Here is a 105,011-nt window from a genome sequence, read left to right on the forward strand (position 1 = left end):
ACTCCAAGCTGTACCCGGGGTGGTCGGCGAGGGACAACTATGTGAGTGTTTTACACACACACACACACACACACACACACACACACACACACACACACACACACACACACACACACACACACACACACACACACTGACCTGGTATGTCTCTCCAGGGGAAGAAGAAAAAGAGGAAGAGGATGAGGAGTCAGACTGAGCTGGACGGTGAGTCTAAACTGTTTACTCAGCAAGTATTTTCTGCAGCGTGTGAAAATAAAACTCAATCATCACAAATAACTCACCTCCAATGTCCAGGAAGAGGAATTACAACAGCAATCTTCTTACTTCCTGTCTGTTTCTTCTTACTTCCTGTCTGTTTCTTCTTACTTCCTGTCTGTTTCTTCTTACTTCCTGTCTGTTTCTTCTTACTTCCTGTCTGTTTCTTCTTGCTTCCTGTCTGTTTCTTCCTATTTCCTGTCTGTTCTTTCTTGTTTGCTCATTACTTCCTGTTTCCTCACATGACTTCCAGTCTCCACCTCAGCCATGGCGCCTGCTCATGACTTCCCGGTGCAGCTGAAGAGGCCACACCTCCCGGTCGACTACACGCTGCACGCCGCTCCCGCCCGTCCTCCCATCACGCAGCCGCCTGTCGTCTCCCACCTCACCCACACCCACCTGTCTCAGGCCAGCCCCGCCTCATCCCTGGACTCCCCGGCCACGCCCACCACGGCGCTGGCCTCCCCTGCTGCCCCGGCGCCGACCCACACCGAACACACGCACTCCTCGCCGTTCGGACCCATGTCACCATACGGCGAGCAACTGCAGCCACTGTCGCTCACAACCAAACCCCACCGGACGGCCCCGCCCCTGAGACCGCCCCCCTCCTCCTCGCCGCACGCCGCCTCCTCCAGGACCCCACCTCCCCCTCCCCCGCCGTTCCTGGTCCCGCCACCTACTTCCATCCACCAATCAGCAGCGAGCTCCCACAGTGCCTTACCTCAGCCGCTGTCTCTGAGAAGAGCCGATCGGCAGTGAGGATGTAACCCCGCCCCTTTTTCTACTCGTTTTATAGCCCAACTCCAGTTTGTACGAGAAGACGTGTCATTGGTCAATATTTGACTCCGTCTGTGTGGCCTTTTCCAGAACTTTCCTCGTTCCGACAGTAGAATCTATTTTCTCCACTCTGTTAATAAAAGTTCACTTCTGACTGCAGCTTGAGTCCGTCTGTCTGCAAAACATCCACTTTTAATAATCATTCACGCTTTTTCACCACTTTTGTTTCGACTCATTGTTCTCACTGGTTGGTTTCAATTGATTTTTCAGATGCGAGTTTGACTACTGAGGGCAGCGATATTATATTTCCATTTCCTCATTTAGCCTCTGTTTCCTGTCTGTTTCTATACGTTTCTTCCCGTTTCCTGTCAGTTTCTATACTTTTCTTCCCGTTTCCTGTCTGTTTCTTCCTGTCAGTTTCTACATGTTTCTTCCCGTTTCCTCTCTGTTTCTTCCTGTTTCCTGTCAGTTTCTACATGTTTCTTCCTGTTTCCTGTCAGTTTCTATACGTTTCTTCCCGTTTCCTGTCTGTTTCTTCCTGTTTCCTGTCAGTTTCTACATGTTTCTTCCCGTTTCCTCTCTGTTTCTTCCTGTTTCCTGTCAGTTTCTACATGTTTCTTCCTGTTTCCTGTCAGTTTCTATACGTTTCTTCCCGTTTCCTGTCTGTTTCTTCCTGTTTCCTGTCAGTTTCAACATGTTTCTTCCTGTTTCCTGTCAGTTTCTATACGTTTCTTCCCGTTTCCTGTCTGTTTTTACACGTTTCTTCCCGTTTCCTGTCTGTTTTTACACGTTTTTTCCTGTTTCCTGTCAGTTTCTACATGTTTCTTCCTGTTAGTTTCTATTCAATTCAATTCAATTCAATTTTATTTGTAAAGCGCTAAATCACATCAACAAACATCTCAAAGCGCTCTTACAATGATAGAGTACAACAGGACCCAACTAAACCCTTCCAAAGCAAGCAGGTGTAACAAGCAACAGTGGCCAGGAAAAACTCCCTCGCATGGAGAGAAGTTCAAGAACTCCCTCTTCAGGAAGAAACCGTGGGGCGGACCCTAGACTCTGGAAGGACGGCCATCCGCCTTGACCGGTTGGGGGGAGAAGTACATGGGATAGGACAGGGAGAGAGAGGAAAAGAAGAGGGAGAGAGAGAGTGGCAGACAGGCCAGATAAGTACAAATACTAAGAAAAGTCTATGATGAGCGTTGGTCTGATGATGAGCCAATCTCAGTCTGGAGTTTAAGGGCCGTGCCGTTCTATACGTTTCTTCCTGTTTCCTGTCTGTTTCTATACGTTTCTTCTCGTTTCCTGTCTGTTTTACATGTTTCTCCCCGTTTCCTGTCTGTTTTACATGTTTCTCCCCGTTTCCTGTCTGTTTCTACACGTTTCTCCCCGTTTCCTGTCTGTTTCTACACGTTTCTCCCCGTTTCCTGTCTGTTTCTACATATTTTTGTCTGTTTCATCGATGTGCTAACAAAAAAAATGCAAAGTTATTGTTATTGAAATGAAGAAAATCTATTGAAATGCTTTACAAAACTCTTTAATTTTATCGAAGAAATGTTTCATCCATCTTTATAACTTTTGTGTGGACGCTCTGGGAGCAGTAGCTTCTGGATGTGAAACGGACGCCTCGGTAAAACGCTGTTTTCACGTGAAAACGTAAAAGTTTAGTTGCTCAGTAAATTTCTTTTTGAGTTGAAGACGTTTCCTGGAAGACGAGCCGGACGTGAATCAGAGGTTAAAGCTCATCTGACAAACTTTGAGTCACTGGATTTCAAGAGTTACCTAACATCAATATGTGATTGGCTCCACCTGAGACAGGAAGTCCATATATGGTGACAGGTGTGCAGAGGGGGCGTGGCTTCTCTGCAGCAAGCTCATGTTTCCTTGTCCACAGTTCAGCTTCCTGTGCAGGATTATTTGCTCAGTGATTGCAGGTCCTGATGGTCTACTGGTGCTTCTACAGTTTTTTTCTACTGTTGGTGCGACTGCTTTTTTCTAGTAGTTCCACTGGTTCTTTCTCCTGGTGGTTCTACTGGTGGTCTTGTGGTAGTTCTACTGATGGTTCTACTGGTTTTTATCTACAGGTGCTTCTACTGTTGGTCTTATGGTAGTTCTACTTGTTGTTGTACTGTTTTTTTCTACTGGTGGCTCTCCTGTTAGTTCTACTGATGATTCTACTGGTGGTCTTCTGGTAGTTTTATTGATTTTCTACTGCTGCTTCTACTGGTCGTTCTCCTGTTAGTTCTACTGGTGGTTCTACTGGTAGTTATGTTGGTTCTACTGGTAGTTCTGTTGGTTCTACTGGTAGTTCTCCTGTTAGCTCTACTGGTGGTTCTGCTGGTGGTTCTACTGGTGCTAATACTGGTGCTTCTACTGATGCTAATACTGGTGGTTCTATGGGTAGTTCTACTGGTGCTTCTACTGATATTTCTACTGGTGCTAATACTGGGAGTTATACTGGTGCTTCTACTGGTCCTGGAGAATCGGGGTCAGGGGGTGTCCACATGTGTTTTACAGATTCTTCTGGTTTCTGTGTTGTATTGTCCGTTTTCTTTTGGCTTTGACAATAAGTGGAGGAACACTTTCCTTCTGTTCCTGTGAGGCAACGAGACCAAAATACCAAAATGATCAAATTAAATATTGTGATATAGAGCAGATGTAATATGACATTAAAACCAAGATAAAATTAATTTAACACAGATAGAGAGAGAGATAGATACTTTGTCTGTTCTTTAGTAAAAACAGACATTCTTTGACACGGCTTATCACAATTGAAATAACACACTTAGCGACACATTCACACACGGCTCAATCTTAACTGCTCCAGGCTTCAGCAAACCTTCATCAGTTGAAGCATAAACAGAGAGAAGCAATTAATATTTCAGAGTAAAAAAGATAATCATTAGATAAATTTGAGGTCGTTGTGTTTCACCAGGGCTCCTGTTTACCTGTGCTGTTTCTTTTGGACTTGGTTCAGGTGCTTTGACAGCCTGCATGTCCTTCTGGCTCATCCTGACCAGTCTGAAGGGCTCAATGTCTCCAGGTACCACGTATAGAGACCAAGCCCTGGTACAAACAAGTAATACAAAAGTTAATTAGCAAAGAACAAACCAAAACTAAGCAGAAAAGCCGTCTTCCATATCATGAGTCCTGGTCAACTGTAGAGTGGAGATTCTAAAACTGAAAGGGGTTCCATCAACGAACCTCATTTCTTGGGTCCCTGATGTTGAAGAGTACGGTTCTGTACTTCTTCATGTATTTGCTGTCGGTGTTTCAAAAAATGTCGAACATCTCCAACTTGTCGTCTTTTGACAGAAAAGACACAGGACAGAGTTCTTCTGTAGATTCTGGTTTGTCAACACGTACTTAATAAAGTTTGGGGGAGGTCAAAGTGAGCAGGGAGCATCTCCCAGGAAATCCGTGTCTCCTTTCATCTCCCTTTGTGTTGTCTGTCTTGACGTTATTGAAAGCAGACGAGGCATATTAACAAGTCTTTTAACTTTATTGAACAGCCTCCATACATGCCAGTGTAGGCATAGACATTATCAAGAGTAGACGCCGCATTGGCTGCCAGGGTGCAGGAATTACGGCCGCCATTTTGGCCTGGTCCTCAGAGAAGCAGCAGCAGCAGAGAATCCAAGGGTACGTCCGAATTGTCCCTCCTAACTCCTTAACTATCGACTTTCCCATAACTCTGTGGATGACGTCATGGGGTTAAGGAAAGGTGTGAGGAGGCTTCCTAAAGGAGTTAGTGAAAGGTGTTAGGAGGCTTCCTAAAGGAGTTAAGGAAAGGTGTTAGGAGGCTTCCTAAAGGAGTTAGTGAAAGGTGTTAGGAGGCTTCCTAAAGGAGTTAGTGAAAGGTGTTAGGAGGCTTCCTAAAGGAGTTAGTGAAAGGTGTTAGGAGGTTTCCTAAAGGAGTTAGTAAAGGTGTTAGGAGGCTTCCTAAAGGAGTTAGGGAAGGAGTTAGGAGGCTTCCTAAAGGAGATAGTGAAAGGTGTTAGGAGGCTTCTTAAAGGAGTTAAGGAAAGGTGTTAGGAGGCTTCCTAAAGGAGTTAGTAAAGGAGATCACGGTGGTGAGGCAGTCAGACTTTCACTTAGTGACGTCATAATAAAGCGACGGCGGCTCTAGTTAGTGACGTCTGCCATGGTGGGGAAAGAACTACAAGTTTCTGAAAATGAACTACAAAAAGTTCATCTGGGTTCTAGATGATTTCAAGTGGTTCTAGGCAGATTATTGCTTTGGTAACTTACATGATCTGCTCCTTTTTCAGTCATCCTGAGTTTCCCTGAACGCTCCGATGAGCGGGTTCCTTTAAATGTTGTCGCCGCAAGGAATTGTGGGGGAACATGAGCTGGTCTCCTTTGGTAAAGGAAGCATCAGTGGTTCCTAGGCTAAAGGAGGTTCTAAAGGAAGCATCAGTGGTTCCTAGGCTAAAGGAGGTTCTAAAGGAAGCATCAGTGGTTCCTAAGCTAAAGGAGGTTCTAAAGGAAGCATCAGTGGTTCCTAGGCTAAAGGAGGTTCTAAAGGAAGCATCAGTGGTTCCTAGGCTAAAGGAGGTTCTAAAGGAAGCATCAGTGGTTCCTAGGCTAAAGGAGGTTCTAAAGGAAGCATCAGTGGTTCCTAGGCTAAAGGAGGTTCTAAAGGAAGCATCAGTGGTTCCTAGGCTAAAGGAGGTTCTATAGGAAGCATCAGTGGTTCCTAAGCTAAAGGAGGTTCTAAAGGAAGCAAAGAGCCTCCTTTCCTTTGCTTATTGAGAATTCAGACATTCCTCATCATGGCCGCCACACTAAACACTTCCGGGGTTCAGGAGAAGTCGATAGTTCAGGAGATAGGAGGGACAATTCGGACGTACCTCTAGACCCAGAGCACCATGTGGAGTATTCCTGTACAAATCGCCAGCCTGCAGAAAGCAGGGCTCTTGGGTTACTTTTCACAGGTAAGATGAAACATTCTTATTGTTTGAATTTTGTGAATATAAATGTATTGTTGTGTATTTCTGTCCACCAATGAACTCATAGCAGCTGTCATGAGCTGGACTTTGTTTACAGCTTGTTCACCTGCTATTAGTCCAACTAGGACTTTATAAATCAAATGTTCCACAATACAGACTAAGATTACAACTGACTCAAGAATGTTATTGTAGAAATAAACCAAATATTGGTGGTATAACATGGAGCAGCACCTTGTACCAGGTGACACAGGCTGGATTGTTCACATGTAATTCTTTCACCCTAACAGGAGTGAGATTCCTCTCATGTCTCCTCCTCCTCACTGACCGAGAGACACTGACCGAGAAACACTGACTGAGAAACACTGACTGAGAGACACTGACCGAGAGACACTGACTGAGAGACACTGACCGAGAGACACTGACCGAGAGACACTGACTGAGAAACACTGACTGAGAGACACTGACTGAGAGACACTGACTGAGAGACACTGACTGAGACAGACTGACTGAGAGACACTGACTGAGACAGACTGACCGAGAGACACTGACTGAGAAACACTGAGTGAGAGACACTGACTGAGACAGATTGACCGAGAGACACTGACTGAGACAGACTGACCGAGAGACACTGACCGAGAGACACTGACTGAGAAACACTGACCGAGAGACACTGACTGAGAGACACTGACTGAGACAGACTGACTGAGACAGACTGACTGAGAGACACTGACTGAGAGACACTGACTGAGAAACACTGACCGAGAGACACTGACTGAGAGACACTGACTGAGACAGACTGACTGAGACAGACTGACTGAGAGACACTGACTGAGAGACACTGACTGAGACAGACTGACCGAGAGACACTGACTGAGAGACACTGACTGAGAGACACTGACTGAGAGACACTGACTACATGTGACTGGAGAAGAGACTGAAACAGGTTTACTACAGTTTCAGCAGCTTTGGTTTATTATCAACATTTATGCATCAAAATAAGAGTTTTGTTGATGAAAGGTTGTAAGAAAATTGAAGGAAGAAAAAAGCAAAGAAGGAGAAAATAAGCTGAATCTCTTTTTTAAAAGGTTTTTGTTTTGACTCTCAAATCTCCCTTTTTTATTTTGAAGGTTTCCCAAAGACAAAGATTTGAGGAAGAAGAGGGAGGTGGCTTTGAGGAGGAAGGATTCACTGAGTGAGTTTGACAGGACGGGACAAATGGTCCGACTCAGGGAGGGTGTTAATCTGTCCACATTCAGCTTCCCAGCTCACCTCCAAAGAGTCGGTGTATCATCAGAGGACTCTGAACATTCATCAATGTTCTAACGCATGTTATTTGGATAAATGATGTAAAAACCTCGACAGGGCCTGTGATGAAAACAAAGATGTGTTTTTTTTAGGTGACTTTAATGTGGATTGGTTTTCCAAAGATTGCCCGTTGTATAAGAAGATGTCTGTTATGACCAGTATTTCTCATCTATCTCAGATTGTTGAGCCACAAGAGTGTCTTTCAGTAAAAATGATGGAAAAACATCCACTTGCATAGATCTCATATTCACTAATGTACCTGAACTTTGTTCAAAAGCTGAATCCAGGGCTGTGGGCTGGAGTGACCATGACTTCATTGCAGTATCAAGAAAAACTAAAATGCCTAAATCAGAGGTTCAGATCATACAAGGAGGTCTTTTCAAAGATTTAATCCAGATTCCTTTTTAACAGACATTAACAATTTGCAATGGGCTGATGTTGGTGACCAACATGATGTAACTATTGCTTTAACAGTGTTTCTGGATAAACTGTTGGAAGTAGTCAACAAGCATGAACCACTCCGGAAGAGAACAGTCAGGAGGAACAGTGCACCTTGGCAGCAGAGAACGTGCGGGAAAAGCAATAATGGCTGCTTCGCAGTCCCTCTTCCGAGACTCTTTGCCAGTAATCGAGCTCACCAAGACTTCACTGACCCTAAGGAGGATGTTCGCCGGGTTAAAGCGGAGTTGGAGGTCAAATCAGCCATGTTGGCAGCCTGCATGGACATTGGCCATGAACAATCGTCATCAGTTTTTCGTGGTCTTGAAAATGTAATGGTAAATACCATAATCCTGAATCCTGCCATGGAAGTTGTAGTGAGCACTAGTAAATCACACCAGACCTCCATGCTTGAGCGCTGCGGTGCGTTCAAAGACCTCGAGGAAAAGTCCCCGTTGAAAATGGTTTTGACAATAAATCTGCCACCAAATGTCTTTATCTTCTCCTTCAGCCATTGTAGGTTGATAAAACCGCTATTAAATCAACACAACTATATTTTGTTCATGCAGCTGCTCCAGATGCAGTCAGCTAGCTGGAGAGTGAACTCTCTGACCATCCAATCAGAGGGCTTGAATATTCTGACGTCACCCTCGGCCTTCTAGAAGGTCCTGAGTCGTCAATATCTAAATCTGATTGGTTGAAGCAGCAGCGACTGACTCTTCGTTTACACTGCAGACGCCTGCAGAATTTAATCTGAAGGCCTCAGGCAGATTTCTTTACCCGGCAACAGGTGATGGCTGAACTGTGATTGGTTAAAAGCTTTAATATGGAAGGACACGTCTGGAAGCAGCAGACAGGGAGGAGCTATGAGAGGAAGCAGACAGACAGGGAGGAGCTATGAGAGGAAGCAGACAGACAGGGAGGAGCTATGAGAGGAAGCAGACAGACAGGGAGGAGCTATGAGAGGAAGCAGACAGACAGGGAGGGGCTATGAGAGGAAGCAGACAGACAGGGAGGAGCTATGAGAGGAAGCAGACAGACAGGGAGGAGCTATGAGAGGAAGCAGACAGACAGGGAGGAGCTATGAGAGGAAGCAGACAGACAGGGAGGAGCTATGAGAGGAAGCAGACAGACCGTTTCAATGATTTTATAAGAATTCATGGAGAAAATATAATCAACATATATAATCAGATCTTTTTCTCAGGCCTGTAGAGAAACCCTGCAGGCCCTGACGGCCCGCCACTGCCTTTAGCATTTTTTTTTTTTTTCACACCTTCAAAAAGATTGTACGCACACACCGTACAGGATTCCGGCTGGCGGCGCCACTGACCTGGATCATCAGTGCCCGGCCATTTTCACATCACTCTTACATCAGTTTTTATAGTTTGTTATGGGCAGTTGGGGTTGGTGGTGTGTGTGTGTGTGTGTGTGTGTGTGTGTGTGTGTGTGTGTGTGTGTGTGTGTGTGTGTGTGTGTGTGTGTGTGTGTGTGTGTGTGTGTGTGTGTGTGTGTGTGTGTGTGTGTGTGTGTGTGTGTGTGTGTGTGTGCGTGTTCGTGCACATGTTTCAATTTTATTTTATTCTATTTTTTCCATTTTTTGTTAAGCACTTTGTGTTGCAATTTCTCTTTGTATGAAAAGTGCTCTACAAATAAAGTTTGATTTGATTTGATTTGATTTAAGATCTTTCATGCTGGAGGGGGATAAGGCCCAGAAATCTGGGAATCATGAGGACCGGAACATTTATTGTAAATTAAGGAACCATGTGTCCAAATTGAACCATTACAAAAAGAAAGATGACTTTAAGCAAAAAGATCTGTGATTTTGCTGATGACAGCTAAATACTGTGGAAGACACTTAATGTACTGATGTACAAAAGGAAAAAGTCAACCCCAAGGTTTGTGGTGTTGGAGGAGAGATTTATCACCAGGCCAGCAGATGTCGCCAAATGTCTCGATGAATTCTTTACCAACAAAGTTCATGGTTTGAGATCATAGATGACCTCAACCGACAACTTTAATCTTTAATCTCAAGACAGTGGATGATCAGACTGTTGAAAGGTTGTGAAAGGGTATCTCGGAGGATACTTCTCCTGGCGTTGACAACCTTGACGGGACAAACAATTAAAGTTGCTGCTAACATGCTTACAAAACCAATTTGTCATATCTTTAATCGTTCAATCATCAGCGGAAAGTTTCCAGAACTTGGGAAACAATCAAAAATGATTTCTCTAACTAAAGATGGTTCTAATTTACTGGTTCTAATTGCAGACCAATTAATTGACTCCCTATACTCAGTTAATTATTAGAAAAAAAACTGTGTAACCAAATTATGAAGTATTTGAATGAAAACAAACTCCTTACAAGTGCTCAGCATGCATATGAACAGGGGCGTTCTACTAACACGGCTCTAGCTCATATGATGATGAATGGTTGACATCCTTAGATGAAAATAAGTCAGTTCTTTTGGATCTCACGGCAGCTTTGATGTTATTGACCACGGCATTTTAATTGAAAAACTAAAATATTATGGATTCTCTCAAACAGCACTGAAATGGTTGAGTACTTATCTTACTAATCCTGTTCAACGAGTGTTTTTTAACGGCACTTTGTCAAATGCTAACATGACATCATGTGGTCTGCCTCAAGGGAGCTGTGTGGGTCCACTTTTATTTTCTATATTCATAAATGATTTTTCACTCTCAGTGATGAAAGCCAGTATTGTAACGTATGCTGATGACATCACTCTGTTTTCTTCTTCAGCAACAATATGTGAGTAGAGCAGCACTCTAGAAGAGGAGTGAGACCCGGCAGTGAAGTGGATGAAAATTAATAAACTAGTGCGAAACACATCCAAACTAAAAGCATTGTATTCAATCAGGTGTGTTCAGCCAGGTTCCAATGCTCTTCATCTTTCACTAGAGGGCGCAGTAGAGCAGGTCTCTAAAGTCGAGCTGTTGGGTATGAGACTGACCAGTCAATGTTCTGGTCCGATCAGATCCATCACACTGTTGGCATGATGGGCAGAGGTCCTGCTATGGCTCAGAAATGTTCTGCTCACTGTCCAACCCCTGTTCTTCAAACTGTTATTCAAAGCTTTGTATTGTCTCACCTTCATTACTGTCCAGTACTGTGGTCCAACGCTACAGAGACGCAGCGAGGGAAACTTCAGATCGCTCAGAACCGAGCAGCTCCATGTGCTTCATTGTCCATTTCATACTGATGTTCCAGAGATGCATAAAAAACTGTCTTGGCTACTGGTGGACACAAAACTACTACAAGCGAGTCTTCTGATGTTTATGCATGAAGTTTTTACAGAAGGAGAGCCCAGATACTTTGACAATAAACGAAGATTCAAGAGTTTCTGTCACAATTATTTGACTCGCCAAGTGACATCAGGGGATTTGGCACAAAACTAACTGCATGAAAACAGCTATTGCTTACAGAGAAGCAAAGGCCTGGAACTCACTTCATTTTAATATCAGAGACACAAAAAAAAATTTGTTTTATAAAAGGAAGATAAAAGTACCTCTATATAAAATATAATCATTAACTGTTTTGTTCCACTGCATGTTGTGTAAAGATTTATTATTATTATTATTATTATTATTATTATTATTATTATTATTACCACCGTGATGTGTTTTTATGCATTTTTTTATGTTTGGTGAAATGTAATTTTTATTTTTAACATTGGACCCCAGGAAGACTAGCAACCACTTTGTGGGAGCTAATGGGGATCGTAATAAACAATAAACAATAAACAATAAACAATAAACAATAAACAATGTAAATATTCTATTGTCGTGAAGAATGAAATACTTATCCCTGTGCATTATATATATATATGAAGAAAGAAAGAAAGAAAGAAAGAAAGAAAGAAAGAAAGAAAGAAAGAAAGAAAGAAAGAAAGGGGAGGACTTTTGTGTGCGCGTGTTCACGGGCCGCTGTGCCTTTAAGCGTGACGTCACAGTGACGCAGCGTTTGGAGGGCGTGGCCGGCCTGTGAAATGTCAGGCAGGAATGGCGCTCGGCGCGGTATTTTGAACAATCGCTTTTTCCTCTCCTCGGTTTTCCCTGGAAGCGCAGCGCGGCGTCCGGATCTCGGGTAAGCTTGAGCGCACGTCGGCTCCTCTCGCCCGGTCCGAGCGCATCGCACCCGGGCGGGAGAGCCCGCGGAGAGCCGGCGGAGAGCCGCACGCGCTCCCGGAGCCGAGCAACATTAATGTTGTGCTAGCTAGCTTGGGTTAGCAAGCTCAGCAAGTTCGGAGGAAGATGAAGAGGAGGAGGAGGAGGAGGAGGAGGATGAGGATGGAGCTTCTGGTTCTAGTTCTGCTTCTGGTTTGAACAGCACCGCGACCATAAGTCCAGTTTTCTGAGTGTAGAGGACAGATGTGAACAGTTCAGCTCAGAGGGAAAGACAGGCTAACTTAGTTGTTTTGACGAGCTGGTGAAGCGACAAAAACACAAAACCTGCTTTTTATATCACTTATTCTTTTATTATTTATGTCTCCAGACACCACAATCCTCTCGTTTCGTGTATGAACAGCTGGAAAAACACGATATCACTGAATTAAAGCGGAGAAACAGTTTTTTAAGCTGGAAAGTAAAAGACAAAAATCACATAATAGAGAATACATCTGGAGCTTTAGCGTGTGTCTCAATAAGAATGTCTGTGGACGTTTAACTAGCTTCTATCGTTGTTTATAACTAGTTAAAGTGACTAGACTCTAAATGCCAGGTTAGATATAACAGGGATGAACGTTGTCTGTGGATGTTTATAGGTTATACCGTGTTTATATCTAGTTACACTACACTAACTATTATCTAAATGCCAGGCTAGATATAACCTAGGTTTAAGACTAGTTCTACTAAGTTAACTAGTATCTAGGTTTGTGATAACCAGGGAAATAACCTTGGAAAATAGTGGCTTAAAAATCGCATAATAGTAAAAGGAGATCCAGAGATAATTGCATTTCTAAATAAGAACATGTGGATGTTTTCTTAGGCTATTGGATGTTTTTAACTAGTTTAACGAGTATATCATAGTAACTAGTGCAACAGCCACATACTTTCTTATTAAGACACTCCAGGTCTACTTTTACTACTATAATGTGACTTTATTCCACTATTTTCCCTGCATCCAGCCAAAGTTAATCCCTGGTTATATCAAACCTGAGTTTAAGACTAGTTATGTTATGTTGACTAATATCTAAAACTCAAGTTTGATATATTCTGGGATATCCATTCACTGCCAAGCTTTCTTCCAGGTTACATCAAACCCGGGATTTATGTACTAGGTTACCACAATATAACTAATTATAAACATCCTCTAACTTTGTAGGACATCCTCAGAGTTTTATTTTGACAGGTGTTTATCTCTAGACCTACTTCTACCACTATAATGCAAGTAGCCCAAGTTTATCCCTGGTTATAGCAAACTTGGGTTTAGGACTAATTATGTTATGTTAACTAGTATCTCAAACTCGGGTTAGACTTAACCTGGGGAAAAGCCCTGGTTGTGTATGGGCCGTGGAGTTTGATCCCTGGTTATATAAAACCTGGGTTAAGACTAGTTATGCTGCTTTAACAAGTACTCTGACCAGGTTAGTTATAACCAGAGTGACAGGAGGACTCATGGAGGCTACCATTGTTTACGTCTTCACACTCCCAGTAAAGAGTTGTTTTCTCGGCCTGGGGTCCGCGGTTTGATCCGCAGCTGCGGGGTTTTGCGGAGAATCCTGCGGGGGAGAGCCTCAGCCGGCCGGGGGAGGGTTTTTAGCCGTGTCCCCTCCTCCGGCGGCGTTAGCCGGGGAGCTAACCGAGCTGATGACGGAGGAAAAATGGCGGATCTTTCGAAATCCAACCCGGGGCCTGAAATAGAAGCTCAGCCGGGCAGAAGCCCTCTTTCACCGGGGGGCAGGCCCGGGGGCTGCTCGGGTTTATTTCATCCCGCCTCCGTGTGGTGGGGACGGGTAAAGCTCCGCCGGAGGTGATCGGTGCATTTTAGCAGCTTAAACCGGGAACAGCTGTCAGACCCCCGCACACCTCACAACCTCCACCCCCGCGCCTGCCTCCTTCCGTCACGTGACCGCTGCGCTCAGGTGGACACGTCACGTGGAGGCCAGCGAACCTGAGTTTATATTGACTGCACAGTACTCAGAAGTGCAAAATAACGATTCTTGTTTTGTTTTAGGATGACAGGCATGCCTGACTACAGATTACACCTTGTAATCCACTACTTTTTCTATGACAAGGAGTGGAAGTGACGAATGTCAAGTGATCACATTACTTTAATCAGGTTGTATTTAGGAATGTAATTTTTACTCAGAAATACTGGAGTTACTGTAACTAGATCTTGTGTTTGTTTGCTTTTGGACTTTTCATTCAGTGAGTTGAGATTACACTATGTAACCCACTACATTTACTATCATACTCTGTGGAAGTTACATGGATACACAGGAAGAGTAACTTGATTTACTATAGTTAAATGTGTACTCTTTGGTATTCTTTTCAAATAGAGAATGACGCTCATGCTTGACAGATTGCACCTTGTAATCACTACTATTACTATCATATATGATAAAGTAGTGAAAGTAAAAAAGTAAGAATTTTTTCCCAAATGTGTACTTTTAGAGATAGAAATACTCAAGTAACTGTAACTAGATGCTGTGAGTACAAATTGCATCATGTAATCAGCTACTTTTTTAATCATTCTGTATGGAAGTAACAAGCATATTCCTAGGAAAAGAATACCTCAAGTGACTGCCATTAAACAGTGCTATAGAGTACTTTTAGTTTTGAGTATCACTCATGCTTCAGTACAATTTGCAACACTTGTATCATAAGGAGTGAAAGTAACAAATGTCAAGTAGTCACATTACTGTCATTACCTGCTATTTGGGGATACTCGTACTTTTAGGATGAATTTATATATATCTTTTAAAGTGAATTGGTCCCCAGTTTAAAGTAATTGTACTTCCTGTGTTGATGAAGTAAAGTGACCTCCTGGTTGTTCAGCAGTGACGAGCAGCTGAACGCCAGCAGACATGGACGTCGTGTCGCCGGAGCTCAACAGCCTCCTTCCCGATGAGATCATGGACACTGAGGCCATCGAGGACGCGCCTCACTCCCAGCCGTGCGGCGGCGACGCCTCGGTCCCCATGGAAACAGACACGCCCACAGACTCTCTGCGCCTGTGTCCCGAGGACGGCGCCTCCGGACAGACTCTCATGGCGCCCACGGAGTCAGCGCTCAGCCTCAGCCCCGGCGGGCAGCTCTCCATCTCCATCTCCAGCACGCCGTCGCCACTCATCACCCTCAAGCCCGCCCTGGCCACGTCCACCGCCACCACCAGGACCACGGACAGTATGACTGGCACCAGCGTCACCGCCAGCGGGCTGCAGAAGCTCACCGCTCCCTTCACCATCTCCGCCGCCAACCACCAGATCATCCTCAACAAGGTGGCCACCGAAGCCGCCAAGGCTGCCGCTGCCGCCGCCACACCGCATGTCCTGAAGCAGGACGGACAGAAGCTGCTTGTCACGGCCATCGGAAAGCCAGGTCAGCCAATCGTTTTGCAGCTGCCGCACGCGGGCAACAAGCCCGGCGGGCCACAGGCCTTGGGCGAGCCCAAGTCCCCCACGCCACAGTTCAAAGTGGTCACCATCGGAGGGCGCGCCGAGCAGAAGGCCGTGGTGAGCGGCGCCGCCAATCAGCTGACCACGTTACAGGCCCAGCAGCTCAAGACCGTACAGGTGAGGCAGCCTTCATTAGTTACTCCAGTACTTTAACCAGTAGCTGATTACCCTCATTTAAATTACCCGCGCGGTGGGGCAGTGGTTAACGCTCTCACCTCACAGCAACAAGGTCGTGGGTTCAAATCCAGTCTGTGTGGAGTTTGCATGTTCTCCCTGTGTGTGTGTTGCTTTCCTCTGGGTACTCTGGTTTCCTCCCACATTCCCAAAAACATGCACTGGGGGTCCCTGAGCAAGACACTGAACCCCAAACTGCCCCCATTGGAGTGACAGTGCCTTGCTCGGCTGCAGCCTCCAATGTGTGTGTGAATTAGGGCTGAACCATTTTGGAAAATAATGTAATTGCGATTTTTTTCCTCAATATTGTGATTTAATATGCGATTTTATTTTCAAGGTTCTCTTATGTACTTTTCAACAAACACAAGCAATAAATCAATCAGTATTATAATAAACAATATCAGATCTATTAGACATAACTTGTTCTTTCTTATAGGCGAGGCTTATGTTAAAGTCAAATGAAGCATGTATTAATATGAAAGACAGTTTATTTATCTTCTACTTCAATTACGGTTGTAAACTTACTAAATACTGTGACCTTCGGGCAAGTGCTTACAACGTTTTACTTGCCCGAAGTTTAATGGAAATCTATAAGCTTGGGTAAAGTATGAATTCGACCAATAAATACATTGTAATATGTTTCTGTAATTGTTTTTTGAATAAACGTCAGGCATATATGACTCCAATAAATTACTAGACAAACATAATTTCACAAATTATTTTTACAATTTAACTTCTTTCCATGAGAGTACCCATGCACATTCTGACATAGTACTGAAACATTTAGGCCCTGTTTACACGACAACGTTTCACGTGACAACACCTAATCCGCAAAAAAAAAGGAGTGTGTTTCCACTGCAGCAGCGGACACAGAGACAACAATGTAGTTAGTATGCCGGGCCACTGGAGGGCGCTGTAGGGAAACAATGTGGAGTCATTTCAGTAACATGAAGCAGACGAGGCTTCATGGATCAGAAATCTCCGCAGGTTGGATCGGAAATTTCTGATCCGTGAATTATGTTGGTATCAGAACCCGATCCCGGATCGGATCGGCTCCATCCCTAAAAACCAGGAGCCGTTCGGGGAACGTGGGCAGATGATTCACTTCCCCGAGCAAAACTTTTACCAGCCCCAGATGTTCGGACAGTCCTTAATGTGGAGCCCTGGAATGGGCATCATATCTTTTCCTCTGAACTCCGTTATGGTCGGAGTTATTTCCAGCTGCCGTTTCGAATGATGTTCATACGGAGAAATACTTTCCAACAGTTCTGTCAGTGAGCCTGTCGGCTGGTACTTTGCTTACTTGAAGTTGAAGCAGTGGTCGCTGGTGTTTTAGCCGTGCAACTATGGTACATGGTTTTGTGGTGTTTTTTTAAGTGTTGATAAAGGTTGGTAGTGTTCCCTCGTGAGGCAGCAGCAGCAGCGAGGCGGGTTCTGCACAGTACCTGACGTTGTGCCGCCAAAATAAATCCACACAACTGAGGTGCTGCTCCTCTTTGCTCCTAAACTTTCTGTAGTGTCAGCTTCTGTGGAGCCTGAGGCCATCGTGCTACAGGTTCACTTGACTTGACTTGTCACCCTGCTGCTCTGCTCCGCTCGCTCACCACGTACATGTGGGCGCAGGACACGCGCAGGACACGCAAGCCGTCACGTGACCAGATCACGTGAGCAGTCAAATCGCCGCCCTTGAGATTAGAAAAGCCTGTGTTATCATATCGCGATATTATCGCTAATGCAATCAATGGTTCAGCCCTAGTTTGAATGGGTGAATGTGATGAACCATGTTAAGCATTTTGGGGCTGCTGTTAGCAAGAAGGCGCTATAAGTTAGTCCATTTACCATTTAAACGAGCAGTTAGCTTTTCTTTCTAATTCACTGTGTTACCGATGGTAATTTATCTGTGTTGGTTGCTTTTTCTTCTTCTTGTCATTACTAACATCAGATTATAGAGCATCTCCCTCCTCTGACCTCCAGATTATAGAGCACCCCCTCTAACATCAAATTATAGAGCACCTTCATCCACAAACAACAGATTATAGAGCATCTTCCTCCTCTAACATCAAGGTTATAGAGCACCTACCCCCAACATCCAGATTATAGAGCACCGTCCTCCTCTAATATCCAGATTATAGAGCTCCCCCTCTAACATCCAGATTATAGAGCATCTCCCCCTTGTACATCCAGATTATGGAGCATCTTCCACCTCTAACATCCAGATTTTAGTGCATCTTCCTCCTCTAACATCCAGATTATAGAGCATCTTCCTCCTCTAACTGACGTAACGTTCTATGAACTTGATACGTGAACCAGTCACATGACGCTCGGCTCAGATTTTGTTTCCTTCTCAGATTGCAAAGAAAAACCCGGCTTTCTCTGCAGCTCCAATCAAGTTGATCATCGCGAAAACGGTCAACAGTAAAGGTCTGAGTCCTCAGACGTCGGTTCCTCCTGTCATCACAGGTCAGAGGCCCCATACAGGCCCCTCATCCCAGGGGACGTGTCTTCTGTGATGCCCCTCCCCCACAGCTGCTGACTCCTCCTGCCTTCTGTCTACAGGACGAGTCCTCACCCAGTCCTCCCCAGTGATTCCCCCCAGGACAATCACCCTGTCAGAGCCACACAGCACCAGCCTGCAGAGCCTCCCGGGCAAGAAGATCGCCATCTCTCCGCTGAAGACGCCCAGCAAGGTTCTCAACAAGCTCAGACTCCGTGGAAACGGGGAAAAAACAATTTTTTAAAAAAGCATCCAACGGTTGAGAATGAAAATAATCCAGAGCGTTGGTGTTCTGGTTCTCGTGACTCCCTTCTTGTGGGGTCGGAGTTGCTGTTCATCCAGCTTCACGCTCTGTTGTGTCCCGTTGGCTCCGACAGGTGACGGTGGTCTCGGTGGCCTCCCCCTCCTCCAACGCTTCTCAGAAGTCGGTGACTCTGCCGGTGAACGTGGCTCTTGGCCAGCAGATCCTCACAGTCCAGCAGACCACGGCCGGTTCCCCAGTAAAGATCCAGACCAGCCAGACGTCGGCGCAGGTGAAGGATCTCTGAGCGTTCGGCGGACCGGGACCGACCACCGGACTCCACACTCACTTCTCTGCCGTCTGCCCCCTGCAGGGTGTCAAACCGGGGCAGTCCATGGCGGTGGGCGGAGTCGGGGGGTCCCAGTTCAAGACCATCATCCCTCTGGCCGCTCAGCCCAACGTGCAGCAGATCCAGGTCCCGGGGAGCCGCTTCCACTATGTGAGGCTGGTCACCACGAGTACGGCCAGCAGCACGGGGCCAGCCAGCGGGCCCAGCACCAGCTCCATGCAGACCGGTGAGTGAGTGAGTGGGTGAGTGAGTGAGTGAGTGGGTGAGTTCTCGGGGGAGTCTTAGCATCTTGTTGCGTTCAGGTTCCTCCTGTTGGATTGTGACTATGGTTGTTGATCAGGTGCAGCTAAACCAATGGTGGTGAGCGCTGGAGCGGTCCGGATGTCTGTCCCTATCGTCCCGGCGCAGACAGTCAAGCAGGTTAGACCCCCCCACCCCCTCTCCCTCGCTCGGCGTCCTCACCAGCAACTCAAAGCTCCATCTGGACCGGCACTCACATCCGTTCTCCTGCAGGTGGCACCGAAGAGTTCCACGGCGCAGGTGGTGAGCGCCCCGCAGACCCAGCAGCGCCTCATCATGCCGGCCACACCGCTGCCGCAGATCCAGCCCAACTTCACCAACCTGCCGCCCGGCACCGTGCTGGCACCGGCGCCCGGGGCGGGGAACATGGGCTACGCCGTGGTGCCGGCGCAGTATGTCACGCAGGTCAGCGTTCTTCCAATGAGTTGGGTCCTTTAGCACCAGAATCACCCGGTGGACTCCTGGTTCCTTTAGCACCAGAACCTCCCAGTGGACTTCTGGTTCTTTTAGCACCAGAACCGCCCAGTGGACTCCTGGTTCTTTTAGCACCAGAACCCTCTGGTGGACACCCGATTCTTTTAGCACCAGGACCTCCCGCTGGACTCGGCTGAAGGTTCCACTTGTTCTCTGGGTCTCTGCAGCTCCAACAGTCTCCATTTGTGACGCTCGCCAGCAGCAGCTCCAGTTTCCAAGCAGCCCCGGGGATCCAGACCCAGGCCAGACTTCCGGTCAACGGGTGAGAACCGGTCTGAAGGTTCAGTCAGTGAATGGTTCAGTCAGTGAATGGTTCCTGTAGAACATCTGAGAACAGTTTGGGAGTTTTAGTCTTTCTGTGGATGTTTCAAAGTTCTCTTTGGTTCGCTCCGATTTTTTCTGATTCTCCCTGGTTCTCTGATTTTCTCTGGTTCTCTAACTCTTTCTGATTCTCTGGTTTTCTGGCTCTCTCTGGTTCTCTGATTCTCTCTTTCTCTCGTCCTTCCTGGTTCTCAGCTTTCCTCTGGTTCTCAGGTTTTCTAGCGCTCTCTGGTTCTATAGTCCTCCCTGGTCCTCTCTGATCCTTTGATTCTTTCTGGTTCTCTCCGATTCTTTCTGATTCTCTCTGTTTCTCTGGTTTTCTAGATCTCTCTGGTTCTCTCTGATTCTCTCTGATTCTGTCGTAGTTTCACAATGTCTCTGTGCCTCCAGGTTACCGGCTGCAGAAACGTCGTCGAGACCGAGGAAACCCTGTAACTGTACCAAGTCTCAGTGTCTGAAGCTGTGAGTCACGTTTGAACTGTCGCTTCTCGATTCGTCCATAGATGGATAGATAGATGGATGGATAGTGAGATAGATAGGTGGATAGATAGCGGAATTGGTGGATAGATAGCGAGATAGATGGATAGATAGCGAGATAGATGGATAGAACTTTCTTGATCCCGAAGGGAAATCCCACTCTCCCGCAGCTCATCAAAAGAAAACATAAAAACATCAATCACACTTCCATTCTAACGGCACTATTTCATAGCCGTGAATCGAATAAATTAAATAAGTTAAGAAAAGGCAAAATTGTAGGTTTCAAATCTACCGTATTTTCACGACCAAAAGGTGCACCGTACTAAAAGGCGCAGTCTCAGTTATGTGTGCCATTACTGCATTTAACACACACATAAGGCGCACCTGCTCATAGGGCGCGGGTTCCATGCCCACACTTCCCCCTTTAACGTTCTCATGGTGTCCGCATTACAACAACACACACAAGCATACAAGTGTGCGTATTTAAGAATAGAGCGGGAGCAAAACTGAGTTTGGTTGTGCTTTATTTAAGTATTGATTACAAAGTACTAACATTTTTTTTACCTGTAATCGTCATCAATCAAACCCATCAAACTCCTCATCCTCTGTTTCTGAATTGAACAGCTGCGCTAAATCTCCATCAAACATACCAGGTTCATTTTCTTCACTGTCAGTCACTTTCCGTGCCGTGCGGCTCCTTGGAAATGATGCCGGCTTTTGCGAAAGCTCGAACAACAGTGCCAGCAGACACGCTAGCCCAAGCATCTACAATCCATTTGCAAATTGTGGCGTAACTTGCCCGGCGCTGCCTTCCACTCTTAGTGAAACTGTGGCCTCCATCGGTCATCCATCGCTCCCACGCCGCTCGCAGCCTTACTTTGAACGGCCGTTTCACACCGATGTCCAGCGGTTGGAGTTCCTTTGTCAGGCCTCCCGGAATGACAGCAAGCTCAGAGTTCATTTGCTTCACTTGTTTTTTCACATCGGCTGTGAGATGGGCACGCATAGAGTCACAGATCAACAGCGATGGTGATGCGTGGAAAAAACCACCTGTTCTCCTTACATACACCTCCCTCAGCCACTCTTTCATCATTTCCTCATCCATCCAGCCCTTTTGATTTGCCTTAATGATGACTCCTGATGGAAACTTCTCTTTAGGCAAAGTCTTTCTCTTAAAAATCACCATAGGCGGCAGTTTCTGTCCATTAGCATGGCAGCCAAGCACAACAGTAAAAGAAGACTTTTCGTACCCCGTTGTGCGTATCGCTACCATGCTGGTCCCCTTCTTCTCCACAGTGTGACTCACCGGGATGTCGAAAGTTAGCGGCACCTCGTCCATGTTAGTGATGTGGCTGGGCTGGATGTGTTTGTCGGCGATGTGTTTGCTGCAGTAGGAGTGGAAGATGGCCAGCTTTTCATTATAATCCGCTGGAAGTTGCTGCGCTACCGTAGTTCTGGCCCGGATGGAAAAATGGCACCGTTTCATGAAACGAAAGCACCAAGACGGACCTCCTTGGAAATGTTCAATTTTCATTTCTTCTGCTAGCGTTACTGCTTTTAGTCGAATGGTGACCGTGGAAACGCTTCTCCCACTCGTTCTTTGTGCGATGATCCACTGCTCGAGTCTTTCCTCCAACTCGGGCCACCTCGCCTTATGTCCGCGGAAACTCAGCTGCGTCTTCTTCACCTGTCGGAGCTCGTTTTCCAGCTTCCTCCACTTGCGAACCATCGATTCATTAATCTTAAATTCTCTCGCGGCTGCTCGATTTCCATGTTCCTCCGCGTAGCTGATGGCCTTCAGTTTAAACTGTGCTTCATAAGCGTGTCTCTTCGCCATTTTCAGGGTTGTTAAAACAACGATGTTCTGCATAACGCACATACCCGTTCATTTATATACAATCCACGCCCACACTTCCCCCTTTAACGTTCTCATGGTGTTCCCTACTACGTCCGCTTTACAACAACAACACACACATAGGGCGCACTGCACCATAGGGCGCGCCGCACATTTTGAAGAAAATCTAAGACTTTTATGTGCGCCTTATAGTCGTGAAAATACGGTACATAAAATTACAGTGAAAATGGGATATGGAAAAATGGAAAAAGCGATAGAAATGATGATTATGATGCAGTGTGTGAGGTCAAGAGGCATTAAACAGCTGTTGACTCCAGATGTGTTTGTGATGAGACGCTGATGCAGTAGAGCCGCGGTTCCACTGCAGTCTGAGCCGGAGCGGGGCGGGAGGCTACGGTACCGCAAAGAGCACCCATGCCCAACTCTGTGGCACCGTTCCACTAGAGAGTAAAAGCTTACTTAACCCTAACCCTCAGGGAAATTTAAGTTCCAGTAGCTTAATAAACAGGAGCAGCACACAGAGGACAACAGAGATAAGTTACAGAACAAGGTACAAAATATAATATAAACTCTTAACTGACCTTAACTTAGCTAGATATAGAAATGGCAAAAAGAATCAGACTCCTGTCAGGATATAGGAGTGAAAGTGGCCGAAGGTTAAACTACTCTGTGGTTCCAGACAGAATTATAAACCAGGAGGATCATTTGCAGTGAAGAGACAATTAGGTATCGCACAGTTTGCATTATGGGATGTGAGATGTAGGAGGGTAAGGTGGATAGCGGCTCCTGCTCCTTCCCTTCTGTCCTCTGTCCCCTCCTCCCCCCCTGTGAGGACTTGTACAGCCTGATGGCCTGAGGGACAAAGGAGTTCTTAAATCTGTTCGTCCCACATTTGGGAAGAAGCAGTGTCTCTCTGGACATGCTCCTCTGGTTGTTGATGACGGTGTGCAGAGGGTGTCTGGTATTGTCCAGAATGTCCAGCAGTGTCTTCACTGTTCTTGCTTCTGCTACCGTCCCCAGAGAGTCCAGCTTCATGCCGACTACAGAGCAGTCTGTCCAGTCTGGACGTGTCCCCGGCGCACCACGGTGTAAAAGAGGACACAGGTCACAACAGACTGATAAAACATCCACAGTAGTTTGCTGCAGATGTTGAAGGACCGCAGTCTCCTCAGGAAGGACCGTCTGCTCTGTGTCTTCCTGTACAGGTGGCTGGTGTGTGTTGACCAGTCTAGTTCATTGTCCAGCCACAGTCCAAGGTATTTGTAGGAGACAACAGCCTCCACCTCCTCTCCCTCCAGTAGGACTGGTCTGGGCTTTGGTCTGGACCTCCCAAAGTCTATGACCAGCTCCTTCGTCTTGGAGGTGTAGAACTCCAGGTGGTTACTGCGGCAACAGATGACAAAACCCTCCACCAGACTCCGATAGTCCTCCTCTCTGTCCTCCCTGATGCATCCAACGATGGCTGAGTCATCAGCGTATCTCTGTATGTGACACAGCTCTGAGTGGTAACAGAAGTCCGAGGTGTACAGGGTGAAGAGAAGAGGGGCCAGCACTGTGCCCTGGGGGGCTCCAGTGCTGCTGATCACAGTGTCAGACGTGGTGTCTTTCAGCCTGACATACTGTGGCCTGTCGGTGAGGTAGCAGGAGATCCAGGCCACCAGGTAGGGTTCCACTCCCATGGTCTTTAGTTTATCCTGGAGCATGAGGGGTTGGATCGTGTTGAAGGCACTAGAGAAGTCCAGGAAGAGGATCCTAACTGTGCCACTTCCCTTGTCCAGGTGGGAGTGGGCCCGATGTAGAAGGTAGAGGATGGCATCCTCCACACCACCATCTGGCTGGTAGGCGAACTGCAGGCAGTCCTGGGCATGTTGCACCTGGGGTCTGAGGAGGCTGAGGAAGAGTCGCTCCAACGTCTTCATTAGGTGTGATGTGAGTGCCACCGGTCGGTCATCGTTCAGCCTGCTGGGACGCTTCTTTTTAGGCACCGGAACGATGCAGGATGTCTTCCAGAGGGTGGGCACTCTCCCTAGCTGCAGGCTGAGGTTGAAGACCGGTTGAAGCAGTTCCCCCAGCTCTGTAGCGCAGGTCTTCAGTATTCTTGGGGAGGAGGTGGTGTTGAGGTGTCGGGGGGGGGGGGGGGGGGGGGGTCGTTGGGGAAATTGACTTGACCTCTCCATTGTCCCCCCCTCAACTCTGGTCTTGCTGTTGTTGCCTGTGATGGTCCTCACACCTTCCCAGACCTCCCTCATGTGGTTCTCCCTCAGCTTCTGCTCCACCTTTCTCCTATAGCTGTCCTTAGCTTCCCTCACACAGTGTTTCACCTCCCTCTGTGCTGCCTTCATGGCCTCCCTGTCTTTGCTCCTGAAGACAGCCTTCTTCTTGTTGAGGACAGCTTTGACTTCCCGCGTTACCCATGGCTTGTTGTTCGGGTAACAGCGGACAGTCTTAACAGGGGGAGACCACATCTGCGCAGAAGTTCAGGTCGTCTGTCAGACAGTGTGTCGTCCCCTCTATGTCCTCGCCGTGTCGGTTGATCAGCACATCCCAGTCCGTGGTGTTGTGGCAGTCTCTCAGGACACTTTCCATCTCAGGGAACCACCTCCTGATGGAGCGTGTTGTGAAAGGATGCTTCAGGACCAGGGGGGTGTACTGTGGCTGTAGGTGAACCAGGTTGTGATCTGACTTCCCTAGTGGGGGGAGGGGTGTGGCTCTGTATGCTTCCCTGACATTAGCATACAGCAGATCTATTGTCCTGTTGTTCCTTGTAGGACAGTCAACAACCTGGTGGAAAACAGCCAAGGGAGAGTCCAGAGGTGCACGGTTGAAGTCCCCTGAGATGATTATAAATGCCTCAGGGTATTGTTACTGTAGTCTCGCTGTGACAGAGTAGATCCTCTCACATGCGATGGCTGCGTCTCGGTGGGATGGAGACACCGACGGGGATCAGGTGACTGAACTCCGTCAGCAGTTAATATGGCCGCAGGCTAACGGCTAGCAGTTCAAGGTCCCGGCGACACCACACATTGTTTACAGAGAAATGTCCTGGGTTACACCAGCGGTTGTTTACGTACATGATGATCCCCCACCTTTCCTTTTACCACTCGCTTCCGTGTCTCTGTTGGCTCTCACAGCGGTGAATCCTGGCAGGTCCGCGTTAGCATCGGGTACGAGGTGGTTTAGCCATGTCTCTGTAAAGATGAACCAGCTGCTCTCCCTGAAGGTCCGCTGGGTGTTCAATGTGGACAGCTCGTCGATCTTGTTCGGCAGCGAGTTCACGTTCCCCATGATGACGGAGGGAATCGATGGTTTGTAGGGCCTCCGGTTGTCCGCTCGGTTAGCCTTTAGCTTAGCCCCAGCCTTGCAGTCCCTGGGCTTCCTCCTCAGCTCCGCCGGGATGATGTGTCGTGTCCCGGTTCGTCCCATTGTTCGTAGAGCCAGCAGTTCCTCTCTCGAATAAGTGAGAAAACTGGCTCCTGGTTTCATGTCAGAGGTAAAATTATCTATAGGACATATAAAGAGTCACACAACCTCTTCGCAAGAAGAGTAGAGAGAAGCAAAAAGCCATTATAAAGTTAGGAGAGCCAATGAGACTGGAGAGCTACTGGAGAGGCAGCCATCTCCCACAGCGCCATCTTGCTTGTTCTAAACAACCAATGAGCACAAAGCGGCGTATGAAAACAATGGGAGGGGTTACGGCAGATGAAATATTTAAATATTACGGGCCAAAGTGCGGTGGGACCGCGGCTTAACTCAAGATCAGGCCGATGTGGCGCCCCCCCAGAGGAGAACCTGTTTGCTGACGTGAGAGTGTGTGTGGTTCTTCAGGTACTGCGACTGCTTCGCCAACGGAGAGTTCTGCAACAACTGCAACTGCAACAACTGCTTCAACAACCTGGAGCACGAGACCGAGCGCATGAAGGCCATCAAGGTGTGTGTGTGTGTGTGTGTGTGTGTGTGTGTGTGTGTGTGTGTGTGTGTGTGTGTGTGTGTGTGTGTGTGTGTGTGTGTGTGTGTGTGTGTGTGTGTGTGTGTGTGTGTGTGTGTGTGTGTGTGTGTGTGTGTGTGTGTGTGTGTGTGTGTGTGTGTGTGTGTGTGTGTGTGTGTGTGTGTGTGTGTGTGTGTGTGTCACTGACTCGGTGTGTGTGCGTGTGTACAGACGTGTTTGGACAGAAATCCTGAAGCTTTCAAACCGAAGATCGGAAAAGGAAAAGAGGGCGAGTCGGACCGACGACACAGCAAAGGATGTAACTGTAAACGATCGGGATGTCTGAAGAACTACTGCGAGTGCTACGAGGTCTCACACACACTCCTACTCGCATTTTAACACACACACACACATATTAACACACACATGCGCACATTAACACTGGCACACACACAATCATTATAAGACACACACACTCATACAATACTAATAAACACACGCACCTTAATAGTAAAGCACACGCATATTAACACACAAACACGCACACTAAACCACAATGCTTTGTATTGTCAATTATTACAATTAGTTATATCCTCATTTTGAAATTAACGGTCGTGTGTGTGTGTGTGTGTGTGTGTGTGTGTGTGTGTGTGTGTGTGTGTGTGTGTGTGTGTGTGTGTGTGTGTGTGTGTGTGTGTGTGTGTGTGTGTGTGTGTGTGTGTGTGTGTGTGTGTGTGTGTGTGTGTGTGTGTGTGTGTGTGTGTGTGTGTGTGTGTGTGTGTGTGTGTGTGTGTGTGTGTGTGTGTGTGTGTGTGTGTGTGTGTGTGTGTGTGTGTGTGTGTGTGTGTACACACAGGCAAAGATCATGTGCTCATCGATCTGTAAGTGTGTGGGCTGTAAGAACTTTGAGGAGAGTCCAGAGAGGAAGACGTTGATGCATCTGGCCGACGCCGCCGAGGTCCGAGTGCAGCAACAAACGGCGGCAAAAACCAAACTGTCGTCACAAATCTCCGACCTGTTGATGAGGACAACGCCCGTCCTGTCCAGTGGGGGGGGGAGGTAACGGAAACACGCACAACACGGCCTGAGCACAGGACCAGGGGCTAACAGCTGCTAACAGTTAGCGTCCCTAAACTAACAGCTTCTAGCAGTTAGCCTTTTGAATCTAACGCCTGCTAACAGTTAGCGTCCCTAAACTAACAGCTTCTAGCAGTTAGCCTTTTGAATCTAACGCCTGCTAACAGTTAGCCTCCTGAAAATCACGCCTGCTAACAGTTAGCTTCTTGAACCTAACTTCTGCTAACAGTTAGCTTCTTGAACCTAACTTCTGCTAACAGTTAGCCCCCTAAAGATAACGGCCGCTGACGTCTAGCCTCCTGAGCCTAACAGGTTTTGGCGTGTGTTGAGGCCCCTCCCCCTCTGATGTGCTCCTTCGGCCTTGTGTCTCCTGCAGGTTGCCATACACGTTCGTGACGAAGGAGGTGCTGGAGGCGACGTGCGAGTGTCTGCTGGAGCAGGCCAAGCGGGCGGAGCAGGCGCAGCAGGCGGCGCCGGAGGCGGAGCGACTCGTCCTGGAGGAGTTCGGACACTGTCTCATGAGGATCATCAGCTCGGCGGGAAAGGCCAAGGCAGACTGCACCTCCATGACCTGCTAGGCTCCTGCTCCTGCTCTTCCTCCTGCTCCTCCTCCTCCTGCTCCTCCTCCTCCTCCTCCTGCTCCTGGAGCAGACAGCACTTGTTGGACTGAGCAGATTCTTCACTGAAGATGAACTCACGTTTTCTTCTTTTATTTCTCTTTTTCGAGGTTTCCTGTCATTTCTATGTAATCTCTCTCTCCGTGCTTATCGTAGACAGAACATGTACCTTTTGATATTTATTTTGTAATCATGGCGAGCGCTGACACTCTGCAGCGACCCAGACCGAACTGCGACCTTAACGCTCAGTGACTCTCAGAAAAGTTGGGACGGCTCTCCCTTCAGCGCAGAAGCGGGTTTTATTGGTCGGCTGCTTCCTGTACGCTAAAGACGACTCGGACCCGTGCGACTCGTTACGTCATCATTAAACCCCTCCCCCACCTGACCGAAGGACACGCCCACTCTCACCAACAGCCCGATGTCGACCCTCCCCCCTCCTCCCGGCCCGGCCGATCAGGTGAACATGTGATGATGTTTTTGAGATGAATACAAACACTTACATAGAAGACTCTCGTGTCTTTGTGCTTTAAGATTTGTTAATTTTATTATTTCTTATTACTTCATGTTTTTCTGTCGGCAGCGTCTCAGAAGCAGAATATTTTATCTTTGTGTTTCTAACTCCTACAACGACGCCTCCGGGTGTAAAATAAAAATAATGAGTCGATTGATTACATTGTTTTAGGTCATGGAGAATGTTTTGAGAGAATTGGTGACTCTACTGCACGTGTGTGTGCGTTCATTACAAAAACAACCAGCAGCACCAGCTAGTGGACAAACATGAGATCTACATCATTTTCAGTGTTTCTGTGTCGACTAAACGTTCAAAACATTCCCATGGAAACGTGAAACTACTGAAACCAAAATGATGCGTTTTCACTTGAAATGTTGTGTAAACGAGGCTCAAGTTCCAAATATTTGAAGACTCAGCCAGACCTGTTATATATAGTTGAGCCAGGTTCAAAACATCTGGAATATATCCAACAGCAGTCAGGAAGTCGTTTAAAAGAAGTTTGGTCACAGAGCAAACAAACCAACTACAAGACGGACACACGCGATGATATAAGGAGGTGGACTCGCTTCTTTCACCAACCTCTCAGCCGCTGACAGTTTGAGGTCGGGTCCTCGGGTTCGTAGATTTGTGACGCGCTCGGAGGCTGTGGTGACCGATACGCTGGATCCAAGGTGGTTCTGGTGCATTTATTGATCCCAAACCGCACAGACTTCTCACAGCGCAGCACAGACGGATGAAGGGATGAATGTGATTGATGAAGGGATGAATGGGTATCGGAGCTGAGCGGAGCGGTCAACACAAATTAGGGCCATTACCAACCCTGACTCTCTCTCTCCTCTGTGGCAGGTGAGTGTGCACCTTTACACACACGCACACACTTCCTCATGTGGACACACCTCCTCCCATGTGAAACCCCGCCTCTACAACACACCCACTCAACCACACCCTGCTCCTCACCTTCCTCCTCGGTGTTTCCTACAGAGATACTGAGACTATACATAGAATGTGTGTGAGGTTTGATGATATTCTAATCTGAAAGCTTGTTTTCTCCCATTTTGAGTTTGAAGAAATTAATGTGATTCATTATAAAAAAGATTTAAAAAAAAAAACAACTCGACTCTTTTGCACTGAAAAATCAATTTTAAAAAAATATAATTTTTTTTGTTTCTTTTTTTGCCTTTGAGTTCGTTTTCTACGGGAGAGTATTAGGGCCGTTGAAGGAAAAAGAATTCGGAGGTTAAAAAACCTTCATGAGAAAAAGTCAAAAATCAAAGTCCAGATGTTTTTCTGACAAGAGTCTGTCCATCCCTCATCATCTGTCCATCCCTCAGCATCTGTCCATCCCTCATCATCTGTCCATCCCTCAGCATCTGTCCATCCCTCAGCATCTGTCCATCCCTCAGCATCTGTCCATCCCTCAGCATCTGTCCATCCCTCAGCATCTGTCCATCCCTCAGCATCTGTCCATCCCTCATCATCTGTCCATCCCTCAGCATCTGTCCATCCCTCAGCATCTGTCCATCCCTCAGCATTCGCCCGTCGATGTTAAATCACTTCTTGAACATGTGATTTTACACAGGATTTCCTTGATTAATAAGAACATTTAAATAAGCAGCCCAGGATCCGAGTCTTTGTCCTTCGTACTCGATGAACTTCCAGGACAGAACCAGGCAGCAGGCTGCTCTGTCTCTTTTGGTCCTGGTACTGATGAGAACTGTGTTCCTCTACAGAACCAGGCAGCAGATGCTCTGTCTCTTCTGGTCCTGGTATTGATGAGAACTGTGTTCCTCTTCCTCACTTCATTAAACCTGCAATGCATTTTGTAGAAGCAGTCACACACGCTGGCTTGTGGATGGACCGACTTTGTAAAAACGAATTTCCACCATGAAAAAAAACTTTGATTTTCGACTTTTTCTGGAGTTCATGAATATTTTTTTCGTTTTTTGCCTCCAATTTTTTTTTTTTTATTTCTTCAGTGGCCCTAATACTCTTCTGTAGTTTTCTGACAGAAATTCTGGAGAGAAAAACTCGACATTTGGAGCGCCGGTGTCGGTACCAGCTCTGTCCGGGCTACAAGATCTGTCCGGGGCGGGGCTTGCGCATGCGCTCAGCCTACCAGATCGGTCCGGGGCGGAGTTCGTGCCTGCGCCTGTCAAAGATGTCACACACTATTATCTACAGCAACTCCATATAAACAAACTACATTACGGGCTGGATAGATAGATAGATAAAGTTTTTCATAAGAATTCTACCTTTGTCGCTACGTCCAATATTATAATATTGTGTATGTATTTGGTAATATAATGAAAACAGTCACTTATCTCTACATTATATCTGAACATTCCTTCTCATTCATGTCGCCACAATATTTATCTTCAGTCTTGGAAAACACTCTGTTTCACGGAGCTATGAGGCTAACTGAAAGCTAATGTTAGCTTCATACTGTGACGGGAGAAACTTGCAGCCAGTTAAAATGTGAGACGCCGTCACCGCGTGCAGGTTCAAGCCCCGCCCCGGACAGATCTGGTACCGACACCGGGCTGTTAGTCTGGGAGGAGAACCGAGACTGCGGGTCCGTGTACCTTCCGGCCATTGGATTTTCGATTTGATATTGGGAAACGAAAAACGGGAAACCATTCGATTTTCTTTCTTTGGATTTTCAATTGAAAAACGGGAGACGAGTTGTCTCCCGTTTTTCGTTTCCCGATATCAAATCGAAAATCCAATGGCTGGAAGGTACACGGACCCGGAAGGTACACGGACCACTGCGTCAGAGCTGAGGGATTTCTGAGTTTGTGTCAGTAAATCTCAAGGCAAAGCCCCGATAGTAGGTTGGGAGTCGAGGAGTAGCAGGTGCATCCAGGTTGTTCTGCAGGACAGGACCAGGGGTGTCCTCAGGTTCAGTCTTAGACCCTGTGGGTGTGACGAGATGACTCCGATTGCGTCGCAGGAGTCCTCTGGGAGTCAGAACCTGGTACGACCACGGTGTATCCGCTCTGGCTGGAACTGTCCTGTCTTCTTTCATGTCTGTAATCCAAACCTGATCTCCTGGGTGTAGTCCGGAGAGGTCATGTGCTCAGTGTCTGCTGTTGAACCATTTCCACTGTTTATCTCTCTCCCTCTGTTCTCCCTCTCTCAGTGCAGTGATGTCAGTCCACCCTGGTTTGACTTAAGGATGGGCACTATAGTACCAAGTTTTCTTCCCATCAGCCGCTCTGCAGGCCTGTGGCCGTTAGCAAGCGGAGTAGCACGATATGCCATGAGCGTAAGATAGGGGTCGCTCTCTTTCTGCAAAAGGTTTTTCACTATTCTCACGGCTCGTTCAGCCTCACCATTGCTCTGGGGGAATGTTGGACTAGAGGTGGTTTTGGCAAAGCCCCATTCTGAAGCAAAGTTTTGGAAGCGCTCTGATGAGAACTGTGGGCCGTTGTCACTCCGAACCTCCACAGGAATCCCGTGTCTTCCAATATGGACTTCATGTGTTCACTCACTGCAATAGAAGTGGTGTGTGTGAGCTCGGCTACTTCTGTGAATCTGCTGAAATAGTCCACTAACAGCAGGAACTGGCTGTTATTTCAAAAAGCACCAACCAACTCCCACGGATGTGTTGGGAACTCTGTGGGCAGTAGTGTTGCTCTGTGCCTCTCTTTAGCACACGTGTCACATTCAGACACTAACTTCTGCAGTTGTGTGCTGAGTCCTGACCACCACACCGACTGCTTTGCTCTCTCCCTGGACTCTGCGATGCCCTGGTGTCCTGTGTGCCCAAAATGTCCTTCAGCAGTGACTTGGGAATGACTATACTTGTCCCCTTTAACAGTCGGCCATTTTCGACAGTGAGATCACCGGCGTGTTGCTGATGGGGAAAGCGTGGCCCTGAGATGTTGTGTTTGTCCGGCCAGCCATGCCTGCAGTATTGTTTCACTTGTTTTAGTATGTCGTCCCTGTCTTGGTGTTCTCGGGTTTTGTTGTAATCTTTTCTCTGTTGCAGGAAGATTAGGAACAATGTGATGTACAAGTACATTTCTTCTCTTAATGGTTTGTCATGCGGAGGCCCCCTGGCTAGCTCAGTTGGTAGAGCATGAGACTCTCACTCTCAAGGTAGAGAGTTCATGTCCCACGCTGGGCGCCACCTTCCTGTGGGCTCTCCACCTTCCTGTGGGCTCTCCACCTTCCTGTGGGCTCTCCACCTGCAGGAAGGTTCTTAATGGGTGCAATGTGATCTGGGTGACGGTGCTCAGACTGACACCTCCACCACCCGGAAACAGGATAAGAGGGAGAAGATGGGTGGATGGTTTGTCATGCACTGCCTTCTCTGGTGCTCTGGACAACACGTCTGCGGTCGCTATGCATTTGCCAGGCACATGTGAGATGGAGAAAGAGTACCTCACTAATCTCATCCTCAGTCTCGGTACTCGTGGTGGGAGCTCGTCAAGGTTCTTTCAGCCTAAAAGTGGCACTAAAGGTTTGTGATCCGTCTCGGCATGGAACTCAATGCCTATGAGAAAATCTGAGAACCGCTCACACGCCCAGGTTATGGCCAGAGCCTCTTTCTCAATCTGAGCATACCTTTATTCTGTCTCATGAGAGCTCTTGAGGCAAATGCGACTGGTTTGACTGTGCCGTGTTCTTGCTTTTGAAGCAGCACTGCTCCAAGTCCAAAGGAAGATGCGTCTGCTGATACTGTTGTCTGTGCCTTTGGGTTGTACAGTGCCAAGTGTGGTGGGCTGCTCAGTTCCGACCTGACAGTGTCAAATGCTTTTTGTTGTGCTTCACCCCAGCACCACATGTTTTTAGCACTCAGCCAGTCCCTCAGTGGCTGTGTTTTCTCTGCGAGGTGACGGAGGTATTTTCCCAAGTGATTAAGCATCCTCCAGAACCACCTCACACCACTGACGTCTGTGGGTACTTCATGTTGCTGACTGCTTTCACTTATTCTAGGTCTGCTTTCACTCCAGCGCTGTCGACGATCTGTCCCAGAAACTTAATGGAGGTTTTAGAGAACTCACATTTCTCCCTTTGTCAGCGTCAGTGCAGGGAATAACGTTCTGCCCACCAGTGATATGGCCGGTAGTTCCTGTGTGGAGGACTGAGAGGAGAATGATGGATGTCAGCAGGGAGGGGCGACAGTTGAAGGGTGAAGTTTGTGAATATATAGAAGAAAATGATCTGGATTAAAGCAAATCTCCCCAGACGGATGGAAGGAGGCAGCAACAGGAGCTCCTGGAGGAGCAGTGGTGGAGGTGGAGCCCCGGCATGACGGAGGGATGAGAGAAAGAACATCAGATCACCTGAGAGTGTTTCCGGTGGAAGTGTTTGCCATCTTGGTGGCAGTGAGGTGGGTGAGAAGGGAGAGAGGAAGCAAGGCGTCACATGGATTTTGATAAAGTATGTAAAAGGATTCCCAATTAATCTAAAATATGCTGTTATATTCCACAATCACAACTTCTCTTCCTGCTTTAAAAATAAATGGTTGCAAGTTAATAGACAAGAAATGTAATAGGTTGATTAGTGATGCTCTGAATCAAATAGTTTATTATGATTATAACAGATTTACAGTTAAGTGTTCTGAATGAGACTAGGAAGTCCACTATAATCCATTCTGACTCAAGATGTATTAAATGGCTCATATCCCCCAAAGGTTAAGGAGACTCACTTTAAAATAATAGTTTACCCAGTAGCTGACTTTCTTAAAAAAGATTCAAATTTGAAGTTGACTTGTGCTCATTTTGCAACTCCAGTGAGGAAACTTTAGAACATTAGATTTCTTTAATTCCACCAAAATTTGGTTGGATATTAAAATCTGGTTTTCACTGAAACTAACAGATTTGCCTGCGCTCAAGCAAACTCACATTTAGTTCTTTATGGATGATTTAAACCCGGCTTCCTCAGCCATTACTATTATCGTGATTATTTTGGTTAAATATCACAGCCACTGATCCAAATTGAAAAATAAGAAACCATCATTTCCTTGTTTTATTACTGGATTTAAATTGTATTTTTCAGCACTGCAGAAATTGACGGAGTGGAAAATGGCAAGAAAAATCTATCACCAGATATCCAAATTCTTACTGTTTTAAGATGTGCTTTTCTTTTGTAGACATTGCCTAGATTTATGGACGCTCCTTTTTTCTTTTCCTCACAAGCTTTGATTTCGATTTAAACAATGACCGATTCATTAGTGAAGATGACTTTGTTAATGCCCCCGAGCATGTTCCTTAAAAATGTTCATTGTTTATTTCTGAGATGGTTTTCCTCTACAAGTTTGTCCTTATATTGTTTGTTTTTCCCCATAAATAAAGGTTAAAAAAAAAACAAACAAACAAAAAAAAACCTGCTAACGTGTCGTGGCTTTCCCGCCCAGCAGAGGGCGACACCACCTGGAGGTAGCCCTTTTACTTCCGGTGCTCAGCAGCAGCGTGCCGTGCACGAGCAAGACCTCAGTGCAGACAAACTTGATCCCCTGTGATAACGGCTGCGCACTTTCACCCGAATTCTTTATAAAGCACACACTTATCTATTTTAATCGGAATCACCCGGATCTGTTTCGTATTTGGATAATTTTTGTACTTTCAGCGTTTTTTTAAACGAGGTTTGGTCCCGCTGGAGTTTCATCTCAGCACGTGGTGTTTTTTTTTTTAACAGGTGAGTGTTTTCTTCATTAAACTTGACTTTCTTTTACTGTTTAATGTGTCGTGTAGATGAAAGCACCACGTGGGGATTTCTTTCTTTTAACTTTTAAAGCACGTTATCTTTAAGAGAACGTGGAATCACCGCCACACCGAGATCTCCTGCAAAATCTGTGTTCAAATGCACGTTTGTTCAACTGTAACACTTAAATTCACACCAGTCGTCACATCTCATGAAAAGGGAGATTTAACAAATTCGTCCGGCATGGGTCTCCACATTTATATTCCGCTCTGTAATCTGAGTATTTTTCTTGTTTAACAGATCATGTGGATGAGAAGGATCACACCTGAGCAGGTAAGAACTGTGTCTTGACTTGATGAGAGGCCTTCCCAATGATTAAACCAATCACTACCCATCTGACCCAGTCACGTGTCTGGGAAAGATGATTCTCAAACTCCTGAATGAGGGTTATGGCCTTAAATATCTACTAGCGTCTACTCTGAATTTCAGTATATATATGTTTTAATCTCATCTAACAATTCCTGTTGTTCTTTCAGGGTGGAACTTGAGGTGATGCATCAGCGAATCTACCATGTGAATAAATTGTTTTTTTGTTTCTGTTGAAATTTCTAAATTTTGATTAAAGGATTCAAACAAAGCAGGTGTTTCGTTTTGTTTTTGTTTTAAGCAGTTATGCCAATCAACAGGTAAAAGTTCAATGGAAATGGGACACCAGCTACATTCATATTGTTTGAGCATTTATTAAAGATAAGGTAAAGTTTATTGAACTCAAACCATTCCAGCATTGCTATTAACTGGAAACCAAGTTTAACAAATGTGTACACAACTCTTCTGACTTGTTAATACTTTGATAATGAGTTATGTAGGTATACCATGATGTACCAAATCTATATGAAATTGCTTAACATTTCTTGTGTAAATAAAGTTATGGAAGCAAATATACAGCCTTCTGAATTATAAATACTTGAGGCAAGGCAAATTATTTATAAAGCACCATTCAAACAAGGCAATTCAGTGCTTTATATAAAAGCTTATATCATCGACTCAATCTATTTATCCATTAAAAATCGAGTTGATATGTAATTCATCAACATTCTACCAAAACAAATTATCGATTAAGTACTGCGATAAGCAGTAATTCATAAGTTGCCCGGTCCAATATGGCGGCGACTTTGACGTACGTTATGTCGCTTACATGGCTAACGTGTAGCCACAGTTAGCAGAGCTGGCACGCCTCGTTCATTTAGCACAGTTATTACAGTTGGCACTATTAACCCGGGTAGCAGAGCTGGCACGCCTCGTTCATTTAGCACAGTTATTACAGTTGGCACTATTAACCCAGGTAGCAGAGCTGGCACGCTTCGTACATTAGCGCAGTTTGCACCATTAGCGGAGTTAGCCCCGGTCAGCCTGGCCTCCGCCGGAAGTGCCGGTTCTTCTTCGTGGGAGGAGGACTCTGTTGCTTAGTGCCACGTTGATGGAGCCCAGTGGGGACGTGGAGTTCTGAGTCTGCAGCCGGGACCCGGTGAATCTCTTCCCCGGTCTTCAACAGCCGCTAATCCCCGAGCTGAGCCGAGCAGAGGTCACCTGTGCGCGGCGGAGGAGTGTGTGTGAGTGACACCGCGAGGAGCGGCAGAGAGAGAAGGTGAGCGACTCCGTGCAGCCTAGCATGCTACAAAACACCGCGTCCTCCTCCGGGACACTCCGTTCTGCTCACCTGGCGCGTGTCGCGCACGCCCCGTGACAGCCACGCTCCTGCCCGCTGCTGTCGCCCCGGAGGAGCTTAATGCCCGCCCGAGCACCGTGAGGGGCAAATCAACTGTTAACCTGCCGCGAGTGTGTGTGTGTGTGTGTGTGTGTGTGTGTGTGTGTGTGTGTGTGTGTGTGTGTGTGAGAGACTTGTGTTTGCATGTATATGTAAGGTGCACCTCCAGATGTGTGTGGATGTGATTGACGCTGTGCATGTTAAGTCATCACAAACAATAATTACACACAGTATAGTGAAATACCTGTATCTATATAGTATGTATATAGTGTGTATTTGTGTGTGTGTGTGTATACATGTGTGCCTGCGTACTTGGATACACCGTATACGTGTGCGTGTAGCTCCGACAGATGTGTGTATGTATATATGTGTGTCTGCGTACTTGTGTACACTGTATACGTGTGTCGGTGTCAGCTGTACCTGGAGGGATTACTGAGTAAAGATGTAATCAGAGTACTCGGCCTCAGTGAATCAGAATAAACAAATTCTGCTTCTCTTTGTTAAAGTTTGTCTGCAGGAATAAAGAAAATATATCTTAAATTAAGGTGACACATTTTCTTTATTACTAAAGTTCAGTAAACAGAAACTCAATTGGTTTCAATCTATTTGATATTTTATTGTGACGGGAGTTTGTTTCCTTCCTGCAGATTCCACATTCTTTTCATCTTTTCTCTTCAGGATGAAGCTCAAGCAGATCAACCGGACGGCCATCCAGAGCTGGAGCCCCTCAGAGCACCACCCCATCTACCTGGCTACAGGTACACACACACACACACACACACACACACACACACACACACACACACACACACACACACACACACACACACACACACACACACACACACACACACACACACACACACACACACACACACACACACACAGCTCTATAATCTGACATTTGGAGGAATGGAAGCTAAATGCTATTTCAGCATGATGATGATGATGCACATGAGGAGGAGGAGTGGCTCATTATAGTTCTCTCTGTCTATCCTGCTGACTTTATTTCTCTCGCTCTCTCTCCTTCTCTGTCTCTGTCTCTCTCTCTCTCTCTCTCTCTCTCTCGCTCTCTCTCTCTCTCTCTCTCTCTCTCTCTCTCTCTCTCTCTCTCTCTCTCTCTCTCTCTCTCTCTCTCTCTCTCTCTCTCTCTCTCTCTCTCTCTCTCTCTCTCTCTCTCTCTCTCTCTCTCTCTCTCTCTCTCTCTCTCTCTCTCTCTCTCTCTCTCTCTCTCTCTCTCTCTCTCTCTCTCTCTCCAGGTACTTCAGCTCAGCAGTTGGATTCGTCCTTCAGCACTACAGCGTCTCTCGAGTTTTTCCACTTGGATTTGTCTGATTTCCAGTTTGGACATGAAGTCGTGCGGCAGCTTCTCGTCTCCTCACAGGTTAATACCCCTGTTACCCCTCCACTCCATGTTACCCCTCCACTCCATGTTACCCCTCCACTCCTGTTACCCCTCCACTCCATGTTACCCCTCCACTCCGTGATACCCTCCACTCCTGTTACCCCTCCTTCATGCTGCCCCCCTCCTCTCAGGTACCACAAACTGGTGTGGGGTCCGTACGGGATGGACGGCGGGGGAAACCCGTCCGGTGTCCTGATCGCCGGCGGCTGAGAACGGAAACGTGATCCTTTACGATCCGGCGAAGATCCTGGAGGGACGAAGTGACGTGGTGATCGCTGAGAGCGACCGGCACAGCGGACCAGTGAGGGCGCTGGACGTCAACCCCTTCCAGGTGTGTGTGTGTGTGTGTGTGTGTGTGTGTGTGTGTGTGTGTGTGTGTGTGTGTGTGTGTGTGTGTGTGTGTGTGTGTGTGTGTGTGTGTGTGTGTGTGTGTGTGTGTGTGTGTGTGTGTGTGTGTGTGTGTGTGTGTGTGTGTGTGTGTGTGTGTGTGTGTGTGTGTGTGTGTGTGTGTGTGTGTGTGTGTGTGTGTGTGTGTGTGTGTGTGTGTGTGTGTGTGTTACAGTCTCATTATGTGTGTGTTCCTCCAGATGAACCTTGTAGCTTCGGGGGGAAACGAGTCAGAGATTTACATCTGGGACATGAACAACTTCGGCTCTCCGATGACCCCGGGACCTAAAACACAGGTCGGTTCTGTTCCTTTTACAGGTCAAAGGTCAGCTTTAACCCCAATCTAATGGTGTGTGTGTGTGTCTCCAGCCTGCGGAGGACATCAGCTGCGTCTCCTGGAACCGCCAGGTGCAGCACATCCTGGCGTCGGCGAGTCCCAGCGGCCGGGCGTCGGTGTGGGACCTCCGCAAGAATGACCTGATCATCAAAGTCAGCGACCACAGCAACCGAGTGCGTAGCGGGGGGGGCGGCGTGGACGCTGTGATGTCAACGTGATGTCACTGGTGACCTCTGACTTGTGCGTCTCCAGATGCGTTGCTCCAGTCTGGCCTGGAACCCCGAGGTGGCGACGCAGCTGGTGGTGGCGTCGGAGGACGACAGGATGCCGGTCATCCAGATGTGGGATTTACGCTTCGCCACTTCTCCGCTCAAGATCCTGGAGCATCACACTCGGTGAGCGCCCGCCTCCAATCCAAGTCCCACCTGTTGAAAGTGTTTGTGGCGGCGCTGACGGCGGCGGTGTCTCCGTGCAGCGGCGTCCTGTCCATTGCCTGGAGCCTGGCCGACCCGGAGCTGCTGCTCAGCTGTGGGAAAGACAACCGGATCCTGTGCTGGAACCCCGGCACAGCGGAGGTAGGGAAATGCCGCGGCGGCAGGCGTGTGGCGGTGCGTGGCCGATGCCCCGCCCCACTCACCGAACGCCTCCTGTGGACCGCAGGTGCTGTACGAGCTGCCCACCAGCAGCCAGTGGTGCTTCGACATACAGTGGTGCCCTCGGAACCCGGCCGTGCTGTCGGCCGCCGGCTTCGACGGACACATCGACGTCTACTCCATCATGGGCAGCAGCAGCCAGGCGCAGAGCCAGAGGCACGCCGACCAGGTAGGAGCTGCAGCGGTCAGGTCGTCTCTGACTGTGATGACTGCCCATCGTCTGAACGAGAGGCGTTCAGTGAACACTGGGACGTTAAAGACGTGTGAAACATCAGGAGATTCTAGAGTTCTGAAGGAGAGGCGTGGGTGTCATGCATTTGTACCTTCTGGAAATTGTGGCGTCATCTCGAGGCCTTCAGGGAACGTCAGTAATCATCAGAGGTTCCTGCTAACGCAAGGGCTCAACCTCAATGTCTGCTAACACCACGTAAGTGAGGCGTTCATGAAGCTCTGCTAAGCATAAAGAGTAGGGATTACAGAACGAACTGAAACCTGAACATTTAACATTTCTAACTGGGGGGGGGGGGGGGTCTGTATTCAAACTACAGACTGTCTCACAGTGAGGTGATGGTGCAAACCACTTCAGCGACATGTCGTCCTCACTTTGTGCACAATCCCATCTTTTTGCTCTCAATCTGTGCAACTCGTCGCAGATCAGCACGTCTTTCGGGAACATGGATCCGTTCGGGACGGGGCAGGCACTTCCTCCTCTGCAGCTGCCCCAGACATCCGCCCCCCCAGCTGCTGTCACCCCTCTGAAGAAGCCTCCCAAGTGGATCCGCAGACCCGTGGGCGCCTCGTTCGCCGTGAGTTCCCGCTCTCGTTCCCCTCCTCCAGCGTTGACGCGAAGCCGAGGTTCAGACTCTGGCTTGTTGTCGTCTCTCAGTTCGGGGGGAAGCTGGTTTCTCTGGAGAACTCGGCGCCGGACCCCCAGCAGCCCGCCGCACGTCTGGTTCACGTCAGCCAGGTGGTGACGGAGACGGCGTTCCTGCGGCGCTCCCACCAGCTGCAGCAGACGATGAGCTCGGGCGGCTTCGTGGACTTCTGCCAGGAGAAGATCCAGTCCGCCGAGAACCCGTTTGAAAAGACCGTGTGGTCTTTCCTGAAGGTTCGGACGGCGATGCGACAACGGTGAAGAGAAATCTGGGAACGCGGTCGATCTCAGATTGTGACTGCTTCTCTGTCTCGTTGTCTTTTAGGCGAACTTTGAAAGCGACATCCGCAGCAAATACCTGGGACTTCTGGGATACAACAAAGAGGAGCTCGCTCTAAAGGTAACAAGACGTCTGGATTCTGCTGCAGGGATTTCAACCTGAAGCTAGCATGCTAATCAGTTATTCCCACAGTGTAATACCATGTTGTACCACTCGGTGGTGCGGTGAGTCGTCGTCGGATATGACGGAGCAAGACGGAGAGAGACTCATAAAGACGTCAGCTTCTTTTATTTTAATCCATAAACTGACAACTGGAACAGACTCACTACTGCCACCCAGTGGACACAAGTGTTATTACGTCAAATCCAGCAGCTTTTAATGTGACTGGTTAACATTCACTGACTCTCCATGTTCACTCAATGCGTCCGTATTTAAATGTCTTGATGTTGACAGATTACAGCAGCGCTCGAGGGAAAACCTGCCGAACCTCCAAAGGTGAGAAATGATCCAGGTGGGCGGGGCTTCAGGGGCGGGGCTTCAGGGGAGTATTTCAAACGTCTGTATCATTGCTGCGTTTCCACTGGTGTCAGTTGTGGTGGTTTCTGTCCTTCATGTTGAAATCAGGAAGTGAGGCAAACCTCTCGTCGAGGTTTAAGCTCCACTTCTTGAAAGTCAGAAGAGGAAGCAGAGATGATTTCCTCCGTCTGTTAAACCCTTTCACCGGACCGTCCTCTCTAAAGAACAGGAAGTAGAGACCCAGAGCTTTATGTACACGTATGATCAATACAGAGACTGCAGGACTTCAGAGAAGATTCAGCTCTTTTGTTTTACAGGTTTCAACAATTCAAATAAGAAACAGGAACCGACAGCGATCTTATGAACTGATCATTAATATAATAGACCTTATTGAAAGTTATTGTGTTAAACGGAACAGAAGCTCTCATTTATTGTTGTTAAATCATCCTGCAGGGGACTTGATTCAGAAAAAAACATGTCATTGAAAGCTTTTAATTCCAGGAAGTGGTTTATGGATTGTTTGTGATCTGAGTCATCGTTACACTGAGCACTTAACTCCCAGCACAGCTGGAAGAGAAGGAGACGTATCACTCCATCACCAGATGTTTTCACTACTACTTTATGATGCCGGCAGAGAGAACGGAATTTCTCATTCTCATCATTGTGGTTTTTAACGCAGGTGGAGGTGTTGACTTCAGCCACCGCCGCTCTAGCTGCCGCTGCTCCGCCACCATTACCAGACCTCAGCGTCCTGCCGCCCACAGACACTCCAGAAGCAGCGTTCGACCTGATTGCCGCCTCAAACTCTCAAGTGGCCGCAACTCTGGACCTGAACTCCACGTCTGAAGTCGAGGCCGAAGATCTGACGGCAGCAGAGGAGCCAGAGCCTGAAGACCTGGCCGTGGCTAGTGAGGCGGATGTTCATGTGGAGCAGGTTCTCCCAGAGGACGAAGAAGAGGAAGAGGAAGTGCCACTGGAGGAGGAGGAGGAGGAGGAGCAGCAGCAGCAGCAGGAGGAGGAGGAGGAGGAGGAAGAGGAGGTTCCATTAGAGGAGGTAAAGCTTTACATTTGCATTGATGCTGTCTTCTGGTCCTTGCACAGTAAACTCAGTAGGTCAGAGCAGCACGACCAGACTGTCTTCAGTCAGTGTCCTCCAGCTACAGTTCTGATCAGTCAGGACTGCATCAGAACACATTAAAGAAAAGGAAGTCACGACCAGAGTTAGTGAGAGAAATGAGACATGAGCCTTCAGCAAGTCACTCTGGTCTTCAACCAGCAGCGAGTTAAACTGACAGCAAGAGTTGAAGGTGTGAGGGGGGAGTGTCTCCAAACTTTGAGAACATTGAGAAATGTTCTAACACTGTATTGTGCTGCTTCAGGAGACGGTCCCACCCGCCGAGGCGGAGCCAAATCCCTCTGAGGCTCCGGCTGACACCTTGGCTCTGTTCGAGGCTCCGCCCCCGGCCGATGCGTCGGCCCTGTTCGAGGCTCCGCCCCCGGCCGATGCGTCGGCCCTGTTCGAGGCTCCGCCCCCGGCCGATGCGTCAGCCCTATTCGAGGCTCCGCCCCCGGCCAATGCGTCGGCCCTGTTCGAGGCTCCGCCCCCGGCCGATGCGTCAGCCCTATTCGAGGCTCCGCCCCCGGCCGATGCGTCGGCCCTGTTCGAGGCTCCGCCCCCGGTCGATGCGTCGGCCCTGTTCGAGATTACTGCTCCAGACGGAGACTCGGCTCCATTTGAAGTTGCGGCTCCGGGTTTGGAAGTCCCAACCCCCATTGAAGTCCCGCCTCCAGTTTCAACTCCTGCAGGAGGCGTCAGTCTCAGTATCAGTCAAGGTACCGACCTGCTGGCGGCTCTGTGGTAATACTCCAGGCTCCAGGTCGCTCCAGGCTCACAGCTCTTTATTTTCCAGACGTGGATGGACTCATCACGCAGGCTCTGCTCACCGGAGACTTCGAGGGAGCTGTGGAGCTCTGTCTCCATGACAACCGCCTGGCGGACAGCATCATTCTGGCCATCGCCGGCGGGGCTGAGCTCCTCGAGAAAACCCAGAAGAAGTATTTCACCAAAACTCACAGCAAGATCACCAAGGTAAGGGCTTCTGGAAGGCTCCGTCATGGAGGGCTGTGTCTCTGTGGGGTGACTGACGGTTTAGTGTTTCTGTGCCTTCCTGCAGCTGATCAGCGCCGTGGTGATGAAGGACTGGCACGACGTCCTGAAGACCTGCGACCTGCACAACTGGAAGGAGGCTCTGGCTGCTGTCATGACCTACGCTCAGCCCGAGGAGTTCTCCTCCCTCTGTGGTCAGTCAGCTGTAGTTTGAATGTGGATCCACTAGTTGGCGCCGTGTGGAGGGTCGTCGCTCTAACTGCCCCTCTGTGACTCCCAGACCTCCTCGGGGGCCGGCTGGAGGCCTCGGCGGACCACAGGCTTCAGACTCAAGCCTGTCTGTGTTATGTCTGTGCTGGAAACGTGGAGAAGCTGGTTTTTTGTTGGAGCAGGTCTCAGGACGGACACTCGCCTCTGTCCCTGCAGGTAACGCCACACCTGTGTTCGTCACAACGCAACGCAGCGCTCTGACCGGTCGTCTTATTTCATTAAAAGCCGTTTCTGTCTTTTCCAACTGTGTAAAGCTGCGGGGATATTTGAATTCCTTGAGGGAACTTGTTTGTGGGAACTTGTTGTGTGCGTCAGGACTTGGTGGAGAAGGTGGTGGTCCTGCGGCGTGCGGTGGAGCTCACCCAGCGCTCTGGCCCCGCCGCCATCGGCGTCCTGCTGGCTGAGAAGATGAGCCGCTACGCCAACCTGCTGGCGTCCCAGGGCAGCCTGTCGACCGCCATCGCATACCTGCCCAACAACACCGACCAGGTATGGGACAGGACAGGGTACTGTCTCTAGGTCTCTGTGTCTTCCTGTCTCTAGGTCTCTGTGTCTTCCTGTCCTCAGGTCTCTGTCCAGCAGCTCCGTGAGCGTCTGGGTCGGGCGTTGGGTCAACACCCTGCAGGTCCGCTCCAGACCCCCCAGGGGCCTCAGCACACTTTCACCCCCATCCAGCCCCCAGCCATTTCTCAGCCCCGCGCTGCGGCGCCAATGGTGGCCCCCACGCCGGTCTCTGCCCCTCCCCGGCCTCAGTACTGCCAACCGGTACGTTCACCCAGCTTTCCACTGCACCACAGCAACCAGCCAGGTTCAAATGACAAGTTGACAAAGAATCAAAGTTTATTTATTGAAAAAGTTCTGAGTTACTGTTTTGTAACCTGTGTGTGTGTGTGTGTGTGTGTGTGTGTGTGTGTGTGTGTGTGTGTGTGTGTGTGTGTGTGTGTGTGTGTGTGTGTGTGTGTGTGTGTGTGTGTGTGTGTGTGTGTGTGTGTGTGTGTGTGTGTGTGTGTGTGTGTGTGTGTGTGTGTGTGTGTGTGTGTGTGTGTGTGTGTGTGTGTGTGTGTGTGTGTGTGTGTGTGTGTGTGTGTGTGTGTGTGTGTGTGTGTGTGTGTGTGTGTGTGTGTGTCAGGTGAGGGCTGCCTCCACTGTCACCTCCTGGAGTAACCAAACCCCCACAGCCCTCCCCCATGTCCATCCTCCTCCTCCTCTGAGCTCCTCAGAGCAGCAGGTACGCTGCCCACACGTTTCAGCTGGTTTCAACTGGTTAAAACTGGTTTGAGCTGTTTAAAATTGGTTTCTGCTGGTTAAAACTGGGTTCTGCTGGTTTGAGCTGGCTCAAACTGGTTTCCTGGTTCTGTTGGTTTGAGCTGTGTCTCTGGTCTCCTCAGGTAGAGAACTCTAACTCCCTGTACGGGATGGCGGCCCCGGGTCCAGCTGGTCGTCCTCCTCCAGCCTCGTCCACCCCGGCCTACATGATCTCCCACCAGTACCAGCGTGAGTGTCAGAACCGGGTCTCCCACCCGGTCCAGTGATGGTTCTGAGTCTCCTCACATCCAAACATTTTCCCTCCTGGACATGTTTGTTCTTATATCCAACACCAGCAAGAGCGTCTCAGAGGTTTTCAGGGTACGGGGGGTGGTCACCCTCGGTCCGCAGGCAGGGTTGCCAGATCAGGCTCACTGTTTTCAGCCCAAACGCAGCGTGAAACCAGCCCAGACCTCAACCTCTGTAGAAATCATGTTCAATCCGTAAAACTGTGTATAATGAAGGACACGTCATAAACACACAACAGCGCTAAATATACAAAGAGAAAAGGTACGAGAAGTTGGCTCCCTGAACGGGGGAGACCTGCCTAATCTGGCAACCCAGGTTAGTGTTTAGATCCATTTTAAAGTGGTTGAGTAACAGGAGGTGACACGGGAAGTGGTGCAGCAGCGCTCACACTGTGCAGCGTTCACGCCGTGCAGCGTTCACGCCGTGCAGCGTTCACGCCGTGCAGCGTTCACGCCGTGCAGCGTTCACACTGTGCAGCGTTCACACTCCAGGAAGTCAGGATTGGCTCGTTTTGCCTGCTTTGACAGCGAAGCTTAAGACAAGTTCTGGAGCTTTCTGAAAACATGCACGAAGAATTGAGGTTTCAGTTGAGTCTGCTCCAGCCTCAGTGCCCCCCCCCCCCCCCCCCCCCCCAACATGAAAACCTCTGATTCAGTAGTTTTTAATCTCTGCAGATTTCCAGCATGTCGGCATGTTGCATGTGACTAACAGAGCTTCCTGTGCTCCTCAGCTTACCCTCAGGTCGGCCACTTCCCCCCTGGATCCGGGGGGGTTCCTCTCTATCAGCCTCTCCAGTACTCCTCCTCCTCCTCCTTTGCTCCTCCTCCTGCAGAGCCTTCCTCCCCTCCTCCTCCTGGCTTTCTCTCTCACTACACGTCTCAGCCTCCTCCTCTCTTCCCCGGACAACAACCCGCCTTCAGCCAGTGCCCCACCTCCCCCCCTCCCTCTCACCCTCCCTTCTTCTACCCCTCCTCCTCCACCTCTTCCTCCACTTCGTCTTCGTTTCCCGCTCCTCCGTCGTCCGGAGCGTCTTTCCAGCATGGCGGGCCGGGATCTCCGGTGTCGTACCTGCCGCCGCCTCCTGCCCCAGGAGGAGTCTCAGGTACTCAGAAAGCCCCCTGCTGCCCCCGGGGGCAACTCTATTAGCAGAGCAACTAGTTACTACGGCCGCGGAGACCGGGCGCAGCATTTCCCCCGTTTCCACAGAGACGGAGTCAGTGTTTTTGAAAAGTTCCTCCTTGGGAGATGTTTTCAAAAAGTTGTTTTCAGTGGCTCCGTTATCGTGAGAACAAAAGTTTAGTGTTTTCAATTGAAACTGTTGCTGCAGGAAGAAGAACTCCAGATTGGAAACAGTGGAGTTCAAGTAGAAGTCAGGGGGAAGTTCCAGTAGCAACAGCAGTACTAGTCGCAGTTCATCAGCAGTACTGGTCGCAGTAGAAGTTGCAGTAGCAACAGCAGTACTAGTCGCAGTTCATCAGCAGTACTAGTCGCAGTAGAAGTTGCAGTAGCAGTTCCAGCACCAGTAGCAGTGACCGTGGTCCGTCTCCTTGCAGGGCCCCAGAACGGCTGGAACGACCCTCCAGCTTTGACTCGAGCACCAAAGAAGAAGGTGAAGTTTCTGGTTCTCTTCCACTGTCCAGGAGCTGTCGGCCACAACATTAGAACCACTGTCTATGTCCAACAGGTTGTCCAGAACTACGCCCCCCTGCCGCCCATCATGGCCCCGCTGGGCTTGGACCCCCAGCAGCAGGCAGCGCCTCCCGGAGGGCAGGGTCCACACGGTGGTCAGGTCCCTTACTCCGGACTGCAGCAGCAGCCACTGGCCCCGCCTCCTCTGAACCCCGCCGCCGCACCCACGAGCAGCGCTGAGGGTCCGCCGGGGGCTCCGACCGGGGATCTGATCCAGGTACTGATACTCTGGACCAAACCCAGTAAGCAAACCCGATAACCGCGGTGACGGCGTCCCGACCTCACTGTACCTGTTGAATCAGCCTCTGCAGAACGTTCCGGCCCACAAGGTCACCAAGAAGCCCATCCCAGAGGAGCACCTGGTCCTCAAGACCACCTTCGAGGCTCTGATCCAGAGGTGCCTGGCGGTGGCCTCGGACCCGGTCAGTCCTCCAGACTTCTTCTTCTGTCCCACCTTAAAGTGTGTCGGAGGCTGAAACAACATGGAGGCTTTGTTTTGTTTCTCTTTTCTTCACAGCAAACCAAGAGGAAGCTGGACGACGCCAGCAAACGTCTGGAGGTGCTCTACGACAAGCTGAGAGAGCAGACGGTGAGCGCCTTTACGGTCTGCACGTATCCACACGGCGAGCCGCCGCCGGCCGCGGATACGGCTACATTTAGCTTCTTTATGACGATGTGTTCATGGTCAGCCGGGGAAAGTGAACATTCTGATTTTAAAACAGTTTTGCTCCAAAAAGAAATTAAAAAAAAAAAAGGGTAAAAAGATGATAAAAGGTGTAAATAAAATAAATTAAATGTAAATGTTATTAAATGAAACGGGAAGAAAATGTTTTATTTTCCACATCCAGAAGTTTCTTATTTCCCAGTGTGCTTTGAATTTACACAATCTGAACCCCCCCCCCCCCCAGCTCTCGCCCGCCATCGTTGGGGGGCTTCACAACATGGCGAGGAGCGTGGAGGCTCGCCGCTACACAGACGGACTCAACATCCACACGCACATCGTCGGCAGCAGCAACTTCAGCGAGACATCGGCCTTCATGCCCGTCCTCAAGGTGGTGCTGACGCAGGCCAACAAGCTGGGGGTCTGAGGAGGGGGGGGGGGGGGGGGGGGGGGGGGGGGCATGCAGATAGTCACTCAGTACCTGGAGAAAAGGGCTAAAATCAAACACACACCTGCCCCTCCCTTACCACCCCACCCCTCAAGCCCCTTCTTTTTCATCAATATCGGAGAATTCAATATAAAACTGGCGCGTTTCATCACAGCAGAACATTAAAGGTGCAGGACGTCTTTTTTTTTTTTTTTCTTTGAATTTATTACATTTAAAAACAAGCAGATCAAAGAAAACGTTGGTCATGTGACAGCTTCCACGTCTTCACGTCATGTTCCGGGTTTAGCTCCAGTTTGAACAGTCTCTGGCCTGATTTCCACGACAACGTCGCCAGTGAAAAGCCGTTTCAGAAAAGTTTTGCGTTAACGCGACGACAGCAGAAATGCTGAAAACAATGTCGTCAGCATGTTGGGCCACCAGTTGGCGCTGTTGGTTGTTTTTGTAATGAATCCACACACAAAACTAAAAAGGAACAAAAAAACCTCACGGGCTTTGAAAACGACTGACTCACTGCTGCCACCTGCTGCATGAAGGAGGCATCCCTTCACTCCGACGTTCTGCACCTTTAAGAGTTTTACAGTTAAAATCTGAAGTCTTTAAAGATTCACCTTTTCTTCGCAGGCGCATGCAAAACAAACTGAATATTCACTTTTTCTACACTACAAGCAGTTTTTTACTCTTCCCAGTTTTTTAGGATTTTTTATTTAATTTTTTTTTCAATCTAGCATTAAAGGTACAGGAGAGGAGAAGAAAGAGAAACATCTCGTGGGCATTTAGACGGAAAGGGAATGATTATTGATCGTCTCCTAGGATTTTCTTTGTTTTTCGACTTAAAGTGATTTTATTATGTGCAGTTTTGAATAAATTCTGTTTTAATCTCAGCATCAAATGCCTGTAATTTGACACCAGCCCCATGTCTCAGAAATCAGCTGCTTCTCAGCGATTTGAGTCCATTTCTGCCAAATTTAGAATCTTTCAAGATTAAACCTGAAAAACGAGCAGGAAGCCAATAAATGTCTCTTCATCCGTCCCTCGTTGACACTCGTTTGTTTTGAAACTTCGACTTTAACTTTTTCTACGTTAATCTAGTTTTTACCGGTGAACTTTCACTGCTGGCGTCACTGCGTTGGACCAAGACATTGTCTGAGTTCGAATCTCCCGTCCCGGGATTCAGCTGCTTTTACTTCTATAATTAAAAAAAATATTATTAAAACATTTTTTTTTTACAGTTTAATTTCTGCAGATTTATGATGGACTGAGCTTCTTCCAGCTTTTCTTATGTATGCATGTTGAAAGCGACGCGTTGTGGCCTCTGAGACGTGATGTAGTTGATTTTCCTCCCGGCTCCCGGCAGGCTGGTGGTCCGCCTCACTTCATCTTAACTAAAGAACTGGAAAGAAAGAACAGTCTTTGTTTTAGATCAACTACATGCAATATTTTCAATAAATAGTATTTATTTACAGCACTGTATTGTGTTCATTTTGTGGTGTTTGACATTTTTGAATATGGTCCTTTCTTTTGAGGGTTGGACTTGAGATCTGTAGTTATTTATTATCTTACATTTTCCCCATTATAGGAATACTAACTGTCATTTAGCTCTTGTTAAAAAGACACTTGCAAAATATGAATTCCACAAAATAAATTACTATTTCAATTTCTCTTCCTCTATCTGCAATTTTTAACGGTAGTAGAACATTTAAAAAGTGCAAACTTTATTTCCACAACTTAAATCAATAATGTTTGAATATGACTTTCAGTTACTCCGACTGAACCTTCTGCCTGTTTATCATATTTAGGATGTGACAAAGACGATTAATGTTCTAAGAGTTCAACTTTTCAACATCTTTCCGCGTATAATTTACACAAAATAATCGACATCCATTATATTTTCAACATTAGAATATTGTTAAAGGTATTGTCACTATTGTTGGCGGTTGTCATCACTTAACATGGAAACCAGTTGACGTGAAACACCGGATGAACTAGATTGAAGTTTTTAATTCAAACTCGGTTCAGAAGAAAGAACCGCGGAGAAAAAAGGCTCAGAAATAAAACCTTCGACCTTAAAAACATTTCTAAACCCGACTTGGGGATATTCAAATGCTGTAACTGTCACTTTGTCCTCCGCTGCGTTGATTCCTGAAGCGAGTACGTGGCGACGCGTCGGCTGCCGAGTCGTACGTCAACGTTGCCGCCATATTGGACAGGGCAACTTGTCTGTAAGTATGTGGCTTTTAATGCCATTGTTTTGTGTTTTGATTATAAGTATCTTGAAGCATGCTATTACACTGTAGACGGTTTACATTTTATTTGTGTGAAAGATTTAACATTTTGTCACGAAACACTGACACGATGTTGCTGCGAAGATACATGTGTGACGTCACTTCCTGTCTCAGATGCTTGTCTTGTCTCTGCACCAGGAGCCACTTCACAGGGGGAACAGGTAGGACACACACACACACACACACACACACACACACACACACACACACACACACACACACACACACACACACACACACACACACACACACACACACACACACACACACACACACACACACACACGGTAAGTCCGAATTGTTCCTCCTAACTCCTTAACTATCGACTTTTCCTTAACCCCTGTAGGAAACATCACTGGGGTCAAGCCAGCCCTCACTTCGGAAAACGACGTCAAGCCAGCCGCCACTACGTTTCGCGGTGCGCCTATGCACTATGCATTACCTTAAGAGCAAACTCAAATGGATTTCAAAATAAAAGTGATATTTCAATGAACGAGATCTCGCCTCCATTCAGATAGTTAATAAAACACAAATTAATACTATGGCTAGTAATAACACATAAAAACAAAGAAATTGATCCGAACTATTTAAAATTAAATATTAATAAAATGAATTGCTTGCAGAAAAAACTAAAACAAAACACATTGTCAGTCAGTCAGTGATGTATTAATGTTATTATAATACTTTAGACAACAGCCCACTCTAATCACTTTATTCAAATTAAAGGCCCATCAGAAAAGCAGATCTAGGCAACACTCAGGTTTAGATTAGAATAGTTATAAAAAAAAAAGCATTTAACTTCAGATTGATAACAGGCCAGATCAGGATATGGTTTATGAAAATAGGAGCCCTTTGAAAGCATATCTGGGCTTGAATTACTCTGATTTCGGACTGATCTTAAAATAAATTCCCCTGTTATCATTGAACCAATCCTACTCAGACTGATAGTACATCACCTGTAGATGTCACTCATCAAGTATCAGCTCAATCTGATGTGGCATTTCAAAATAAGAAATCTTTGAAATAGCACTTCTGAGCTCCATCCATGTTAACTTTGAACTGAGATTAAAAAGAAATCCCCTGTTATCATTGAACCATTCCAACTCAGACTGATAGTTGGTCACCCCGGGAGGTCACTCACCAAGTATCAGCTCAATCTGATGTGGCATAGCAAAATAAGAGCCCGTTAAATTCCATAATTATTAGTTAACATGAAGTCATTCAATATCAGATGAAAGCACTTTTTTTTTGGTGAATTTCTAAAAGGCTTTCATTTTGAAGTGACACATCAGAATTCGATGATATTTACTGAGTGGTATCCTGGGATGGCCCTCCATCACTGTGATGTTGAATGACTTCATGATAACAATTAATTATAGAATTAATCAAACTTTAAAACAGTGAATTTCCATTTAATATCAGTTAAAAGTTAAAGTCATATGTGCTCAGATGAGCTATTTCAAAGAGCTTTTATTTTGAAATACCACATCAAATTGGGCTGATACTTGGTGAGTGACATCCTGAGATGACCTACTATCAGTCTGAGTTGGAATGGTTCAATGATAAAAGGATATTTCTGAATTTCAGTGGGCTCTTATTTTGATATGCCACATCAGATTGAGCTGATACTTGTTGAGTCACATTTTGGGGTGCCCAACTATCAGTCTGAGTTGGAATGGTTCAATGGTAACAGGGAAATCAAATGGTTTTCAAAGATTTTGTTTTGTTGGCTTTTAATTTTAAAGATGTCATCAGAATGGGCACATGGTTATTTTATTATCGTAATATTAATACACCACTGACAGAAAATGAGTATTCTATTTATTTTTTGTTTTTTGTGTTGCTTTTTCAGGCAGTAAGTTTTGTAATTATTTGACTCATAATAGTTATCCAAGTATGAATGCATTCATTTATTTGCTGTCTTGTTGCCTATTATTAGCCGTAGTATTAATTTGTGTTCTATTAACTATCTGAATGAAGGTGAGGTCTCGTTCATTGAAACGTCACTTTTATTTTGAAATCCGCTTGAGAATGCTCTTACGGTAATGCATAGTGTATAGGCGCACCGCTAAAAAGAGCGGCGGCTGGCTTGACGTCGATCTCCTCTGTGGGGGCTGGCTTGACACCAGTGAAACACCGAGGAGGAAGGTGAGGAGCAGGGTGTGGTTGAGTGGGTGTGTTGTAGAGGCGGGGTTTCACATGGGAGGAGGTGTGTCCACATGAGGAAGTGTGTGCGTGTGTGTAAAGGTGCACACTCACCTGCCACAGAGGAGAGAGAGAGTCAGGGTTGGTAATAGCCCTAATTTGTGTTGACCGCTCCGCTCAGCTCCGATACCCATTCATCCCTTCATCAATCACATTCATCCCTTCATCAATCACATTCATCCCTTCATCAATCACATTCATCCCTTCATCCGTCTGTGCTGCGCTGTGAGAAGTCTGTGCGGTTTGGGATCAATAAATGCACCAGAACCACCTTGGATCCAGCGTATCGGTCACCACAGCCTCCGAGCGCGTCACAAATCTACGAACCCAAGGACCCGACCTCAAACTGTCAGCGGCTGAGAGGTTGGTGAAAGAAGCCGCAAGAACCTCAGAAGTGTTTAGTGGAGCGGCCATGATAGGACGGTCTGAATTCTCAATAAGCAAAGGAAAGGAGGCTCGTTGTTTCCTTTAGAACCTCCTTTAGCCTAGGAACCACTGACGCTTCCTTTAGAACCTCCTTTAGCCTAGGAACCACTGACGCTTCCTTTAGAACCTCCTTTAGCCTAGGAACCACTGACGCTTCCTTTAGAACCTCCTTTAGCCTAGGAACCACTGATGCTTCCTTTAGAACCCCCTTTAGCCTAGGAACCACTGATGGTTCCTTTACCAAAGGAGACCAGCTCATGTTCCCCCACAATTCCTTGCGGCGACATTTAAAGGAACCCGCTTATAAAAAAATATAAAACCCAAATGAACTTTTTGTAGTTCATTTTCAGAAACTTGTAGTTCTTTCCCCACCATGGTGGACGTCACTAACTTGAGCCGCCGTCGCATTATTATGACGTCACTAAGTGAAAGTCTGACTGCCTCACCACCGTGATCTCCTTTACTAACTCCTTTAGGAAGCCTCCTAACACCTTTACTAACTCCTTTAGGAAGCCTCCTAACACCTTTCACTAACTCCTTTAGGAAGCCTCCTAACACCTTTCACTAACTCCTTTAGGAAGCCTCCTAACACCTTTACTAACTCCTTTAGGAAACCTCCTAACACCTTTACTAACTCCTTTAGGAAGCTTCCTTACACCTTCACTAACTCCTTTAGGAAGCCTGCTAACACCTTTCACTAACTCCTTTAGGAAGCCTCCTAACACCTTTCCTTAACTCCTTTAGGAAGCCTCCTAACACCTTTCACTAACTCCTTTAGGAAGCCTCCTAACACCTTTAGGACGCCTCCTAACACCTTTCACTAACTCCTTTAGGACGCCTCTTAACACCTTTCACTAACTCCTTTAGGACGCCTCCTAACACCTTTCCTTAACTCCTTTAGGAAGCCTCCTAACACCTTTCACTAACTCCTTTAGGAAGCCTCCTAACACCTTTCACTAACTCCTTTAGGAAGCCTCCTAACACCTTTCACTAACTCCTTTAGGAAGCCTCCTAACACCTTTCACTAACTCCTTTAGGAAGCCTCCTAACACCTTTAGGACGCCTCCTAACACCTTTCACTAACTCCTTTAGGAAGCCTCCTAACACCTTTCACTAACTCCTTTAGGAAGCCTCCTAACACCTTTCACTAACTCCTTTAGGAAGCCTCCTAACACCTTTCACTAACTCCTTTAGGAAGCCTCCTTACACCTTCACTAACTCCTTTAGGAAGCCTCCTAACACCTTTCACTAACTCCTTTAGGAAGCCTCCTAACACCTTACACCAACTCCTTTAGGAAGCCTCCTAACTCCTTTAGGACGCCTCTTAACACCTTTCACTAACTCCTTTAGGACGCCTCCTAACACCTTTCCTTAACTCCTTTAGGAAGCCTCCTAACACCTTTCACTAACTCCTTTAGGAAGCCTCCTAACACCTTTCCTTAACTCCTTTAGGAAGCCTCCTAACACCTTTCACTAACTCCTTTAGGAAGCCTCCTAACACCTTTCACTAACTCCTTTAGGAAGCCTCCTAACACCTTTCCTTAACTCCTTTAGGAAGCCTCCTAACTCCTTTCCTTAAGCCCGTGACATCATCCAGGGGTTCAGGTAAAGTCAGTAGTTAAGGAGTTCGGAGGGAGAATTCGGACCTACCCCATGTTTCCTCTTTCTAAAAGTTTACATTATCAGAGGTCTCATTTATAAAACCTTTTCTGGGATTCCTACTAAAAATGTTTGTTCGCCCAAAAGCAGAATGACGTGCGGCAAAAGAAATTAGGATGAATAAAACCGTTTGCACGCCTTCTACCTGGAGCAGGTAAGACGGAGCACAGAACTCCGTTCTGGCGTCTCTCCACTGGCTGCCTGGTCATTTAGAATTCATTTTAAGATTCTTTTATTTGTTTTTAAATCTCTGAATGGTCTTGCCCCACCCTACCTCTCTGAGCTGCTCCACCCCTACACCCCTACACCCCTGCTCGGTGCCTCCGGTCAGCTGATCAGCTTCTTCTGGAGGTACTGAGGTCCAAACCAAAGCTCAGAGGGGACAGGGCCTTTTCTGTTGCAGCCCCTCTGTTGTGGAGTGAGCTCCACTGCCCGTCAGACAGTCCCCCCCCCCCCCCCCCCCCCCCCCACCACCACCACCACCACCACCACCACCACCACACCCCCTCACTGTCCACTTTTAAAACTAATCTTAAAACCCACTTTTATTCCTTGGCTTTTAACCATGTTTGAGACTCTGTCCCTGGTTTTATTGTTTGTTTATTGTATTTCACTGTTTTTACTCTTTACTCTTTACTGTACTTTTTTATTTTACTCTTTTATTGGAAAGCACTTTGGCCTCAGCCACAACTGTTTTAAAGTGCTGGATGAATAAAGCTGACTTGACTTGACTTGCACATCTGCACGTACTTTCCTTTTATAGATCCCAGTCACAAACCTTTCGTGGGAAGTGGCGTACACATCTTTCAGAATCCGTCTTGTGCTTCAACAACCTTTATAAATGAGGCCCCTGGTGAGTTTAACTCTTAAAGACATACACACACTACACTTTACTACCTATTGCCATGGTGTCATGTTATTATTTGTCCTTTGCTTTTATCTTTTGTTTCCTTTTAACCGCCGCTAACCAAGTTGACCGAGGAGGATATTTTTGTCTGTAGGGTATTAATTAATTGGTTTGTACGTATGTATTTTACCAATGTCTCGCAAAACCTATTAACCAGAGTTGCAGGAAATCTTCAGGGATGATTTGTCATCATCCATGAACCAATCCATTAGATTTGGGGACGATAACAGCTAATACAGTCCCAGTGGATGAGAGGCGGAGGTCAGCGTCTGTTGCCATGGAGACGCTCCCTGTTCAGTGTTTCACACTGGGGGACTTTTCCACCTTAAAGAACCAGGTTCTAGTTCTGGTCCAGGACCAGCCTTAGCACCAGTTCTTTGTCTTTCCACCTCCAAAGCGCCGGCTAAACTGCTGCTACGCTGGCTCCACTTCATTGCTGGACCAGAGAGGAGCAAGACTGGGACCCGACGTCTCATCAGCTGGGGGCGGAGTTATCTCTGGAGTTATCTCTGGAGTTATCTCTGGAGTTATCTCTGGAGTTATCTCTGGAGGTATCTCTGGAGGTATCTCTGGAGCTAACCCGCTCCGCTATGAGATGCTCCAATATTATTTTATAACCACAGAACTTATTTATAATGAATACTTTGGTTCATCAGCAACTAAAACACAAACTACAAACTACTGTAAATGAAAGCTTGGATTTTAATCAGTGTTTACCTAGGTTACCATGGAAATGGGTTTTAGAGCAGCGTTCTATCATTCTACACCTCCGTTCTATCATTCTACACCTTCATTCTATCATTCTACACCTCCATTCTATCATTCTACACCTCCATTCTATCATTCTATCATTCTACACCTCCATTCTATCATTCTACACCTCCATTCTATCATTCTATCATTCTACACCTCCGTTCCTCCATGTTGAAGCTTTTGATTCAGACACGTCCAGAAATAAAGTGAAAGGAGCAGAAAGTCACTCTGGAATGTTGGAATGGTGAAAAATAAGACCCAAACTCAAACAAGCGTTATTTGTTCCCCTCTATGTCCACTCTGGGGCTCTGGACTAAAACAAGACGGACGTGAACAAACACCAATAGAGAGACAAAGAGACGTAATGTCTTCTGGCTCTTTGGTTCATCAGAGGTTCAGGTCAGACTAGATGGAGCGACCCGGACTAAACCTCTGGTACAGTCCGTCTCCTGGTTCCTGGACGAGGCTGTCAGAGCAGAATTGGTGAAATCAGTGACGTATCACGTTTTGGAGTGTCACAGTGACGTAGCTCTACTGGCTCCGCTAACGGTGGAAAAAGAACCGGTTCTTTGGCGGAGCTCATTTAAGAACCGGCCCTGAACTAGAACCTGGTTCTTGTTGGTGGAAAAGCTCTACCAGTGATGTAGCTACCTGATAGGCTAGTTAGCATTGATATGAGGTAATGGCTAACATGCTAGCGATGCTAACTCTGTCCTACAAACAAATGTGGCGGTGGTGAAGGTCTGCGCTCTACCGAGTGTAGTTCTAGTATTTTTTATTTTCTCCTTCTTGTTCTTCTATATAATCCTACTTTTTCTCCTCCTCCTCTCCTTCATCTTCCTCTCCTTCTTCCTCCTCCTCCTCCTACTTCAGGTGTGGGAGGGAAGAGACATGATGAAGGACTTCCGCCTCTGGGCTCTTCTTCCTCCGCTCTACTCGTTGTTTACGGCTGCTGGACTCTGGCTGGTGTGAGTTCACTTCTTCACTGGAACGACTGGAAAAACACTGACTAGTTACTTTCAAATGAGCCACAACTGACTAAAACTACATCGTAGGACATTGGGACAAGAAGACACAACTGGCAACGCAGAGCGGAGAGAACGACTACAGAGAACGAAAACGTTAACTTAGGACCCGTTTCCATGGCAACGCTTAAAGAGCAAACACATGGTCTTTGTTTTTGTTTACACAACAACGTTCTGAAAACGATGCCGGTTTCCACGGAAACGGCAAAGATACGGAAAATGATGCAGTTAGCACGTTGGACTGCTAGTTGGCGCTGTTTTTTTGTTTTTTTTATGGAATTATATTTGTGCCACAATCTTCAGCTGCAGTATGAAAAAAAGAGTTGAGCAAAGAAAAACTGCAACTGTGCGCTGGACTCTTCCTTCACACACGCTGGACTTGGCGCAGCGCTACAACTGTGCTAAAAACAAAACCAGCCAATCACAGACTCACACAGGGTCGTTCTGATTGGCTGATCCAATCAGGTTGCTGTTTAGGTCAGCACTAAAAAAGGTGTTAAAAATAAAACGCAGTTTGTGCTGGATTACAACACATTTTCAGCGGGTCTTTTATTTTATGTAATTTAATAAAAAAAAGATACATAAAATAAAACAATTAATCACACAATTTTCTGTAATTAATCGCGATTAATCACATTTTATTCTACTTAAGACTGAAGCTTGTAACGCATGTTTACTTATAGAAAATCATGGAATGAATGTCGACTCAACACACAAAAACTGTTTCCCTCCCAGGTTAACAACAAATAAACATAAACCTCTTACATCCACTCACTGAGGGAATAAAACTAAACCCAGACCTTTATGTCGGACTGCAGCTCCAACACTTTGAGGACTTAAATATTTCTAGAAACAAAAGTTGTGATTTTGGCAATAATATTAAAGTTGCAATAATACAGAAACCCTGTAGCCGCATTATGTAATAACGGTGCAATATGTATTAATGTAATAAACTTGTTACATTTTCTAACAAGTTACAAAATGTAACAAGTTATTACAAAATGAGTTGAAAGTTTATGACATTATTACAAAATGTGGCGCTACAAACCCTCGAGCCTTGACATTCAGCCTCCTTGCTCAGTATTCTGCTGCTCTGCTGTTTGGTAACAGACTGAAACCAAAAACAAAACAAAACAATTTAAAGTAAACAAAAGTGTGTTAATTGCGTGCATTTTTTAAAACGAGTTAAACATTTTAAATTAATCGCTAAAATTAACACGTTAAGTTTGACAGGACTAGTTAAAATATTTAACAAGTTGTGATTCCACTGACTGAACAGACACACAAAACCCGACAAACGTTTTGGGTCTTTCCCTGCATTGGTTGCCGTGGGAACGATCCCGGAAGCAGGAAGTACTTAGGAGGACCAACTGTGTTTCTCTGTTTGGTGCAGATACTCCGTCGCCGTGGAGAATAAGAACGTGACTCCGCTGAGCTCCCAAACCTGGTACGTGTGTCCTCCTCTCCTCTGGGGGCGCCAGGGTGTCGGAACAACACAGCAGGAGGAAAACCACCTTTAATTGTTGAGCGAAAAAAATAGTTAGTTACTTCTGGAGTTACTTATTATTCCAAATACAACATAAGAAATTACTTTGTCAATGTACTCTTGGGTTGTTTTCGAGTTTTCTTGTTTGTAACTTCTTGAGAAAGAAGTGGAATTACATCCCTTGTTACTGTAAATAAAAAGTAACTGAATTCTTTCTATAGTTACTACATACAGTAACTTCACCTGGTGTTACAAATATAAAAGTTACTTTTTACTTGGTTGTGTTACTTAGTAATCGATGACTGTTACAAGGTATGGCGAAAGAGTAATAGCTACTAGTTACAATAGACAAAGACATGACTGATTACTTGGTAAAGTTACAATTAAAACCTGAGTAGTTGCTTGTAATTTTTGTGTTTCTTACTGACTGATTAGTAAATGTGAAGTTCAATTACTTAATGAAAAGTAACTTATTTGTTAACTAACTTTTGTGTTGCTTTATACTTGATTAGTTACTACTACAAAACAAACCTGAGTTACTTTACTAGTTACCATGAGTAAAAAGTAACTAGTTACTTGTTGAAGTTTCATTTAATGGAGGCGCCTCACAGTTTGTAAGGTTTGTCAGTGCTTTTCTGTTTCAGGCTTTGGAACGGATCCTTGTATCCTCCATACATCAGGTACACACACACACACACACACACACACACACACACACACACACACACACACACACACACACACACACACACACACACAGGTTGGATTATCGTTGTTCTTCAGCATTGCAGGAAACTTCCCTCCAGCGAGCTGCATCTTCAGTCAGGTGATGAACCTGTCGGCGTTCGCAGGTAAACAAACAGACATAAAACCTCCACAGACAGACTGAACTAAACTACAGAAACAGGCCCTGACCCTGACCTGCGGTTCCAGGCCTGCTGATCGGACTCTTGAGGTTCCTGCAGCTCCGCCACAGTCTGGACTGGGTCTGGTTGAACCGCTGCAGCCTGGCGGTGTTCTGCTGCGCCTGCTGCGGCATGAGCCTGCTGGGAAACTTCCAGGTAACCTGACCTCCTTCTGCTGGTCTCTGTTTCTTCAGGGTTCTGTTTCTTCAGCTGGTCTTTGTTTATTTAGGTCTCTGTTTCTTCAGGTTTGGTTCTCCAGCTGGTCTCTGGTTCTCCAGTTGGTTTCTGGTTTGCCAGTTGGTCTCTGTTTCTTCAGCTGTTCTCTGTTTCTTCAGCTGTTCTCTGTTTCTTCAGCTGGTCTCTGTTTCTTCAGCTGGTCTTTGTTTCTCGAGTTTGTCTCTGGTTCTCCAGCTGGTCTCTGTTTCTTCAGCATGTCTGTTTCTTCAGCAGGTCTGTTCATTCAGGACTCAGTTTCTCCAGCTGGTCTCTGTTTCTCCAGCTGGTCTCTGTTTCTCCAGTTGGTCTCTGTTTCTTCAGCTGGTCTCTGTTTCTCGAGTTTGTTTCTGGTTCTCCAGCTGGTCTCTGTTTCTTCAGCAGGTCTGTTCATTCAGGACTCAGTTTCTCCAGTTGGTCTCTGTTTCTCCAGCTGGTCTCTGTTTCTCCAGTTGGTCTCTGTTTCTTCAGCTGGTCTCTGTTTCTCGAGTTTGTTTCTGGTTCTCCAGCTGGTCTCTGTTTCTTCAGCAGGTCTGTTCATTCAGGACTCAGTTTCTCCAGCCGGTCTCTGTTTCAGCAGCCGGTCTCTGTTTCAGCAGCCGGTCTCTGTTTCTCCAGCTGGTCTCTGTTTCAGCTCTTCCCTCAGGAGGCCATCCATAACATGGGTGCGCTGCTGACCTTTGGCCTGGGCATGGTGTTCTGCTGGATGCAGGTGTGGCTCAGTGTGATGGTTGCCGAAAGGTCGTGGGGCGGAGTCGCGGTTCGATTCCTGCTGTCGGGGAGCATCTCACTGTGCCTGGTTCTCTGTATCCTTCCACTGGTCCAAGTCTGACCATCTGGGCACCGAGGTTGTTGCTCCGCCTTGACTCCGCCCCCCTGCAGACTTCTTGCTCATGGAGCTGGGGCTGCACATGCACGCCGCCCGCTGTCAGTGGGCTCTGGTCTCCTTCCTCCTCCTCTTCATCAGCACCTTTGCCCTCGAGTTCCGACACTGCAGCTTCTACATCGTGGGCGTCGACACGGCGGCTCGTCCAATCATGAACATGTCTGAGCCAGAACCTGAGGACGAGTCTGGAGACCCGCCCAACCGTAACTCTAGCCCCGCCCACCTGCGTATGAGGCCCCGCCCACCTGCATCTGAGGCCCCGCCCACCTGCATCTGAGGCCCCACCCAGCTGTGTCTAAGCCCTGTGCTTCCTCATGAAGGACGGGAGTATTGAAGTACTCAGATTACTGTAATTAAGTGGGACTTTGGAGTACTAGTACTTTGTTTATAGCAAGTAACTTGACTCATGTAAGATTTCAACATGTAATTTTTACTTATTTTATAAGTTCTTAGTGGCAGCATTACTGTAATCAAGCAGTAATTGAATGTATTTGTACTTTTATGAGTATTTTTTGCAGTAATTTACTTCTACAATTTTCACCATGTACTCTACTTCACTACTCAAATTTCTACACTTCTTGACTTCTGGAATTAAGTCATATTTTAAGTACTTTTTGTATGTAGGTACATGCATACGTAATTACCTTAAGTAATACTTCTAGCTACTTTCATGAGTAATCATGTAAATATGTAACTATTGTTTTGAACCAAACATTTCTCTTTCAGTGATTTATTTGGTGGATTGTTTTTTGTCTATTTCACATTTGAACTTAAATATTTTTGTCTTTTTTTTAATTATTTTACAACTTTCGATCCATCTGCTGATTTTTTGTTGAAGAACCTTGTTTATCTTTTAAGGTGTCTGTTTTTTTGTTTTGTTTTTCAATTAAAACTTTAAAAATGAAAGTACAATTGGATTATGACTGTAAATCACTGCTGTCATCTATGAAAAGGTCATTACTTCAATTTGATATACTACACCTTTAAATGTTAGGAGTCATTTTTAGAAAGGATGTGCATTTGTGTATGGAATCACAGGAGTGCCAAAATTAAAAGGAAATAAATGTGGAAATATAAAGAATCAATAATACAAACAATATACAAAGGCAGTCATGTTCTTTTTCCATCTTGTCTTTGCTTGTCCTCTTTTGTCTTTGTCTTTTCCATTTGCTTTTTGTCTTCCATTTACTGGACGAGTCAAGTCGTCTGGAAAAGACAAAAGCAATACAATGTAAATCAGCGAGGGCTGTGGGGGGTCTCTCTGTTCAGGGGGACTAGTCCATACCTGATCACACCATTTCCCAGAGGTTGATTCAGCCTGTTTCTTACCTTTAAACATTTCTAGTTGTTTAATCTGGACGTTTCTTTGTTGTCTTAACAGCAGCAGCTCGGCGCCGCAGCGCCCCCTGCTGCTCCGGAGGTCAAAACAGTCTGAACTGAACATGTGCTCTCGGTCTCTCAGCTGATCGCAGCTCACCGACCCTCTGAAAACACAAACCGGGACCCCCTGTTCCTTCAGGACCACCAGGTCGTCACTGTCCTTCCCGGAGAACCGGAGCGGCCCCTGGTGCTGAGCGCTCCGCTCCGCCCGGCTGCTACACCTCGGTTCCGGCTCCAGACCGAGCTAACGACGGCCCTCTGCAGACCCTCCGCACTGCTGGAAAATGGCCTCAGTGTGCATCCCGGCCTGCACCACCGCGCTGCTACTGGACATCGAGGGCACCACCACCCCGATCACCTTCGTGAAGGTGCGTGTTCCTGCGGGGTGACCGTGGCGGTTCGTGCGGGTTTGCAGCGTCATTCTCCCGCACGGAGGCTCGATCAACCGCGGTGCTCCGGTGCCTCTTCACCGGCCGTGGAGCCTCCGCAGACCCCCCCCCCCTGGATGTTTGCGTGTTTAATGGCTGTGGTTTTTCCTCCTGATCACATTTATTGATCCAGAATCTGCTAACGTTAATAAACCCGTGCTGCGTTCATGTCGAACCCGAAGAGTAGGAATTATCAGTTTCCTACTCTTCAATATAAACTATTTTTTTCTTTTCTATTTTTTTACAATTAATATCTGTTTTAACAGTAGATTAACCACTGATTACTGAAGGATTAGTCGACCTGATATTATTAAGGAATGACTTGCATTTAGCTGTTCAAATTTAAATTACAAGCTAATTATGTTAAAAAATGGAAACTTTATCAAACATATCACATTAATGAACATTTCTGCAGCCACACAGTCAAACGGCACGATATAAGGTCTCGTTTCAATCACATCGCTTGTATTGTGCTTTTCAGTCGAGTTCCTCCATTTTTCTTCAGGTGCGCTTCTTGGAGTCTTTAGACTCTTTTCTGAAACCCCAGTCCTTGTCCCGGTCCCGGTCCTGGTCCAGGTCCCGGTCCCGGTCCTGGTCCCGGTCCTGGTCCAGGTCACCACCTTGGTAGCAACAAGGAGTTGTGCACATGCTCAGTAGAGCCAATCAGAAGTTTCCTCCATGACTCCCAGTCCATATTCTCCTGGACTTGGTACTTTTATTGTGACAGTCACCATAATAACAATCTAACTTTGTGTGTGTGTGTGTGTGTGTGTGTGTGTGTGTGTGTGTGTGTGTGTGTGTGTGTGTGTGTGTGTGTGTGTGTGTGTGTGTGTGTGTGTGTGTGTGTGTGTGTGTGTGTGTGTGTGTGTGTGTGTGTGTGTGTGTGTGTGTGTGTGGCTTCAGTTTTAAAACTAATAGCACCAACTAGTGGACCAACATCAGAACTACATGGTGTTTCATTGCTTTAATAAGGACACATGCTGGATTTGTCCTTTTCTAGGTTTTTTCATGCTCCGTGTCTTCTTCTCTGTTTCTGCTGTATTTCTGTGGCAGTGTCACAGCGCCACCTCTAGGCCTGGCAGGTGGACTACATTGTTCTCAGTAGTTTTCTCACTTCTGTTCGATCGCCATGAAGAAAGCGGTTGGATTCCCCACCGCCTTGTCGGGTTTGAGTTCTGAGTTCTTCCTGTTCGCCTGCAGGACATTTTGTTTCCGTACATCCGGGAGCACCTGGAGGATCACCTGTCGTCTCACTGGGAGGAAGACGAGTGCAAACAAGACGTCCACCTGCTGAAGAAACAGGTGAGCTGGCGAGGAGGAAGGAAGAGCGCCGCCGCTCGGCCTGTGTGTTTAGTGACGGCTGGCGTTTGTGGCAGATGGAGGAGGACATGAGGCAGAACCGAGCGTGTCCGGTTCACGCCGTGGACCAGACGGTGCACACGGACGAGGAGAAGGCCATCCACGAGGTGGTGGAGAACGTGCTGTGGCAGATGGCGGCTGACAGGAAGTCCACGGCACTCAAGCGGCTGCAGGGTCACATGTGGCGGGCGGCGTACTCTTCAGGGAGAATCAAAGGCGAGTAAGTACGCCCGGCCGCGTCTCGCTGCTAATTCTAATGCTCACGGCTCCCTCCTCTGAAGAGCGTCAGGATCCATGAGTGAAGGTTCACCTGGACAGGTGAGCTGATCACGGGACAGACTTCCAAAATAAAGGTCATGACGATGATGAAACGTGGAGAAATACAGTGAAAATAGTCAAAAAGTGAGAAGTGAAAATATTGAAATGACGTTACAATACTGAATCGTTGGTGTGTTACAGTGTGATGGATCGTGTATTTTTGGGTGACGGTGTGTTTGAAATCAGTGTGAGTTGTGTTATGAAGCTGCCATTCTCTCTCTCTCTCTCTCTCTCTCCAGACTCTACCCTGACCTCTCTCTCTCTCTCTCTCTCTCCACTCTACCCTGACCTTTCTCTCTCTCTCTCTCTCTCTCCACTCTACCCTGACCTCTCTCTCTCCACTCTACCCTGACCTCTCTCTCTCCACTCTACCCTGACCTTTCTCTCTCTCTCTCTCTCTCTCCACTCTACCCTGACCTCTCTCTCTCCACTCTACCCTGACCTCTCTCTCTCCACTCTACCCTGACCTTTCTCTCTCTCTCTCTCTCTCTCCACTCTACCCTGACCTTTCTCTCTCTCTCTCTCTCCCCCCACTCTACCCTGACCTCTCTCTCTCTCTCTCTCTCTCTCTCTCTCTCCACTCTCCACTCTACCCTGACCTCTCTCTCTCTCTCTCTCTCCACTCTACCCTGACCTCTCTCTCTCTCTCTCTCTCTCTCCACTCTACCCTGACCTCTCTCTCTCTCTCTCTCTCCACTCTACCCTGACCTCTCTCTCTCTCTCTCTCTCCACTCTACCCTGACCTCTCTCTCTCTCTCTCTCTCCACTCTACCCTGACCTCTCTCTCTCTCTCTCTCTCTCTCCACTCTACCCTGACCTCTCTCTCTCTCTCTCTCTCCACTCTACCCTGACCTCTCTCTCTCTCTCTCTCTCCACTCTACCCTGACCTCTCTCTCTCTCTCTCTCTTTCTAGACTCTACCCTGACCTCTCTCTCTCTCTCCCTCCAGACTCTACCCAGACGTGGTTCCGTCCATCAGGACATGGCGAAGCGACGGGCTGAAGGTCTTCATCTACTCGTCCGGCAGCGTCGAGGCTCAGAAGCTGCTGTTCGGTTACTCGGTGGAGGGAAACGTCCTGGAGGTCAGTGGCGGCGGCGGCGGCGGCGTCACGCTGCAGTTTCAGCCTGCGACTGCGGACCGGAGCTCACCACCTCTTCCTCTCTGCTTTCAGTTGTTGGACGGACACTTCGACACAACCATCGGCGCTAAAGTAGAAAGTAAAAGCTACGAGAGGATCACAGAGCGGATCGGATGTCCGCCGGAGGAGATCACCTTCCTGACGGACGTCTCTCGTGGTGAGCACCGCTCCGACCAGAACAAAACGTCTCTGGGCTTTTCTTCTGATCGTATCGAGTCTTTACAGGAATGATCAACGTCCTCGTTCAGAGTTAATATGTTAAAATCATTCATCGTTACCACAACGACGTGGGCAAGCCTGAAGGAGAATAAACTGATAGGTTAGGTTAGGAATGGACCGATACCAGTGTCCGATACTGTGTACAGGTACTGATATCACCTCAACGATACCCTCATGACCAATGCCACCTTGATCGATACCACCACGACCGATACCTCTGCAGTCAATACTACCTCAGCCGATACCACCTTGACCGATACCCCTGTAGGAAATACCACCTCAGCCGATACCCCTGCAGCCAGTACCACCTCAGCCGGTACCACTATGACTGATACCCCTGCAGCCGATACCACCTCAGCCGGTACCACTATGACTGATACCCCTGCAGCCGATACCACCTCAGCCGGTACCACCATGACTGATACCACCTTGACCGATACCCCTGCAGCCGATACCACCTCAGCCGGTACTACCTTGACTGATACCACCATGACCGATACCACCTCGACTGACACGAGCACAACAATTGATACCATCTGCTGCGATAAACGGCAACTAACATATAGTTCTCTCTGAATTAGCCTGAAGTCGCTTCATAGAGCATGCTAACTCTGTGTCCGTGTGTCCGTGTGTCCGTGTGTCCGTGTCCAGAGGCCAAAGCGGCGGAGGAAGCCGGGTTGAACGTGGTGGTGGTGGTCCGACCAGGGAACCTGGAGCTGACGGACGAGGAGCGAGCCCACTACAGCCTCATCACCTCCTTCAGCCAACTGCAGCTGTCAGGACGAGCTTAACGGCGAAGGAGGCGGAGTTTCGACTGCCCTGTGTGACCGCCACCCCCCCTCCACCTCCTCCACCCCCACCCCCTCTTTCCTTAGAAACTGTTTCTCTTTAGTTTTGTTGGTTGGAGGCGTCAGTGACGGTGGGACCGCTGTTAGCCTCTCGGCGGCTAACAGGATGAGCTAACCGTCCTGTATGGAGACGTCCACATGGACACGTTTCTGTTTTTGGACCATTTCAGTGGCGGAGCATCTGTAGAAGCAGAATAAAGAGAAAAAATAAAGAACCTGCACGCATTGTGACGTTAACTTTCTACCTTTTAGACGAACTGTGTCCGGCTTTCCTTGTTTGTGTGTGTGAGAGACTGTGAGTGTTTTGTAGACGTCCCCTGCCTCCATGTGTGTGTCGCAGATGTTTCATCCAGTGGTTGAGCTGTCATGTTTTAGGAAATAGAAGTGAATGTGTTCCTTTACTCTCACAGGTGAGTGGCGTCTCTTAAAATGGTGCGTCTATTTAAATGTGCCATGTCTGTAGTTCATCTGTAACGTGGCTCCACTGTGAAACCATAAATAAAAATAAACGTTGCCAAACTCATGGTTTGTGTGTGAAACCCGGTTGTTTGGGGATTTACCTCCAACAAATGCCTTGTCTCACTCAGAAGCCTCCAGTCCTCCTCCTGCTGCTCTCACGCATACATAACATCTCAATTTTAACGTAAAGGAAATGTTTTCTCATAACGAGGAATTGAAGACTAATTTGTTAGGAAAACATGAAAAGGGATTCTTTTTCCCAAAAATACCTTACTCTTTCAAATTCAAAAAGAATTGTGTATCATCTGCATAGTAATGGAAGTTAATGATGGGTTACCTGATAATATTCCCTACAGGAAGCAGGTATAATCAGAAAAGTATATAGGACCTAACACAGAACCCTGTGGAACTACGTTGTTACCCGATAATGTACTGTCTACATTAGGCATTTTTGTGTTATTTATACTCTGTAAATTTCTTGGAATCTGCATGTTTTTGCATATATTTTCTTCTAAGAAATAATTGCTTTAATATTTGGGAAAACATATTTCAAATAATAACTATCCAGCGTTAACCTTCCCTAGGATGACCTATTAATTAGTCCTAAAGAAAAAAATTGTTCTTTCTTTTTCTTCTCAGAATTTGGAAAAAGAAATTTAAAATATATTTTTAAGATCATAAGTGTTGGATTGGTCAACCCAGGGAACAGAGAGATCCTGGGTAAGTTGATCACAGTTCGTAGTACTCAGGTCGATAATAATTAGGAAAAAGGTCATTTTACTGTTCTCTGTGGCACCACACGGGGCGCTGTGTTGTATTTATTTTGTGCTGACTGTTCTCTTTCAGACCGCAGGGGGCGCCGTGTTTGATCGGTCCGTGTTATTGGTTTTAAAACGCAGAAGAAGAAGCGGCGGTGATGAAAACAAAACGACGTTCAGAATTTCGCTCCCAAATCGTCGTATATTTATTTATATTTTGCCTTATTCAAACACATTCTGCCTGATTACACCCTGACGCCACGCTACCGGAGCCGCTTCCCCGCTTTAATTTGCGTTTTAATCGTCTCACGTTGACAGTGTCACACATTATAACGCAGCTAGCAAGTTAGCTTAGCCTCTTTGACGTCGCTGTAATTCGGAGTCGTTAAACTTGAAATCTGATTTAGAAACATGTCGGACGATTACGAGTTCACCGACGACCCGAGCATGATGCGGATGGAGGAGGACGGGGAGGCGAACAGCGACGACCCAATGTCGGCGGGGGGGGACGGCGGCCAGAGCGGGGTGGAGGCCGAGGGCTCCCGGATCGATGCCAGCAAGAACGAGGAGGACGAGGGGTACGGTGTCGGCAAGTCCCCCCGGCTGACAGGCTCCCCCCCCCCCGGGGGGGGTCCGGAGCTCCTGCAGCCCTACACCCACACACATCAGCATTAACATTAACAACCTGAAAACAACACGAAAAAACAATACGCATGCGTTTTCTGTACTGTTCATTATTATTACCATAGTTAAATTAATAGATTATTTACAAATGTAACGCTGCAACCAAAGGGACAGGAATATTATTCTCGACACAGATTAGAGAGATCACACAAATTCACGGTTCTTGAAGTCAACAAATATTAAAATCCATTATTCCAATCCTTTTTGTCTGTTGTTTTAGAATAGCTTTGCTTTCACCGTATCGTTTTAGCATTTATTTGTTTTTGTCAAATCTTTTTAACATCGCGTTGTTTTTATCGTATCTTATTTTATCACACGTTTTTTTCTGTATATTTTATCGTATCTTTTAAGCATTGCATTTTATTATTGCATTGTTTTTATCATATAGTTGTTATCATCACTTTATTTTTAGCAAATCTTTTTATCGTTGAATCGTTTCTATCGTATCTTTTTCTCATCGCACAGCTTTCCATCCAATCTGTTTTCTGTGTGGTCTGATCTGAAGTGTGTGGCGGTTTGTGCTAACAGGAAGATGTTTGTGGGCGGGCTCAGCTGGGACACCACCAAGAAGGACCTGAAGGATTACTTCTCCAAGTTCGGCGAGGTGGTGGACTGCACGTTGAAGCTGGACCCCATGACCGGCCGGTCCCGCGGCTTTGGCTTCGTGCTCTTTAAAGAGCCAGAGAGCGTGGAGAAGGTTGGTGAGCGGCGCACGGCGTCCGCACAGAACCTCCACCCGGGGATCGGACGGGTCCAGCTTAACCTTAGTGTGTTTGTCGGTGAAGGTCGCCTCGCAGAAGGAGCACAAGCTCAATGGGAAGGTAATCGACCCAAAGAAAGCCAAGGCCATGAAGAGCAAGGAGCCGGTGAAGAAGATCTTCGTAGGCGGTCTCTCTCCGGACACCCCTGAGGAGAAGGTCCGCGAGTACTTCGGTGCCTTCGGAGAGGTATGGACCCCGTTAGCGTTCTCATTTTAAATACCGTAATTTCCAGGCTAATGACTGCACCTGTATATAAAAGTAATAGAGTTGTAAGTATATAGGCCGCACTTGTCGATAAGCCGCAGGCGTCCACATTGTAACGGCAGGAATTTCACATTCAGGGGAGGGAGAGAGGGAGGGAGGGAGGGAGGGAGGGAGGGAGAGAGGGAGAGAGGGAGGGAGGGGGGAGGGAGAGAGGGAGAGAGAGAGAGAGACGCCAACAGCGCTCGGAGATGCTGAAAACAGAATTTGTTGAAAACGAGGTGGAACTTTATGAAAAGGCTTGAGCTCCATCTCCTTGTTTTTAGAAATGTTGTGTGTGTGTGTGTGTGTGTGTGTGTGTGTGTGTGTGTGTGTGTGTGTGTGTGTGTGTGTGTGTGTGTGTGTGTGTGTGTGTGTGTGTGTGTGTGTGTGTGTGTGTGTGTGTGTGTGTGTGTGTGTGTGTGTGGCTTCATTCCATAAACAAACAAGCAGCGCCCACTAATGGCCTGACATGGAGACTGCAAAGACTAAGGCCCCGTTTCCACGACAACGAATTCGAGTGTATCTGCAAAAACTTCCTTCACTTTTGGGGGGTCCGTTTACACGACACCAGAGTTCTGATCCACTGTATCCTGAAGTTTTTAATCCGGCTCCCAAAGTGGAAAGATTCTTTCACTGTGCTAATCCCTCCTGCAGAGACTGATGGAGGCGACACAACCTGTTACTGCTCATCTCCCCTCCCTCCCTCCTGCTCATCCAGTTGTAAACAAACATGGCCGACCCGTAGTGGTACGACCCGTAGTGTTATTATTCTCCGTCAGTATTCTAGTTTTATCCTCCAGATCAGTAGTTTAATAGTTGAGACTCTCCCTGATATCATCCGATGTGTCATCAGTCCATGCGGATGTCAGGTTCTCTACATTTTCTTCACCTTTATAGTGTTTTGTTCTCTGCACAGACGTCTGTGTGGTTTCATTACAAAATCAAACAACAGCGCCCTCCAGTGGCCCGGGTGACGAACTACACCGTTGTCTCTGTGTCCGCTGCTGCAGTGGAAACACACTCCTTTTTTTAGCGGATTAGGTGTTGTCATGTGAAACGTTGTCGTGTAAACGGGGCCTAAGTGTTTTCACCGGAAACGTTGCCTTGGAATCGGAACCTTAATGTGCTCATCTGAATTCTTTCTGTCACACAAAACTTCCTGAACAGCTTGAATTCTTTCATATCTGACTTTTGTGTTATTGACCAAAAACAAAACATTTTTGTTATTTGGACCAAATTTCAAAGCACTAAAATGTTCACAGCATCAGCAAAGTGTTTGTATTCTTCACCAATCACATTTTCATAAAACTCAACAAAATCAAACTGTTAAATTCAAATGTTTTGCTTTAACAGATCAAATCTCTCCTGGGTTGTTCCCTCAGTTCAGCTATTGATCGGTTTGATGCACAGGAAGTGGTTTTTAATGGCTAATCAGCAGAAAAGAGATTGTGATTGACACTGGATTTCCTGTCACTTCCTGTCCGTAATGTTTATATGGGACGCGAGTCTGGTTCCGGGCTGGGTCTGGTTCCGGGTTCACCTGTCGGTGTCTTCCACAGCTGGAGTCCATCGAGCTCCCGATGGAGAACAAGACGAACAAACGTCGAGGTTTCTGCTTCATCACCTTCAAAGAGGAGGAGCCGGTGAAGCAGATCATGGAAAAGAAGTACCACAACATCGGCCTGAGCAAGGTGGGCCTGTAGCCGGACCCCCGGAGTCCAGCACAGGACATGGCAGGACCTGTTAGACCTGTCAGGATCTATCAGGACCTGGCGGGACCTGTCAGAACTTGTTCATGACTGTTTCTTCCTGCAGTGTGAAATCAAAGTAGCCATGTCCAAGGAGCAGTACCAGCAGCAGCAGTACTGGGGGGTCCGGGGGGGTTACTCATCCAGGTCCAGAGGACGAGGCAGCGGTGAGTCGAGATACTGGTAACTTGAATAACTCACTGATAACTAACTGATCACCAATCATTAATATAGATAACTGACTGATAACTAATCGATCACCAATCAATAACTTAGATAACTGACTGATAACTAACTGATCACCAATCAATAACTTAGATAACTGACTGATAACTAACCGATCACCAATCAATAACTTAGATAACTGACTGATAACTAACTGATCACCAATCAATAACTTAGATAACTGACTGATAACTAACTGATCACCAATCAATAACTTAGATAACTGACTGATAACTAACCGATCACCAGTCAATAACTTAGATAACTGACTGATAACTAACCGATCACCAATCAATAACTTAGATAACTGACTGATAACTAACCGATCACCAATCAATAAGAATCCATCCAAAAACCAGAGTTGAGTGAAATAGCGACTTTGGCTCATGCTAACTGTTAGATTAGCGAGCAGGATGCAGAGACAGCAGCTGTTGCTACTTTTCATGATAGTAATCAGTTACTTGTGCATACTTCCAAAAGTAATCTATTACTGTGTAACTGTGTCGTTGGGTTGATTTCAGGGCCGAACCAGAACTGGAACCAGGGTTACGGTAACTACTGGAATCAAGGCTATGGTAACTATGGTTACGGTAACCAAGGCTACGGCGGCTACGATTACTCCGGCTACAACAACTACTATGGATACGGCGACTATGACTGTGAGTAGCGGCGGCGGCGTTCCGCGGTGACGGGAGGTGTAACCGTGACGCTTTGCGCTCTTCTTCTTTTCACAGCAGACCAATCGGGTGGATACGGAAAATCCCCGCGGCGCGGCGGCCACACCAACAGCTACAAGCCGTATTAACCCCGCCCCCTCCAGCAGGTACGCCTCCGCACGCACTCCCCCCCCCCCCCCCGACCTACCGTAGCTTTATTTACCTGTTTGATAACATTTGGTAAACTTTGGTCTTTTTTTACAGTTAATGGTAACATCGAGGCTGCGGGGGCTGCCGCGTTAACCCTTTATCGGGCTGGTGGCCCCGCCCCCACTGACTCCGCCCTCTGGGAGGAGTTCATGGAAGTCCAGGGAAAAATAAATAAATAACTGAGCTGCTGGCGTAGCACTTCTAAATGAAGGATTACTGAAGGATTGTAGAGGCGTTGTCGGGCTCTAAATCCTGAATCACTTTTACAGGTTTTTATAATAAAAAACCGCCTCAGAACGATGGAGGTTATTATTCTGGGGACTAAGAAAATCCTGGCGGTTGAAATTTCCCAGCATTTTCCAGTAAAGGGTTAACATCCGGCCTGTGAAGGGTTAACATCCGGCCTGTGAAGGGTTAACATCCGGCCTGTGAAGGGTTAACATCCGGCCTGTGAAGGGTTAACATCCGGCCTGTGAAGGGTTAATGCCGGCCGCCCGCTGCCTCGTTTTCAACCTTCTCTGCTTCTTTGTTTTTCTTTCTTTTGTCTGTTTTGAAAGTGTAAAGTTAACAGGTAAAGTACAAAGTGTAAAACATGAGGATGTGCAGGGAAAAGAGAAAGAGGTCCAAAGTGCTGTTGTCTCCTAACTCTGACATACCTTGTTTGTACCTGCCAGCGGAGCTTCCTTGCAGGCCTGAGCTGACTCCCAGGTTCTCTCCGGGCCGCTCAATGCGGACCGGGTACGAGAAGCATACGCTCTCGAATGCTGCCATTTGGTATGGTCTTACAACATCCTGTATCAGCATTTCTAATCTCAGAAAACAAACAACAAACAACAAAAAAAAACAATATGGGACACGTCCAGCTTTGTTGTCTTTCTTTCCATTTTGTTTGTTTAATTTCTCTGCAACTGTTTGTAATGTAAACGTTAAATTCTACACATGTAATTGTCATTTTTTCCAGGCCCTTTACTTCCCCCCACAAGTAACCTTTTTTTTGTTAAACCTGTAAAAACTTTAACTATTTGCTTTTCGAAGGATATGTACAGCTTTCTCTGGACTTTCCCAACGTTAACGTGCTAATCTTTAATGTTAATGCTTGTTTCTTTATTTAGTTGTTTTGGACTCTACTGTTGGGGGATAAAGTGTCTCCGTGTCCTGTTGTTGTTGCTCTGTGTTACTGACAGCCGCGGGGAAAACAAACACTCCCTTTTCTTTTTTTCTTAACAAAGTTTCCTCTAAAACCAGAAGAAATCAACACATTTTCCAGAAATTTGCATGTAATGTTTTTTCTTTAAATGTTGTATTTATTAATTAATTCTTACTGGTTTTTGTTGATTTTGACCAATCTTAAGGTTTTCTGACTTCAAGGAGTTAAACTGTAAAAGTTTCTTTGTTCCTTATTCTTTTTGACTACATTGGACATTTAGGGGATTCCTATTGTGTGTGTGTGTGTGTGTGTGTGTGTGTGTGTGTGTGTGTGTGTGTGTGTGTGTGTGGGGTTATGTGTGTGTGTGTGTGTGGTTATGTGTGTGAGTGTGTGTGTGTGTGGTCTGACTGTTTCTTCTCCCGGTTTGTTTCCTGCAGGTTTCAGAGCGACGGCAGCTGCTGAGCGCTCTGGTGGAGCAGACGCCGAAATCCAGCAGAGGTCACTTAGATAAGACTACCCCCCCCCCCCCCCCCCGAGTACTTTACTCCCCCTCAGTACTTACCCATCAGTACTCTCATTACTTTGCCCCGCTCCCTCACCAGTGTTTCTCCTCTTGTTCTTTCTTTTCTATTTAACGTTCCTGGAAAGCTTCTTCCTCTGGTGTTTCCTTCCCGTCCAAACGTGACGACGCCGGTCGGAACAAATCACACGTTTGCAGTCGAGTTCGTAGCAAAAAAAAAAAAACTTACAAAAAAAGATGATTTTATTATTACTTTTTAACCTTTATTTTCACCATCATCAGTCATAGAAAACGTTACAGAGCGGGAAACATCCGGACGGCGTGCGGGACTTTAAATAAAACGCTCTGGTTCACAGTTCAGTGGTTTCAGCTAAAAGCGTGTGGAGTGTTAAAAAAAGTTTTATATTCCAGTTTAATCTCTTGGTGGTTTAAATCATCATCTCCTCTTTCATTTCTGAGGTTGTTCATGACGTGAAACTAATAAAACATGAAAAGCTTCAAAATCTTCCGTTCATGTGCAGTTTGTTTTTATAAAGGAGCTTTCTGTTGTAATCTGATTACACAGTAAAAGTAACTTCAGATCACACCCCCCCCCATTGAATGAGGAAGAGACCAGCTGAGGTGGCCACGCCCACTTCTAACACAGCTGCTGTGATTGGCTGTTTCTCTATGGAAGCGTCTCAGAAACGTTGAACATTTATTTTCCCTCCTGACGCGGTCTTCAATCAGCCCCCAAGTCACACAGAAGCCACGCCCACTTCCGCCAACGTACGACAGCATGAGGCTTCAAACTACCACCTCGTTTACGTGACGACATTTCAAAAGAAAATGTGTATTTGTAGTTTCAGCAAGTTTTTAAGTTGATTATGTCTGTTTCCATGGAAATGGCAGAAACGCTACAAATAATGTAGTTTCCATGTTGGGCCACTAGTTGATGCTGCTAGTTTTAGTACTGAAAGCACACACACACACACACACACACACACACACACACACACACACACACACACACACACACACACACACACACACACACACACACACACACAGCAGAGAACAATGAGCTCTAAACATTAACAGGAGAACACGGACATTCTAGTACACAGACCACCAAGTTGGATTGTTATTACAGTGACTGTCAAAATAAAAGTACCAACTTGGATTGTTATTATGGTGACTGTCAAAATAAAACTACCAAGTTGGATTGTCATTATGGTGACTGTCAAAATAAAACTACCAAGTTGGATTATTATTACGGGGACTGTCAAAATAAAAGCACAAAGTCCCAGGAGAATATATTGACTGGGAGTCATGACACCATGGAGGAAACTAGGTTCTACTGAGCATGTGCAGAACCACTAGCCAACATGGTGACCAGGAGCAGAGCTTCTGCCGTTTCCATGGAGATGGAGTCAGTGTTTTCAGGAAGTTGTTTCTCTGTTATTGTGTCAACAGACGCCTGAAAACGCGACTGAAGTTTTCTGTTTTCACTGGAATCGTCGTGGAAATGAGGCCTAAAGTTTTCCTGGGCCGCGCCGCCTCGAGAACTGAGGCGTCTCCAATATAATAAAAAAAAAACAATACAAGACACGAAAAGCTGGCGTCCTCATTGCTAACGAATTAGCATTAGCATCAATGCTAAATACAGCTGAGGTCAGTCAGTGGTGAATTTTACCGACGGGATTCAGTCCGTCTGAGGGAGAAGGTGGAGTCGTCCTTATTTACAGGGTAGAATTTTACTGCCGAGACGTGTTTGTCCCGGACCGCGGCAGCCCAGACCGCTGGTTTGGAACTATGGCTGTGACGGCCTCCGTCCCGTTAGATGACTTTGGTGGCGGCGAGGATGATGAGGATGAGGATGACCAGCGCCACCAGGCCGATGATGATCATCATCTTGATGTTCTTCCACCAGTACTTGCGGGCGACTCTGGTGGAGGTTTTCTGGAACGAGTCGGCCTGCAGAAAAAAGCAAAGTGAGGCTTCAGAGGGACTTTTTAAGATGGTGTCTCCAGTGGTGTCGGCGCCGGACGCGTCCTCACCGTGGCCTGCAGGTCGTCCGTCTTCCCGATCAGGTCGTCCAGCCGGTCCCCTCGCTCCAGCACCTTGTTGATGTTGTCCGTCAGGATGACCTTGACCTCGTTGACCTGTTCCTGCACGCCGTCCATCCGGGACGCGGTGGCGGTGGCTCCGGCGGCCGGCGCCGGCGGCTGCTGAGCCCCTGGGTTCTCCTGTGGGGAATGTAATCTATTACTGCAGCCGTTTCGCCCCACTTCCTGTTTCTGACGTCTGAGAGGTCAAAAACACTGTCATTTTGGTTTCCGTTTACTTGACAATGGTTCTCCAAGACACAGAAAACACAACTTTTAGAGAACGGCTTCCAAAGTAGGACGTTCTTATCACACTCTGACTCCGTCTCCATGGAAACGGAAGCTACAGCGATAGGATTACTCACACTACAACAACAACGACTACACACATGGCAACAATACCATCGTTTTTCTCCCCGTCCTTCTTAAAAAGTTACACCGTCCACACAACACCATGGAAACTACTCAACACGGTGTAGTCCACCTGTCAGGCCTATAGGTGGCGCTGTGACGCTGCCACAGAAACACAGCAGAAACAGAGAAGAAGACACGGAGCATGAAAAAAGGTAGAAAAGGACAAATCCAGCATGTGTCCTTATTAAAGCGACGAGCATCAGCAGCTCCTGCAGCTCCACCTGGAGCAGGTAGTCCGCCATGTTGGTGGTGTTAATGACATCACGGAGAGGGAGGCGGGGTTATAGGTCGAGAGGCGGGGCCATGACATCATCGTTTTCAGCTAGTGTGCGTCTTGTCCGTCCACACGTCAAAGCTGAGGCGGCGTTTTCTAATTCCTCCACTCTGGAACACGATTAAATAAAATGTTTTCCGGCTCCTAAAAACGTCGTGAGGACGATCAGACAGTAACCATGGTGACAGGAAACGGTGTCTGAGTGGGCGGGGCCTCAGTTACATTTTAGTTTAAGTTCATTTTTACAATCTTTTTTATAATTTTTCATCACTTTAATGTAATTTTTTTTCCATTTTCAGGTCATTAATGTTCCTTATTTGCTCCTTAAGTTTATGGTTTATTGTTAATTTTTGCCTTTTTGTAGATTCTGCATATTTTCGGGGGTCATTTTGAAACTAATATGAAAAGACTTGAATCCACTGTGGAGGCATCTGGGATTTCCAATCGTCTCTATTTGTTTTTGTTTTTGTTTTTTTATTTAAAAGCACCTTTTTTTTATTTTTTTTTTTATCTTTTTTTGTTCATTTTTAAATAGTTTCAATGTTTTTCTCGTCTTCCGGCTTTTCAGTGTTTCTAATTTTTCTTTACACACATTCTGTCTCTTTCTGGATATTTTTTTGTCTCCAAAAGATTCAAATGAATCTGGTTCACGATTCAATATGAACATTTCAGACATGAATCCAAATAAAACTAAATGACTCTGGTGACGCCTGAGAGACAAGATAAGACTTTATGTGTTTTACAGATTGAGATTATGGGTACTGATTGAAATCAAAACATCCTTTTATACTTTTTTCTTTACATTTAGACAATTTTTAAATATATTTTCAGGGTTTTTCTATATCTCTGTTTGGTCGTTTTAAATGTACATTTATTTTGTTTATTTTTTTAATAATTTTCTATTCTATGTGTGACTGATCCTTTTTCTTATCATCTTGGTTATTTTTTATTTTAAATCTCTTTAAGGTCGACGTGTTTCTCCTGCTGCTCAATTTGTATTTTTTTGTGATTCTGGGTTAGAATCCCTCCTACTTTCTATTATTGATTTTGACATTACATCTTTTCTTTTGTTTCTAAAACCTATTTCAGTCAGTTTATGTTGATTTTAAGTCGTGTGACGTCTTCTTCTTAAATTTTTTCTGGGGAAATTTTGTCTCAATTCAGTGAATTTATTGTCACTTTCTAGCATTTAATTTCCTTTTTCTGGCCTAAAATACTGCTTTTTGCTTTTATGGTTTTTAATCTGCTCATTTTATATCTCATATGTTTCTTGATTCTTAATCCTGAAACAAAGTAAAAAGCAACAACAACAGTCATACTGATAATTTAGTATCCTTTCTATGACTTTTGGCATTATTTTAGCTTTGGGTTCATTTTTAATCCTGTTCCAGCCACGTTGTTCCTTTCCGTCTCACTATGGAGGGTTTTGTTATTTCCCATCTTCTTTTCTTTTGCTTCTTCGTGGTTATTTTGTCTGTTGTTGTTTCATAAGTATGTCAACATGAATAAATCAACATTAAACTTAAATCCATGGAGTAAGGCGATGGAACCTAAACCCGGGTGTCGAGAACTTTAACACGTCCATCAAAGGTTTTGGACTTGAGAACCAGTTTCTGGTGACTTGTTGTCACTTGTGGAACCTTTCCTGGGTCGGTCCTCGTCACTTTCTAGTCATTGAGCTTCTCTTTTCTGGTAATCAGTGCTTCTCTTTTTGCTCATAATGCGTGTATTTCCCAATATTTCCTCCTCTCTCGGGTTGTTTTGTACCTTTCAGTGGATTTATTGGTCGACGCTCGGTCAGATTTGCTGATGAACCAGTTCAAGAGGAATCCTGGTGAAAAGTGAAGTGAGCAGCACTCACCATCGCAGTTCACTTTGTCCTCACAAACAGCCACACGTCTTCATAGAAACCTCAGAGAGAGAGTGAAGGAAGTAGCTGAGCAGATCCAGGTTCAGGTCCAGATCCAGGTCCAGGTCCAGGTCCAGGTCCAGGTCCAGGTCCAGTCCAAGTCCAGCTCGGTCTGAGATTTCTGCCTCTGGTCCAGAGAGTCACACGATCACAGCTCAATGATGGACGTTGAACCTCGACTCAGTTACTCATTAACAGACACGCCACACACTCCGACTGCACTTCCTGCTTCGCGCTGTGTGTGTGTGTGTGTGTGTGTGTGTGTGTGTGTGTGTGTGTGTGTGTGTGTTTTACATGTCAGCTGGTTTCCTCCTGCAGTGAACACACAGTGACACTGCACAGCCAAACCACTGCACGCCCCTCTGGAGCACAACTTCCACTTCATCTCAACTTTTCATTTTTCAAGGCCGAATTTTCTCATTTGGTCTTTTTTTATTCTTATTTGTGTCTGTCTTTGTTTATGTTTGTTTTTTGTCTTTTTACGAGTCATTTTGTGTCTCCAGCGTCATTTTGTGTCAGTTTTCGGTGTTTCCATGTTTCCATTTGGTCTATTTTGCGTCTCTTTGATGACGTTTGGCGTTTCTTTTACACTTTCTTGTGTGTTTATGTCATTTTTTGGTCTTTTTTCTAACTCTGGGTATTTTTGTGTCTCTTTAGTGTCATTTTGTGTCACTTTTAGTTATTTTTGTGTTTCATTTTGAGGACATCGGACACGTGTTTTACACCTTGTGTCTGTTTTTCAACATTTCTATGATTTTTCTGTGTGTGTGTGTGTGTGTGTGTGTGTGTGTGTGTGTGTGTGTGTGTGTGTGTGTGTGTGTGTGTGTGTGTGTGTGTGTGTGTGTGTGTGTGTGTGTGTCTAATGTGATCTTGTGTCACTTTTTGGTAGTTTTCTGTTTCGTTAAGGATGTTTGACATTCCATTAATACAGTTTTGTGTCTCAGTGTCACTTTCTATGTGTTTTTCAACATTTCTATGATCCTTAATATTATTTTGTGTAACTTTTTAGTATATTTCTGTTTCTTTAAGAACATCCATCGATCCACAAGAACCTTCCTGCAGGTGGAGAGCCCACGGGAAGGTGGCGACCGGCGTGGGACACGAACCCTCTACCTTGAGACTGAGAGCCTCATGCTGTCCCGGGGAGCGAGCCGGGGTCTTTAAGATATTTCACTTTCATTTTGCATCTGTTTATTGGCATTTTAACTTATTTTTGGTAATTTTGTGTGACCATTCTTTTTTTTATTTTATTTTATTTATTTATTTGATAAAGGTAATAATTTATGACAACTCATATTTTCCATGTAATCCTTGTAATACTTTGAGTGACACCAGTATGAGCGAATCAGTGTAGAGTAAACCTGGCGGGTAAAAACAAATCACTTTTTTTTCACTCGCGTTCATTTCAAGTGTTGTTGGTTGTTTGTGTGACAGCGCCTCCTGGCGGCGGTGCAGCCATAGACACTATATACTTTATAATGTCCATGGGCTCAGCTCCTCCTCTTCCTCCTCTTCTTCGTCCACGCTTCCGTTACTTGGTGTAATCCACACCTGTCCATCGCAGTCTGTGTGTGTGTTAGAGAGAGAGAGTGTGAGTTAGAGAGAGAGAGAGAGTGTGTGTGTGTGTGTGTTAGAGAGAGAGAGTGTGAGTTAGAGAGAGAGAGAGAGAGAGTGTGTGTTAGAGAGAGAGTGTGTGTTAGAGAGAGAGTGTGTGTGTGTTAGAGAGTGTGTGTGTTAGAGAGAGAGTGTGTGTTAGAGAGTGTGTGTGTTAGAGAGAGTGTGTGTTAGAGAGAGTGTGTGTTAGAGAGAGTGTGTGTGTGTTAGAGAGAGTGTGTGTGTTAGAGAGTGTGTGTGTGTGTGTGTGTGTTAGAGAGAGTGTGTGTGTGTGTTAGAGAGAGTGTGTGTTCAGACTCGCCTGAAGATGAACACGAGCAGCGGATCTCACCGCGGGAAAACGTTCCTCTTCACCTCCGAGTCCGTGGGAGAAGGACACTCAGGTAGAGACAGAGAGAGAGAGAGAGAGTGTGTGTGTGTGTGTGTGTGTGTGTGTGTGTGTGTGTGTGTGTGTGTGTGTGTGTGTGTGTGTGTGTGTGTGTGTGTGTGTGTGTGTGTGTGTGTGTGCGCGTGTGTCGCCTCACAAGGTGGAAACGATCCAGACCCTGTGACGTCAGCTTCACGTTGGACTTGTTGCTCTTTCCTTCTTTTATTTCTTCGCTCAGTGGTCAACAAAATAAAATAAGCACGTTTTCATATTTACAGAGTGAAAAGCTGAAGTTCAACTCTTACTTCACCCTGTTGACAAATCAAATACAAGATGAAGCAGAACTCATAATAATACACTTCATTTACACAGGTATACACAACATATTTCAAATACTCGTAAATACTTGTAGGTTTAACATTTTTATGTTTGTACCAATATTATAATATATGCAAACACCAATATTTCCCATTAGTATTTTTATACTATATTTAGTTATTATCACTATCATTGATCCAGACCATTGGTCCTCAGAGCAGCGGCTGTCCTCAGAGCAGCGGCTGTCCCGAGAGCAGCGGCTGTCCCGAGAGCAGCGGCTGTCCTCAGAGCAGCGGCTGTCCTCAGAGCAGCGGCTGTCCCGAGAGCAGCGGCTGTCCTCAGAGCAGGGGCTGTCCTCAGAGCAGCGGCTGTCCCGAGAGCAGCGGCTGTCCCCAGAGCAGCGGCTGTCCCCAGAGCAGCGGCTGTCCCGAGAGCAGCGGCTGTCCCGAGAGCAGCGGCTGTCCCGAGAACAGCGGCTGTCCCGAGAGCAGCGGCTGTCCTCAGAGCAGGGGCTGTCCTCAGAGCAGCGGCTGTCCCGAGAGCAGCGGCTGTCCCCAGAGCAGCGGCTGTCCCCAGAGCAGCGGCTGTCCCGAGAGCAGCGGCTGTCCCGAGAACAGCGGCTGTCCCGAGAGCAGCGGCTGTCCTCAGAGCAGCGGCTGTCCCGAGAGCAGCGGCTGTCCCCAGAGCAGCGGCTGTCCTCAGATCAGCGGCTGTCCTCAGAGCAGGGGCTGTCCTCAGAGCAGCGGCTGTCCCGAGAGCAGCGGCTGTCCCCAGAGCAGCGGCTGTCCCGAGAACAGCGGCTGTCCCGAGAGCAGCGGCTGTCCTCAGAGCAGGGGCTGTCCTCAGAGCAGCGGCTGTCCCGAGAGCAGCGGCTGTCCTCAGATCAGCGGCTGTCCTCAGAGCAGCGGCTGTCCTCAGAGCAGCGGCTGTCCTCAGAGCAGCGGCTGTCCTTCGGCCTCGTCTCTGTTTTAACGGGAAGATTTTGTGTTTTCAGACAAGATGTGTGATCAGATCAGCGACGCCGTGCTGGACGCCTTCCTGAGTCAAGACCCCGATGCCAAAGTGGCCTGTGGCGAGTTCCTCCACTTCCTCAGTCTTTCTCCTGGAAACTGCCAGAAATACACCTTTAGTTCAATAAATACTCTCATTTACCGATTGGAGGTGATTCGTCCTCTGAGCCAAAAACTGAAAAATGATCTGCGTTATATAACTAAACTTCACAATAATTAAATTTAATGAGCAAAATATCCATGGAAATTAAAATTATTTGTATGAGGAACAGTTTCCAGGGGCTCCGAGCACCGTTGTCATGGAAACTGACCCAAAACGCCCCCAAAGTTTTTCATTAAAATGTCAGCAGGCCCCCAAACTTCTCACTTGGAAGTTGTACTTTCCCTTCTTTACCAGTTACTCATGAGTAGGGATAAGAATTGATAAGATTTTTAACGATTCCATTTTCAATTCTGCTTAACGATTCTGCTCTTTCTCGATTCTGTAATGATTTGATTCTTTATCAGTTCTGCTTAATGATTCGGTTCTTTCTGGATTCTGCTTAATGATTTGATTCTTTATCAGTTCTGCCTAATATTTCTTTTTTTTTCTTGATTCTGCTGGATAATTCTTTTTTTTATTGATTCTCATCTGTAAATGAAACCTGCAGCATTCACGTCAGAAGGCGTGTTAATGCTGCTGCTGCTGCTGGTTGAGATTCAGTCCGGAGTCGATCAAAGACACAACATTCATTCCAAGTTCTGGCTGCTGCTCAGAGTTTGTTGCATGTTGGTCGTTTCTCCTCCCTTCTATTCACAAATAAAAACTCTAAAAGTTGAAATATGTATTATAACGTTGGGAAACTTAGACTTCCCCAACATGCTGGTAAATGTACTAACTTCCTACATTCGACAGCTGCTTTCATTCTGTGTCTGTTGCTCCGTTAAGAGTCTCATGTTGGATTTGTCCTGGAGGGATTTCTGGACTAATAATTAAACCGTTTATCTGAGAGGTTCGAAGTCCAGGAGTTTTATTACGACCTTCTGAACCTCATTAAAAACACGCCACAGATCTGCTGCGGTTCTCGTTAGATGTCTGTTTTTCCCTCTGATTCTAAATAGTGTTTTCTTCGGAGGTGGGAAACATTAGAATTTTACATTTATAACATGAGAACTGAAGCTATCTGGTAAAAATGAGGAGAAACTCTCACTGATTGTATTTAGCAATTCTACACATGGAAGTGTCGGGATTTCTAACCTCATAAGGATCACGAGGTACCAATTATGTTGAGTTTCGGCAGTTTGACTATCGATAACGATTAATAATTATCAAAGATAGTTATTACTTATGTTATTGAAAATTTATTCTCATCTGTATCAGACACCTCGGGAGCTCCACCTGTTTAACAGGAAATGATAGCCAGTTCAGTTCTACCAGTCTCATAAGATATACTAAACAGTTAATTAGGAATTTGACTTAATAGTTAAATTAATTACAATTCTCAGAATTAACAGTAAAGTTTGAAGGATTTTGGAGTTTTTGACACAGAAGAGTCGATATTTCATTCACCTTTGTGCTCATTAATAAGACAGCAAGTATGATTCCAAAAAATATATTTATTTACAATGAAAACAAATAAAACACAGATTCTAACTACCGATTTACAGCTTGGTGTGTGTGTGTGTGTGTGTGTGTGTGTGTGTGTGTGTGTGTGTGTGTGTGTGTGTGTGTGTGTGTGTGTGTGTGTGTGTGTGTGTGTGTGTGTGTGTGTGTGTGTGTGTGTGTGATGGAACTACGAAACAAGATGGCAGATCACCATAAACTCCATTCAGAATGGAGGTTACCAGAGAGCAGGAAGGCTGTCCTCGGTCTCCACCAGGTGATGGAGAACAATCAGCTCCATTCAGAATGGAGGTTACCAGAGAGCAGGGAGGCTGTCCTCGGTCTCCACCAGGTGATGGAGAACAATCAGCTCCATTCAGAATGGAGGTTACCAGAGAGCAGGAACGCTGTCCTCGGTCTCCACCAGGTGATGGAGAACAATCAGCTTCATTCAGAATGGAGGTTACCAGAGAGCAGGGAGGCTGTCCTCGGTCTCCACCAGGTGATGGAGAACAATCAGCTTCATTCAGAATGGAGGTTACCAGAGAGCAGGGAGGCTGTCTTTGGTCTCCACCAGGTGATGGAGAACAATCAGCTCCATTCAGAATGGAGGTTACCAGAGAGCAGGGAGGCTGTCCTCGGTCTCCACCAGGTGATGGAGAACAATAGAACATAGAAGCTCGTCTTTAGCGTCTACTTCCTGTGTGTCTTTGTTTAAGGAACATTTCTAAAAAGAGTTGATGTGAAGGTGATTTGCTTTGTAAAACATCTGGAGGGTCAGACGGTGTCGAGTTACTATCTGATGTTGTCTTTGATGTGAAATGTGTAGGTTGGTAGTTAACTAGTTAGTAAGGCAAAGGTTAGCATGCAGAGCCTGTGTGTGTGTGTGGCAGAGCTAACATTGGTTTACAGGTTGAAAACTACTCCTGATATCATTATCAATAGAACTCAATCACTGTAATAGAATCTAATATCATTATCAATAGAACTCAATCACTGTAATAGAATCTAATATCATTATCAATAGAACTCAATCACTGTAATAGAATCAACACATCTTTGTAAAAGTTAAAGTGTTTTATTCTGAGCATCAGGTTGAACTAATCATCTCATGTAATGACCAGTTGTTTGTTACCACTTCCTTGATGTCTTTGAAGACGTTTGGTTGTGGTCCAGGCTGGAGAGAAGAAGACCAAGTTGATGGTTCAGGAGAGTCTTCCTTTGCAGCCTCCTGGTTGTTCCCTTGTCCAGACCAGAGGATCTGGTCGCTCGGGTCTGTGCTGGTTTTCCTGCTGGTTGAGGAAAAAGCACAAAGAGGTTCTGTGAGGTGTCGTTTCCTGGTCTCGTCCTGGAGGAACTGGTTGGTCTTCCCTGGTTGATGGGAGATCAGACGCTGGGTGCTGGTCTCTGGTCTCTGGTCTCTGGTCTCTGGATCCGAGGGGAGCTCTGACCCTGGTGGTCGGTCAGGAGAGGAGCTGAGGCCTCTGCTGGTAGCAGGATGCTAACGCTGGGTGAGCTGCTTCCAGCAACCCTCCTCCTCCGTGGAAGAGGAGGAGCAAAGCTTTTTCCAGAGAATCTCTTCCAAAGGCTTTTGATAAGGTGGGGGGGTTCCAAGGTGTCGAATCCTGGGAGCCTCAACCAATCGGTGACTGACGAGCATGAGGCAGTCCGTGTCCTTTGAGCAGGAGGGGGGAGGATTTGCATGCATGGGGCTGCAGTGGCAACAGGACCCCCCCTGCGGTGAGATGCTCAGGGACAATTGAAAATTGTCTTTCATTAGAAAGGAACCGCTTTCTGTGGTCTTGTGAGATCCCAACAGAAGCTCAAAATAAATCTTTGTTTCGAGTCTCTACAGTCTCTTCAGCGTGAAAAGAGTTTGTTTCTCTTCAGTGTAAACGAGTGTAAACGATCTGCTCTGATCTGAAGGCGACGTAAAGACGGAGTCTTGTTGCAGAATGTGTAGCAAAGACGGGAATGATCCTGCTGGTGGGAGAAGTGACGTCGAAGGCCAGCGTGGACCTCCAGGCAGTCGTTCGAAACACCGTGAAGAAGATCGGCTACGACGACTCGTCCAAAGGTGATGAGAACTTTAACCGAGCGAGAGGTTCGGAGAATGTTGCTGCTGATTTGGGTTGAAATGTGATTTTCAGGCTTCGACTACAAGACGTGCAACGTGCTGGTGGCTCTGGAGCCGCAGGCCGAGGAAATCTCCGACTGCGTGTTCGAGGGCCGCGAGCAGGAGGACATCGGAGCTGGAGACCAGGTCTGAACCGCAACGCTCGCCACACCGACGCTCGCCACACCGACGCTCGCCACACCGACGCTCGCCTCCGTCCGCTCAGAAAGGCTTCCTGCTCAGGAGACGAAAACTGGTTTTCTTTAAAGTGCGATGTGAAAGTTTGTTTAAACTCCTAAATCAGCTACGTTGTCATCAGTTTGATTCACAGTCACACTTAATTCCCCCACTTTGATTCAAACCCTGAACTCACTTATAGAGCTTCACGTTTCCATGACGATATGAGGAGCTTCACGTTTCCATGACAACATGGATGCTTTGTTTTCATGTCTTTGTTTTGTGTTTCTTAATTTAGTTTGTTTAGTGTCTTTGTTTATTTTTCCTTCTTCTCGCTTCACCTCCAGATGTCCATAGATGCAAATGTAAATGTTTATCGTTTTGTTTGTCTTTTTAGGGTCTGATGTTCGGCTACGCAACCGATGAAACTGAGGAGTGCATGCCGCTGACGCTGCTTCTGGCTCATAAACTCAACTACAGGATGAGGGAGCTGTCCAGGAACGGAGAGTGTCCCTGGATACTGCCCGACTCTAAATCCCAGGTCAGACCGCGTCTTTAAACTCTTCCGTGACTCGTGTCTCTTCTAGGTTCTGTGAAACGCACAACGACGGTCAGAAAATCTTGTAACGTCTCCTGCAGGTGACGGTGGAGTACCGAGACAACTCGGGCGCCATGGAACCTCTGCGAGTGCACACCGTGGTCATCTCCGTTCAGCACCGTCCAGACATCAGCCTGGACGAGATCAGACACCAGCTCATGGAGAAAGTGGTGAAGGTCGTCATTCCCGCCAAGTACTTGGACCAGCGGACCGTCTACCACCTGCTGCCCAGCGGGAAGTTCTTGATCGGAGGCCCGCGGGTCAGTGCTGTCGCATCTGGAGGGGTAACGTGGCTGCGTGGCGTGGTGACGTGGTGAAGCGGTAACGTGGTAACATGGCTGTGTGATAATGCAGTAACGTGGTGAAGTGGTAACGTGGTGAAGTGGTAACATGGTGACGTGGTAACGTGGTGACATAGTAACGTGGTGACATGGTAACGTGGTGACTTGGTAACATGGTGACGTGGTGATGTGGTAACGTGGTGACTTGGTAACGTGGTGACTTGGTAACATGGTGACGTGGTGACATGGTAACGTGGTGACTTGGTAACGTGGTGACTTGGTAACGTGGTAACATGGTAACGTGGTGACATGGTAACGTGGTGACTTGGTAACGTGGTAACATGGTAACGTGGTGACATGGTAACGTGGTGAAGTAATAACGTGGCTGCATGGTAACGTGGCTGCATGGTGTGGTAATGTGGTTGCGTGGTAACGTGGTAACGTGGTGACGTGGTGAAGTGGTAACGTGGTTGCGTGGTAACGTGGTGAAGTGGTAACGTGGTAACGTGGTGACGTGGTGACGTGGTGACGTGGTGACGTGACTTGGTAACATGGCTGCGTGGTAACGTGGAAACGTGGCTGCGTTGTGTGGTAACATGGCGTGGTAATGTGGCTGCATGATGTGGTAACGTGGCTGCTTGGTAATGCGGCCACGTGGTAACATGGCGCGGCATGGGAATGTGGCATGGTAACGTGGCGTGGTAATGTGTCGTGGCGAGGTAACGTGGCAAGGTAACGTGGCGTGGTAACGTGGCATGGTAACGTGGCGTGATAACGTGGCGTGATAACGTGGTGTGATAACATGGCGTAGTAAAGTGGCATGGTAACGTGCTGTGGCGCTGTAACGTGGTAACATGGCGCGGCATGGGAATGTGGCATGGTAACGTGGCGTGGTAACGTGTCGTGGCGAGGTAACGTGGTAACATGGCGCGGCATGGGAATGTGGCATGGTAACGTGGCGTGGTTACGTGTCGTGGCAACGTGGCGAGGTAACGTGGTGTGATAACATGGCGTAGTAAAGTGGCATGGTAACGTGCTGTGGCGCTGTAACGTGGTAACATGGCGCGGCATGGGAATGTGGCATGGTAACGTGGCGTGGTTACGTGTCGTGGCAACCTGGCGAGGTAACGTGGCGTGGTAACGTGTCGTGGCAACGTGGCGAGGTAATGTGGCGTGGTAACGTGGCGTGGTAATGTTGCGAGGTTACGTGGCGTGGTAACGTGGTATGGTAACGTGGCGTGGTAACGTGGTATGGTAACGTGGCATGGTAACGTGGTATGGTAACGTGGCGTGGTAACGTGGTATGGTAACGTGGCATGGTAACGTGCTGTGGCGCGGTAACGTAGTAACATGGCGCGGCATGTTAACATGGCATTGTAACGTGGCATGGTAATGTGTCATGGCGAAGTAATGTGGCGAGGTAACGTGGCGTGGTAACGTGGCAACGTTGCAAGGTTACGTGGCGTGGTAACATGGCGTGACGCAGTAATGTGGTGTGGTAACGTGGCGTGGTAACATAGCGTGACGCGGTAACGTGGCATGGTAACGTGGCGTGCTGACATGGCCGCGTGGCCACATGTCGTGCATTGACTTTCTCACGTAAACAGGGCGATGCCGGACTGACCGGACGGAAAATCATTGTGGACACGTACGGAGGCTGGGGCGGCCACGGAGGCGGAGCCTTCTCCGGGAAGGACTACTCCAAAGTGGACCGGTCCGGAGCATACGCTGCTCGCTGGGTCGCCAAGTCGCTGGTGAAAGCCGGACTGTGCAGGAGAGCCCTAGTTCAGGTGAGACGACTGAAACGAGACGTGGTCCTCGGCCAACAACGCCACTCTGACAGTCACTGTATCGTCCGGACTATTTGTATATGAGAATATAGCAGGATACCATGTGTGCCCACTAGATGTCAGCGTATCACCAGAAAGCTGCAGCAGAAACGCAGAAAAAAGCTTTATTACTGTAATTAACTGACAGAGCAAGAAAAATGTCTCTGAAGATTAAATTTATGGAGACATTATTCAGGTTCTCCTTATAGTCCAGAGAATACGGTACTCAGAATTCACTCAGCGTTAACTTCACACTTGAAAATAATGGTTTGGCGTTTGTTGGACATACACGTGACTCGTCAGAGGACTTGGCTTGAAACACGGTGATCATTTCTTCTTTATTCCTGCGACAAGCGTTTGAGATCCACCCGACACCCGTATGAACAAAAGCACGATACTCGTGTGACATTTACGAAACTCCCCTCCAGATCTCCTACGCCATCAGCGTGAGCCACCCGCTGTCCGTCAGCGTCTTTCACTTCGGCACATCGAGTCGCGATGAAGACGAGCTGCTGCAGATCGTCCAGAAGAACTTCGACCTGCGGCCCGGCGTCATCGTCAAGTACGTGTCCTCGGTGAAAGCTGCAGGTTCTTTACTGATCCAACAAGGCCAGCATTCATTAACGTCCACTAACGTCTGAAAGGGTCACATCATTCGTAAGGTGTCCCTGAGTGCCAAGAAAGGCGCCTTGAAAAAAATGTCTTATTATTATCATCATCCAGCAGTTCTCCTCCTCCTCCTCTTCACCTCCTCCTCCTGTTCCTCCTCTTCACCTCCTCCTGTTCCTCCTCTTCACCTCCTCCTGTTCACCTCCTCCTCCTGTTCCTCCTGTTCACTTCCTCCTCCTGTTCACCTCCTCCTCCTGTTCCTCCTGTTCACTTCCTCCTCCTGTTCACCTCCTCCTCCTGTTCCTCCTGTTCTCCTCCTCCTCCTGTTCCTCCTGTTCACCTCCTCCTCCTATTCCTCCTGTTCACCTCCTCCTCCTGTTCCTCCTGTTCACCTCCTCCTCCTATTCCTCCTGTTCACTTCCTCGTCCTGTTCCTCCTGTTCACCTCCTCCTCCTGTTCACCTCCTCCTCCTGTTCCTCCTGTTCACCTCCTCCTCCTGTTCACCTCCTCCTCCTGTTCCTCCTGTTCTCATCCTCCTCCTGTTCACCTCCTCCTCCTGTTCCTCCTGTTCTCCTCCTCCTCCTGTTCCTCCTGTTCGCCTCCTCCTCCTGTTCCTCCTGTTCATCCTGTTCTCCTCCTCCTCCTGTTCTCCTCCTCCTCCTGTTCTCCTCCTCCTGTTCTCCTCCTCCTCCTGGTCTGGTCGGTCCAGAAACCTTCAGTATTCTAAGTTTCTAGCTCCTCCTTGATTTTCCTCCATTTGAATATTGGATCATAGGAGCTGCATTCAGAATCTGCTGTGTCTGTGTGAGCTGGACTGGCTCCGCCCACACATGCCCATCTTGGGAAGAGGAGGAAGTACTTCCTCTCGTGGTGCCATGTGCCAGAGCAGAGCTGCCTAATTGTGGGAGGAGTCAAAGGGAGGGCCTACCTTGATTGGGATTGGCTAAACCCCCAATGACACTATATAGGGTTTGATTTCTGATTGGCTGGTTGGAGCAACACACTTTTTAAAACCTGAAACAAGCCAGGGACAGAGAGGACAGACTGTCTTCACTTCTGGGACGTCAGTCCAGGTATCTATCTATCTATCTATCTATCTATCTATCTATCTATCTATCTATCTATCTATCTATCTATCTATCTATCTATCTATCTATCTATCTATCTATCTATCTATCTATCTATCTATCTATCTATCTATCTATCTATCTATCTATCTATCTATCTATCTATCTATCTATCTCACCAACGTGATTGTCCACCAATATTTATTGCCCACTAACGTTTACTGTCCACTAACATTTATTGTCCACTAACGTTTACTGTCCACTAATGTTTACTGTCCACTAACGTTCATTGTCCACTAACGTTTATTGTCCACTAACATTTATTGTCCACTAACGTTTACTGTCCACTAACATTTATTGTCCACTAACGTTTACTGTCCACTAATGTTTACTGTCCACTAACGTTCATTGTCCACTAACGTTTATTATCCACTAACGTTTATTGTCCACTAACGTTTAGTATCCACTAACGTTTACTGTCCACCAACGTTTACTGTCCACTAACGTTTATTGTCCACTAACGTTTATTATCCACTAACGTTTACTGTCCACCAACGTTTACTGTCCACTAACGTTTATTGTCCACTAACATTTATTGTCCACTAACGTTTACTGTCCACTAACGTTTATTATCCACTAACGTTTACTGTCCACCAACGTTTACTGTCCACTAACGTTTATTGTCCACTAACATTTATTGTCCACTAACGTTTACTGTCCACTAACGTTTACTGTCCACTAAAGTTTATTGTCCACTAACGTTTATTGTCCACTAACGTTTATTGTACACTAACGTTTACTGTCCACTAACGTTTATTGTCCACTAACGTTTATTGTCCACTAAAGTTTACTGTCCACTAACGTTTATTGTCCACTAACGTTTACTCTCCACTAACGTTTACTGTCCACTAACATTTATTGTCCACTAACATTTATTGTCCACTAACGTTTACTGTCCACTAACGTTTACTGTCCACTCACGTTTACTGTCCACTAAAGTTTATTGTCCACTAACGTTTATTGTACACTAACGTTTACTGTCCACTAACGTTTATTGTCCACTAACGTTTATTGTCCACTAACGTTTACTCTCCACTAACGTTTACTCTCCACTAACGTTTACTGTCCACTAACGTTTATTGTCCACTAACGTTTACTGTCCACTAACGTTTACTGTCCACTCACGTTTACTGTCCACTAAAGTTTATTGTCCACTAACGTTTATTGTACACTAACGTTTACTGTCCACTAACGTTTATTGTCCACTAACGTTTACTCTCCACTAACGTTTACTGTCCACTAACGTTTACTGTCCACTCACGTTTACTGTCCACTAAAGTTTATTGTCCACTAACGTTTATTGTACACTAACGTTTACTGTCCACTAACGTTTATTGTCCACTAACGTTTACTGTCCACTAACGTTTATTGTACACTAACGTTTACTGTCCACTAACGTTTACTGTCCACTAACGTTTATTGTCCACTAACGTTTATTGTCCACTAAAATTTACTGTCCACTCACGTTTACTGTCCACTAACGTTTACCGCTGTCTCTCCCACAGGGAGCTGGGACTGAAGCGGCCCATCTACCAGTCCACCTCCTGCTACGGTCACTTTGGAAGAGACGAGTTCTCGTGGGAGAAACCAAAGACTTTGCTGTTTTAGCGGGACGAGGAAGAAGATCCACATTTTTAAAGATCATCAGTTAATTAAACCTCAGAACGTCTGAGTTGAAGCTAAAAACTCTTAAAGCTTGAAGCAGCGATTTTTATCAGCTCGCTCTAGTCTTCTTAAATCATCTTCTTCAATTTCTACTTGATTATTAAAAAACCAGCATTGATTAAAAAAAACGACTTATTTTCTTTGATACTTGTTTATTTCAGAGTAAAATTTCAGTAAAAAAACCTGAAATGATCATTGACGAGAGCCGCTGGTTTACCACCTTCAGTCTGACTCCCTCACCAGCAGGAGGCGCTGTTCTACCACTGCTGAGCCTTCAGGGCCAATCCTCCTCAGTCAGGAACAGAGGGGGCATCTGAGGCAACTACTGCTCCTGCCAGGTGTCAAAGGTCGCCCTCAGGGCCGGTTGTTTACAGAAGCAAGATGGGAAACCGTTTAATGCTGACGTCAGCAATAAGTTTACATTTAGCATGAGCTGAATGTTTCTGGACGGTCAGTCGTTTCCTGATTCTGGAGTTTTGCTCATTTCTCAGGTTTTCCAGTTCAAATCAGCTGCTGGTACACCGCAGGTACACCGCAGGTACACCGCTGGTACACCGCAGGTACACCGCTGGTACACCGCTGGTACACCGCAGGTACACCAGGCCAGCGCCAGGTGGGATCCCGTTTCCTTAAAGAGCCTCCTGCAGCATTCGTGACAGTAATATTTAAATAATGAGGTATTTCTATTATGAATCCTTCTTTTGTCTCCTTGTTCGTCCTCCGACCCATCAGAGCGACTCTGTCGCAGAAATTATTCCTGCTTTTCAATCAGCCGCTCGTCAGAGTTTAACGGTAATTGAATTTTGAATTCAGGGGCAATTATTCGTCATTTAAGGTTATTTGCATTAATTTGAAATGTTAATAGGTTCTTTTAGGGTGACGGAGAGGAGATGAGCACTCGGTCACAGAGGAGCTTCCACACTTCAGGCACATATTACCCAGAATCCTCTGCTGCAGTCGGGAGGCGGTTGCAGAGAGGAGTTTAAAGAAATCCATCCATGTTCCTCCCGTACGTTACTTTGGGATTAGACTTGGAAATGACGATGAAATCCTCCGTCCTTGTTTGATCTCATGAAGCTTCTGCTGTGGACGTTTAATCTGTGATACGTAAAGTTCCTGTCAGTACGAACCAGCTGGTGGATGCTCTATAATCTGGATGTTAGTGAAGGAAGATGCTCTATAATCTGGATGTTAGTGGAGGAAGATGCTCTATAATCTGGATGTTAGTGGAGGATTATGCTCCATAATCTGGATGTTAGTGGAGGAAGATGCTCCATAATCTGGATGTTAGTGGAGGAAGATGCTCTATAATCGGGATGTTAGTGGAGGAAGATGCTCCATAATCTAGATATTAGAGGAGGAAGATGCTCTATAATCTGGATGTTAGTGGAGGAAGAGGCTCTATAATCTAGATGTTAGAGGAGGAAGATGCTCCATAATCTGTATGTTAGTGGAGGATTATGCTCCATAATCTGGATGTTAGTGGAGGAAGATGCTCCATAATCTAGATGTTAGAGGAGGAAGATGCTCCATAATCTTGATGTTAGAGGAGGAAGAGGCTCTATAATCTAGATGTTAGAGGAGGAAGAGGCTCTATAATCGTGATGTTAGTGGAGGAAGATGCTCCATAATCGGGATGTTAGAGGATGAAGATGCTCTATAATCAGACACATTTGGTGAGAACCCTTGTCTGACTCTGTGTTGTGTTTCTTTGTTCTGGAGGTAGGGAGTGTGTGAAATGGGGACGGAGGAGGAGGAGGAGGAGGAGGAGGAGGAGGAGGAGGATAATCTGACCCAGAACCTGTGGGCATGTCACGCGCAGCGTAAATTAATTTGAGACTCTGACACGACTCCGATCACTGAACCCTCATTTACCTTTTCCTCAGTTACAGGAGTTTTGAACCGTCTGCCGCTTCGTCTCCGTAAACGTTTATCGTCCGACTGCGAGTAAAGATTACTGTAATACAGGTTTCCAGTACAGTCGCTCAGTAACTGGATGTACTTTTTAATCAGGTCACATTCATCACAATCCTCAAGGAGTAACATGATTAATAAATACATGCTTCACGAGAGGCTAGCTCGTTAGCTTGATCGCTACTAACTTCGCTGATAAGTGATTACAATGAAAAGTAAAGTAACTGCAAGTGAAAATGATACGTTTTGTTGCGTCCATTTACAAAACACCGGAGCTTGGAGCCAATGAAAATCTGTCTCCATGGAAACGGAGTAAAACGTATTTGTGTCCTGCTCCTGGTCCTGGTCTCCACGTTGGTAGTAACTAGTAGCCAGTGTTGCTGCAGTTACCTTGAAAAAGTAATCTGATTACTGATAACTAGTTACTCCTTTAAAAAGTAACTTAGTTAACAATACAACAGTAACAATACAACAGTAGCGATACAATAGTAGCGATACAACAGTAGCGATACAACAGTAGCGATACAACAGTAACGATACAATAGTAACGATACAACAGTAGCAATGCAACAGTAGCGATACAATAGTAACGATACAACAGTAGCGATGCAACAGTAGCGATACAACAGTAACGATACAACAATAGCGATACAACAGTAACGATACAACAGTAGCGATACAACAGTAGCGATACAACAGTAACGATACAACAGTAACGATACAACAGTAGCGATACAACAGTAGCGATACAATAGTAGCGATACAATAGTAAAGATACAACAGTAACGATACAACAGTAACGATACAACAGTAGCGATACAATAGTAACGATACAACAGTAGCGATACAACAGTAGCGATACAACAGTAGCAATTCAACAGTAGCGATACAACAGCAATGATACAACAGTAGCGATACAACAGTAGCGATACAACAGTAGCGATACAATAGTCACGATACAACAGTAGCGATACAACAGTAGCGATACAACAGTAGCAATGCAACAGTAGCGATACAACAGTAGCAATGCAACAGTAGCGATACAATAGTAACGATACAACAGTAGCGATACAATAGTCACGATACAACAGTAGCGATACAACAGTAGCGATACAACAGTAGCAATGCAACAGTAGCGATACAACAGTAGCAATGCAACAGTAGCGATACAACAGTAACGATACAACAGTAGCAATGCAACAGTAGCGATACAATAGTAACGATACAACAGTAGCAATGCAACAGTAGCGATACAATAGTAACGATACAACAGTAGCGATACAACAGTAGCGATACAACAGTAGCAATTCAACAGTAGCGATACAATAGTAACGATACAACAGTAGCGATACAACAGTAGCGATACAACAGTAGCGATACAACAGTAGCAATTCAACAGTAGCGATACAACAGTAACGATACAACAGTAACGATACAATAGTAACGATACAACAGTAGCGATACAACAGTAACGATACAACAGTAACGATACAATAGTAGCGATACAACAGTAGCGATACAACAGTAGCGATACAACAGTAACGATACAAAAGTAGCGATACAACAGTAACGATACAACAGTAACGATACAACAGTAACGATACAATAGTAGCGATACAATAGTAACGGTACAATAGTAACGCTACAACAGTAATGCTACAATAGTAACACTACAATGGTAACACTACAATAGTAATGCTACAATAGTAATGCTACAACAGTAATGCTACAACAGTAACGCTACAATAGCAATGCGACAATAGTAATGCTACAACACTAACACGACAACAGTAACACTCCAATAGTAACGCTGTGATAGTAATGCTACAACAGTAACCCTACAATAGTAATGCTACAATACTAACTTTACAATAGTAACGCTACAATAGTAACGCTACAATAGTAACGTTACAACAGTAACACTACAATAGCAATGCTACAATAGCAACGTTACAGTATGTATCGCTACAACAGTAACACTACAATAGTAACGTTACAAAAGCAACGCTACAATAGCAATGCTACAATAGTAACTTTACAATAGTATCACTACAATAGTAACGCTATAATAGTAACGCTACAATAGTAATGCTACAATAGTAATGCTACAATAGTAATGCTACAATAGTAATACTGCAATATTAACGCTACCACAGTAACACACAGAGACTTGGAGAAGTAACTTTAATCTGTTTACTGGTTTGGAAATATTAACACATTTGATTACACATTACTGAAAAAGTGGTCATATGAGAGTAACGTATTACCAGCATCACTGCTAATAGTTGTGCGCATGCTCAGTAGAGCCAATCAGAACAAAGTTTCCTCTGTGGTGCCATGACTCCCAGTCCATATTCTCCTGGAGTTATGGTAGTTTTATTTTGCCAGACAGCATAATAACAATCCAACTTGGTAGTTTTATTTTGACAGTCACCGTGTTAGAGAGTGTGTGTGTGTGTGTGTGTTAGAGAGAGTGTGTGTGTGTGTTAGAGAGAGTGTGTGTGTGTGTTAGAGAGAGTGTGTGTGTGTGTTAGAGAGAGTGTGTGTGTGTGTTAGAGAGAGTGTGTGTTCAGACTCGCCTGAAGATGAACACGAGCAGCGGATCTCACCGCGGGAAAACGTTCCTCTTCACCTCCGAGTCCGTGGGAGAAGGACACTCAGGTAGAGAGAGAGAGAGAGAGAGAGTGTGTGTGTGTGTGTGTGTGTGTGTGTGTGTGTGTGTGTGTGTGTGTGTGTGTGTGTGTGTGTGTGTGTGTGTGTGTGTGTGTGTGTGTGTGTGTGGCTTCAGTACTAAAACTAACAACAGCACCAACTAGTGGGCCAACATGGAAACTACATTGTTTTCATCGTTTCTGCTTTTGTGAAACGATGAAAACACAGAAACGCTGTGTTTTCTCTGGAGCCTCACAGTCTTGGCGTTTCATTTCCACGTCTTGAGTCCCCCTGCAGCTCTCCGGTGTGATGTATCACCTTGAAGCTGGTGGGGCGGCGGTGTCCCTGGAGGCTCTTTGTCTCTGAATGCTGATGGGATTGCTCGCAGTTAATAATAAATATCTCCTGATAAAATAATAAATTTATAATGTCGCTCTCAGACCTTTTTTTTTTTTCTCTAAGATTAGTTTACCCCCCCCCCAACACCTCAAACACTTTGGCCTTAATTATTCAAAATGCTTGAAAAATTCATTCTTCTTCATTTTTTGAGGAGCCGTCATTCAGCCAGTGAAAAAAAAGAGGAGTGACATGAAATATTCACTGTGCACACTTTCAATTAATGCTCTAATGTTTGCATGTTTGAAAAAAAACAAAAAAGGAACAACCCAGGCAGAAATGCGGAAGCAGAATGAATCTTACAGCTGTGTAATAGTGCATCGTTAATTATTTACTGCTAAATCTGCCTGCAGAGAATTCACACATTTATCTTTAATAGGGAGTTTGGATGCAATCATTTGTTTTTGTTTCACCCTATAGCAATCCCATTAAAAAAGAAAGAAAGAAAGAAAGAAAGAAAGAAAGGAAAGAAAGAAAGAAAGAAAGAAAGAAAGAAAGAAAGAAAGAAAGAAGAAAGAAAGAAAGAAAGAAAGAAAGAAAGAAAGAAAGAAAGAAAGAAAGACAATATGTTGGTAAATCTCAGAGGGTTTGTGGTCCGACGCTGAACTTCCACAGTGTTTCCAGTCGGATCTGTTATTTTGAAGCTTTGCTAACTGGCGGTCGTGGTGCTTTATTACTTAGAGGCAGAACAAACAGAACATAAACTCAATAATAAAACTGCAGTCATGATGTGATTGAATTGACTTTCACGAAGGTGTTTCTGCTAATGCTACGCTAAAATGGACACACAATGACGTTACTGATGCTAATGCTAAAGTGGACTGTGTGGTGTGCACACCTGAGGGAGTTCTCTCAAACTGAATGAAGTGGGCGTGTCCGTGACGAGTGGGGGGCGTGTCGGTGACGAGTGTGGGCGTGTCGGTGACGAGTGGGGCGTGTTGGTGACGAGTGGGGCGTGTTGGTGACGAGTGGGGGGCGTGTCGGTGTTGAGTGGGGCGCGTCGGTGACGAGTGGGGCGTGTCGGGTGACGAGTGGGGGGCGTGTCGGTGATGAGTGTGTGGGGGGGGGGGGCGTGTCGGTGACGAGTGGGGGCGTGTCGGTGTTGAGTGAGGGGCGCGTCGGTGACGAGTGGGGGGCGTGTCGGTGACGTGTGGGGGCGTGTCGGTGACGAGTGGGGGCGTGTCGGTGTTGAGTGGGGGTGCGTCGGTGACGAGTGGGGGCGTGTCGGTGACGTGTGGGGGCGTGTGTCGGTGATGAGTGGGGGCGCGTCGGTGACGAGTGGGGCGTGTCGGGTGACGAGTGGGGGCGTGTCGGTGACGTGTGGGGGCGTGTCGGTGATGAGTGGGGGCGTGTTGGTGACGAGTGTGGGGGGGGGGGGGGGGGGGGGGGTGTCGGTGACGTGTGGGGGGCGTGTCGGTGACGAGTGGGGGCGTGTCGGTGTTGAGTGGGGGCGCGTCGGTGACGAGTGGGGGCGTGTCGGTGACGTGTGGGGGCGTGTCGGTGATGAGTGGGGGCGCGTCGGTGACGAGTGGGGCGTGTCGGTGACGAGTGGGGGCGTGTCGGTGACGTGTGGGGGCGTGTCGGTGATGAGTGGGGGCGTGTTGGTGACGAGTGTGGGGGGGGGGGGGGGGGGGGGGGGGGGGTGTGGGGGTGTGTCGGTGACGTGTGGGGGCGTGTCGGTGACGAGTGGGGGCGTGTCGGTGATGAGTGGGGGGGGCGTGTCGGTGACGTGTGGGGGCGTGTCGGTGATGGGTGGGGGCGTGTCGGTGACGTGTGGGGGCATGTCGGTGATGAGTGGGGGCGTGTTGGTGACGTGTGGGGGCGTGTCGGTGATGGGTGGGGGCGTGTCGGTGACGTGTGGGGGCGTGTCGGTGACGAGTGGGGGGGGGGGCGTGTCGGTGACGTGTGGGGGCGTGTCGGTGATGAGTGGGGGCGTGTCGGTGATGGGTGGGGGCGTGTCGGTGACGTGTGGGGGCATGTCGGTGATGAGTGGGGGCGTGTTGGTGACGAGTGGGGGCGTGTCGGTGATGAGTGGGGGCGTGTTGGTGACGTGTGGGGGGCGTGTCAGTGATGGGTGGGGGCGTGTTGTGACGAGTGGGGGCGTGTCGGTGTCGGGGAGGTGTTAACAGAGGAAGTGCGGTGACGCACAGGGGAAGATGTTTGACAGGTGAACTGTCATGTGGCTGGAGGCGATAAAGAAACGCCGACTCGACTCCTTCGTCCGTCTCGTCCTTCTCTGCCTCCACATTGTGACCCCGACATTTGAACATGTCTGCTGAAGCCGGAGCCCCCGCTGTGTACGCCACAGCTGTCAAACTGCCAGAGTTTTGGCAACACGATCCGGAGCCGTGGTTCCAACACATCGAGGCTCAGTTCCATCTCCGAGGGGATACGGTAGACGACACGAGATACTTCCACGTCGTCTCAGCGCTGGATTCTTCCACCACCCGCAGAGTTCTGGTTCTGCTTCGCCGCCTGTCCACGCCCCCTGTAATCATGACTGGTGCACTGAGCAACTGATTTTGAGAGGCGCTGCTTTTAAAATGTCAGCCTCACCTGGCAGTGCTGAAGGAACCCAGGGAGAAGCGGAGCGTCGGAGCTCTGCTCCTTAATGCTTGTTAAGAGACGTAAATCCTCCTGCAGCATGTTGGTGTCCAGCTTTGGTTCCTCCATGCCAGGCTTTTCACAGACCTCTGGTTCCTCCAGCCACTGCAGCTCCACCATTCCACTACAGCGCCCCCTCTGGAGCAGTTGGGAAGCACGACAGGAGACTGACTGACTGACCAAATCAATCCCTGGTGCTCAAATATTCCTGCTCTGGTAGAAACTTTTGTTTGTGTTGATGAACTTTGAGTTGCTCCTGAATTATTTATTTTTGCTCCTGAAGAGTTTTTCTTCTCCCGTTGGGAGTAAATTAGCTTTTTGATGAACTGAACTGCGATTTCTCTGCTTTTTTTATTGGGACACTTTAAGTTTAAATGAAAACAGATACAACATTTTATTTTGAAATCAGTGTTCTGTGTTTGCTTGTTTAAGACATTTCACATTAGTAGGGTGTACATTTCATTGTGTATTACTTTGTGTATGTTTGATGTGGGGAAAAACAACAAAATGTGATGGGTTGTGTAACTATATTAACTAAATCACCTAACTGACTAAAAACCTCTTACATGTCAGGAGAGAGACCTGGCTGGCTCCCCAAACTAAAACCTCCCCACACACGCCCCCCCACCAAACCGTCACCGCTCAATCTCAACTCCTCCGGCTGGTCCAGCTGTCCGACGCCGAGCGAGCAGAGCGCCTTCTGTCTCTCAACGGCCTGGGAGACAGCAAACCCAGAGAGCTGACGGAGAACATGTTGGGAGACAGCAAACCCAGAGAGCTGATGGAGAACATGTTGGGAGACAGCAAACCCAGAGAGCTGACGGAGAACATGATGGGAGACAGTAAATCCAGAGAGCTGACGGAGAACATGTCGGGAGACAGCAAACCCAGAGAGCTGATGGAGAACATGTTGGGAGATAGCAAACCCAGAGAGCTGACGGAGAACATGTCGGGAGACAGCAAACCCAGAGAGCTGACGGAGAACATGATGGGAGACAGCAAACCCAGAGAGCTGACGGAGAACATGTCGGGAGACAGCAAACCCAGAGAGCTGACGGAGAACATGATGGGAGACAGCAAACCCAGAGAGCTGACGGAGAACATGATGGGAGACAGCAAACCCAGAGAGCTGACGGAGAACATGTTGGGAGACAGCAAACCCAGAGAGCTGACGGAGAACATGTTGGGAGACAGTAAACCCAGAGAGCTGACGGAGAACATGTAGGGAGACAGCAAACCCAGAGAGCTGACGGAGAACATGTAGGGAGACAGCAAACCCAGAGAGCTGACGGAGAACATGATGGGAGACAGTAAATCCAGAGAGCTGACGGAGAACATGTTGGGAGACAGTAAACCCAGAGAGCTGACGGAGAACATGTAGGGAGACAGCAAACCCAGAGAGCTGACGGAGAACATGTTGGCGCTGCGGGGATCTGGTAACGCTGAGTTCCTGTTCATCCAGCTGTTCCTGCGTCAACTACTGCTCAGGTGCGCACGGCTCCGGGCAGCTCTCCGCTCGTGCGTACTAAAGACTATGGCGGGTTGGTGGAGGAGACAGACAGGATCTTACTGGCGTCATGGTCGTACGGAGTGCAGGCAGTTCTGCCGGTGCAGCTTGGACACCAGCCGGAGGAGGTCACGGTCCGGGCAGTAACGGATCGGCGCAACAATGACGGCCAGCTGTGTTTCTTCCACCGGCATTTCGGGAGCAGAGCCAAGCGCTGCACGCCGCCCTGCTCCTTCCCTGTGTCGGGAAACGGCGCTGAAACATGCTGTTTATTAGAGACACTTTATCTGGGAGGCGTTTCCTCGTGGACCCCGGCGCGCAGCAGAGCGTCAACCTCGCCTCCTTCACCGACGTCAAGAGTGGTCCACTAGTGGGTGCTGTTGTTAATTTTAGTGCTGAAGCCACGCACGCACACGCACACGCACACGCATTCAGCAGAGAACAATGAGCTCTAAACATGAACACTGGTAGAACACGGACATTCAAGTGGACAGACCACCAAGTTGGATTGTTATTACGGTGACTGTCAAAATAAAACTACCAAGTTGGATTGTTATTATGGTGACTGTCAAAATAAAACTACCAAGTCCAGGAGAATGTGGACAGGGAGTCATGACACCACAGAGGAAACTTTGTTCTGATTGTCTCTATTGAGCATGTGCAGAACTACTAGTTACGACCAACATGGAGCAGGTAGTCCGCCATGTTGTTGTTGTTGAGTGACGTCACGGAGAGGGAGGCGGGGGTATAGGTCGAGAGGCGGGGCCATGACGTAATCGTTTTCAACTAATGTGCATCTTGTCCGGCATTTTCTGATTCCTCCACTCTGGAACACGTTTTTTAGGCTCCTGTGGATAATCGGACAGAAACAGACAGGAAATGGGGTCGCCATGTGGGCGGGGCCTCAGAGGAAATACGGCATCAGAGGTGTTTTCTGAGATGAATCGGGGGTGGGGGGGTGGGGGGGGTTGATTGGAATTGGGAGTTGATGGTGGTTAATTGGGATCGGGAGGTTTTACGTGGGGGTTAATGGGGCAATCGGCGGAGGGGAGGGGGGGTGGTGGTTGGGATCAGGGGGGTTTATGGAGGAGTTGACGCGGGATTTACGGGGGTTGATCGGGGTTTGATTGTGATCGGGGGGGTTGATCGGGGTTTGATTGGGGGGTGATTGTGATTGGGGGGTTGATGGGGGTTGATCAGGGGAGTTGATGGGTGGGTTGATTGGGGGATTGATTGGGATCGGGGGGGTTGATTTGGGGGTCGAAGGGGGGGGGGGGGCTGGTTGATGGGAGATGCAGAAGAATCTCCATTCCGTCTGTAACGAGTCACAGGAACAAAGGGAGTGAAGGAGGAGAAAAACCAATAAAGCAGAAGAAAGAGGTTTAATTCGTCTTAAACACTAACACCGCCCCCACCCCCCCCCCCAACCCCCCCGACCCACCCACCCACCCCCCTCCATTAAAGAGTATTATGCAGCAGTTCGGGTATTAAAGTTCAGCGAGATATTTCATGCATACTGATGAGAATGCAAATGAGCCCAGCGTGATCAGATACTGCTTTCTGTGTGTGTGTGTGTGTGTGTGTGTGTGTGTGTGTGTGTGTGTGTGTGTGTGTGTGTGTGTGTGTGTGTGTGTGTGTGTGTGTGTGTGTGTGTGTGTGTGTGTGTGTGTGTGTATGATTATCCCCAGGAGTAAGCCGGAGTGTCATTATCACCCTCACTAGCCGTGTTAGCTGCGCGGCTGGGTCCGCCAGTAGAAATCCAGTTAATAGAAATCTCCCAGCGGTTCTTTTTTACGCCTGAATGAATTCACTGGAAGTTTTATTGAATCTATTTGACTCTTTGTTCTGGGAATCAAGCCGACAACCTGCATTCTTCTCCAAAACAGCCTTTTTCTACAGGGACCCACTTCTTTTTGTACCATTGTGGACCTGGGCGACCCCCACCTCCATCACCTCCACCCTACCTCTACCTCTACTGCCACCACCCCCTCCACCTCCTCCTCCTCCTCCACCACCTCCACCTCACGCTGTACCATCACAAAGAAATGAAGGAGCCTCATTCCTCGGTTCAGCTTACAGACTTTCATGCTCCACGTTTTCACATCTGAAGATGTGTTCAGCTCTAATTTTGTTCATTTCTTCCACTGAATTCTATGAAACTCTCAGTTTCTTTATGAGTGATTCATTTTTATCCCGTCGCTTAAACTTTTTATGTAAACACTTACATTTGTGGAATGACTGAATTAAATGCAGACTCACTGATATAGAAAAATATATATTCCTGAAGTAAAGGGAGAAACAACCTTCAACTAACAAGTGGATTCTTGTGAAAAAAATGTCAGGAGATTTTGCACAAAATTCCAAAAGTGAGAGCAGCACGAGAGGAAGAATCAGTGAATCCACAGAGAGAGCAGGATGCAGCATCAGGGATCTTTGTAAAAAGTATGGCCTGTTACAATGTGCTCCATTGTTTTCATCATTTCTGTGTAAATGCAAAACATCTGAACTGAAAATGCAAAAATGATGCCTTGTGACTTGAAACGTGTAAACGAGGCCTGATTTTCTACTTTTTTACACCTAAATTATTATATTTTATTGTGTGTAATTTAAATTTTTAGTTTTTAAATGTTGTGTGAAAGGGAAAAGCTTTTTTGGTTCTCTATATGTGTGAAAATGTGTTGCTGAACTGATAAACAAAGTGACTTTGGCTTTAAAAATGACGTAGTTCACCTGCCAGGCCTATAGGTGGCGCTGTGACGCTGCCACAGAAATACAGCAGAAACAGAGAAGAAGACACGGAGCATGAAAAATGCAGCATGTGTCCTTATTAAAGCGACGAGCATCAGCAGCTCCTGCAGCTCCACCTGGAGCAGGTAGTCCGCCATGTTGGTGGTGTTAATGACGTCACGGAGAGGGAGGCGGGGTTATAGGTCGAGAGGCGGGGCCATGACATCATCGTTTTCTGCTAATGTGCATCTTGTTCGTCCACACATCAAAGCTGAGGCGGCGTTTTCTAATTCCTCTACTCTGGAACACGTTTTTAAAAAAAACAAAAACGTTTTCCGGTTCCTAAAACGTCGTGAGGACGATCGGACAGTAACCATGGTTACGTGAAACGGCATTGTGTGGGTGGGGCCTGAGTATTAATGTAGGAGAAAATCTGCATTCAGGCTCTGTTTACAACATCCAGAAAATGATTTCAGTTTCCATGGCAACGGCAGAAACAATGAAAACCATGTAATTTTCATGTTGGTCCACTAGTTGGTGCTGTTGTTAGTTTTAGTACTGAAAACACGCACGCACACACACACACACACACACACACACACACACACACACACACACACACACACACACACACACACACACACACACACACACACACACACACACACACACACACACACACACACAGCAGTGAACAATGAGCTCTAAACATAAACACTGGGAGAACACGGACGTTCTAGTGGACAAACCACCAAGTTGGATTTGTTTAATTTCATTTATATATTTTCCACAATTTCCCATATACAACAATGATTTTGATATGTTCATGAATTTGCAAAATTATGAAAAAAATGGACACCCAGGGAACCTTGGAGCATTATTGTTATTATGGTGATTGTCAAAATGAAAGTACCATGTTGGATTGTCATTACAGGGACTGTCAAAATAAAAGTACCAAGTTGGATTGTTCATACGGTGACTGTCAAAATGAAAGTACCATGTTGGATTGTCATTACAGGGACTGTCAAAATAAAAGTACCAAGTTGGATTGTTCATACGGTGACTGTCAAAATAAAAGTACCAAGTCCAGGATAATATGGACTGGGAGTCATGACACCAAGGAGGAAGCAGTGTTCTGGGTCGGGAGGCGGGGCCATGACATCCACGTTTTCAGCTGATGTGTGTTTTGTCCGTCCACACGTCAAAGCCGAGGTGGCGTTTTCTAACTCCTCCTCTCTGGAACACGTTTAAAAAAAACAAAAAAAAACCTAAAAAACGTTTTCAGGTTCCTAAAACGTGGTGTGGATGATTGGACAGTAACTATGGTTACAGGAACCGGAATTCGATGTAGCGCACAGACTGAGGGTGAAGCCAGCACTATGGGAGAATTTAAAATGAATTTGTTTGATTGAACGTATGTGAGGAAAGCAGATAAGACGCTTATTAACACAATGAAAGGCTGAATGTGAACGTGACCCGGCGGCGGCTGCAGGAGGAGCTTCTTCCCCCGGCCCTCCACCCACACTGGGAGAGCACGCTCCGTCATTACCGGGCTTCTCCTGAGCCGCCAGTTCACTAGAACCAGACAATGGATTTTCAACTGGGAGGCCT

At 46.8% G+C, this 105,011-nt stretch overlaps 8 protein-coding genes across 16 annotated transcripts in view; 7 read left to right on the top strand and 1 right to left on the bottom strand.

Moving 5' to 3' along the window:
- Positions 1–1,190, top strand: part of LOC308117536 (transcription factor 7-like 2) — a 10,402-nt gene extending 9,212 nt beyond the window's left edge. Inside the window, exons 10-12 of the mRNA XM_080476466.1 lie at positions 1–41; positions 156–204; positions 509–1,190. The exon at positions 1–41 is cut by the window's left edge and continues 67 nt beyond it. Coding sequence (XP_080332592.1) covers positions 1–41; positions 156–204; positions 509–1,014 — 596 coding nt within the window. The 3' untranslated portion in view covers positions 1,015–1,190. The remainder of the gene's footprint in view (positions 42–155; positions 205–508) is intronic.
- Positions 1,191–11,707: 10,517 nt separating this feature from the next.
- Positions 11,708–28,337, top strand: lin54 (lin-54 DREAM MuvB core complex component). 2 transcript variants are annotated; one of them, XM_080477580.1, is made up of 14 exons: positions 11,708–11,831; positions 14,744–15,480; positions 17,886–17,997; positions 18,094–18,224; positions 18,409–18,564; positions 18,646–18,847; positions 18,962–19,041; positions 19,135–19,326; positions 19,563–19,657; positions 20,107–20,178; positions 25,874–25,976; positions 26,205–26,342; positions 26,830–27,032; positions 27,427–28,337. In XM_080477580.1, exons 2-14 carry the CDS (start codon positions 14,773–14,775, stop codon positions 27,626–27,628), a joined length of 2,394 nt encoding a protein of 797 aa, XP_080333706.1. In that variant the 5' UTR covers positions 11,708–11,831; positions 14,744–14,772; the 3' UTR covers positions 27,629–28,337. The 2 variants fall into 2 exon arrangements, with proteins under 2 accessions (XP_080333706.1, XP_080333705.1); XM_080477579.1 differs by having other exon boundaries at positions 11,714–11,831; positions 14,747–15,480.
- Positions 28,338–35,452: 7,115 nt separating this feature from the next.
- sec31a (SEC31 homolog A, COPII coat complex component) lies at positions 35,453–49,240 on the top strand. The gene is given in 30 exon segments (XM_080476531.1): positions 35,453–36,474; positions 37,273–37,352; positions 37,854–37,930; positions 37,932–37,978; positions 38,131–38,206; positions 38,208–38,330; positions 38,587–38,682; positions 38,756–38,896; positions 38,976–39,118; positions 39,199–39,298; positions 39,384–39,545; positions 40,030–40,182; positions 40,263–40,484; positions 40,576–40,650; positions 40,984–41,025; positions 41,726–42,100; positions 42,426–42,879; positions 42,957–43,135; positions 43,221–43,347; positions 43,434–43,579; positions 43,739–43,912; positions 43,991–44,188; positions 44,553–44,651; positions 44,812–44,917; positions 45,708–46,079; positions 46,531–46,586; positions 46,662–46,883; positions 46,969–47,088; positions 47,184–47,255; positions 47,575–49,240. Coding segments are annotated over 29 exon segments (4,416 nt in total). The 5' UTR covers positions 35,453–36,474; position 37,273; the 3' UTR covers positions 47,755–49,240.
- Positions 49,241–50,163: 923 nt separating this feature from the next.
- tmem150c (transmembrane protein 150C) lies at positions 50,164–61,613 on the top strand. Of its 3 annotated transcripts, XM_080477483.1 has the most exons (10): positions 50,201–50,218; positions 54,435–54,501; positions 55,111–55,200; positions 56,881–56,975; positions 58,426–58,479; positions 59,163–59,198; positions 59,302–59,369; positions 59,452–59,579; positions 60,271–60,442; positions 60,519–61,613. In XM_080477483.1, the coding sequence occupies exons 3-10, from the start codon at positions 55,189–55,191 to the stop codon at positions 60,797–60,799; spliced, it is 846 nt and encodes a 281-aa protein (XP_080333609.1). In that variant the 5' UTR covers positions 50,201–50,218; positions 54,435–54,501; positions 55,111–55,188; the 3' UTR covers positions 60,800–61,613. The 3 variants fall into 3 exon arrangements, with proteins under 3 accessions (XP_080333608.1, XP_080333609.1, XP_080333610.1); XM_080477482.1 differs by lacking the exon at positions 54,435–54,501 and having other exon boundaries at positions 50,164–50,218; XM_080477484.1 differs by lacking the exons at positions 50,201–50,218; positions 54,435–54,501 and adding an exon at positions 52,527–52,625 and having other exon boundaries at positions 60,519–61,607.
- Positions 61,614–61,925: 312 nt separating this feature from the next.
- Positions 61,926–66,748, top strand: enoph1 (enolase-phosphatase 1). Its single transcript, XM_080477485.1, has 6 exons — positions 61,926–62,270; positions 63,531–63,632; positions 63,707–63,909; positions 64,956–65,088; positions 65,179–65,302; positions 66,016–66,748. Exons 1-6 carry the CDS (start codon positions 62,187–62,189, stop codon positions 66,153–66,155), a joined length of 786 nt encoding a protein of 261 aa, XP_080333611.1. The 5' UTR covers positions 61,926–62,186; the 3' UTR covers positions 66,156–66,748.
- A 797-nt stretch (positions 66,749–67,545) lies between these two features.
- hnrnpd (heterogeneous nuclear ribonucleoprotein D) lies at positions 67,546–73,600 on the top strand. Of its 4 annotated transcripts, none has more exons than XR_013935855.1 (9): positions 67,546–68,007; positions 68,642–68,810; positions 68,899–69,060; positions 70,677–70,808; positions 70,933–71,032; positions 71,612–71,749; positions 71,825–71,913; positions 72,631–72,730; positions 73,541–73,600. XR_013935855.1 is itself a non-coding variant. In XM_080477102.1 (8 exons), the coding sequence occupies exons 1-7, from the start codon at positions 67,841–67,843 to the stop codon at positions 71,893–71,895; spliced, it is 939 nt and encodes a 312-aa protein (XP_080333228.1). In that variant the 5' UTR covers positions 67,546–67,840; the 3' UTR covers positions 71,896–71,913; positions 72,631–73,600. The 4 variants fall into 4 exon arrangements, 2 of the variants coding, with proteins under 2 accessions (XP_080333228.1, XP_080333227.1); XR_013935856.1 differs by having other exon boundaries at positions 67,916–68,022; positions 68,646–68,810; XM_080477102.1 differs by having other exon boundaries at positions 72,631–73,600.
- A 261-nt stretch (positions 73,601–73,861) lies between these two features.
- LOC308117969 (vesicle-associated membrane protein 8) lies at positions 73,862–78,554 on the bottom strand. 2 transcript variants are annotated; one of them, XR_013935857.1, is made up of 4 exons: positions 78,260–78,554; positions 75,663–75,851; positions 74,844–75,579; positions 73,862–74,800 (listed from the first exon to the last, which is right to left on the bottom strand). XR_013935857.1 is itself a non-coding variant. In XM_080477104.1 (3 exons), the coding sequence occupies exons 1-3, from the start codon at positions 78,260–78,262 to the stop codon at positions 75,442–75,444; spliced, it is 330 nt and encodes a 109-aa protein (XP_080333230.1). In that variant the 5' UTR covers positions 78,263–78,550; the 3' UTR covers positions 73,862–75,441. The 2 variants fall into 2 exon arrangements, 1 of the variants encoding a protein (XP_080333230.1); XM_080477104.1 differs by having other exon boundaries at positions 73,862–75,579; positions 78,260–78,550.
- A 1,248-nt stretch (positions 78,555–79,802) lies between these two features.
- mat2al (methionine adenosyltransferase II, alpha-like) lies at positions 79,803–91,794 on the top strand. 2 transcript variants are annotated; one of them, XM_080477100.1, is made up of 10 exons: positions 79,803–79,896; positions 79,966–80,304; positions 81,601–81,678; positions 85,153–85,275; positions 85,349–85,461; positions 85,889–86,032; positions 86,131–86,349; positions 87,978–88,160; positions 88,628–88,761; positions 91,441–91,794. In XM_080477100.1, the coding sequence occupies exons 2-10, from the start codon at positions 80,229–80,231 to the stop codon at positions 91,541–91,543; spliced, it is 1,173 nt and encodes a 390-aa protein (XP_080333226.1). In that variant the 5' UTR covers positions 79,803–79,896; positions 79,966–80,228; the 3' UTR covers positions 91,544–91,794. The 2 variants fall into 2 exon arrangements, with proteins under 2 accessions (XP_080333226.1, XP_080333225.1); XM_080477099.1 differs by having other exon boundaries at positions 79,840–80,304; positions 91,441–91,740.
- The last annotated feature ends 13,217 nt before the right edge of the window (positions 91,795–105,011 follow it).

The sequence above is a fragment of the Lipophrys pholis genome (genome assembly GCF_963383615.2).
Source record: "Lipophrys pholis genome assembly, chromosome: 12".
Lineage (NCBI taxonomy): Eukaryota > Metazoa > Chordata > Actinopteri > Blenniiformes > Blenniidae > Lipophrys > Lipophrys pholis.

What these genes read in the sequence shown, in the direction of transcription:
- lin54 (XM_080477580.1), top strand. Translation starts at nt 14,773, where the DNA reads ATGGACGTCGTGTCGCCGGAGCTCAACAGCCTCCTTCCCGATGAGATC. An exon ending in GCCAGACTTCCGGTCAACGG is followed by an intron (nt 19,658 to 20,106) that starts GTGAGAACCGGT and finishes CTGTGCCTCCAG; the next exon opens with GTTACCGGCTGCAGAAACGT. An exon ending in CTGTCCAGTGGGGGGGGGAG is followed by an intron (nt 27,033 to 27,426) that starts GTAACGGAAACA and finishes TGTCTCCTGCAG; the next exon opens with GTTGCCATACACGTTCGTGA.
- tmem150c (XM_080477482.1), top strand. An exon ending in CCGCTGAGCTCCCAAACCTG is followed by an intron (nt 58,480 to 59,162) that starts GTACGTGTGTCC and finishes TTTCTGTTTCAG; the next exon opens with GCTTTGGAACGGATCCTTGT. An exon ending in GAACCTGTCGGCGTTCGCAG is followed by an intron (nt 59,370 to 59,451) that starts GTAAACAAACAG and finishes CTGCGGTTCCAG; the next exon opens with GCCTGCTGATCGGACTCTTG.
- enoph1 (XM_080477485.1), top strand. Translation starts at nt 62,187, where the DNA reads ATGGCCTCAGTGTGCATCCCGGCCTGCACCACCGCGCTGCTACTGGAC. An exon ending in CCCCGATCACCTTCGTGAAG is followed by an intron (nt 62,271 to 63,530) that starts GTGCGTGTTCCT and finishes GTTCGCCTGCAG; the next exon opens with GACATTTTGTTTCCGTACAT. An exon ending in TCCACCTGCTGAAGAAACAG is followed by an intron (nt 63,633 to 63,706) that starts GTGAGCTGGCGA and finishes CGTTTGTGGCAG; the next exon opens with ATGGAGGAGGACATGAGGCA.
- hnrnpd (XM_080477102.1), top strand. Translation starts at nt 67,841, where the DNA reads ATGTCGGACGATTACGAGTTCACCGACGACCCGAGCATGATGCGGATG. An exon ending in GTCCAGAGGACGAGGCAGCG is followed by an intron (nt 71,033 to 71,611) that starts GTGAGTCGAGAT and finishes GGTTGATTTCAG; the next exon opens with GGCCGAACCAGAACTGGAAC. An exon ending in TGGATACGGCGACTATGACT is followed by an intron (nt 71,750 to 71,824) that starts GTGAGTAGCGGC and finishes TTCTTTTCACAG; the next exon opens with CAGACCAATCGGGTGGATAC.
- LOC308117969 (XM_080477104.1), bottom strand. An exon ending in CGGACGACCTGCAGGCCACG is followed by an intron (nt 75,580 to 75,662) that starts GTGAGGACGCGT and finishes TTTTTTCTGCAG; the next exon opens with GCCGACTCGTTCCAGAAAAC.
- mat2al (XM_080477100.1), top strand. Translation starts at nt 80,229, where the DNA reads ATGAACACGAGCAGCGGATCTCACCGCGGGAAAACGTTCCTCTTCACC. An exon ending in ACATCGGAGCTGGAGACCAG is followed by an intron (nt 85,462 to 85,888) that starts GTCTGAACCGCA and finishes TTGTCTTTTTAG; the next exon opens with GGTCTGATGTTCGGCTACGC. An exon ending in GCAGGAGAGCCCTAGTTCAG is followed by an intron (nt 88,161 to 88,627) that starts GTGAGACGACTG and finishes ACTCCCCTCCAG; the next exon opens with ATCTCCTACGCCATCAGCGT.